Genomic DNA, 124,373 nt, shown 5'->3' with positions numbered 1-124,373 from the left:
TATACAAGTAAAAAAAAAAAATGAATTAAAGTGACAAGTTTAATGAATGGAGAAAATATATGTACTCCTATTTGCTTTCATGATCTATCTCGTTATTTGTTCGCTCAACAACATCCCAATAATAAGTCTTGCACCGGATTTTCGCTTCTTTTTTTAAAATACAGTAGATTTTTTTGGCTTTTGATAATGCGGCTAGAGTTTTAAAAGTACAACCGGTTATACTATGTGTATAAGTCGTACAACCTTGTTAGTAATTTTTTTAAGCCAAGTATTCTAGATTAGCATACGTGTTAAAATTAACCATACATCCGATTATCTAGTTGTACAATAGAAATATAATTGGATGATAAATGGAAATTAAGGTGCCAAATATAAATTGATGTAACGACAGCAAAAAAATGTCACACCTAACCACAATAAAGAGGTAGTAGTGGTTATGGTTGATTGTTGAGAATCTATTCCTAATTTCTGGTATAATACATGATTGGCTATAATATAACTGCCTTAAACCTAATTTCAACCAGAGTCAATGATGCCTAATTATTTATCGAATCATGAATTCTGCTAGTTAATTAGTATTATACAATGATGATTATTTACTTCTTGGGTACAAGTATACAATAGAAGCATTGTGTAGTAGAATCATACAAGTACATTTTTTTTTTTTTGCTTTGAAGTTACTCAATTTTGTACGTATTGATGAAAATTAAAAAAAGTCTTATCATATTTTCAAAGCAATTAGCGCTCATCAATTAAAATTGTGCGAATATGCTACTCGTATATTTTAGATACTATATACCGTATTAAATTAAAATACTTTATTTTCTACTCCTTACCCTTTAAAATGTTACAATATTCATTACACAAAGTTATGGAGTATAATTTAAAATGTTACAATATTTATGACACCTTTATCAAATTTAGGATCACATTTACAATTTTTTGGTTAACTTTTATTAACAAAGCATAAATACTTTGTAATTTTTATTTATGTTAGGGTAACTTTTATTTATATTAGGATAATTATGCTCATTTTAGGATAATTTTATAACGAAGTTATAATATTTTATTGTACATCTGATTTATTTTAAAGTTTGTTTAATTTATTTATTTATTTTTGTAGAAAAAGTACAATTTATATTATACTCGATCAGCATTTATTTAAATAATTAATGTATTTTCCTACCTTTTTTTTTTTACCAATAGAGGATGATTCATTTATATCAATCAAGTTTGGGGACAATGGAGTAGCGTCATGGGACAAGACTAGCAGTAGTGTGACAAAGGTGTCACTAGAGCAACATTGCAGCTTGTCTTGGGGTGGTCAAACCAAAGTCAAAGATGCTACCATCAAGGGTACTGATTGTAATAATAGCAACAAAAGTGTGGTGGAGCATGCCAAGCCTAGAGGGGCGGTGTCGATGAGGTGGCGGAAGCGGATCGGGCAGTTATTGCAAGTAATAAGATGGAAGAAATCTAGCAATGCCACCAATGTTGGAGGAGGGAATAATGTTAATAAGGTGGTGGAAGGTGTGAAGGTAGTGAGGAATAATAAAGGTTGGATTAGGACATTAAAGAGCAAGACCAAGGAATGAAATAATTATATATAAATAGATATATATAGTTTTTGGAATTAATTTTTCTTATCTTTTGGTGTGATTTTTGGGATTAATGTGATATTGTGATTATAAAAGATCAATAATGAAATTGAAAGGATATGGCATAGTTTTATACTATGATTTTTGATGTACTCTTTAAGTTTTATTAATGTCATGATTTCATAATAATAAACTATAATGTGGTGTCACATTTTATTCTGTATATCTTACTTAGTAGTCACTACTCACTAGTCAATATACAAGAATACAAGTTTTATTTATTTAACTACTAAGCTACTGACATTATACACTTTATTATTCCATAAAAAAAGAAGAATAATTAGGATTGTCAATGAATCTTTGAAATCAAGCAACGTTGAGAGATATTATATAATTAGTCTATCATATCAGGTTGCTTAAATATCAAGTTCATTGACTAACTGTTTAGGTTTGAATAGTCATTTTGTGCATGTTTACGAGAAATGATTGTGAAATAAGAGGTGTGTTAAAATCAATTTCCGAAGTTACTTGTAAAACTAGATTGCGGAGAGTATTTTATTCTTCTAGCTGTATCGATTATTAAGTAATACTCGGTGTTCTATTATAAATTATAAAAAATTATACTTTACATTAGCTTTTAGCTGATTGATATAGCTGATTATATTAACTGGTTTGACTAGCTGATTATATCAGCTTATTTGACTAGCTAGTTGTAAATAGCTGATTGTGTAAAAGTGTTTGGTAAATAGCTGTTTATTATTAGCTGTTTTGATGTATTTAATACCCAAAAAGCTAATTCTTCAATAAGCTAATTGTAAAAAGCTCTTAAAATGAGCTTTTTCAAAAAGAGCGGTTCTAGAACCAAATAATTCTTTTAATAAGTTATTTACTAAACACCCAGATTAGCTTTTTAAATTGGTCAAACCTCTAATATTGCTCAATAAGCTAAAAGCTTTTCAAAAAGCTCTTTACCAAACAAGGCCTATATCAAAGTTGTGGAAACAAACTCAACGGATATCCTCCTAGGAGGTAAGGATCAAGAACTATTCTCGATAACCCTATAAGAGTTCATTTTGATATGACAATTGGCAAAAGTGATATACGTGTATCATATGGAGTACACATTACAGAGTGTATTATTAGCAATAAGATAGCTTTGAACTTATAGGTCCATTTATACAATTTTCGTTTTTTTTTAAATTTTTAATTTTTAATTTTTTTAATTTTATTTTATTACTTGACATGTTTTGACTTTGGCATTATTCATATACTTCCCTTTAACCGTGTTTTGTGCTTTATACGTAATGAAAAATATAGTAATGCGCAACCTTGTTAGATTCATTACAATATATATTTTCAAAATATCAACTTTTCATAATTTTTGTTTATCAATAATTAAAGATATTAATGGTTGAATTTATACATTGACAAACGTGACTAAAGAATTGTGTCAACTAAAAGGAAACAGATGAAGTATTAAGAAATTTTTTATATTTGAAGTATATTCTTATCAATTATTGAAAGAAATAAAACTATTTCGTGCTAATGTATCCATATCTATACGTATTTGATATTAAAAGTAAAAGTATAATTCTCACATGAATTAATTAATTTAAAACTTAGAAACATTATTTGATAGAGAGAATCTCTCTTTATTATGAGAGAAAGATTAATCACATGCCAAAATCACCTATTCACCACTACATAAATAATAATCTTAATAACTTTTGTAACTTGTAGCACTAAAAATAGCAAATTATGTTGATATAAGTGGGAAACAAATGGAGAAAGGCCCCATTTTAATTTGAAATTATATAAGACTAGTCAAGTACAATTATAAGAGTGGTAGTGTCTTTTAGCTGCTGCCTTGGTTGGAAGAATATCTGGTTTCATGCATCTCTGATCTTTTCATGCATGCATCATCAATCATCCCAAAGCTAACCCAGATTACTGAAAAAGAGCCTTTGGTGGATTGTGACGTTCAATCCTGTTACTTAGTGTATCAACTGTTGGATTGTGAAAGACCCGCGCACTAATTCACGTACTTCTCATGTCTATCTAACTCGGGTTGGGGTCATATGTCCCAATATGTGTCGATTGATCTCATCTTGTGTCATCCGACCTTAGTCAAGATAATCGGCTAATGTTGATGTTATGGCATACTCGTAGATAATGAGGTCTAAGATGAAACACAAAATGAGATTAATGTATGATCTCTTTTGCACGTACTGACATAATGAGTCTAATAATTATTAGCTGGTCGTAAAAATGTTGGTTAATCACTAAATAGGAGGCGCTTTTGGTATACTTGTGGAGTTGTGGTATCCACACAATACGTAAAGATGGAGAGAAAAGGGAGGCAAATTGTTGTGCTCCCCATAATAGAAGATCAAATGATTCCTATAGTAATATGTATTGAGTGTACTATATAGTTGGTTAATAGCAAGCAAAAGGGGACCAAAATTGGATGATTATATGTGCAATTGGACCATATATTATAAAAGGGGTGTTTTAAGTTATGGAGAAAAAAGGGTTAATAAGAAGCAAGAGGGTATGGGACGAAAATGACAACACATTTTGTTACAAATATATATTATGACTCGAGCACATGCATTCACCATTAATCTTGATGCCTATTTTGGCTCCTCTATCTGTCCTCTAAAACATGGAGTTGAGATTTTGTTATGCTTTTGTAGGCCTTTTGCCAGTTCTAATAATGTTCCTTGTTGCAATTTTTTTATTTTTTTTATATATTACAATATGGTTTTAGTTTTTTTTTTTTTTTTTTTTTTTTTACTTTAACTTATTAAAATAGCTCCTACGTGATAGAGAATATACGCAGAATATTCAATCTTTAACATGTTTAGGATAATATTTTGCATTTATTTCTATCACTACATCTACATCTACATACTACATACAGAGTAACATACATGTTTACAACTATGTTTGATATGAGTAAGAGTCTGCTCTCATTGACTGAACTCAGCTGAACTGAACTGAACTGAATTGAGCTGATCTGAACTGAATTGAGCTGAACTTAACTGAGTTGAAATGAATATTTTATAAGAGAAGGAAATTAGGAGTTGAGCTGAACTGAACTGAACTGAGCTGAACTGAACTGAATTGAACTGAACTGAACTGAGCTGAGCTGAACTGAACTGAATTGAATTTCAACGTAAGAGAACAGGCCCTAAGTAGTGTATTCTCTTCAATGATGAATTTCCACACTCAATTTTATGCTTAACATATTTATTAGTTCAATTACAATTTACAAGTTATAATTTTATTTATTTATTTATTTTAATTTTTTTAGGAAACAAGTTATAACATTTCTTTGTCATACACTAATTAGGTATTTAGAAAAGCATCAAAATTATATATCACATGCAAACTCGCTCATTATTTCTTCCTTTCACATGGTTAAAAAATGAAATGTTGCATTATTCATTACATTATTTATATTGGTTATCATCCAATTATTAGATACAAAGTACTATTGTACTAGTGTATAAAGAGTTCATGTGCATAAATTAAAAGAGCTGATCATCTATCTCTAGCTAGTTTAATTCCAACGGAGTAGTTCTTAGTTTCTAGTTCCTAACAAAGGAACTATCCAGTTCTCAAATCTCAACTTTGTAAGTTGGTTGTTCTAATGTATGGAGTACCATCGTAAAACTTTCATGGTATTATAACACATAATGTGTTTCATAAATATTGCAAAAACTTTTGTTAGTCATAAAATTTACAATTGTTTGACTTTTACTTTTGTAAATTTACAACTTTGGTCATTAGAAGCTTTTATTACAACATTTTACTCTGTACATAATATTGTAACAGTTAGGTAGCGTTAGGTCATTAACAAAGAAAGTTGAAATTCACATAATTTAGAATTTGTGGGAATCAAATTGCTTATTTTAATTTTATGGGATTTTTCTAAAGTTATAATTGCAATGTGGGAAATAATTTCTCATAGGGATTTTTATTTACCTAAGCTAGGTAATTAAATTCCTACATACATACATACAACTACGTACTACATACGATAATTTCATAAAAATTGTAACACTTTGATTTTTGCAGTATTTATATACTAACCTGGGTGTTGTAGTACGTGGATAGTTTCACACTTTATGAATGTAGACTAGATAATGATTAACATTATTAAAGTCTAGTATTATACACGTACAAAATAATTTTGAATTGAAGAAGATGGGAAGTTCCAAGTAGGTTGGCTGCTAGACGAAACTAAGAAAAGGACTCCACAAACAAGGAGCAAGAAATAAGGCTCACAACAAGGAAAATAAAGGCAATACCTTTTGTATTTTTTGATTAGACACTTCATCTTTAAAGTTCTAACTATTATAAAGAAGAAGAGGCTTCATCTTTTGAAATTAAGCCCAAGTCAAAACTACTCTTAAGAACCACGTTCTCATGTCACATTATTTTTTTGTTCTACTTCCAAAAGACAACTTTCCAAGTCACCAAAATTTTATTAAAATAATAAGATTCTACTTAATAATACAATTAAATATACAAGTATATGAATAATAATCCCTATTATTGTATAGATTAACTTGTATAGATGAACTATTAAGTTAACTTAGCCCAACAAGAAACTATCTTTAAAAAAAGGGATGCGTCTAGCTAATAAAATAAAATCATCATAAATAAGGGTATCGCAAGTTGCAACCATAAGACTTTGATAGTAATAAATCATAAAATTAGTGATATAATGTACATCCTTTATTTTTTTTAATCAAACATAAAAATATATTACACACGAATGCATAACGCAAGTGCATGCTACACATCATGCTACACAAAGAATATACTCCGTATTATATAAACCCAAATATAAATAATAAATTTGTATACCAGACGTATTTACAAACAGTCCACATGACATGATGACAGAGTATAGATTAAACCTTCTTGATCGAAAAGGCATTAATTCATGCAAATATGTTGTCGTTGTGTTGTTATCTTATATTGCATGGTAGGCAGAAAAAATGAAATACGGCCATAAAACATACTTACAAAAAATATACAGGATACTCAACTATTTATGTGACATGTCCTAAAATGGACCGATTCATCTCCTAGCTTTCTTTTTTCTACTTATAGCTAAATACAAATATATGCATAAATAATAATTTTAACACGTTGCCGTTTGAAATCCGCATCAATAATAACACTTTCTTTGATTTTACTACGATTATTATTAATTCGATCATATACTAGGTACAAATTATAATTTATCTAGGTCAAAACATTATAGTTTATCATACTTTGTATTCTTATTAATTACTTTTGTTCATGTGTTAATATGAACCTCAGTGCGAATGCTAATGGAATCCGCAAAGGATGACAATTATTGGACAATTCTATTGTTCATACAAATAACAAGTGAAACAAGTTTGATCATATGATCGAATGATCGATTACCTTGAGTGAACTCGTTTAGATCGATAGATTTCAAACACTTATGGGATCAATAGATAGAGTTCTTAGGAATACCTTGTAAGTCATTAAGTTACAAAATCTATACATAAAGTCACGATAAATATAACCTCGTGGTTTTTCTCTTAATTGTAAGGTTTTCACGTAAACTATAATCTTGTTTGTCATTTTTATAGTTGTTTCATCATGTGTTTATTATTTCCGTCAGTGTTATCATTGCTTGTAATTGACATAATTAGTTAATTAGCCACTAACATAATTGTCAATAAGGAATTGAAATTGATAAAAACAAATAAAGCCAAGACAAAAGATTCATGAGTTCACCATGAATTTCCGGATAAATTAGTCACTAACTAAACAACGTCGCCATCCTAATTCCTAGCAGCTACAATTTGGGAAAGGACAAGTTTACGACATGGAAGTAAATGCCCGTCATTTCTTGTTTCCTTTCTCTATTTTCATTTGGTTTTGATTATTTTCTTAATTTATTCTATATATCTAGGATCATCTTTATTTTGATTTGCTTTTCAATATTTCTTGATTTATTTGTCACAAAAAAAAAAAAAAAAAAACTTAATCTAGCCTACATATCTAGGATCACTAGGATGACTCTACTCTCTACCCTATAATCCTTACAAATATTGCACTCTCATTTTTCAATTATTGATTAATAATTGTCATAATGATCAAGATTTGTTGCATATTTAATTTCAATGTGATCTTATATACTCCGTTTATGATTAATAAAGTAAATGCCCGTCATTTCTTGTTTCCTTTATTTTGATTTTTTGAATATTTCTTAATTTAGCCTATATATCTAGGATCACTAGGGATGACTCTACCCTATGAGTCCTCACAATTACTTGCCTATCAATCTATCATTTTCTAATTATTGATTAATAATAATTGTCATATATAATGATATATAATGATCAAGATTTGTTGCATATTTCAATGTTATCTTAGAAAATAAATACAAAATATAAAATACAGAGTACCCCGTGATAAAGATAATTACATATGTTGGAATGTCTAAATTCTTAAGTAACACCTCTAACCTTTATATATGTCATTTACAATCCTTATAAGGAAAGGTTGTGATGACCAACATTATGAGTTAAAAAAAAAAAAAAAAAAAAAATCTTCATTATCACATTTCCTTTATTTTCATTATTGAGAATGTTCTTTGGGTGTAGCTTAGCTTGTTTAGGATGTGCAAAAGGAGGCAAATTGGAGTGTGCATGCATGATGGAGTTGCATTAGGATAGTGACGGATTTATGATTCTAGCATGGTGAGTTCTCAAAATAGAGAAATCATGCATATCAAAACAATAAGCATGCAAATTCTTTTCCTTTTCCTTTTATCATTTCTAGCCTAAAATAAATAAATGTCTCGTTTTCTTAAAAAAAAAATGTATCATCTCCTCGTGTTACATATGTACATATGTATGCCAATTGGTTGTTACAAGGTTTTTTTTTTTCTTTCTTATATAATTCGTATTTTAGTTTGGCAAGAGGTTGTATTTTCATAATAACTCGATTAATTGGCCCAAATTAAATGGGACATAGACATAATTAAGCAATCGAGCATGACGATCCTATGCTAGCTGTGTTTTCATTTATTAATTGGCTCTCAACCTCTTATGTTACACTTTCATAGTGTTAGAAATTGAAGATCTAAGCAAAAGAACACAGAGAATTGTTGCCTTCATTGCTCTGTCCGTAGAGTTCGAGCTCTTGGCTTGAAAAATAAAAGACTAAATTGAGAGTATCCATTATTACAGAGAGAGTTTTCATTGAAACTCATAAAGGCCAACCTTCATAATTTTTTTTTTTTTTTAATCAAATATAAAGAATTTATCATCGCTCTATACATAAATAGTACTCCGTACCATATTTTCATATAGACTAAAGGTTTAAACCTTGATCTTCCGTATATTTTGGTCCAACATGGCAACAGTATACCCGCCACTTGAAGCCTATATATTGACTCGTGTACTAATGATCTACAATGAGTATATTTGTGGTTTTGTCGTCATTTAATTGAATATTTTCCCATCTACTTTTGCAATTTGATTGATATCAATAATTTCTTAATCATTAATAAATGAATCAATGAAGGCCTTGAGACATAAATCCATAATATTTATATGAATATAAAACATGCAAGTCTAGCATAGCACATAAAAGAAACGGAGTAAAACATAAAGGAATAGGTGCTACGTTAACGTACCACATTGCTTTGGGAGGTCCTTTCTAACAGCCTCCTTTGACGACCTTTGGTTGAAAATATGAGCCACCTCGCTTGCTTGTTTCGCACAACCCACGGCATCCTGCATTGATCTGGTCTAGTGTGAGTTGCAAACCAACTGTGTGATACATGGAAGGCACACAATTGACTCTACATTGTTGTGTATCCAAAATGATCTATCTCCCAAATTGTATACATTCTACTATTTCATCAATACAACATGCTTTAACAGCTTTTACTGTTTTTGGGCCCAAGCTTTTGTTATGTGGGCTAAGTTGGGCTAGTCCATTTTAGATATGACCCAAATAAAGTGTATCAATTAAACTTGTAAGACAACTAATTTGCTGACAATTCCAGTAATTGATGTAATTACTTGCTCTTTGGTTAAACTGGTTATGAGTTTCAACTAATAAATTAAATAGTTTTTTTTTTTTTTTTTTATAAAAAAAAAATTGGTAATAATCTTTTAAAGTAACATTGCTTCATTAGTAACAACTAAATATTGGATTAATTTCTCAACATGTTACTTTCATGCATCAAATAAGATTTAAAAATTTTCTCACGTTTAAAAGTTACGGTATTTTCTCTCATACAGGGTACGGTTTATATTACTCCGTACGACATACTGTACTTGGACTGATAAATTCCGATAAGTTAAGCTATGCAGGAGTTAATAATTTAACATGAAGTTCGTTTGGTGATAAATTGAGATCTGATTTTAAAAAACTGTAATTGAGTTTATAATTCAATTGTAGAGTCCAGGATACAGCAGAGTCCAAATCAAATATTTTGTTACTGAAGAACTCAAATTAATTAATGTGAAGCTGGAATCAGCATCATATTCAGTAGCCTTTCAACAATATGATAGACAAGTAGCTTTACCAATACTGCATAACACTTGCATCCTGCTCAAAATGAGTAGCGAAATTTCTCGTGGCACACCAAACTTAAGCTTCTAATACATTAAACTTCCGTTCGATTCCTTTATTTGGGGGACTGAAAAATTATAATACATGATCTTCGCTTTAGTCGTTTAAATGGCAGTCGCCTCACATAAAGAGCCCACTACCACTCTATTAGTGAGTAATGGTGTACTGCTTTGTGGGCATGTAATACATGAAAAGGAAATACTAGAAACCGTGAACTTGAATGCAAGTTTCTTTTTTGACAGGCGAAGATATATGGTAGAGCATCGCTACACTCTTCTAAACATCATTCTTTTCCAAACATAAATAATTCTATATCACTCAGAAACTGTACAGTTAACAATGTAGAACATAATTTCTTAACATAAATACCTGGTGTTTTACTTCACCATACAGAAGTGCTCTTAATTATGTGCAATTGAACCGCTGAAGCCCTTTTGATGACTGTTGGCAGTGTGTGCAGCCAAATGGTGCGTAACACGGTAACAAAACCTTGCTCACCTACATCAAAGAACCAGGGGAGTACCAGCTTGATCAGTGGATGAAGGTTGCAATGCACGGATTCTTATGTCAAATTTTCTCGGAGTGCCAACTTCACTGGTACTTGATCCATCCGGTACAATTGGATAGGAGGAATTTTTGTCATCATAAGCTTCACCAACATTGTTCCCACATTTGCGACAAAGGAGCTTGGTTCTTCTTCGAAATAAACCCCAAGAATTCTTCGATATGAAATATGGTACGCATCTGATTTCATCAACCTTCATAAATCTGCTCTCATCGATTTGAAAAAAAGAAATGATCCCTCGCTTTATTGATTTTCCATATTTTGAGCCAATGGTTGCAGTATTCCGGTTGGATGAGCTCAAATTCAGCTCATAACCGCATGCACCGCAACTAAATGAAAGACAATTTGAGTTAGTAACACATCATGAAACAAAACTCTCAAGGTCCTACAATATAACAGCACTCATGAGAGGACAAGGAAAAGGTTAAATCAAAACCCATTAATTTTGCCAACAAATAGTAGTAATATAAGGCATTTATTGACACAACCCTCCCCTCCCCCTTCTGTCCTTCCTAAAGTATGAATATCTTTCTAAAAGTCAATACAATCACTATTCTTTAATCTTTCATTATATGTCGTCTGACTAAATGTAGAAATACATCACCGTATTGTGGAATTTTCTAAATACATCACCAGACTGCGGAATTTTCTAGATCATGGAAGAAACTGCAATCTGGAAATCAAAACACTCATTTTTGTCACAATTTCTTGTGTGTGTATGCCAATGAACATTGCATAGGTACTTCTCTGCTTCAAGCTCTTTAACCAAAACGAAACACTACTGAGTGTCTGAGAAACCCCCACCCCCTACAGCTCCTCAATGATAGCCATGAGAATGACTTAGGTTTCAGGTCTCCAAAACTCCTCAGTGACTGAGACATCAGACATGTCCTGTGCATTTCAAGAATCATCTGCTCAATCCAATTTCTTGGAGATTTTTCGAGATACCTACATAAACTATCAGATTTGCCTTTTATACAGCAGTACTTTTGGTTTCAGACTTTCAGGTATAGAAATTTACGATAATGAATGTCAAATTTCCCATATGTCATCAAAAGGATTAAGCTTGATGACAATCCTTATCTCAACAATTCCCACAATTACTGGATAGATATTCAAAGATGTCCTGAATCCAGTATACTTTGAATAGTAAGTCAGCAACCACAAAACCAACTATTTGTCAAAGTAATATTGTAGCTTACCACCATATGCTCCCCTCAGTTCTTTCAACACATCATCTATCAGATACCACAATGACTCGAGACAAGGCATGGTAAAGAATAAAGATTACCACCTCCATTAAGAATTAATTGAACTTGAAATGAGCCAGGTAATTTCAAAAATCAATTCAATTTTAAGCCAAAATGATCAGCATGTAAGACCAAATGACCACAGCATTTACGTACTTGGATCCTTAACCTACCTCTCCGTACCAGAGTTGGCACCAGTTAGATACAGGCACAATCCTTCAAATCTTTATCTTTCTATCAAATCATAAAACAGAACTAGGAAAATCTAGGTGTATCAATGTCGGACACCATATTTGAGTATGACACTTTTGGCAAGTCTAAGTCGCATAATTATGTGCTCATTCTTATTACACTCCTAAAGGTACTCATTACATATTATGCCTACCAAAATATGTTCCCACCATTTGTGCAATCCTTTAACTTTTCATTATTTTCATAAAGGAAAGAATCTGACCTCATCTCATTCTCCAGCTAATATAATCAAAGCACATGGAAGGCAATTGGGCAATCACATCCTAACCACCTTCTCCTTTACTTCTCTTCTTTTTCTTTCTTTCCTCTCTTTTCAAAGGAATAATCACCTTTTTACACATACAAACAAGGAGACCGAGAAAAAGAATAGAAGAAGAATATATCAAAATGTTATGAGTACCAAATAGACCTAATTGACATACTCGTATACTCCCTTCGTTTCGAATTTATTCTCATTTGTCTCATCACTAGTTCAAACACTATCAAAGTATCAATGTGACTATTAAATCAAGAAAAAGGGAGTAGTTTATGTTCTAATAAAGTATGACTAAACAAGGTTGATTCCACTGAACAGGTTAGTTTTGTTCAAGTTTCAGTAACAGGTGAGTATATTTTATTCAATTACATGCTTAAAATAGTAAAATCTTAATCACTAAGTTTTACTTGGAACAAACTATTCCTCTTCATTCATCAAACATGAAGACAAACTAAACTCCATTCTATGCCCTTTAAAACAATCCCCAACTCATTCCGGATTTAGTCGTTACATTACTAGTTCAAATTACACTATCAACGCTCACAATTAATTCCAAACAGAGGGCGTACTGAAGTACTCAATTCAATCGTATGAGAATAAATTTATCAAATAAAAGATCCAATCTTTCCAAATACTCAATACTTCCATCAATTACCAACAGAATTCATCAAATCCCTTGAATTACAAGAACAAATTCAACAAACCCAATTCAAATATGATCAAATAAATGACTAATTCAAACAAAACAAATAACCCCAAATCATAAAAAGGGGTTAATTAAAAAGAGAGAAAGAAATAAACCTGTAAGATACATGTCTTTGAGAAGCAAAGGATTCCTTGTAGCTCCCAGTAAGATACCCTTCAATTTTTGGAGTTTCCATCTCAAATTCTTTATTTTTTGGTCTAATTTTCTCTCTCCTCTTCTGAATTAAGTATAAAAAATTTGCAGAAAATTGGAAATTGAGAGAGAGATTGGAGAACGTGGTTGATGTTTCTGGGGATCGTGGGTTGAGACCGTTGCTAACAAAAAAATAATAAGAAAAAAAGAAAAGAAAAAAAAAAAAACTGGAAAATTGATGAAGTTTTGAGGAATTATTAGTGAGAAATGAGTAAGAGTAGCCGAGTAGGTTTATGTTTGTTTAGACTTTTTGGACTTGGTTTTCAGATTGTTGGACTTGTACTGAAAACTCCCTTTCAATGACATCATGGGACATACACGGCTTTTACGCATTTCTGTCAACCCAATTATTGTTGGGGGGTTTTATTAGAGACTTTAGGATAACTCGTCTTGATTTCTTGAATAATCCCGATGTTTGTCGTTTTGTTTGAAATAATTTTGAGTTTGGTTAATTGTTAAATACCGAAGGTTGTTGTAGATTAATTTAAATAAATAATGAAAATAGTTTCAAATAGTAGTATGGATGGCACATTTGTAGTTGTAGCACTATTCGATTACAAAGAAATAAGGTTATAGTTGAGATTATTTTGAAATAACTTGATGTTAAGATTATCTTCGACAAACAAGATCACAATCTTCACATATATCTCTACCTTTTGCATGAAGTGTCCATACAAAAATGTCATTTCAGGATTTAAGTGACTCTAATTTTTAATAGGTTTTTAGCACCTAGATAGGATTTAGAAATTGTTTCAATTTTGTTACTTGTGACAATGTGGAGCCGTGGAGAGTGACTTATTTTCACTTGTTTTAACCAATTATTCCCTCCATCTCATTGACCAAAGATTCTCATTAAACCATCGTTTTGTAAGATAATATTGAATCACTAAAGTTAAGTCTTAAAGGCACTATGTACAAATTGAAATATACAAAATGAAGTTGTGGTGTCCACCTAAAATGACCATAGCACCCCCTCTTCTTTTAAAATTATAAATGATAATCAAAGTAAAGAAAACAAAAAGGAAAGAATAATCAATCAACAAATAGAAAGGAAAGATTAATCAATCAGCAAATAAAAAGGAAAGATTAATCAATTAGCAAATAGAAAGATAAATAATAATCAATCAACAAGTAAAAAGGAAAGATTAATTAATCAGCAAATAAAGAGAAAAGGTTAATCAATTAGCAAAAAAAGAAAAGATCAATTAATCCGCAAATAAAAAGGAAAGATTTATCAACAAACAAATAAAAAGGAAAGATTAATCAATCATCAAAGAATCTAAGTACATAAAATAAAAATCAATTTTTTGAATTAAGTGCAAAATAAATAGATTACATTATTTGTTTTATGTCTATACAATCAATCAATAGTTCAATACTCACTCCTTTTCTAAATAATTGATACATCTGACTTTTTCACTATTCATATATTAACTTTGACTATAGTTTTTTTTTTTTTTTTACACATAAAAAAACTAATTTTATTATGAAATATATTAGTAGTACGAAGTATTTAATAAGCGTTAATATAAAGATTCATACTACTATCAAGGTTTTTTTTTATTATTAATTTTTTATATATATGTTTTACTTATATTTAATCATATGTACCGATCTTTCAAAAAAAAAAAATCATATGTACCGAAGGCCAATTATTGCATTGACATGTGTGTTAAATTTGACCGTGTCAATTATTTAAGAATAGAAGGGTACATAATCTAAATTTTTAATCAATGCAAAATCATCTTTCATAAATAATCAACTTAATTTATGATAATATATGTAAGCAATGAAATACTATCAATTAAACTCATACAAGTCATACTATCTAAATTGTTTACTTTGTTAGTCAGTACTAAACCCAATTGTCTACCTTTATACTTTCATATTTGCGAATTAATATATTATTTTCATATAACATTTAATCTTTATTTTTACCCCTATATATGTGTGACATTATATTGTAATAAATAATATTGTAAGAATTGCATGTATATAGTGCTAATTGCAAATGAAAGTAGAGAGTTTAAACATTGGACCTATCATACTCAAACCCTCAATCTTAACTAGTTACCAAAATCTCATAGTTTAATTTTATTACAAGTGGAAATATGGTGAAGAAAACAAATTTAATCATCGCTTAATTAGCCCCTAACATCGCTTAATTAGCCCCTAACAATGTAATACTTGAACACTAAAATATTATACGTAGTACTCCATCCGTCCCTTAATACAATGTCTCTTTCTATTTATTATGTGAGGAATAGATGCTCAAAACAGACATTGTATTAAGGGACGGAGGGAGTATTTCAGACAATTCAAATAAACTCATGCATTTACATTTAGGGCTTGTTCTCATTGACTGAACTGAACTGAGCTGAGCTGAACTGAACTAAACTGAGCTGAGCTGAATTGAACTGAACTGAATTGAGCTGAACTAAAATGAATATTTTATAAGAGAAGGAAATTAGGAGCTGAACAGAACTGAACTGAGCTGAACTGAATTGAATTGAATTTCAACGTAAGAGAACAGACCCTAAGAACTAATACTTCAATTCTTCGAAGTAAATATCTAAGTCAAACATATAGAGTCATGTCTTTAATGTGTGAAATCTAAACGCTTATATAGTGTGTTAAACATTATTTATAACGTGTATTAACCACCATAAATTTTAGTCTTCCGTTTAATTTCTAGAAATTAAAAAAAGCATATGCAAAAACAATCTCAATGTAATACTTGTTTCAAGATTAACCATTCATAATTTCATGGTTATTATGAATACATACATACTTCCTACTAAAAAGTATTGCACTTGTACATGAACTTAAAGGAGCTAGATCACCAAAAATTATACTAACTTAAGAGGAGATGATGTACTAAGCTAATATAAGCCTAGTCCTCTTCCTCATCGGTGATGAATTTACCGGTTCCAGGGTTAATGGCGGCGATGAAGAAGAAGACGACGTTTAACAAAACCAATGGCTCGATTTCATTGATAGGAACTCCGGTCTCAATGTTGAGTTGTGCAAGGGCTCCTTTTCCTGTTATGATTTCTCCTATTAAGGAGAATGCAAATCCTAATTGTGCCAATCTTCCCACAAATAGCTCATTTGACTTAGTGAATCCAAATAGAGGACCTTCAATTACACAAACTTGATTGTTAGAACATTTAATTAATAGGAACACGTTATTAGAGAAGCAAGTTTTGTGTACGACTGTCCCAATGGTAATAGGAAGTACTAGATTTTGCCTTATTTTAAAGTTAGGAAACATCTTCAAAAGTATAACACTAAATCATCAACTAGTGAATTTTGTGCCTTAAACATGTGCTTTCCTACTTTGTGTAGTTAATGAGTCTTATCATGCCTATAATAATTTTCTTGGATGAATTTAACCTTCAATCATAGTTTATTTTAATGATTGTAAAATGTAATTAAGAAATAATATAACGAAAGATAAATTATTTTATTATCATTTTTTCATATATGTATGTAAGGTATAATATAACACATACAAAACACACAATGACATTCAATATTAAGATTTTAGGTCAAGTATTTTACCTCCTTCCTTAAGACCCAAAGCTGACCTAACATTCTTTCCAGGTGGGATGACCGCCTTCTCAAGTCCGGTGGGAGGGTCATCCACGAACCTTCCCCTGTCTCCTAGGGCTCCAATTGCTCCAAGCAAGGTAAACAGAATGAAGAAGAGCAAAAGAGGCTCGGCTTCATAGATGGGAATTCCGGTTTCTAGGTTAAGTTGAGCCAAAATACCCTTTCCGGTTATACCTTCTCCCAACAATGATGCCTGAAAGTTTGTTACAAAATACATACAAATTCATCATTTGTCATTCCATTTCAGAAAATCACAAGTCACCAATCAAATTAAAGTTTATAATCATGCCGCGTTTAAAAAGTCAAAATCTTGCTTGGTTTTAAACCTCGAACAAGTCAAATTTTGTTTCAAAGTACAATGCATAGATTAAAATAAAAATGTGTTATAAAATTGATTTAAATCCCAAAAAAATACATAAACAACTAGTCATTATAAATATCAATATTGGGCCAGCCCTTATCGGCCTGTAACTTGACAAACTGGGCCAAAAGCCTTATTTCTTCATCTTGTAATCGCGGCCCAAAGGTGCATTGTCCTCTGGGCATGCAGTTTAGTCCAAATCCAGGCATTCTTCCTTTCCCATTGTAAGTAATACTATACAATTCCTCCTCACTTTCAACACCATTCCTTTGAAGATCCTTGGTAAACAAGGTTGCTCCTGGCTGGATTAGGTTCCCTCCTGCGTCGTGGCACCCGATGCAGGATCTTCGAAACAAGGCTGCCCCTCTGGCTGTATCGATGGCAAGCGAGGCTGGGGTGTAGGAGATAGGATATAAGGCTACTAGTAAAGCCATGAGGGGTGGTAGCAAGTGCTTCAAAAGCTTGGATGCTTCTTCTTTGCTTGTGTCCTTATTAAAGATTTTAGTGTAAGAAATATGATATGGAAAATACTTTTGTTTGACATTTATTTTCTCTAATTTACTCAAACTTGATTTACCAAGGTTAGGGGATTTGATTTCTTTTGCATTGTCCACTGAAGTATAATCAATATCAGTTAAATGACGAGTTGATATAAAATATTAATGATTTTTTTAAAACTCGTTAATTATCTAAAACTTTTTTTTTTAAATCTGACAATTATTTAAAGCTCGGATTAATTTCTTGAGTTGAGATTATTAGTCCTATATGGGTAAAAGTTGTAATTAAAAATAAAAAAATAAAAAAGTTACAAATCTAGCTATTTTACTAGTACAAACATAGTGCTACTTAAGTAACGTTGCTAGAGAGTTTATTTACAAGCTATCCTCATTAAAATCTAATACAAGTATAATATTAGACCCCAAACAAATATAAGGACTTTCACTCAAACAACCCCCTTTATTTTTCTTATCAATCCAAAATTTACCCTCCAACGGATTGATCGTAAGAATTTATCAAACTAACACTAAAATATAAATTAGTAAAGAGACAACTAAATCTGAATGTACTCAAATCTTATCTGCACTCGTAAATGGATGCATGATCTTGAAAATCCATATATTTTAAGTATCCAAAAGATCATACTAGTATTATGTACACATACACATGAGTATATATGACTAAAATTTGTGTAAAATAATGTAATCAACTATATAATGTAAAGATTAAAGTGATTAATTAACTTACAGCAAATCCAATCATAGCAACACGACCAACAAAGAGTTCATTTTCCTTAGTAAACCCAATTCCTCCAGAAGTTCCAAACAAACCATCTTCAACTTTTAGCTTTGGCTTCTCCACCTAATTAACATAACATTATTAATAACAAAATAATTAACATCACTAATACATAATAATCATGAAATAAATTAACAACTTTCAAAAAAAAAAAAAAAAGTAATAAATTAACAAAAATAAATAAATAAATAAATAAATGTACCTTCTTAGCAGGAGCTTTGGCCTTGGACTTAAAAAGAGCAAAAGTCTTTAAAACATTTGAAGAAGAAGAAGAAGAAAGTGAAGGAAGAGGAGAAAAGAAAAGATGAGAAGAAGAAGATTTAGGCTTAATCTTTTCAATTTGAAGTTTAAGCAATGAATTTCGCTTCAAATCAACTGTGTTAGTAGAAACATTAGGCATAAGCAACATTGCTTGAGCCATACTTAATTATATATTAAATCTAATTAGTTTTAATATTTCTTAGATTCAATATACAATTCTCTCTTCTTCTTGCTTTTAATCTATTTTACTACAATGTTGAAAGTTTGTTAAATGATCATATAATGTGTAATGTTTTTATTAAGTGGAGGAAAATAAAGGGTGACACAAAGAGATGTGGATAGGATTTTTGAGAGTGTTGATAGGTTTATAGAGTGACCACGTTACCTTTTGTTTTTCAATATGTGCATTTTAGTGGTTCTTTCTTTTGTGAACCATGTTTGATTATCAAGTATTTTTGAGCATTTTTTTGTTTTTGTTTTCTGATTTTATTTTTAAAATAAAAATTGAGCATATTCCAAGTTTATGGGGATCATATGGAATTATATATCTTATAGAATCTTAGTAAATAGTAATTGCTTTTTTTACTATGATATAAAAATGTTTTCTAAAATGAGTAAAAAAAAATTATGGATGTAACTCCGTTTATTCGAAGATTTAATTTGAAACTTAAAATATATTGTCTTGCTATTTTAGTTATTTTTAAATATAACACATAAAGTTTTTTCTCAAAAAAAAGGAGTACGTAAAAGTTAATGCAACGCAAATTAAATTTTGTTATTGTATAAATATATTTGTCGTTTTCTCAAATAATATCGTAAACTGTAGTACGTGTAATAATAAGAAGTATTAGGGATCAAGATAACAATATGTACAAAATGTAACAATTGTCTAATGAATAGAGTACATGAGTTGGGTGTTTAGGTCCCATTCAAAAACTATTGAACTCCAAAGGCACAAATTTGAAGTAGGAAATCTTGATTTGGATGTGAACCACACATATAGAGAAGAAAAGGATAGATGTATCTTGAACAAGAACACGTAGAGCTATAGAATAAATTTGACAAAGAATGTGAAATGACAAAAGTGCCCAAGTTGCATTTAATTTGCTAGTTTAGTGACATTTGCTAAGGTCCCCTTGCTCCTTAGAACACCATGACAAAATAATCACTTGTTTATTTGTTTTATTATTTGGTCATAACTCTTGAGGCATGCACTTGGTCTATTAGTCTAAAGACAAACTGAATACAAAGAGGAAGAGCCTATATTACCTTGTGGTTGAAAATTGACCACTAATAAAATGGGTCTAGACTTTTCTTTGTCACCTCATTTTCTGTATTGATGAATTCGATCAATTTGTATACTTTACCAAGCTAAATGGTCTAGTGAAAAGAGTTCATTTTCCAATCATGAGATTAGGTGTTCAATTCCTATTCGTAATAATAAGTTAGAGGATTGATTTCCCTTATTACCTTTCCCTATTTTCTAAAAATGTCTAGCCTGCTTATCCGGGTCGGGTTGACTCATGAGGTATTTTATAAAGGTAATACTTCCTCTGCTTTTCTGGTTGACACGTTTTGATTTTAGCACTATTTACATACATTCATTTGATCATGTTTATGATCTATACGTAATAAAAATAGTCATTAGAGATCTTGTTATATTCACCACGATGTATATTTCAAAATATCAACTTTTTATAATTTTGCTTACAACATGTCTTGAGTGCGGTCGACCACATCGTGTGGCCACTTAATGTAACCCCTATAACATTGATTAAGTAACCTCTGTAATACCGATCGAGTAACTATATAACAATGACGAAGTAACCCCTTTAATATTGACCAAGTAACCCTAATTATACTAGCGAAATAACCCTCATAGTGGCTGGCCACAAAGGACTTTGTGTTTTGCTTATCGGCAATTAAAAATATTAATAGTTTAATTTGTACATCGATAAACATGACTAAATGCGTGTGTTAGTTAATAACGGATAAAGTAATATGTACACTATAAACTATGTATAAATGACTTTGTATTTCAAAACTAATGAATTTATATAATTCAAAACCAAATAACATATCTTATTATAAAAGCTATCTCCACTAAAGGAGCTAATGATATGAATTTGAATACGTACAAAGGTGCTAATAATATATACTTCCTCCGTTTCTATTTAGTTGACGTGTTTGATTTAGGCACATATATTAAGGAGAGGAGAGAAAGTGAGGGAGAATGAAAAACAAATGGGATAGCTTGTAAATGCAAGGTAAACAAGTTACTCCAAAAGAAAACGTGTCAACTAAAAAAAATTAAGGGTTTTTCTAAGCTATACCCCTAAGGTATTCGAGTTTCTAAGGTGTACTCATGTCTTTTCAAGTTTCTAAGTTGTGCCCTTCAACTCCTTATCAATACTAAAGTGTACCCTTATTAGTTCTTTAAAAGTTATTTGAGAGTGTGATTTGTGGCTTCAGTTTTCATTATTAGGGTTGCGGTGGCTAAAATTTCTTTCTCCTACTATTTCCTTACCTTTTATCATCTTTCTATTAAATTTATAGTTAACTTTAGGTGACGTGGAAGTCCCAAGGAGGGTATCATTCATTAATGGTAGCGAGTTGAGGGGCACAACTTAAAAACTTGAAAAAGCATGGGTACACCTTAAAAACTCGAATACCTTAGAGGTATAGCTTAGAAAAACCCAAACATTAAACTTCCTAAAAAGGAATACGTGTCGACTAAAAAGACTCGGAGGTAGTATTTAAATATGCACCAATCAGTTTTGTATTTTGGATACAATTCAAGTAATAAAGAGGTGATCCCGGGTTTACACTTGGGCCCCGTTCTTTAGAACTGCTCTGCTCTGCTTTGTTGAAATCTGCTCTGCTCTGTTTTGCTTTAACATGCTCTGCTCTGTTTTGCTTTAACATACTTATTTGCTCTGCTCTGTTCTGCTGAAATTTGCTCTGCTCTGCCCAAAGCTCAAAAGAACAAGTTCTTGACAGATTAGAAAATTATCACAAGTGTTAGCATTACAAACATAAAAGTTTTTCATTATATCTCTAACAACCAACATAATGTGACATAATGACTTTTTTTTTTTCCCACTCTATAAAGGAATCATAATATTATTGTCATAGTTAGTTGAGATATATCTACTAATTTAATAGGATTTTACAAAATCAACTAATAATAATAGTTGAATAAACCCCATATAATTTCTCATGAGCAATGAAAGATAACTTTATGAGCTTCACATTTAATCTTAATGGCCCTTCTTATTTGTAAATTTATTTCAATATATTTATATTAAGAGAGAGAAGTTACAAGTTAACAACCTTCATCAGAACTCGACTTTCAATTATAGTTAAGTAATTAAGTAACCCGAACAAACAATATTATTATTATTCATTCTTATTCCTATCTAACTAATTTTTAAAATGTTGATGTTTACTTATTCACTAGTAAAATATGTTAATGTTATATTGATGTTTACTTATTCACTAATTAAATATTTTAACGTTTTATTACGATAAATTGACTATCTAAATATAAATTTTTCACAAAAATAGAATTTATAGAGATTTTCGATCATTTTTTAAAATATTTATTTGATACACATGATTTTATAAATTAGATGTGTCAATGGTTTGTATATGACAGAATAATTAATAAAAAAGAATTAAAGATTCTATACAGATCTCGTGTAACTAGTCAACTTAATGCATAAGGGTTGAAAAGAAATACTGCTACTATGAGTCGTTCACTTCAAAAAAAAAAAAAAAAATTCTGAACTAAAATTATTTTTACTAAATAAAACTATTTTTGCTGAAATTAAATTATTTTTACTGAACTTAAATTAATTTTACTGAACTGAATTTTTTTTGCTGAACTAAAATTATTTTTACTGATTTTATATTATAACATAATTTATTTGTACGAACTGAAATTATTTTTATTGAATTGAAATTAATTTTACTGAGCTGAACTTCTATTCACTAAACTGAAATTATTTTTACTTAATATTATTTTTTTTAAGGTGAAGTGAATATGGCCTATATCTATTGAACTGATATTATGTTCATTTCATCTAACTTGTAAAAATTAATTAATTATTTCATTCTAAGTTTTAAGCAAATATTAGTATGAGCATTATTTTTTTTTTTTTTATTATACAAAGATTAGCCAAATAATATTATAAAATTATGCATTTATATTTAAATAAGGTCTTTTTAAATAAGGCCATAAAATTACTGCATATTAGATTTTCAAAAGGGACTTATTATAGGGTTAATGGGTTATGGTATAAGGGCCAACTGCCAACATGAGACAAATCAAATCATTGACTAAGACTACCACCGTTTAAGTCACATGTATATAGACAATCGTTTAACAGTAGCCATGTCCGTGAAAATTTGAAGGCCCTGTGCATGCCGTGCTACAAGCAAGTAGATCTTTTACTCTCTGGAGGCCCAATATAAAGGAAATTGTCCATTTATACATGAACTACGCCACTACAAAAGTATGAACTGTTCTCTTCAGTTTATTTTCACTTTAATTCAGTTCAGTTTTAATCAGCTCAATTCAGTTTCTAATTTTCTTCTCTCATAAAATATTCAATTCACTTCATCTCCAATTAGTTTAGTTCAGTAAATCAAAACAGGCCCTTAGCACATTTTCTGAGTAATCCCTATAATATTGACATGATAATCATTTATTATAGTTAATGAGAAACTCTTAAATTATAAAGTAACTCAAAAAAACACGCATAGAGTAACCCTTTTTTCTAAGTATAACCTGTAACACTAACCGACTAACCCCATGGTGCTTGGCAAAACATAGTTAAAAAAAGTGTGAAATAAAAAACAAAAATTTGTGGGTCTTATTATTTTATAATTTATCTTTTATCTTATCTTGCTAACGAACGTCCCTGTGGCATTGGATAAACAATTTAAACTATTACAATACCTAAAATGGTATTAATTCGGAAAAACATGACAAAATCACAAGTCGATCGGTGTAATTAATGTTAATTTTAATCTTTCTACTTTTACCTAGCTTATCCAACACTCCCGAAACGTTCGTTAATTTTTGCCTTATCTTAAATATGTGCATGAGAACTATGTTAAAAAAAAAAATGAAATACGAGTAAATAAAAAGCAATGGAGCCAGTGAAATACATGTCTTGTTTTACAATTGGTTGTTGACCTTTTTTTTTTTTGTTTGTTTGGCTAAAGTTTTTTATTTGTTTAAAAACATGTTTGAAAACTTTAGGTATTGGATATTACTTCAACAATTTAGGTACTTAAAAGTTAATAGCTAATCAAAACAATGTTTTCATTTGGGTTTAAAAACTATCCTTTCAATTGGTTAAATTGTCATATTAAATTTGGCTATGTATTGTTCAAATTATTTAAGTTTATATGAACATATCAAATCAGATCCTATCTTTTAGGGCATGTTCTCTTACGTTGAAGTTCAGTTCAGCTCAGCTCAGTTCAGTTTTGTTCAGCTCAGTTCAGCTTAGTTCAACTCCCAATTTCCTTCTCTTATAAAATATTCATTTCAGTTCAGCTCAGCTCAGTTCAGTTCAGTTCAGCTCAGTTCAGTCAATGAGAACAAGCCCTTAATTTTCATTTACTCATCATAAAAAATCTTTATATTCCAATTTAAATAGTACAGAGTATGAAAATTTCATGTACTCATATATAAAGTTCATATAAATACAAATTTTATAAAATCTCATTTGATATATATTGTGAATAAATGAACAATGCATAAATAAGGTCAAATTTGTCCGATTAGATTAGGTGAACTAAACAGGGTGACGATGGCGTTAGCGAAGTTACTAACTTACAAAATTAGGGTTTGTTTGGTTCATCTATTTTTTTTGATTATCTGATCTGATCTAATCTAATCCGAATGTCAGACTTGACCAAATTTTGACTTTAAATATACAATAATCTATATGAAAAAATAGGTCTTGTTAGATTTGTAATAATGTGTATTTTATTGATATGTGGTTTTCATAATTTTTTTTTCATTGCGAAATTAAAGATATTTAGTGATAAAAAAGTGTACACAAAACAATGATGTCATTTGAACTTATTTTTTCTAAAATACTACCTCCATTTTATATTATTTATAACGATTAAATATTTTTCCTCTTTACTTCATATCACATTGTTTTAAATAATATAAAACAGATGTAGGGCCTGTTCTCTTACGTTGAAATTCAGTTCAGTTCAGTTCAGCTCAACTCCTAATTTCCTTCTCTTATAAAATATTCAGTTCAATTCAGTTCAGCTCAATTCAGTACAGTTCAGTTCAGCTGAGTTCAGTCAATGAGAAGAGACCCGTAATAAGTAAAAATAAGGTCAATACCATAACGTTTACGATTTACATACATAGGTTAAAAATTGGGACTTGTTATTCATCGCCCGCAAATCTCTACATAAAGCCCACATTTTATAATTTTTTGACAAATTTGCCCTTTTTATAATTTTAACGGAAGATAAATTTTTCGCACTAAAAAAATGTGGAGCAGCACCGGATCGCCGAGGATCACCGGAGAATCGCCGTCGTCATCGGAAAACGAGGTTCGTAACGCATCGTAAGGACGAAATGGTGGCTGGCGCCTAGCCAAAAGGCCATGCCGTGGTTGTGGCGCCTAGCCAGGACGCCGCCACCGTGGTCACGGCGCCTGGTTGAGAAGCCTCGACCATAGTAGTGGCGCGTGGCCATGACGCCGCAGCCACGGCCAAGGCGCCTGGCCACCACGCCGCCACCATGGCGGCGGCGTCCTGACCAGGCGCCCCGGCCGTGGCTCCGGCGTCCTGGCCAGGCGCCAGTAGGGGAATATTTTTTATTTTATTTTATTTTTTTTTTTTTTTTTTTTAATTTAATCCCCTTTTTTTTTTTTTTTTTGTTTTTGTTAATTTAATCTTAATGTAATTATATTTATACGTTATATGTTATTGTTACAGGATTATGGTGGAGACGGAAATGATTACAGTGGGATTTTTGTACATGATGGCCTGTTCGAAGATGCTCAACAAGCGATTGATTGGGCAAAACAGGTTGCAATTAGATCAGGCTTTTGTTTAGTAGTAGCAACTCATAAATCTCAACGGGATGGTAGAATGGATCGCATTTTGAGATGCGACCGTTATCGCAAAAGAGAAGAACGAGATTTCAGTAAAGCGATTCGGTTTGACTCAAAGCGGAAAGGTTGTGGGTGTCAGTTCCGAGTTAAGGTTCGACAACATCAAAGGCGTGACGGTTGGGAAGTGAAGGGTTACGACAAATGGGGATATCACAACCATGAGCTGATAGCATACAAAGTGGGGCATCGGCAGTTAAGCGGCCTAAGTCCAGCTGCGAAACTAGTTGTAAAAGAAATGAGTGATGCTCAAGTGAAGCCCGCTAAAATATTAGCGTCTGTGTTAGAGAAATTCCCCGAAGACCAGCCAAACCGAAGACACATCTACAACGTCAGACAGAAATTGAGGTTTGAACGGTCAGAGGGAAGGAACCCTATACAGCAGCTTCTGCACCAGGCACAAGCACGTGGTTACCTTTACTGGTTTGAATCTGACGAAGACACATCGGAGGTAACTCATTTGTTCCTTGTCCATCCTGATTGTGCTGATATGATTTCGTCTTGGCCATCTGTGATTTTGATCGATTCAACGTACAAGACAAACAAGTACAAGTTCCCACTGGTTGAGATGGTTGGGATGGCTCCAACGAACCAGAACTTTCTGATTGGTTATGCAGTCATGAAGGATGAGACGGCTGCGAGTTACCGTTGGGTGTTGGAAAAGTTGAGAAACTACATCGGCCCAAATGTACAGCCATCGGCCATCGTAAGTGATTGTGAGGGAGGTCTTTTTGCCCCTATAGCGGAGCTGTTTCCGGAGTCGAGCCATTTACTGTGCACATGGCACATCAACAACTGCGTGAAAGTCAAAGCCTACAACCTTTTCAACAAGAACTTAGATTCAGCAGAGAGATTGGTAAATGGTAAGTGGCGGAAGATCCTGCAAGCTACCACGGAGGCAGAGTACGATCGAGCCTTGGAAAACTTAAAGGATGCGTACAAGTGGTGCCCGCCAATCGTAGACTATGTGATGCATCAGTGGGTACCTCAGAGGGAAAAGTTTGTCAAATATTGGACGAACCAAGTTCTTCATTTTGGGAACACTACGACATGCAGAGTCGAGAGCGCTCATAGAGCTTTGAAGGACTGGATTGATTCTTCCACGGCTGCTCTGGATACACTGTTCGAGAGAATAAACAAGGCTATTGATACTCAGAGGAACGGCATCAAGAACTATCTCGAGGACTCCAGACGACGACATGGCATGTTGTATGGCCATTTCATATTTAAGATTCTCCACGGTCGTGTGTCACACCACTGTTTGGGGTTGATTCTGAGCGAGTATACCAGGATGAGGGAGTTGGGCGATGAAGTGGCTATTCGGTGCGGATGTGCTATATCAATGACTCATGGATTACCTTGTGCATGCACCATTCACCGCGTAATTACGCAAGACAGGGCGTCGTTACATGTCGATCAGGTTCATCCATTCTGGCGGACGCTCGTTATCGGAGAGCATGCTGTTCCGCATACGGTTCACCGTGAACAGGAGGAGTTGGAGCAGTTTAAGATGATGTTTGACCAAGTGTCCTCCAGTCACCCTTCGATCATTCGTAGTGCTACACACATACTTCATGACATGTTCAATACATCGTGTTTGGATACCGAGGAACCGGAAGGGGTCGAGCGACCTAGGGGTCGACAACCACGGCGGAACAAGAGTGCGTTTGAGTACATTCGCGGTCGTGGCCGTGGCCGTGGCCGTGGTCGTACATCCTCATCAAGTGGCAGCCAATCATCGTCGTCGGTGAATATGCCCGGCACCGGTAAGACATTCGACTTGCCTTTCTTTTGTTGACTGTTTGATTAGTTTACTGTTGACTTGTTTATTGTGTTTATTGATGTGTGTAACAGGGAGAATGGACATTGAACATTTTCCATATAAGGACAGGATCCCTAATATCATGATGCCATTCTTGGACGGGTGGAATGATGTCATTGCAGATGGTAACTGCGGATTTCGGGTTGTGGCGGATGTGTTTCAAATGGGTGAAGACAACTACGGTTTAGTGCGGCAGTTGATGTACAGTGAAATCGCATCAAACCGAGATGTGTATGGCCATGTGTACGGCGAGGACTTGGATAGGTCTCTGCAGCGTATCCGGTGGGGAGGGGGACCTTGCGGTCAAAATCATTGGTTCGATGCGCCACTTGATCTCTTTGCCGTTGCAAACATCTACAAGTGTGCAGTCATGCATTTCGGCCTTGGTTTATATAGTCGAGCCTATTATCCATGTACAACGGTTCTGCCCTGGTGTTCGCGCGAGACCGTCACCAGACCGGTAAGGGACGTTGTTATTGGATTTCTTGGGCCGTCATACAGACATTTTATCCGATTAGACATGTCACCCGATTTTCCGGTCCCAAATATCATACCGAAGTGGTATGAAATTCGTAGAGCAAGCGTGGAGGGTTGGGATGCTTTGTACCATGCTCGCGTGCAACAGTGGAACAATTTAATTGCCATGTAGTTTTTGTTGATGTACACCTACCTTTTACTATGAGGCCTTGTATTGTCAATACTATGTCATTTCTATGTGTTCATTTTTAAAAGATAATGTTTCATTTTAAAAACTAACAACAATAATTTCAAATATTACAAAATAAAATGATAATATTGAATTTTAAAAACTAAGAACAATAATGTCAAATATTACAAACTAAAAAGATAATGTCTAATTTACAAAAATCAGTAATCCCTCTGTGACGCCCACTGCCACTGCTCAAGGGTCCGTTCCAGATCGTCAATAACAGCTCTGCCTGATGCACTCGTCATGCAGTCCCTTTCCTCAAAAAGTCGGTGGCCCAACTGCATAATCTTGCCCATCCACTACACAAAACAAAAAACATGAAACGACGTATTATACATATATATATTAAAATAAGAGAACAACAAATAAAAGATGAGACGTACCGCATAAGAGGCAGTGGCAGGTGGCACATCGTCATCATCTGCGTCGTCGATGTCTTTGATCAACCTCGGGTGCGAGTGCCGGATGTACCATTCCATGTAGTGCTGGTCACACATGGCAGTCACCCCACTTGGCGGCCGCTGCAGCTCCGCCGTCCATAGGCGGGCAACCATCGGAAACTGCTCCCACATAGATATCATGTTTGACGGCCATTGGACGACGTACTCCTTCGACGACGCAGATCGTACCGCCTTACTGGGCCATGCCGGTGGAGGTGGGACAACTTGGACAAATCCAAGCTGGCGAAGACAGCGCTGCGGCATGTACGCCTCTACGATCTCGCGATACTGAATCAGTCCAGTGTAGAGGGTCCTGGGTACCCTATTACTAGGGTTCTGGCCGAAAGGCATCCAGTTCACCTGCACATTATTTAAAATCAGTAACAGTCATAAAATAAAGCATCAGATTGTAAAAGTAGAAATAATTTAATCACTGTACCTCTAAGGGGGACATCCTGTCAAGCGATAACCGTATGGAGCGCAGGCGGTCAACGGACTTCTTCTCGACACGCGGACTCCACGCACAGGCACGTGGCTGGCCATCACCAATGGGAACCGGGTCGCGGTGTGGTCGAAACGCAGGAAAATACTCGTATATCCAGGTCTGTAACAACGTCAGACATCCAGTGATACCTGCTGCATCAGCCCGGCTCGAGAATCCTAACTGGCGATACAGATACGCCAGCGTAGCCGACCCCCAAGAAAACTGGCCTACTCTGTCGGGCTCACACGCGTCAACTATGTCGCGTGGCCTGAGCTTGTTCCCGCTCTTATCCGGAAACAAGGTACACCCGAAAAGAAGAAAAACATATGCAGCCAGCTGTGTGTCCTGCGTCCTACGTGCCGTAGGGTGCAAACATCGCTGCAAGACGGCTGCGATCTTAACGCCGCCGTGATCCCACACACCAAGTGCCGATGTGTACAGCGCAGCCCTATCCACCGCCAACAGCTCCGCTAGTAAATCTGCCTGATCCGCATCAGTGACGACAGATGCTCGGTTTCCCTCCACGGGAATCCCAAGGATGGCCTCGACGTCATGCAACATGATCGTCATCTCACCGAACGGAAGGTGGAACGAGTTCGTATCCGGCTGCCATCGCTCAACGAAAGCCGTGATCAGCGTCCAGTCAATCCTATCGTGCATGGTGGCAGGAAGGTGACTCACTCTAGTGGCCCTCAATCGCCCGACCATCTCGCTCTCCTCCGGCCAAGCATCAGCCCAGCTACACAAAAACCTACAAGTCTTTTCCCGGGTTTGGCATTTCAAAATGCCTGTATCCAAAGCCCTCTCCTGGTCCTCCCAAATACGGGTAGCGATGTGTCCTAAAAAGCTAGGAATCACACTCCCGTCTATAGGTCCCCCGGCCACCTCACCCCTCACCATCCAAGAATCATTAACGGCCCTCGACCGTTTTCTGCTACCCGCAGACACAGTGGACGCAGATGATGTGCCAGATCTACTAACAAACCTACCATCTCGACCCTTACGCACATCTACCCTATGCGTCTCATACGTATCATCAAGTCTCTGACTGAATGGACCGTAATCATCATATGGTCCACTCTGATCGTCGACATCCTCATCTGCATCATCCTCGTCCTCGACCTCCTCCTCCTCGACCTCCTCCTCCTCCTCCTCATCATCATCATCATCATCTTGATCGTCCGCAGAACAGTGCACCCGTTCTCTGCGGGCCGAGGCCGAAATACCACGGGATCTAACGTGTCTGGGCCCCGAGCTCTCCATTGAGTAGATCGTACTCCTCACGACGTCAATACTCTTCCCCGCACCAGGTCTAAATTGCGATGCCTAACTCCAAGTAAATAACGAAACATAATAACGAAAACAAATTAAAAAAAGTCGAAAATAAACACAAAAGCAAATAAACAAGTCACGGAAATAAAATTATAAACATAAAAAATATAAAATTAAAACAAATAAAAAAACAAAATTTAAAAAAAAAAAGATAAAAAAAAAGGGAACATACAATTTAAAAAAAAGAAAAACAAATTTTTTTAAAAAAAAAAAAAAAAATCGAAAATAAAATTTAAAATTAAAAAAAAATCAAAAAAAAAAATTAAAAAAAAAAAAACCACGGCGGAGGCGCCTAGGCAAGGCGCCCTTACGGTGGTGGCGGCGCCAAGCCCAGACGCCACTACCACGGCGGCGGCGCAGAGGCTAGGCGCCACAGCCGTGGTGGTGGCGTCTGGGCTTGGCGCCGCCACCACCGTATGGGCGCCTTGCCTAGGCGCCTCCGCCGTGGTGTTGGCGTCTCCCCTTGGCGCCCCACCGTCGCCGGAGGTTTTTTTTTTAAAAAAAAATTACAAAAATTAAAAAATTTACCTTCTGGCCGGCAAACCGCCTTCCGCCCACCGCCGGTGCCGCCACTTCCTTGCCGGGCCGCCTCGACATAGCTCTTGAAATAATTTAGAGAGAGAAAGTGGAAGTAGAGAGTAGAGAGAGAAATTGTGTGTTTTTTAGTATGAGGGCAAAAGTGACATTTCACTCTTATTTTGTGGGCTTTATGTAGGAATTTGCGGGCGATGTTTAACAGTTCACTAAAAATTACATTTTGCAAGTCCCATAAACATTACGCATAGGCGGGAATAAATAGAAGCTTCGTTTAAATCAATTCTCATTTATATATACACAGAAAATAAAAACAAAAATAAATTGAAAATAGAAAAGCTGCAAAAGAAATTATTATTGCCCTCGTTTTCTGCCCCTCTCTCACTCTCTTTCTCTCTCCTTACTTCAATATCACCTTTCCCTCACATGCTCTGCTTCCGCTGATTTCCCCACTTTTTTTTTCTTCACCTATTTTCAAATTCCCTACATAAATAGCATCACTACTTGTTCAATTACTCCAAATATAAAATAATTGTCCCATTTTTATTTTGCAAGATCAAATTTTGTAAATGTGACATTAAATTTGTTTTGTTTTTTCTAGTATTTTCAAAATTTAAACTTCTTACTTGTACGCTTGTACTCGAAGTAACCAAAGATATTAAGACGGATTGTTTTAAGTGTAACAACTAAAAAAACACGAGACGAGTATTACTTGAACTTTTACCGGTTTATTAAGCAATTTATTCAAAGTAGCTGACATTCTACAAAGAAGATTAAAGACATTTATTTAAAAAAAAATCTTGGTTTCAATAAGTGCTTCAGCTCTGAGGTTGGTCCAATATCTGGTCTCCTGGTCAAAGGTATTCATTTGGGTCTTGCTCTTCTTGTTTCTTTCTAACTGTTTTTTAAGTTTGTTAATCTGAAATAAAGCTGTTCTTAAAATAAGATTAAGCTCAGTTTTTATTTTATTCTTTACAAAAGTTTTCTGGGTTTGATTCTTTATCCAAATAAAAGGTTTTTATTCACATTAACAACTATAAACCGGGTTCTTAATTATTTTTTGTCACTGTATTTCCCAGTTTCATAAATTTAAAACACTGTTTCATTGCTGTTATTAGCATAAAAATTTAATTTTTTTTTGGGGATTTAGCAAGTTTTTTCTGTGTTTAAGTTGATGGGTATTGCTAATTTTATGATTTAAGTTATGGGTGTTACATGATATCCTAAATTAGTAGGTAATTTATTTTCTTTTACTTTAAATTTGATTTTTTTTTAATCCCTTCTTGTATCTGTAATTTTAATGTGCATTTTACTATCTTTGAAAAAAAATCCAATCTTGGGATGAATATGAGATTAATTTGAAAATTTTAGCACATTTTGAGAAATGGAGCTGTTTATTGATGTACAAAACATGTCAATTTGTGGAAAATTTGACTTTTTTTACAAATTTTTGCAGGTGAATGAACTGAAGTTAAGTGCAAATGAAGTTCATGGTGAGTTACCCTGAGACTAAATTTCAGAGAAATTGAAATGGTAAAGAGAAAATGGTTGTGGGGGAAAAAGTCCTGTGAGAAGATTGCTGGTGAGACTGAAAGTTCAGGTTCAATGTCTTCTCAATCTGACAAAATTTTGGAGGATCAGGTTTGTTATTCTTGCATTTTTTAAAATTAATTTATGTGATTTGGAGTTGCTTAATCTTGCATTTTTATGTATATTTAGTACATTACAGATTGATATGTGTTAATATGAATTTCATCTTTCTGTTGAGTGACTGCAATCAAGTTGTTTCTGCATTTTTTCGATGAAGGCGGTGTTATGTTAGGCTATCTTGTAATTGCATCATCTTGAGGTGATTTAACTCTAATGGATCAATATTCGGATCTATGTTATGTAGTTTAGTGATACTTTTGTGTCCTTTGTTATTTAAAATCTTTGAAACATAAGGGCTTGTGTTACTCGAACTGTTCTTTTTGATACCGGATATTCAGACATGGGTATGACACTATAGGCACTTTGTTTTGGACCAAAATCATGGAAACTTTTCATTAGATGGTTATGTTCGTCACTTCTATCCGAGTCTGAGTAACATTGCTCAGGACTTCAATTTGAACTTCATATTGCAAATTTAATGTAGTTACTCCAGTAATTTATTTACTCTCATAGGTTGGACCTTACCATTAAATTTCTTATTTGACTGATCATTGCAATATCAACCTATTAAAAGGCCATTTTATTTCTCTGGTTGAGGAAAACTTGCAGAATCATTTATCAATACATGTAGGCTGTTGTTAGTAGATGAGGAACTAGCATTAAGTTACTGACATTTGGGTGATAAACCCATTTATTTGATGTTTTCGAAGACTATAGCTCATATCGAAAAGGATATAGACACTTTAACATCATCTCCATTCTTATTCTTTCCCTAATCATGTACTTGTCAATGTCTGATCATTTGTCCACTATGAGTCTATGAGGATTTCACCCTAATGCATCGGTAACTCTGCCTGCTCTTGCTCCTGGTGCTTTAGCAGCTAATACATCCATGCTTTGTGTGACTGAAGCAGGAGCCTATAAAAGGATCTCCAAATAACTCCCACTCACCAGAAGTTAACTCTAAAGCTACAGAAAGTATAATCAACAGAGAAGAAACCGACAAGGGGGAGAAAAGCTTGACTCGAAAACTATCAGATGACACAGAAGAAGATAGGCCAAATGATAGGTTATCAGAGGAAGATGCTTATGTAATATCTATGAATGGAGATACTCGACCACTAGCACCAGATTGTTGTGTGGAGGACATATCAAAAGGTAGTGTTTCAAATGAAAATGTGCCTTCTGTTTCCGTTGAGGACTCCCAAGGAGTGAAATTTGGGAAGCTATCGAGCAATGGTTGTTTAGAAGATAAAGATAGTTTCAAGCTTCTGACAGAGAAACTCTCTGCTGCTCTTGTGAATGTCAGTCACAAAGATGAATTAGTTAAACAACATTCAAAAGTTGCTGAGGAAGCTGTTGCAGGTAATTGCGGAACTTGTTTAAGAAGGTTATAAGTTCTTCTTTTATACAGTTACCATTTGTTATCTGATGATATTTTCTTGAACCTTCTATACTTGGAATATAACACACTTTTAGACCACCCTTAAAAGCTCTATCTCAGATCATTTTTCCTTGAGATTTGATAGCTTGCCCTTTAAATTCTTCCTTAAGTTGGTTTTCTCAATGCATGTTGTGGTAATTGGATGCATCAACTCCGGCGAGCTTCCTGCAGCCTTTTTAGCTGCTACAAGACTGAATCCTTAACTTTCTATGACACATATATCTTTATGCAAGCATTTTTTTTTCTTATAAATGAATCATTCATCCTTTATTAAGAGGGGATAAAACCATTTCCCACCGTTAATATTACTGGCTTACTGCATACTGTTATTACTTCACTAGTGTACTGACTTCTGAATCTTAGGGTGGGAAAAGGCTGAAAAAGAAGCCGATAGCTTGAAACAACAACTTGAAGCTGTAGCGCAGAAAAAGTCATCCCTGGAAGACCGAGTAAGCCAACTCGATGAAGCTCTGAAAGAATGTGTTAGGCAGCTTAGACTTGCAAGGGATGAGCAAGAAAAGAAAATAAATCAAGCTGTAACTGAGAGAACAAGTGAATTGGAACTTGCAAAGACCAGGCTGGAAGACCAGCTTGTTGAGCTTCAGGCCCTGCTAGAAACTTCCAGAATGAATGATCTTGAGTTACAACATAGAACTGACTTTTTAGAGGAAGAAAATGTCGTACTTAGACAGGAGCTTCAATCGCTATCAGAGGAACTGGAGGTGAGGACCATTGAAAGGGATTTGAGCACAAAAGCTGCAGAAACAGCTAGCAAGCAGCATTTAGAGAGCATAAAAAAGTTAGCCAGGCTAGAGGCTGAGTGTCGAAAGCTAAAATCACTTTCTAGAGTAACGTCAATAAGCAATGAGCGCAAGTCAAGCACTGCTGTCGCTTCCTGTGCTGAATCACTGACCGACAGCCAGTCAGATGGTGCTGAGCAACTAAGTGCCTCAGAGTGTGATGGGCGAAAGATGAATGGCTCTTGGGCTTCAGCCTTAATTGCCGAACTTGATCAATTCACAAGTGAGAAAGTGGACAGAAACATGAATCCACCTTCTACAGACATCAATCTGATGGATGATTTCCTTGAAATGGAGCGGCTTGCTTCCTTGCCTAGTAATGGGCCTCAGGTTCAGTCTGTTGGTTGTGATGAGACCCTCGAAAAGTCAGCTCATAAGGAAGATAGTAGTTTACGGATTGAGCTTGAGTCTATGGCTCGTCGAACAGCTGAACTTGAAGAAAATATATGTAAAGTGGAAGCGGAAAAGGCTGAATTGGCTATAACTTTGGCCCAAGCTCAAAGTTGTTTTGAAGAATCACAAGTACAGTTGATTGAAACCCAGATGAAGTTAGAACAGCTGGATAGACAGCTACATGATGCAAATGAAGGGGAACGGTTTTATAAAGCACTGTTTATTCAATTTGAGCGAGAAGCTAACTTGATGTCCTCTCAGATAAAGTCATTGCGTGCTGAGATAGAAAAAGAACAAGCATTATCGAAGCAAATTTCTGTGAGGTGCAAGGATTTGGAGAATGAGCTGAGAAAGAAGGAAGAGGAACTAGAATTTCAGCAAGAAGAAATGTTTAGTGATGAGCTCAAACTGAAGGAAACGGATTTAGCTCAAACTCAAGACAGTTTGGAGAAGTCAGAGGCTCAGCTGAAGCAGGCAGAAAAGAAGCTGAAAGAACTTGAGAAGAAACTGCAAGTGGCATATGAAGAGAAGAAATCGTTAAATTCTGAACTTGACAGTGTGAGACAGGAGCTCCAAAGAATGTCTATTCAAATTGAATCATTGAATGAGCAGGCGCGGAAGGGATTAATGACTGAGAATGTGCAGATGGAGCTTGAGAAGGAGCTGCTAGAGGCAAATGAAGAGAAGATATCCCTGAATATAGAACTTGATTTTATAAGAGCAGAGCTCCAAACAATGTCCTCCCAGATTGAATTATTGAATCAGCAGGCGCAGAAGGGATTAATGACTGAGAATGTGCAGATGGAGCTTGAGAAGGGGCTACAAGAGGCAAATGAAGAGAAGAAATCCCTACATACTGAACTTGACTGTATGAGAGCAGAGCTCCAAACAATGTCCTCTCAGATTGAATTATTGAATGAGCAGGCACAGTCGGGTTTAATGACTGAGAACGTGCAGCTTGAGAAGGAGCTACAAGAGGCAAATGAAGAGAAGAAATCCTTGAATTCTGAACTTGATTGTATGAGAGCAGAGCTCCAAACAATGTCCTCCCAGATTGAGTCATTGAACGAGCAGGTGCAGAAGGGATTATTGAATGAGCAGGAGAAGAAAGAGCTTGAGAAGGAGCTACAACAGGCAAATGAAGAGAAAAAATCCCTGAATTCTGTACTTGATGGTATGAGAGAAGAGCTCCAGACAATGTCCTCTCAGATTGAATTATCAAATGAGCAGGTGCAGAACGAGCTCGAGAAAGAGCTGCAACAAGTAAATGAAGAAAAGAAAGCCCTGAATTCTGAACTTGATGGCATGAGAGAACAGCTCCAAACAATGTCCGCTCAGATTGAATTATTAAAAGAGCAGGTGCAGAAGGAAAAGGCTTTGGTAGCAGAACTTTCCACCAAATATGAGGAAATGGAATACGAGCTGCAGAAAAAAACACAGGAGATTAATGTTCAGCAAAGGGCGCACTCTAATAACGAGTTGAAGATAAAGCAGGTATATTACATCTAACAATTATTTCCATAATATGATTCTGTATAGCATTTTTTTTTAAAGTGTCAAAAGGGTTGGTCTTAATATAAATGTCAAATGTAGGAAGATCTTGCTGTAGCAGCTGGAAAGCTTGCTGACTGCCAGCAGACAATTGCATCTCTCGGAAGCCAGCTGAAATCTCTAGCAACATTGGAAGATTTTCTTATTGACCCTGCAAGTATACCAGGATTTTCAGCTCCTGCTCCACTGATGGCTCGACGTAGTACTGGTGAGCCATGGAAACTTCATTCAAATGATACATATTTGAACGAGAAGGAATATGAGCCATTGCGTAATACCCAGGAGGATTTGAGTCCTTTTGCAACTCATAACAGAAGAGATGCAAGAGGGTCACCAGCATCTTCATCATCATCAACTACTTCATCAGCTTTCTTCTTAAACTACCCTGGTTCTGAGAAAAATGATAACGGATTTGCTAATTTTTATTCTCTTAGCAGAAGTTAGTCAGTCAAATTTTGATAGCACAAATCTAGAATGATACTCGGATAGATTAGGTAGTGCTAGTGTATGCAAATATTATCAGATAGGAAGAGCTGAATGAGGGTGCTGTATGTTTTTAGAATCAAGGTAGGCTTTTATATGATTCGATTGATTTTCCGATATTATTATGACCCTTTGTTCTGGTCATTGGTGCCATGAGCCTCTTCAGGCAATATAATCACTTGCTTGTACCGTCTTCTCATACTATCTAATATTGGTTTAGATAACTATCACTGTTCAACCAAACATCAATTATACTGGCTTATATTTATTTGATCATAAAAGCTAGAGATTATTCGTAATATTTTTGTACAGGCTTGACTCGTCTGATCATCATTTTTGTAACACTACAATATGCTAATAAGTCTCAAGGAATGTAATATAGTAATCACCTTGTAAACCTTGTTAGGATATGATGTGTGATAGTCTTAGCAACATTGGAAGTTTTTATAATCAACACTGCAAGAATACCAGGTTTTCGCTGCCTGCTTCAATGATGGCAAAACATGGTAGTGGTACGCTGAGCCATGAAAGCTTCATTCAAATGATACTTATTTATCCGAGAAGTGTTACGAGCCACTGTGTTAAATTCCAGGGGGATTCAAGTCCATTTACAAGTCACAGCAGAAGGGTATAATTGAGCTTGAACACGAACATAGATATGTTACAATTAATTTTGTAATGCAGACCTGAAGATTGGTGCTACCTTCATTTCTATCATGTGAATGTGATGCTTATGCCCCATCTGTTGTATCAATGCAGAAAAGATGCAGGAGTGTCTTGGGAGTTTATGCTCAAATAGTCACTCAAATTTCGCCTCAAGGAATAACCAACTCTGGTACAGGGCAATCAAATTGTTGGTGTTTTAACAAATTTGTGTTTTTAATTCATGTTTCTAAGTTTCTTGGCATGTATTTGGCCTGTAGCTTTATCTATTTGGTAGTTTACAAGTTACAACTATTTGTTCTGTATATGGGGTTTAGATAACCATCACTGTTCAACAAACATCAATTATACTAGCTTATATTATATTTATTTGATCATAAAAGTTGAGGATGCTCTAGTTTCTCATGGTCACATGGCATTTTCGTAAATAAACTAGTGGAGCTCATAATAATGAAAAAGTTGTTGATTTATTCACGAAAATACCCCCAAATTTCGTTTCTCACCATGAGAAATAGGGAATTTCCCATAAGAGTTAGAGAAATAAAACAAACCCCAAAAGTTTCAGAAACAACCAACCCCTTACATTGTACATTCTCCTTGTGAGTCACAATATCCCCACCACTTCCCTCACCTAATATTATTTCACCCCCCAATACCCTCAATATTATTGTACATCACTCACGAGTAACTATAGACCACTACCAGGTATGACTTCCTTAGTATGTAACATCATAGAGGACTTCTCCTCCACCTGACCAGCTTGCCCATCCCTCGAAGGGGAAGAAAACAACAACTTGTGGGCCGCACTCGGAGGACCCAATTGGATCCTTGCTAGGAATTAGCTTGGTTACAGCACTATTAATGACAGAAATTAGGATGAAGAAGATGATTATATCATTAAGATGAGAATTACACTAAATTGGATGATAATTCCACTTTTGATCTCCTAACATAACCTCAACAATATTCAACATGATGATTATTCCTCCTAATGAGGCCTATTTACATAAAAACTCTCATAACAAACTCTAACTTATTCCCCAAGCTACCACTAATAGGCTATGACTAACATGCCATTCCCCTAAATATTGATTCCTTGCACTTCTCTGTTGTCAAAGATTGCATCCATCCTAACTGCTTCTCCTCTTCAGCCCATTTGAATGAATTTGAAGAGCCCCTTCGCAACGGTTTATTCAAGTCCAACCAAGAGACTCATGGCAATGGGAAGAGCTCATGTCCGCTCTTTGTACCTGGTACACCACCATAGCCATAGGCGGTTGTGCTGTCTCCCATATACCCTCCACTTTCGCCGCCTTTTGTCTGTAAGGTAAATTTACTCAACTATAATGGATCATTGTCTAGGAATTTTATTTAGAGTATTAATTATACAATTTGTGTGTATGCAATGGAATATGCAGTTGACAGAATATGTAGATGACATTACATATCTGAATTCTTCCAGTTTTTACATACTACCTCCGTTACAGGTTATGTGCAACGATTTGACATAAAGTAGAGAGGGAAAATGTCTAATCGTTGCAAATAACCTGTAACGGAGGTAGTATTTGCTTATTGGAAACAAATATTATATAAACTTTACATTTTAGTATATTTGTGAATAGAGGGTCTTTAACTGTTGTCCCGGGCTCAAAAAATGTCAGGACTAGCCCTGGGATTGAGTGGTCTGAAGCACAAAAAAAGATCACACTGAGTGCAGACCTCGAAACTTCTGCAAGGCAGCTGCTAAAATTTCTAGCAGTAATTGACAGAAATCGCGCTCTCTATCAAGGGCCTGTCTTGGATCGTGCCATTTACAGGTATTTTGGATCGTATGCACTTATTACAATCTCCTCCATTAGCATAAGAGATGATTTGTTTATGAAGAATGATGCCTTAATCTTTTTTGAAAAGGTACAAAAACTATTGGCTACCTCTGCTAGCGAAAAATTCTGAGCCTGCAGGCTTAGGATGCCCTTTAGTTGTACCTCTTGACTGTGAATGGATATGGCACATTCACCGGCTTAATCCGGTTAGTAGTCCTTAGGTGAAATAATCACGTTTATCTTTTACTCCGTTCTATTTTCTACACCTAAATTGGAGGACTAAACCTATATAAATGGTTCCAGAAACGTTACAAGACAGATTGCGAGGAACTTTATGGAAGGATACTTGATCACTCAAATGTTGAGTCAACCACCCAAAGGACTAGCCTTAACCAAATGAATGAAGTTTGGACAAGGATGTTCCTTGATGAACCATTTGAGGTTGAAATAAGCAATCCCATGACAGAAAGAGATGCTGTTAGCAAACCCGACTCTCTAAAGAGCACGGATTATGATCTTGTATCTGCCATAAAAAGGCAGAGCACCTTCTTTTACCAGGTAAGATAAGTCATCTTGTATGATTGTATCTTCCTGAAGTTTCATTACTATCTTGACATAAAAATGCCTTAGAAAAACAGAAAAGGTTAGATTTTAGATTTTTAAGTTGAGAAGTGTCTTACATACATGTTCATGTTATTGTCACAGGTATCTAGGCCTCATATGAGCAATAACATATTTCTCAAGGAAGCAATAGCCAGATACAAGGGGTTTCTTCATCTAATTAAGAGAAATAAGGAGATGTCTATAAAGCGCTTTTGCGTTCCAACATATGACATTGACCTCATTTGGCATGCTCACCAATTGCACTCAGCCTTTTACTGTAAGGACACGACTGCTATATGTGGCGAGGTACTTGATCATGATGATACTGATTCTGATAGATCAGAAGGTATGAAACTAAGAGTCGGGTTTATGGAGACTTCCAAGAGGTGGGAAGAGTTATATGGTCTTAGGTATTGGAAAGCAGGAGCAATGTACAGAGGAAGTGCACCTTCACCTCTTACAGTTGATGCTCATCCATTCGAGAAAACTCAGAAGAGTGAAATCCTTGCAAATAAAAGTCACAATATCATTCAACTTCCAAAGCAAATGCTAATAGAGGCAAGTTCTAAGTTCCTTGGCCTGTAATAAGACAGTTTTTTCAGCAATATGCAAAAACTGATATACATACTCTGCCTGTAAATAGTCGTCACATTATCCTAAGCTTTCATCATCAAGTTTCATCACGATCTTTTATAAAGATTATTACTGATTTTTAAAAATTGTGGGTGTGTTTGGAAATCCAACAGTAATCTATTTTTACTTTAGGAACGCGATAAGTTTTTCCTGATGATGTTGCATATACACATTCAACTATTTTTCCTCTCTAAAACACTTGCAGGTTCTACTGGAGATAGTGGAAGTCAGAGGACTACCTCAAAGGCATGGAGATAAATTCTTCATCAACTTCAGTCAGAGAAACAAAAATAATCTTAACAATATAACAGAGAAAAATCTCAGTATTTCTTCAGTCTCAGAAAAAACAGGTGATAAGTTTCCAATCCGAACCAACCTCAGAGCTTCTCTTTGAAATGATGTACAAGTCAAGTACTACAAACTACATGAATTCTGCCAAAATTATAGGCACTACTACAATCTCCCTAGTAGATGTTGTGAATGTCGGGCAAGAACTCTCAGTTGACCGATGGTTTGAGTTGCTCCCATCCTTGGAAACTAAAGGCACAAATCAGCCTATAAGTCTACGGATTTCTCTCTCGTTCACTCCTCCTGCTAGTGCTCCGTATGTGCTCCATATGGTTCCTTCAGGTGGTGTCAAAAATCATACTTCTGTACTAGATGATGCTGGTAACCCAGTCAAAAATCATACTTCTGTTCTAGATGAGGCTGGTAACCCAGTTATTGGAGTTTATATGAGGTGACCATGACAGAGTTTAATGCACAAGTGTAATCTATTTATAATTTAGTACTATCAAGATATTAAGAAGCCTAATATGATAGTTTGAATCCTTATTTGGTGATTTGTGATGCCTAGGTATGTCGACAAAAGTCCGTATGAAGTAATTGGTGTGTTGGAATCAAGGGAAGATTCTATCCTTGCAAAGAAAAAGGAAGTTGGATGGTCTTTGATGGATTCTCAATGGGACTTTCGTCCACGAAACAAACCAGGAAATTCCTATGAGCTCTTAGGTGAAACAAAGGTAAGCATGTACATTTTTTTGACATTTAACAGGAGTTACAGGAACATTAAAAAAATTGTGTTGGAATATTTATGCAGGTGATATTCTTTCCTGGTAAGAAATTAGAATACGCAACCAAGCACAGCAGTAAAAGAGACGAGCAGGACAACTTCACCACTGCAGTTGAATTTTCTCCTGAAAATCCTTATGGAAAAGCTGTGGCTCTCTTTGACTTAAAATTTGGTGTTCTTCAGGTAAATTTTACTTGCATATTCAAACTTTTATCAGCCTAAGCTAACTACAGAAAGTTAAAAGTTTTGGATTCATTTTAACTATAGACAATGTGTCAAGTAGGTCGAGGAGGAATGGTTCCTGCTACCAGGAACTATATCAGCCTACTGTATCCTATATGATGCAATGACACAAGAAGAATACAGAGATCGTAGTGTAAATAGTGCCAAATATGGAAGTGGTGGAGGCTCTTGTGGAGGAGCTACAGGTGGCAGTGGTTGTGGTGGATGTGAAGGTGAAGGTGGAGATGGCGGAAAAGAAGATTGTGGTGGGGCTAGTATTGAAGGTGGAGATGGCGAGGAAGGAGATTGTGGTGGGGCTAGTGTTGAAGGTGGAGATGGCGGGGGAGGAGATAGTGGTGGGGGCTCTTGTGGAGGAGCTTCATGTGGCGGTGGTTGTGGTGGATGTGGAGGATGAATCATGTATTTCAAATGCTTGATTATTGATTGAGGAATAAGTTGAACTACGGATAGTTGATTTAACAGACAATACCTAGTGCGGAGTACATTATTGAAGGAATATGACAGATCTGACTGACATTCAAGTGTATTATGGAGCAACTGTAAAACTCAAGATGACAGTAATATGGAGTACATTTATTTCAAGCATAATCATGTGCATCAGTGCATAACCTATGAATAACAGTGATCTGCGCGCACTTATGCCTTTGTTTAGTCATTTGCCAATTATAATGTCACCTCAATCATATACTATGATCTATAATAGTTTGCATTATATATACATGATCTTATATAAGAAATTAAGAACTGAAATGTATGTATGTATATATATATATCCTGTTCAAACTTTGAGTAAAGCCAAGCAATTATTAAATGAGTGATTAGATTATAATCAACCTCGGTCCTCTTTATCATCTTAATAAAACTAAGAACAAAGAAGGAAGCACACCAATTACTACAACTATTGAAGCACCAAAATGAAACAAGGGAAAAACAGTTGAGCAAGTTGAAACAGCAGAACCTAGGGTAATGGTGAACTAAGTGGAGCAGCTCCAAACAGGGAGAAATTATTATAAAAAGTAGCAAGAAAATGAGTAGTTTGACAAGGAAAGAGCTAGCAGAAGTGTTAACCTTGTACAAAAATGATGGGCACGCCGCATGCTTCATTGTCTTCAGTGATCTTGAACATCTGCTCAATCAGATCCAAATATTGGGAACATGTGAGAGCTTGTCCCATTCAGGACCATTGTGTTTGGCACATCTCTTTTTCAAAAGTGGGCATCCTCCAACCTGCAGGCTCTTTAATTGGGTGAGACGTCGCATGGCCTCTATTGAAGGTAGATATTTCAACACTTTGCAATTCCATATCTCCAATATCTCAAGCGATGACAGGTCCCCTATCCACTCCGGAAGTTGATCCAAGGCAGGAAATCTCTGAATAATCAGATATTTAATGCTAGTAAGGAGGAGTTGAAGATTTTGTGGCAGAAACTTGACATTTGCACAATCCCTCAATGTAAGTCTTACAAGGGATTGATTACTTAGGGAGGGTGTAATGTAAGAAAAGCACCTTCTGAATTCCTCCTCGTCTTCAAACCCACCAATATCTAGATCCTTAAGGCATTGAAGATGTGAAATTGACCGTAGCACAGAAGTCATTAGCTTTCCTGAATTAACAGCAGTTAATGTAACAAGACCCTCCAATCTACTTAAATCTGGGACAGGATCCTCTATCAATGGGCAGTTCTTTATCCTCAGATACTCCAAAGACGCACATTCCTGTATACTAGTTGGGATCCTTGTTAAAAGTGTACATCCATCTATGATCAGTTCGCGCAGAGAAGAGAGGCCTTGGAAAAGATACGGAGGAAGAGAGTCCAAGGATATGCAATCTCTTATGTCCAATATCTGAAGACATACAAGGGATTTTAGGCCTGTGGGCAAAGACTCAAGCTTGTTACAGCTCCAGATCTCCAATCTCTGTAGGTTCGTACAATTTGGCAGCCCATGAGGTAAACTCTTTATTTCTGATAATCTATACACTTTGAGCGAAGTGAGACTACCATTGTTATATTTGATGATTTCTGAGGGTATTGAATCCAGCTGAGGGCAACCTCCGACTTTTAGAGTTTCAAGGCAAGGAAATGCAGTTGACGCTAGAGCTAGGGATGGTGGCTTCCAAGTGGCTAGCCTGGGAAACTCCCAGATAAGAAGATGTCTCAGAGCTGGAAATAATTCTACTGCCTTCAGATTAGTAGCATAAGGCCAACATTGTTGCCCGCTAGTACCACTCCTGCTTTGGTACACAGGTGCATCATGGTCACCAACATAAAATTCATTTCCTATAGATTCCATTCCATGGAAAAATGTCAGCTTCAGAATATTCAGACAGGGAAGCAGCCCGAGAGTGGGAAGTTGTTCGCAGCTGCTGCAATAATCTATTTTCACCACTGTGAGATAGCTAAGCAGTGCAAGACTACCTCTCTGCTTCACAGTCATTTTCATAATCCATGAAGGAAATCTCATGCCCTTGAAGCTTGCTAATTCCAGTGATGTTATATTTGGGTGAGGTTCCAAACCACCCAAAACATCTTCATCAGTATTTTCGCTACTTACTGCTCTGACATAAGCCCAGCTTAGGCTTAGTTTCAAGACCTTGCACTTTCTACCAAGGCCAACTTTCCTCGCTTCCTCCTTTCCCTTTACATGCTCAAGACCCTTGATGCATATCAGACCCATAACCTGATGCAGAGGTTCCAGTTCATCAATAGTCCACCCTTCCCCATCGCGTAACTCAAGATGAGGTAAGGTCTGCAGGCAAGTCAATTGCTGTAATCCTCTAGAAGCAAACACATAATCTGATGTCAAGATGTGTCTTAAGCTGACCAGCTTGTGCAATTTCTGGGGTAGCTGTTTTAGCTCTTTACAACCTTGCAAACTCAAAGTCTGTAGTTGATAGAGTCTGCAGATTATATCTGGCAATGTTTTGATCGGATTATGAGATAAGTCAAGATATCTTAGATGTTTCAACTGCCCGATGGCAGGGGAAACCTCCGTTAGCCCAATATTGGCCATTATCAGTGTGCGCAAGTACATAGCGCAAATCAACATATCCCACCTCGGCACACCATCCCAAAAACTTATAGTTCTTAGCTTCTGTATGTTCACCCCTACAGGTGTTTTGGCTGCAATTTCAATCTCTCCAAAATTGATAACAAGATGTCGAAAATCAAAGGAATTATTCAGTGTGGCTTCCGCATTCCAGACCAACAGATCCTTTTGCCAAATATACACCGCAAGATCATGCACTAAATCATGCATTTTGTAGAACATAATTTCACTGGTTTCACCATCATCTATATCCTCCTGTAAGAACGAATTATTCAGTAAAATTTGAAAATATTTCTCCCCAGTTTCCTCCATGCTTGTTCCAGATTCATGCAGAAAGCCCTGAGCCAACCAAAGAGCTATTAATTGGCGCTTATCTATTAAGCTGTCTTTACGAAAGATTGCACAACAGGCGAAACATTGCTTCAAAGACAGACAAGGTAAATTCTTAAAGCTTAAAAACAATGATGGCAAGATGTAATTTTCATCATCCTGTGGCAAATCCCATAGTTCACTTCTTTCTATTGACTCCCATTCAGAAGGATGTTTCTTCAACTGCAATAAGCCTCTGATTGCTTTTATTGCCAAAGGAACGCCCTTACACTTCTCAACAATCCTTCTCCCAACATCCTCAAAAGAAGAAGACATACTTGGCAGCATCCTACTAACAAAAACATTATGTTTCAATAAGGCCCATCCATCATTTTCTGACAATCCTTCCAGCTTGTGTGTGTAGACTGTTTGCGCTTTCTCTGCAACTCCAATGCTACGAGTAGTAATTAAAACCACACTTCCTGCTATATCCCCAATTCTCTGCAATTCATTCTTAAAGGAATCCCAAAGCTCAAGGTTGTTGTTCCATACATCATCAAGTACAAGCAAGAACTTTTTCTCCTTCAACTCTCCCTGAAGTTTATTAATAACTGCACCTGTATTGGTTACATCACAATTGCCTGATGTAAGCGATTCAACCATCTCCTTCAGAAGTCTTTCAATATCGAAATTCTCAGAAACACATATCCAGACTTTTTTCTTGTTAAAGTGTGCATCAACTTTCTCATGTTCATATAGGCGTCTTGCTAAAGTTGTCTTACCAAGGCCTGCATGACATAAATAATCACAATCAACTAATGCTTAAGATTTGCAAGGGACAATGTAATTTTGAATCTAATAAATACACTTAGCTAAAGTTTTGTTCCCCTCACTTCATAGAATACAATATACTGATAATTTCGTCAATAAGTTCAAATATGTTAAGTTAATTTGCCAATAAGGGCTATTAACTCAAATAAGCAAAAATAACCCAAAATTTTAAAACTAACAAAACAGTTTTTCATGCAATTTTTAAAGAAAAAAGACAAATAAATTTACCTCCAATTCCAACAATGGCAATGGTGGACAAATCACCATTGTTGAATGGATTGCAAAGCACCTCTAGTAGCTTCTCCTGATCAATCTCCCTCCCTACGAATTCGTAATCACTAGCAGCAGCATGTTTTCTAACTTGATTCAAATTAACAATAAACTGATCACCTCCATCCATAAAAATAGATGAAGCAACTGCTTCTCTTGCCAACTTCACCTGCTTAAGACCCATCTTCTGTGCCTCCTTCTCAAGCTTTTCCAACTCTGAAACAATCTTCTTGACTCGATAACTCAACTTGAAACGAAACAAGATAGGATAATTATCACTGCTAGAGATATTGAAAAACTTGTAGAGTTTTTTCTTAGGCTCAAATCTCCTACAAAGTAATTCATAAGCATGATCATCCAATATATTATCAGCAGAATATGCAACATCTTGGAGTTTCATTAGCCAAAGTTTAACAACTTTGCTTTTTTCTTCATGACTTTTGGTTCCTAGATCATCCAAAAATGCTTGAACATACAATAACTTGTTCTTTAGCAGTTCGAGTTGATCGTTGAAACCCCATGAAAGTGATCTGATCTCCTCAAAAGCGCGAGCTGCCACTAACTTGGTAACCGCCTTTACTGCCTCTTCGATTAATCCTGATGCTATACTACTTGCTATGAAGTCTGCCATGGATGAATAATTAAGAGAGAAAGGGAGAGATGAACTGTTGTTACAGAGTTTTGATGACTTTGAAGTCAACTAGGCTCCATTAATTAATAATTAGGTGTGTAAAGTTGTACAAATACTTTGAAAATTATGATCATATAAAACTTGAATTCTACTAATTTTATGATATTAAATTGAGGAAATCCTCTGTTGACAAAAGTCTAGAGTAGGAAGTCTTACAAAATCAGACCACACAAAATCATACCAACAAGTTTCATAATAAACCAGACTACACTAAAAAAAAATTCATTTGTGATTTCATATTGCTAAAATTTAAAATTTGTACCACTAAATATTATGAAAGTTAATGGTTTGAAAGATAAACATTATAAAATAAAATAAAAAAACTACTTTTTTATTTAAATTTCCAAAAAAAAAAAATAACATCTTGAAAATGAGAATGATAAACTGCAAACAAAAATAAACATAACATGGTTCTATGGTGTAGTGGTTAGCACTCTGGACTTTGAATCCAGCGACCTGGGTTCGACTCCCGGTAGGACCTTTTTTGCTTTTTAAATAGTAACTTCCAAAACATATTTTTATTTGTACGACCAAAAAAACAACATTTTTATACAAACAAATACTCTTATAATCAACATAATTTACATTTTTTTTTTCTTTTCACAAGAATAGTTCATGTTGGAAAATACATAATCTAGATTTTCTTTTTTCTTTGCTTCTACAAACAACAATAAGTTCAATAACCTATATAATGCTTTTTCAGAGCTTATAAAACAAACAATAGAAGCTCAGCAAGTTAAAAACTTCAATCTTGTGCTCACTTTAATCACTATGATGATTCTGTGGAGGATTCTTTTCTCTCTTATAAGCACCAAGGATGTCGATGCCTAGACCGATATTGAGCAAATTCATACCAATCATCCCAAATAAAGCAAGTGGTAGCTCTACACCCTTGTCAAACTTTGGGGCATCTATAACTAGTTTGATCAAAATCAGTGCGTGGGGTAGTAATCGAGCAAAGAAGAAGGTGAGCCAGTTAAGAAACCATTCTGCCTTCACGATTGTACTCTCTGCACTCCTAATCCCTGCCATCCGTCTTACTTTCCTCACATGAAGGAAGACTGAGTGCAACTGTTATCATGATAAAAATGAAAACAGATGGTTCAGCTCAAGAGTGGAAAATCATATGTTATATTGATAGCGGAAAACATGACCATATTAAGGCTTAGGTTTTTTCATGTGAAGGATTCATAATATCTTGATTTGGGTCATGATAGTGAAGATCAGTTATTGTGAAGAGAAGGGTAACAGATCAAAAATAATGTTGCTTAAGAGGATAGCCTCAACTTCTATACAATTGTTATAGAAAATGAAAAACAAAAAAAATTAAAGAACGACAAACATATTAGCTACAGGCATAAGGGAGATGATCTTATTAGGTTGTGAGGAATTCAGGCATAAGAGTACATAACAAGTACGACAGCTAGCGCTGGTCTACTCGAAGAACCAACTTCAAAGGCAGCAAAAACAGCAAGAGGCAAACAACATCAATAGAAATGATGACAGCTAACAATATGAAAATCAAGTTACACTTGCTGATCACTCAAGTATCTACAAAAAAGCTAGGGAGAAAATTCCTTAAATTGGATAAATAACAGGACATGTGCACTTCAGAAAAGGCAAAGAACCATTAACAAGCATACAACAGAAATAAAGCTTCAAAGCGATAATAGAAAAGTACCTCACAGATTAGGGTAAGGATGAGGTAGTTGATGGTGACATTACGATACAGAGCAAGCGTGAAGCAAAGAAGAAGGATCAGGTGATGTGCCAGGATAGATGGGAACCATCCGCTGTACAGTTCATACTTCAACATATCCCACTGATCATATGCAAAATAACCACAAGAAATGCATAGGGCTGTGTATGCCCATGGCCATGTATTTCGAACCAGTTCTTCATGATCAAATATTTGAATGGAACGCTTTTCACTCCATTGGTTGAACAATATAAATACAACTGCAACAGAAGCAGGCAAGTTCATCAGACAACAGAAGCATACAAGTTCGTCAGACAACAGAAGCAAACAAGTTTATCAGACAAGAAGCAAGGAGAAGAATACATCTTTTGAGTAAAGCTCAGCAGCCGGAGATCCCAGAAATTGAAGCATATAATAATTCATAATTTGAATCAAAATGCAAGTTTTGGCACAATAGTAGGTAAGTAATTCATAGTCTTCTGAAACTATTAAGACACCTTATGCCAATGTATTAATGTTCCATCCATGGTCCACCACATACAACTCACTTCTAGCTAGAACCGTCTCCCTTCAATACTACCCTATCAATCTACTTTGAGGGGCCAATCTTGAATTTTAACAGAATTATAAAGAAGATGACAGGCTTGCATAGATCCTGAGATCGACAGACCCGATAAACTAAGCCTAAACTACACATTTTGCAAGTACAATTTAATGCATAGGCTAGAGAATCAAATCTTAAAATCAAACAGTACAGGCATGAAACAATCATTTTCTTGCTTAACTGAAAATGCCAATGTGTTGAGCAGTATCAATAGAATATGATGCAGAGATTTCATCGATTGGAGATCGACTGTCAGACAACAATTGGAAGTAAAATTATTCTCTTATATCACAAATTCACAGTATTATAAATCTCTTTGATTCATTGTAAATCAATTTACTTTACAAAGGTTAATTAAGTATGTAAAACTGAAAATTTGCAGTAGGGTTTTATAAGTTACAGTCTCAAGCAACAACTGATATGCAGCAAGAGTTCAATAGAAAACCAAAAACACCCAACACAAAGTTTCAGTACCTTAATTACATCAATAATTCACCATGAAAATGCAAAGCTCAATTGAACTCAATTGCACTTAATGTCAAATTTGCCTACACAAAACCAAGACCTATGTTACTCGTACTCTTCATTTAACCTCGAGAATTTTTGTTGGATACTCGACACTTGAACATTGGTGTGACACTTAAACACACCCTTTTAGGCAGAAATTTTACAAAATTGACCATGCCTAACACTTCAAGCCGAGTCAAATTGTCAATAATAACATAAATAAAAAATTTCCAACTAAGATGCACATCTCATACCATCACCAATTAATCAAACTAAATAAAAGTACACAGCAACCCTCCACCATTACAAAATCAATTATACACCCGTGTACAATCAAAACCCGAGCACACCCGTGTGTATAATAGACACTATCACGAAATTAAAACAAAATAAAAAACACCCAAATCAAAATTCAACCAAAATTCAGAAAAACAGAATAAAAAGGTAGTATAGAAATTACCAGAAGCAGAAGCAAAAGAAGAGTGAAGAAGAGAAACAGAGGTATTAACAAAAAGGGGTTCTCGAGAAACCCAAAATCGAAGAACCCAATTAGAAAATTGAAAGAACAAACAACCATACAATACAGGAAGAAGCTCTTTCTTATGAATGGACACAATTTCAAAGCCAACCGACAAACCCCACATCACCAAAGTTGCCATGAAAAAATCCCCTGCTTTATTCCTCTTTTGCTGCTGCTTCTTTTTGTGATTATTGTTATTATTACTTCCATTTTCTCTCACCATTTTTAATTTATTAATTAATGGTGTTGTTAATATCTCTGTTTTTGCTGGTATTAGTAGTTTTTGTTGTACTGGAATGGTTTGTTTTGAGTCTGAAAAAAGCTGGATTTTTTAAGGAGAGAGAAAAAGGGAACAGGGAATTAATTAAAAGGGGAGGTTGGGGGTTAGTTTCTTCTTCTTTGCGTGAGGGAGTTTTAAGTATGATGCTTAAATGGCAATTTTAGAATCCATTTGGAAGTTTTTGAGAGGTGAATGTTTGTAGAATCATCACTATTCTTGATAAAGACTTCTTTTTCCAGATTTATTTATACTCAATACTCTATTAGAAAACACAAACTATTTAAAAATCGGCTATACTATATATTACATCCGTTGTAATTAGGAGTGGCAATTCGGGTCAGCAGGTTGGGTTCGGGTCAGATTTCGGGTCGATTTCGGGTTATGCTTAGAAACTATTAAAAATAGTGTAAAACTTAATATTATTACGAAATATGAAATTTGGGTCAAATCGGGTCGAATTCGGGTTGTTCAGGTTCGGTTCAGGTCGGGTTCGGGTCTCTCTCAATAACTTCGGGTCGGGTTCGGATCGGGTTTTCGTGTCGGGTCAGGGTTTGCCAGCCCTAGTTGTAATCAAGTATGAATGAAAGTTATCCCGATTAAAATAATAGTAAAAGTAGAGTAATTTATTCTTTATCGATAGAGTTATCTTTTTAAATGAGTAAAATTCAAATCTAAAGTAAGTCAATCACCCCTATGAAACCTATTTAAGTTACTATAAATAAGATTAGAATTTACCTCAAATTGGCAAAGAGTTATCCACTAATATTATTGTAATAGGGTGTATACAAAGATTAGGAAAGTCAAGTTTATCTACCAAGTAAGCAAACAAAAATGTTATTAATTGGCAATTTTGTGAATAAATAAATTTAAACTGCCACTAGATAAACGTTTTTTAAGTCAATTTGATAGATTAAACTGGGCTTCTCCTACTCAATTATGTTTTCTTTACTTAATTTTTAATTGATCGACTAAAAATAGATTTAAGTTGTTTTAAATGTCTTTAATAGATTTTTTTACTCATTCTCGTGTTCATGTGATTTTATCTGTATTTTAAAATATTACAAAGTACCAATTTAGATAAATATACTTTATAATTAATAATTCTAGCCTAAAAAAAAATTGACAATTGTAGAGTTTGTTAGTTTTCCTATGTTATGTCTTATGTGATTGTGTAAGGGATATAAATTGGATTGAAGCCGATGGGTATTTAAGAGACTAATTAGTCATATATTGATTGGCTCTTGCTAAAGCTATAGTTTTCATAATTTTTTAGATTTTATTTTGCTGACCCTTAACCATCTATTAATGAACAAGTGTTATTGATACAACATCATTGTCTAATAAAATTAGAAATAAGAGAGACATGGAAGAATAAGGAACATAGTTTTTTATTGTAAATTGTAAATTTCAAATTAGGGCCCGTTTATATTTATTAGACTGAATTGAACTGAACTGAACTAATTGGAGCTAAACTGAACTGAATTGAATAGAGCTGAAATGAATATTTTATGAGAGATTGAAATTAGGAACTGAACTGAAAGTATGTTAAAGTGAGCATGCCCTTATTTTGCTTGTATGTTTTCTATGTGTTGACCCTTAAAACCAAATTAGTGTTATTCTGTCCCATATAAACTATAGTGGGAAGTGGAATGTTGGAATAAAGAGAGTTATTACTACCTCCGTTAACAGTTAGTTGCAACGATTAGACATTTTTCCTCTCTACTTTATGTCAAATCGTTGCAACTAACTATTAACGGAGGTAGTATATTGTTTATATCAGCAATCTAAAACATAGCAAGGTTCTATGGTGTAGTGGTTAGCACTCTGGACTTTGAATCCAGCGACCTGGGTTCGACTCCCGGTAGGACCTTTTTTAAAAATATTTACACAAAGTTTCTCAATTTTTCATGTTTTTATCAACAGTACAACACTAAAAATTGGTCTTTGGATTCCCGTTTTTATAATGTTTACACAAAGTTTCTCAATTTATTCATGACTTGCATTAACACAACAAAAGCTCATAATGCTCAAAATGAAAATCCACTTGACTTCAATCGCTCATCATGCTCAAAAGCTCATCTTTAATGTCAATCCTTGACTTCAATCTTGCAATAACAATAAATCAATCAAGTTATTTTAGGAGTTCCATTGACTTTATTCCCAACAATTTAACGGATTACTTTAAAACTAAATTAACATATTTCAATTTAGTGGCTTGCATTGGGATTTGATGATTTCACTTTTTTTGAGAGGTTGGGAGGGCATACAGACAGAGGGACTGCACCGCATTTGATGATTTCACTTAAACGATCTTCGGTATAAAAATTGAATTGAATGTCAAATTGGTGCTTAAAGTTCTAATTAGTTACGTAATATTTTTTATCTGAAATAAGTAAAAATAACATGAACTAAACTAAGATCCGTTCAAGAAAGTCTAAACACAACTCATAAACAGCAAAAACTCGAGCAGCAATGACGGCATAATTAATGACATCCCTAAAAACATAGGATGATATTTTTTCTAACAGTAACACAAATTGGACCGTCAAACACAAATGTCATACTCCAACTCTTAATTATTTTCTCATGTAACAAGAAAAATAAAAATGAAGAAAGAGTTTTGGGAGATATCTAGAGAATCCATTAATCCAAGGTGGCCAAGATAAGTTAGATATTAAAGCCCCACAAAACCCAAATAAACATTTGATGGAAACTCACACTCTCTTTCAAACTCAAGTCTTGTGGATGTAACAAATGCCACGTGTGAAACACACAATTCCACGTGTCATTCATTGGTAGGCCAACTGAGATCGCGCGCTCTATTCCAACTTCTCTTATCCCACACAAACTTCTTACCAAAAATTTTCTTTCATTCCCCCTTGTTTTTTTGGGGGCTTGTTTTACAAAAAATTAATTTTTTTTAATTAAAAAAACGCCATGAATGCTGTTGCTACTGCTTCTGCTCTTTCTCTTCCTATTTCTCTTAGTCGACCTTCTAAATTTAATCCTAGAAAGGTATGTTTTATTGTATTTTTTGATATCGGGTTTGCTATATGTAGCTCTAAGGGCTAAGTATTATGTTAAGTTATAAAATAACGTGTCAATTGGTATTATTTATATTTAGTATTAGTGTTTAAGAATTTATGATAAAATTACGTGTTGGTTTTTATTTTAATTAGTGTATTGGGTTGTTTAGTTGATTATATATTATAGTGAAATTTGATCATGTTGAAGTGTCAACTTGTTGGGTTGTTTTCTTTGATGGTTTAAATGTATTAAAAATGTGATCTTTAGCATTTAGATGTACTGAATGTTTATGGAGAAGTGTATTTAGTTAAAGGGAGTTGTGAAATTTTGGATTACATTTGTGGTTTTTTGGCCTAGAAATTTGTGTGATGTGGACTTACCCAAGTTTTTTTGAATGTTGGGAAGATCATTTGCTAATTAATTAGCTGTTCTATGCAATAGTTTAATGGTTGCGTGTAGGACACTCACCCAAGGTTTCAAGAAGTTGATAATTTAATTTTAATGTTGTTGAATCACTTGAATGGGTGCTCCATTTTGAGAGAGGGCAAGATTGATAATACTATTGTTATATTTATGATTAAGGGTGTTTCTATCTTGGTTAATCTAGAGTAATTTACCAATTATGAAGATAATCGATGTTGCTCGAATTTGGGGATGAAGATTGGGTATTTGGATGGAATTATTGAAGGTTATAACTAGAATATTTGATTGTGTGAGACTATAGAAGAGCCATTTTGTAAGTGATTGACCTAGGGTTAGAGTGACTTAGTATCTTATCCAAGCTATATTAGGTTAAGCTTCCGCGAGGGTAAGGTTTAAATTCCTATAGGATTGAGATGGTGCATCACAAATTTTATGTTTTTGTTGATTGTTCAGTCATAGCTATAGTGATTTGACAAAGCGAGAAGAGGTGAGACATAGAATGAGACACCAAACAGGATAGATGATCCCTGTTGGTCCTATGTGATGTACTGTCAAAATTTAAAGAAAATAATATTGACCTTTGCTTTGTAAATGTTATAGTATTATTATTTTGTAGTGTGGATTAACAGATAACTCCTAGTCACTGTAAAGTGTAAAAGAATGTGGGAAAAGAATTAGAATTGTTATACTTGATTTTTTTTCTATTTGCTAATAGCTTGGAAAATAATCCAGGTAAAAGGCAGTATTGGAGTGTTTGCTGTTTTTGGAGAAGATGGAGGGTCCATAGACAAGAAGAGCACATGGGGGACGCTCTTTAATGTGGAGGATCCAAGATCAAAAGCCCCATTGTATAAAGGAAAAATATTGGATGTAAATCAAGCCTTGGAAGTGGCAAGATTTGATATCCAATACTTGGATTGGAGAGCTAGACAGGACGTTCTTACAATAATGCTCTTACACGAAAAGGTCCGTGATTCCCTGCATTGATGCTCTGTACTTATATAATACGATTAAGCTTGTAAGAGAATGTTTTTGATCTTCATCATCAATAGAAGGGTGAAAGAAAAAGAACTTGAGAAGATATTTTGTTCGCTGACTATTGCTTAAGATGATAAAAAAGATGGCTGTCATTGTAAAGTGATTGTGTACTTTTACCATGACCATTGTACCTTTTTACCTATGCAATAATTAGATAAAAGATTAATCAGTATTATAAACAAAAACAATCTGACAGTTCTTTTCTCCTTTATATCACCCTAATTCCACACCGTGACATTTCATTCATACTTGTATGTGTATATCGAAAGGATCATGAATATGCTTGCGTACCTCTTTGTACCCTTGATTAATTTATGGCTACTTGTTACTATTAGAAAGATAAGAATTTGAGAAAGTACCGTGAGCCTTTAGATATAGCTAATTACGGTCATTGCAGGAAAATTCCACTTGTGGGTTTTCAAATTCTGTAGACTGTAGTTGCTTGTTTATTTGTGATTTTCTTTACATCCCTAAAATTATTGACAAATGAACTTACTTTAGTGATGTATGAGTTAAAATCTGTGTTCATCTGTGTTAATTTTGAGTCTGAATTTCTCACTTCCAGATACTTTTGAATTTAGGTCGTGGAGGTATTAAACCCTCTTGCCCGTGAATACAAGTCTGTTGGCACATTGAGAAAGGAGCTAGATGGTTTACAGGAAGAGCTTGCACAGGCTCATAAACAGGTAAAGTGTTTGTTACATACTTTGTATGACACTAGGTACTTGTGTTTCATTTTCAAAAATTCTGGACTTTACAGCCTCAAGCAATTTCTGAGGCAAGTGAAAGATGAGTTCCTAATACTTGCCATTTATTTGTTTTCCATATGTGTTGATAATGACAGGTTCACATTTCTGAAGCGCGGGTTTCAGCAGCTTTAGATAAACTAGCTTACATGGAGGAATTGGTTAATGATAGGTTGTTACAAGACAGAACAACAACTGAAACCAATCAGACAGATGCTTCATCAAGTACCTCCACACTACCCATGGAAACCACTAAGAGGAAGCTGCCTCGTAAGAATATAGATGTATCAGGTCCTGTCAAATCTTATCATCCTAGATTGAAGAATTTCTGGTACCCTGTTGCCTTTTCTGCAGACTTGAAGGAAGACACTATGGTAAGCTATTGACAGCTTATATAATCACTGCATTTTGTCTTCTCTTAATTATGCTTGTGAAAGGTATACAAAGTGACTTGGAATTCCCCCATTTCAGATCCCAATGGAATGCTTTGAAGAACCTTGGGTCATTTTCCGTGGGAAAGATGGAAAACCTGGGTGTGTTAAGAACACTTGTGCACATAGAGCTTGCCCTCTTGATCTTGGCTCTGTGAATGAGGGTCGCATTCAATGTCCTTATCATGGTAAGAATGCCTAGTAAAGGTGAAAGAACCTTTTAAAGTACTAATGACATGGGGAAAGAAAAACTTGTTTTATGCTAATTTGCGCAATGGTGGATGTATTCCAGGATGGGAATACTCAACAGATGGAAAATGCCAGAAAATGCCATCTACAAAATTATTGGATGTTAGGATAAAGTCTTTGCCTTGCTTTGAGCAGGAGGGGATGATTTGGATTTGGCCAGGCAGTGACCCTCCTGCTGCCAACCTTCCTTCACTTTTACCTCCTGAAGGATTTGTAATTCATGCAGAGGTATAATATTCCTATATTAGTAGTGTGAAAAATTGAAACAAATTATATCTGGGGCATTTTTTAATATGTTCATGTTGAAGTATGCAGATAGTAATGGAACTTCCAGTTGAACATGGGCTACTTTTGGATAATCTTCTCGACCTTGCACATGCTCCTTTCACTCATACTTCCACATTCGCCAAAGGATGGAGTGTTCCAAGGTTTGTTTTTCCTAAAGACATGCTCTCAAGATATCATCATTCTTGTAAACCTGTAGAGAAAGAAGTAAATGAAGATAATCATCTTATTCACGAGTATTCAGTATATTTCCAAGTGTCAGACTCTTCTGTTTTATTAAACTGTTTTTTGGTCCATAATGAAATGTAAGTGTCCATGTTTAGTGTCAAGAATCTGGAAAAAAAAAGTAAAGTTAGAGTCTGAATAGCAGAGCTGAATACTCATGGTTTTGTCTTTCTACCCCATATCTTAAAGTTTGGAAATTTATTTGTCAGTCCCTTAGACTCTTTGTGAAATAAGTCATTGATCATGCAAAAAAATCTTTGTGATATAAGTCATTGATCATGTTTTATAATTAGTAACTTATGGTCTTACCTTTTGTTGCAGCTTGGTAAAATTTTTGACACCTGCATCAGGACTTCAAGGATATTGGGACCCTTATCCCATAGATATGGAGTTTAGACCGCCTTGTATGGTACTATCTACTATTGGGATCTCTAAGCCGGGAAAACTAGAAGGACAGAGTGCTAAGCAATGTGCAACACATCTTCACCAGCTTCACGTTTGTTTACCATCATCGAAACAGAAAACAAGATTGCTTTATAGAATGTCACTAGATTTCGCTCCAATTCTAAAGCATGTTCCCTTCATGCAACATTTGTGGAGGCACTTTGCGGAGAAGGTTAGCTTTTTTTCTCTAATCATCTTTTGGTAGCTCGTTTTCTAATTTAAGAGGTTTATGTTGAGAATTCGAAACCAAACTCTTGCTGAAATGCATAATTCAGATTCAGGAATCTTTAAATCTTATTGTATTTGTTTCTGAAAGAGGTGATAAATCAACCAAAACATTGGTTCTTATGAAACTGTGACTAATGCAGGTCTTGAACGAAGATCTGAGACTCGTGCTTGGACAACAAGAACGTATGCTAAATGGAGCAAACATCTGGAACTGGCCTGTACCCTATGACAAACTCGGTGTCAGATATAGGCAATGGAGAGATGCAGTCGAAAGAGGAGAGAAACGTCTTCCCTTTACCGAATGAAATACATACGAGAACACTACCAATGTAACATACTGACGGCTTGACTTCACTCTTCCTTTGGCAAATTGCAATCGGAGATATGATTGATTATTGTAAGGCTTCATACGAATAAATTTCTGCACTTCTCAGCAATGGTAAGGTTTGTTTTGGGGCATCAATTGAGCTCGTCAAATCGCGGAAACCAGAAGTTGTCAATGATGTGAGGGAAAGTCTATAGCATGCCATTAGTCTGTATGCTTTTGCTTAATTTTTTGTCAGGTGTACAGTTTCAGTGCTAAATTCAATAATCCTCCCTCTTTTTTTTTTTTTTTTTTTTTTTTTTTCCTCCCCTATTTTACTCCTCATTAGGGCATCTAATACGAAACCCGATTATAAGTTGAGTGATTGTAAATTTTCACCATTATAGAATAGATGATTGTACATTAAAAGCATGTCTTCTTTCTAATGTATCTTTTGTTAAGAAATTTTGAGGACAAACATTATTCTTCAATTGCAATCTTTTAAAGTACAACTATTATGCTTCATTATTGAAAATACTAGTGTAACCCCAATGTTTCATCCTTGAAGTTATCATCATCTTATAACACGAGAAAATATTAAGTACGCCTTCAATTCCACACAAAAACAAAGTAGCTATATTATAACTCTTGTTGATTTGTGAGTGCATATCCTAAATCAAGTTTAGAATGCTATAAAAAATTTGAAAATTCCCTTCCAATCCTTTAACGTTTAAGCTAATGGTTGAAGCTTGGAATCGTTTGATATCAAATTGCTATGATTAGTAGCAAACAACAATAACAAAACAACAAACCAAATGTTTGTTCATATTTACTAAAATGAGCTAAACTGATTAGAGCGAAACTAAATTGAACTGAAATTAAGCTGAAGTGAACAGACCCTAATAGCTCGAATTAAATCCTTTTATTAAAATTACAAGTATGTATTATTATTATTCATCAAAAACACAAACAAGAACACAAAAAGTCCTTACAAAGAAACACCACAAAAGGGGCAAAAGCGATAATGAGCTTCAACAACACGATCACAAGATTGACACCTTAAAACATCGATATCGGGCGGTGGAGACGACGTCGTAGTAGGAGGAAGAGAGAAAGACTCAGGATAAAACAGCTTACAAGTATTACAATGAAGCAGAGGTTTTTTACCAGGCCATTTCCAAACAGGTACAAAGAACACCTTCAAAACGTTGTCGTATTGAACTAGATCAGCTTTCGAACCGCAGTTAATGCACTTGCTGATTCCGGATTTCAGGACTTGCCCAGCCTGTTGCTCTACTCCTCCCACGAAAAAGAAGAACATTATTATTATTTTTATTTTTTTAATTTTTTGGGTTTATTTAGTTGGATTTATTTGTGGGATTTCTGGGGTTATTAATTTGGAAGATATAATTTTCTGGAAGTTAGGAAGAGGAAGGTAGATTCGTTTTGGGTTTTTATTCAAGAAGTTTATGGAAGTTTCTGAAATCGGCTGGAACTTCGTGGACTCGTGGAGGAAGAGTAGATGTTGTAGAAACTGGAATTTACCCTTATAATCTAATTTATTCAAATATAATTTATCTCAACTTATTTATTCGGATCTAATTTTGAGCTGAACTTATTTTACTCCCTTCGTGTTTTAATGTTTTACATTGACCAAATATAAATGCAGAGACACAACAACAAATTTCGCCCGATAATATTAATATTTTTCTACACCGGGCCCAAAAATCTCCAAATTTCTCAAAAAGCGTGGATATTAGTCTTCAATTTTGAAACATTTTGATTTTTTTTTCGCCCGAAAATAAAAACTGTCGAAATGTTTACCATGGTCCCTAATATCCTCCGGGTGTCTAATTAGGTGGGTGGAACCATCCAATTAGCCTTTAAATGACCAAATTACCGGTTTATAAGTTGCACCGATTTCATTAATTCAAGCCTTCCAGGAACATTTATGATAACAAATTATGATCATATATGGTTCCAAACGGCATTATATGACCCCGAGATGTATTCCATAGAATTCCAACACTTTTCGACACCGGTCCCTGAAACCTCCAAAATTTCTCAAAAAGCGTGGATATTTGCCTATAATTTTGGAATTTTTTGACTTTTTTTCGCCCGGAATTAAAATTGTCGAAATATTTACCATGGTACCGGATACCCTCCGTGAGTCCAATTGGGTGTGTGGAACCATTCAATTTGCTTTTAAACAGTCATTTTACCTGTTTACAACTTGCATCGATTTACCGATTTACAACGGCCAATTTGTTTAACTTGCACCGAACCCGACTTGAACCGAAATTGACCCAAACCCATTTTTACTCGTCAAAACCCGAATTTAATCCGACTTGTTACGAACCTGACCTGAATTCAACCCGACCCGTTCCTAACCTAACCCGAATTTAACCCAACCTGTTACAAACCCGACCCGAAATCAACCCGACTTGTTATTGACCTGATCCAAATTTAACCCGACTTGTTATTGACCCGACCCAAATTATACCATACTTATTACTTACTCAACCCAAAAATTCAACCCGATCTGTTACTAACCCGACTAGAAAATAACACGACTTGTTATCGACCCAACCTAAATTCAACCCTAATTGTTCTTGACCCGATTTCAAATCACCTTAAATGCAATTTAGCCCACCTTATTATTGTTGATCAAAACATTTTGTCTTGGGAGACCAAGTCGGTCCACGCCAGTAAAAGAAAGGAGCATCATCCTCAAATTTATGAGTTAAATATAGTATATATTTGTTGTATTGTCAAAGGAGATAATTATCTTCCAAAATTATAGACTATAGTTCCCTGGTATATTGCCATATATATTATAGTCAAAGGAAATAATTAGCTTGATAAAAATGATAATTATCTATTTATAGTTAGTTGAACCTGACTTGGAAATGACCCGACCTGATTGTAACCTGCAAATTATTGACTTGAACATAACCCGATTTGAATCCGAGAATGACCTGACTTTTAAATGACCCAACTTGATTATAACCCGCAAATTATTGACTTGAACCGAACTCGACTTGAACTTGAGAATGACTCGACTTGAAAATGACCCAACCTGATTAGAATCCGCAAATTATTGACTTGAATTGAACCCGACTCAAACCCGAGAATGACCCGACTTGATTCTAACCTGTAAATTATTGACTTGAACCGAACCCGACTCGAACCCGAGAATTACCCTAACTCGTTTTAACCCGTGAAAACCCGAATTAACCTGACTTATTGTTCACCCGACCCGAACGTAACCCGACCTAAACCCGACCCAAACCCGATAAGAAGTATGACCTGACGTGACCTGACCAACATAGGTTATGGAATTAATCTGAATTGACCCGACCCGAGTTGACACGACCCACTCTTACCCGATCCAAACCTGACGTGTTTACCCGAATTGACAACTCTAGTCTTGGGGATTATACATAGCGTTCTTGTTAATCAAATCAAGCTCAAACCTCGTTCACAAAAGATTTGAACATAACAAGCTAAGGTACTCTGCCTGCTTATCATCCTTGGTTAAGATCAACATGCAGAAACACTGCCTACATAGTCTGCATATTGACCATGACATGAATTTAACACTTTCTTTGATTAAGATCAGCAAGCATCAAATAATGGTCAGTTGAATCAGATTTTTGTTCACTCAAAGTCAAAACTTTATGCATTCATTCATGCCATACAGTGCTACCCAGGCTGATTATTGTGATCAACAAGAATTTCTCGTGCACCAAAGATGAAAACTTCACGATCATCTAGTAAAACTTCAGGATTATATAATATGATTATACGAAGAAGTGCATAGTAACTAACAGAAAATACTTTCTGAAGTTTATGCTTATCAGACGACAACTCTGGTTAACTGCTATTAGCAGTAAACCTCATTAAATCATTACATAAACACGGCACAAAATCTTATGTTGTATCAGTATCACAATACACTCACAATATCCATTCCCAACTATCCCAACCCACATGCGAAGTAAAGAGCAACGTGAGGGAGGAACAAAGAAAAGGCATAAAATAGGTTAAGGCACTAGAGAGATTAGAAGCTTGTCAGTATTTACATGTTACCTATGACAAGCTTCAAGGGTAATTAAGCTGGCTTCCATGCTGTAAGAATCTCCTGAAACATCTCAGTCAGTAATTCCCTATCAGCAGTTTGAAAAAAGTTGCTTAAATCATCCTTAATATCGTATATCTTTCCAAAATCAAACAAGTATGTTAAGCACCCTTTCTTAAGTTTATCAAGCTGGTAAAGCCAGGCCTCCTGCAGCCTCTCTAGGACATTCCCTGAGTTAATGTCCTCCAAGAGGCTTTCTTCACACGCGTCTTTAAGATTTGTCATGTCATACTTGTTTGCAGCTGCCAAAAGACCAAGCCTGTGCTTCCAAAAATCCTCAGGATTCATAGTTCCATATATATAGCTGAGGAGGGCCCTGCAAGATTCCCAGGACATGTCGTCTATCGCAATGGTTGAAGATTCTTTTTCTTTCAGATCATGGAGGAACATACTTTGAAACACGGGAGAGCTTGCCGAAAGCATTGCTTTGTGAGCCTTCAGGGTTCCGTCTACAGTAGTGATAGTTACATCAGTGCAGATTTCCTCATAAAGCATGCGAGAGATTGTTTGGAGGGCACTTTGCGAGGCCAAAGATTGCATGTTTCCTTGAGTTGGCCATATTGAAACCGCTTGACCACCCTATGAAATGAGAAAAGGTTAGATAGGAGATAGTCAAAAAACAAGGGTTCTTTGAACAAAATATAATACTTGTGATTTTATGAAATTATGAACATTCAATAGGGTCCTTGAGTGTATGTTGTGGAGACTCCAAACACTCACTAAATTCATACTCAAGTCTGAGTAATTTCATTACTACCGAGTGACAACTAAGTCCAATCACTTTTAAACACTAACAATCATATTTGTTTCAAATTTTCAACGTTTTCTTAACACATGTTTAAGCGTCACAAGCTGAAAAGATAATGCCACATTCTACTAGTCAACAACCTGAGACCAAGAAGAAACCATGTAGAAACACAGATTGTGATGCAATTTAGATTATGAACTCTTCTGTATGGTTCTTTAAAAGGCAAAGATGAAAGATCAAACGAATGATCCCGTATTACACTCCAATCATATGAGAAAGATAAACATCATATAAATGAACGCAGCTATTGATTTTAAAGGTCACTGACTTAATTCGTGAAATGTTTTTTTTAAGTCCAAATGGTCTTTACTGGAATTCCACTTTGCAATTATGGAATGTTTACAACTTTGTAATTGTTGGAGCAGTATACGCATAATTATATTAATAAAATGGTTAAGTAAACAGAGTTGAAAATCTCAGAGACACTAGAGGTGAGGTTTACCCCTAACCGAGTATTTTCAAGAGAAGCCACGTGTACTACAAGCTATGTTCAAACATGGCACATGTGACTATATTTCTAGTCAAGAAACAAGAAAGAAAATCACACTGCCTATTAGCTACCAGTCATTAAATGCAGTAGGTCTCAATAATTGAAAAGAACTAGATTTGTTAAAATTTCCCTTAAGGGCACAGAGTATAAATCGGAGAATATATAGAAATTGCATGAAAAAAATCCTACCCAACAAGATGTTCTCCAATTCACAGTCTACAGAATACAGAGGGTCAAAGTATTTGTCATTAACAGCAGGCAAACACAAGCACTTGCCACTAAAACTCTAAAAGAAGATAATTCTGAGACTCACAGTTGATGGGCAGATCTTCAGGTCCAGGAATTCCACATCAATAATAAACCGGCCATAGAATGTAGTGTCCACAGGCCACACAAAATCATCGCTGTTACGAAGAAGTCGTTCATGAACTGCAAAGAAGCAACAAAAGACGTTAAGAACATTTACTTGCTATCAATCTCGGGGAAGGCAAGAACATAAGTTTTGAATTTGTAATACTAATATGTTAAGATTATGTCAGACTGTCAGTATCCCCCCCCCCTCCACACACACAAACAGCTACCGAGTGCTTAGTATAAAAGTATAAACCTGTAGAAAACCCAGTATCCCCAAACACTGATATACCAGATTTTCAAAATTTAGTTGTATCAAAAACAATTACTACTCAGTATTTATCTGATTTTCCAGCTGAGGGAAGAGAGCTCATGTATACTGAATAAATCACAAAGACTACACTACAGGGAACAAGCAACTGACACCTTGACAGCATTTAAAAAATATCTAGTGCTTCAGATACAAATTATCACTTCAAGCACTTTTTACACAGTAAGAATTAAAACTGGCATAATTGGTATGTAGTATTTCATTCATATTACCCCCAATAAAAAAGAGAGCTTTATATTACGTTGATACATATTGCCGAAAAGAGGTTGACTCAACACCATAAATTTTAAATCACAGGAATTACAAATTCAGTACAGCACAGCTCAGGTATTATTAACATAAGTGGACAAGAAATTCAAAATAAATATAAGCAAATCATTGACCAAAATTATTCATGTAAAGTTTTATTTCTCTGTTCTTAGAGGGTTTGCTAAATCAAAACTATTTATAATCAAAACTCCCAAGAGCTTCTAGCATCAAGACCCATACTAAGTGTTACCTTGCCCCTTTCACTCTGCAACATGGATACACTAGGATAGCTATCCGGAGCTCAGACTTAAGATTCTACACCAGGACAATGTGGAAGCATTAAAAAGATTTTCAACTATGAACAGCAACTCCTATACCTAATTACTAAGTATCCCCCAACCCCAAATTTTTTTTTTTTAAAAAAAAAGAAAAAAAAAAAAAAGGGGGATAGTAGGTGCTAGTAAAACAAGGGTATTTTGTTGAAATTATAAAGAAAATAAAAAAATTGCAAATCTCAAAAGCATATCCTGGAGAAAAAAAATAAAAAGGAGCACGTAATAGGTTAAATGCATTTAGCAACTCTAGAGTTCTATGTGGCTTTCTACTCCATTGGGCAAGCAAGTTGTGGCTCAGTTCAGAAGAGATACACATTAATGTCTCCATTATGATTCACACACATTATTGAAGCTGCAAAAAGCATCAGGAACAAAAATCTCATAATCATACACAAAATACAGATCTAACATGGATGCAAAATCAACCGATATTCATTGAAAATGACGTGGCTCCTTCCCCAGGTCTTAAAATTGCACAACAAAATCACTCGACATAACTCCAGATTATAAAATTATATTGCTTAAAACTAGCAGTGCTTAACCACACAATACCATAATAAATAAATACACAATACGAAGTAGTTATTGTAACAATTATGGCAAGACTCGATGCACTTGAAAGTACATGAATCTCAAGAAACCTTAAGCAAACATTGCAAACAATTAGACTAAAATGCTAGATAGCAAAAGAAGCAACAATCAGAATCAGAAGTTTCACAAATATGTAGATGAGATTCCTTTATAATCCTTTCCCCTCGTTCAAATATATTTCTTTAAGTGATCTCACACCTTTTCTTGTAAGTTAATTCAATACAAACAAGTAGACACTTCACATGAAGGAAACACTGAATCTATTTAGAGATAGCAACAAATTCAAGAGCTTAGATGAAAAAAAATTAATGATCATGTTAAAAAACTAGATGACCCACATTGGCTAATTAGCTGCAGGAATTGCTACCATGATTCATGGCAAATACATAACTCAAAGATAACTTCAATATATCATGGTGCTTAGCCTAGGGATTAAGACATGAGCAACTAAACAAAACTTTACTACAAAGGAAAACCAAACAACTAAAATAAGATAGACAAAACAGCAGGCCGGGTGGAAGTTCAGTATCGAGTAATCGAATCTAGCCTCTAAATCCTAGACCACATTAATTATAGCAGGTCTAACTCGAACAAAATAACCAAACACCTCATTTTCTCAGAATCAACAAACTTAACCGAAAAAACCTCACTAATTCTCCATCCATCCAATCAAACAAACTAACAATAACAAATTCCACAATCGCATAACACGAACACGAAACCAATCATGAAGCCTACCAATTCAACAATCCTCATTTCAATCACAAGAAAAAACACAATCCAATATACACCACAACAAGAAATATTCTTCACTCAAAACAATTACAATTCATCATCAAAATTTCAAAAAGTAATCAAATTTACAAGAACCCCACTTCAAATTCAAAACAAACAAATCAAAAATCGAAAGGAAAGTAAAAAAACATACTAGGAGAAATATAGGGTCTTCGACTAAGACCGAGATTAGACACTCTAAGAATAAAACGAGCAAGTGGCGGCTGATCCTTTGACACCCGAGAAGGTTCTGGAAACAATCTTACATATAAATATCGATTCTTTTCAATTGCTAAATGCCTGAAATTCACAACAATTTTACAAATTAATAAAAAAAATAGCAAAAAAAACTGCACTTTTTTCAGATTTTTTTTCTGGGTACAAAAAGAAATCAAAGATTAAGAAGAAAGAAAACAAACCAATTCCAAAGACCCAATTTAAAAGGGTCAGATTTTTTGTAAGAACAAGGGCCAAAATTGTCGATTTTCCACTGTGCTAGTCTAGAGATAGTCTCTACTTTGGTATCCCCCATTTTTTTCTGAGTTTCTGATGACTGTTGCTGAGGAGAGAGACTCAGAACACTTTCATACATTTTTTTTTTTAATGTTTGGCGTTTTATTAAATTTTTTCAGTTTCTATAATTGGAAGGACTAAAAATCATCCAATAAAAGTCGAACACTTTGTTGCTTTTTTAATTTTTATTGGACTTTACATAATTTGTTTTTATATAGTTGTACTTGTAAAATACACTTGTATATTAGACCATGACTCAAGTGGGGTTAATTTTGTCTGAATTGATTGATAATTTGATAGGTACATCAAGGATGTTTGATGATGTTATTTGATAAATTCATCTTATATAGACGTAATTAGTAGATTAACATCAACTTTCATTTGAAAAAGTACCGTTAATATTCTTGTTACTAAAAGTAATGATCATAAATTGGTGTTGATACAATGTATCTATTAAAAAAAATTGATTGATGGTAATTCATCATAAAACCTCATTTAATAGCATTAGTAAAAGGCAAAAGCTAATGAGCGTCTCTGGGGCGTCGGAGAAGAGAATTAAAATGCAATTATTAGAGTAAAATTAACATTAATTACACCGAATGACGCGTGATTTTGTCAAGAATTCCTAACTTAATACCATTTCAACCAATATAATTTATCCTTATCTAACGCCCCGGGGCGCTCGTTAGCAAGATCGTTAATAAAATCAGGGTAATGTTATATGTAGTTCTAAGGATTATATATAAGCATTAAATATACTTTTGGAAATTGTATAAAATTAAAAATTCATGATAAAAACACGCGTAAATCAATGTTATTAGTATTTCTATTTTGATGATTTCTTAACTTTTTACGATTTTCAAGTGTAAATTTGATGCTTATATGTAGCCCTAAGGGCTATGTATAACATTTTTCATAAAATTATTCTTTTAAAGATATTTCTTCGGCACTTCTTTAATACTGTACACACTCTTTATCTCCCCAAAACTAAGACTTTGGTTAGCTAATACAAATCAAAATCCCACACAAATTATATAAAAACACTAGTTTACAAATACCTATGATTAATAAAGCTCCATCTTTTAAATTTTTGTTAACATTGCTAGTAAAGGCAGTATAGCAATAGTCGAATTATATCGAGGTTTGCTTCACTTTTTTTTTATATAAGTTTGTGGACAAACCTCTTAGGGACGCTTGGTTCACAAAGTGGTATTGGGTGTTACAATAAGGATGAAACTAGGATAATTTTTTGTGTATAATTCACAAACATTAATTAAGGTTAGATAAGTAAAAAGTACAAAAAGTCTCATCAATGTTCTGAAAAAAACGTCTCAATAAGGTTCTTAAAAAAAATAGAGAGAGTTACAATCAAATGTGGTGTTATTATTCACTCTGCCCAAGGTATAGTTGATGCAGTTGAGACCAATTTCGCCTACAAATAAATATGAGAAATAAATACGAGTACTCCATATTTCGCATGTATTTTGCATTATTAGCGTGTGACCGCGTGTTGTACACTTACACCGATAAATCGCAAGCACCTTATTCTTCCCCAAATCAAAATCCCAGCTTCCCCAAATAACCAAAATCCTTCTTTGTTGAATTTCTAAGTTGAGAGAGAAACAAGAAATGGCGACTGACAAAGGTAAAATTGAAGGAGGAACAGAAATACCCAAAATCATTTGGAATGAAAATCAACAAAGATTCGAAACAGAAGACAAGAAAGCTTATTTAGAATACCATCTTATAAACATTCATGGAAATAATTCCCAAATCATGGATATCCTTCACACCTTTGTTCCTCCTTCCAAGCGAGGCCTTGGTTTGGCTTCTCATCTCTGCGTTGCCGCCTTCAATCACGCTCAGTCGCATTCCTTACCCGTCATCCCTTCCTGCTCCTATGTCTCTGTAAGTATCGTTGTCGTTATCATTATCGTTATCAGGATAAGAGTATATAAACCGACCTTGAGCTTGGACCATCAGTTTAAGCTTTTGGTTGAGTTGGTCCACTAACATTAAACATGTAACAATTAACATTTAAAAGAATGCAAGTCTTGTTAGTTACGTACTTGGTGGTGTGACAATTGGATGTTGGATGTTACCCTTTTGTTTGTCGACGAAAAGGGCCTGTAAAGCGTAAACTACTAACAGATTGGTATATGTTTTGATTGTTGCAGGACACATTTCTTCCGAGGAATCCATCATGGAACGCGTTAGTGTACAAAGGAGATGTTAAATCTAGTATGTGAACTCCAGCAACTTCTCTATTAAAATACAAGCTCTGTGATGCTATTTCAGCTATTACATTCAGTGAATGAAATGTTTCATGCTCAAAGAGGATCTTGTAATTGAAAATACATATTATTATAAATAATATTCGCTGGTTTTCTTCTATCTCCTTGCAGTATACATGATACATAAGTAGTAGTAGTACGAGTAGTACATTACAGTCGCTTAACATTCCATAAAACGATGTCAGTGCTGGCTCTGCTGGGTGCGAATCAAACAAGATGTTTAAACTTAAAACAGAACATAAAAGTTTAACACTACGACAACAGTAAATATTTACAACATGAGTGGTGAAAACAAGAGGCCGGAACTTATTGTGCCATACATTGATCATACAACAAGCGTCTTCCAATTGGGTATTAGTCGGGTACAAAGAAATCCATCTTATCCACTGGAAGATTCACAACTGATGTTTCCACCTACAAAACACGTTGATAACAAATTAGCTCACAACCAGGGCAGTAATTTTGTAAAGAAAAATGATATTGGCTTTGAAATGAGCAGAAAAAAGAAAACAAAAGAATTCAAGTATATAAATTTGTGCATTTTAAAATACAGCAATGCCCTATTCAAGTGCTCATTTTACTGCCAGAAAATGGAATTTCTAACTTTCTAAGTATAGCTTGAGCTGTTGTATTCATGAACAACAAAAGTTTCTTACATTTAACTCAATTCTAAGAATATAAAGAGGAATCAACATACCTCTTCAAATGGAACAAAGACAAAAGGAGTTAAGCCCCTGCTGTGTGAGACTGCAGGCACATCAGGATTGTGTGTCTCATCATCCTGCCATCCTTCAACTACATCAAGCATGTCTTCCTCATGGTTTGCCTCATTGTCGTTAACACCACTGGTGACCAGGGAGACCAAATCCATTCTGTTATTAGCGCCAGCTGTTGTCCCCCTCAGTCTTAAAAAATATGAAGTAGAAGTCATTAATTCATCCAAAGGAAGCCCCTTCAGGTTGTTCCCTAAAAAAAAGTCACGTAGAATATAAACAAGCACTATTATACACATAACACGTCACTGCTATGCAACCCAAGCCTCCAACAATTTACTTTATACAAGACATAAGGAGGGCACCAAGGACATTGCTATTTATTTGGTAGCAAAATTGATTGAAGAAGAAGAAAAGAGACCAAAAAAAAAATTGGGAAAGAAGTTGAGTGAGAGAGGGTAATCTGAGGCATAATAGGGGAAAGAGTAGAAGGAAATGTACCAAGGAAATTGAGTATTTGCATTAAGCTTTTTGGGAATGCTACCCAGCCACATATATGCTCGGGTTGTGTAATCAGTATATCAATTTCAACAATCATTTCATTTTATATCCTCTCTGAAACCCTTCTTTTGTTCTAAATTTTATACCCTATTCTTACCAGTAACCACTACCAAAAGGTTAACTTAAACCTATACAGGTTAATAGTGTATACTAACCTACTCTAACATGCAGAAGATCATCTGGAGATTATTGGCGTTCACATATACATTCCTTAACTTCGCAGTTCAATATAGCAATATCAAAGAAAAGATTGGGAATTATCTCTTTTGTTGATAATTGATCACTAAAAGCAAGGATGATCATGAATCAGCTACATGGGGATCTAAAAACCACCAGCATTACTATATTCATCTTTTTAAAAAAAACTGAATTTTTTTCCAATGAGAAATATCTAAGAACGAGTTGAGCTCTAAAGTATGTTCTTTCCAAGACCACAAAGGCACAAACATAAAACTTGTCACTGGACAGTAAGCTCAAGCCCAAAACTAATACAGTATATAATTCCAAATTTACAAGTTCAAAGATACAATTCGAATGTTTATGTATTAATTAGAGACAACCTATCAAGTCATGTCAAATACCTTAAGCGTATCCTCAAAACAGTAGGCCTCAAACCAGGGTACAGAAGTGCAGCTTCAACCTGGAAACAATGACAGCATCCTTTAGATTAGGAAACATATTGAGCAATCAATTGTTTTCATATCCACCCCAAAATTCCCTGTCACCTACAAGAAAGTAAGAAATAGAAAGATTTTAACCTTGTCATCAGACAATGTGTATTGTCCACGATAAATACACTCTGCTTTAGATGCTCGAAAGTTCATAATCTTAGCAACATCTTTAAGTTTCTGAGATGAATTCTAGCAAATAAAATAACAACGAAAAGTAAGCAATCATATAAAAGATACAAACAATATAAATAAATAAATAAAATAAATAAAATAAAAATTGTGTATGCTAAAAGAACTTGTCAACTGGATCATCTAACCTTGTACAAAAATCTTCCAGAGGGGTAAAACTTGATGTACCGGTAGTAGCACACCTGAACAGGAGAAAAAAAATTATAGACAAAAAACATGATCAAACATTTTAGCTCAATAAATATTGCTGTGAGAAAACCAAGTTTCTGTATTATTATTCAATTAATACATGAGAGGGAGGGAAGACAAGAAGTGCTTTAAGATATGAAGTAAACATCCTTGCTCTTCTGAAACGAGACAAATGATGCATGTATATCCCTATATTTCCAGATATGAAGTTTTTGAGCATAAAGCAGGGAGGGTGACAGGCATCTTTCTTGATCTGCTTTAATAATTGAAAACTTAAAAGGACTTGGTAATAGCACGAGGAGAAGCAACCTACCAAGTGTACTGGATTTGAAACCCTCCATTCAGCGATTCCAGCACGTATATAAGTATTCCTGCTCACATAAATGCCTGCATGCAACAATAACAAACCTTGATGTATTCATGGCATTTATATTCCTGAACTAGTAAAAAAAGGCGAAAACACAAAATTTAAAGGATTGTCCTAATTAGAAACTATAATCTTCATCAGCAAAATCTTCACAATCTCTAGCTCCATCAAAGAAAAAAAATGCCAAACTAGACTAACTTTATTGCCATTACTAGTCAGCACTCAGCACTCTTTCATAGTATCAACTAATTGAGATGAGCACAATGATCAATTTTCAAAAAAGCCAACCAGAATTTTGTAATACCCTCATTTCACGAACTTATAGCCATGTCAAATACTTGACATTCCAACATAGGTATGGACAATTAAATACTTCATAGGCTTAAATCATGAAAATATTTCACAAAATAGCCAAGTTGGACACTTGGACACTAGTGTCCAATTTGAGTACAGAGCCCAAGTAGCATAGATTTACCCATAAAGCATACTTGTGCATTAAAATTTGTTTCATCCCTCAATAAGATGAACCTTTATTATTGGTTACACATTCAGTAGAGGAACAGTTAGCTAACTTCAAAAGAGCAAGAGCCAAGAGATAATCACACTTCACTCACATAAGCTGCTTTTAGGAGATTACTCGTCTCCATCACCAACCAAAACTATCACTCTTAGTTAATCTTTGCAACTATTGGTGTCCTTATATATGGTTCTTCCTAGCTACCTCTTTTTACATGAGACTTACCATCAGTTCGCACTCTCGGTCTCGAGAGCCACATTTTTCTCCATGAGCCGTCATATTTTGAATGCAAAATTTGGTAATTGTACACCACTCCAGAAAGCTTCAGCAAGAAAATGATTTTTAGATAATGACAGTATGAGAAAGTTAGAATATGAGTAATACAGAAGTTGCTGAGAAACTAAACCTGCCATGCTTTCAAGCATGCGATGCGCCAAAAAATAGGGTTGCGTATGGCATATCTCCATTTGCGGCAAACACAAGCAGCTTTTCCCAAATGATAAGAAGGCAATCTTGCAAAGATCTGCACCCAAAAAAATTAGTCATTTATTTAGGGCTCGTACATCTTTGTTAGAAAACTAAAATCAAAACCCGGAAACCACTTTAATTTTCAAAAGCACGATAATTCTAATAGGTTTGACTATTTTTATTAATTTTTATGAATTTATCATATGTCTATCAAGAACAAAAAGCCAGAAACTGAAAACCACAGGCCCTTTTTATTTGGCTTTTTATTTAGTGTGTGTGTCAGAGGGGGGGGTAAAACTGAAAATCAATTTATAGCATAGGATAATAAATGATTATATCTTCTGATTTTTATTTTTATTATTGTTAGTTTGTGACAAATGGTTAATACTTGTGCAAGTAATGGAGCTATCCATTTATAGGGTTAGAGAAAAGCTAACTATATATTGTTTCTATGTTACTATATGAATTTTACTTTTGAAGCTTTCCATAAATGGTGATTGCTTATGCATCATTCTCATTCTTCTTATAGTAGTTTCTTCGTGATACCACATATCCTGATGCAAACCTATTCCAGCAAGTCCTGGAAATGTAATAGTGATACTCAACATTTCAGAAATATTATGACGAAAAAAGGTTTGAATATGTTGGTTGACTCAATAATAAATGTGTTAATTTCAGAACTTCCACATACAACTACAGAGAATATTTTCTGTTGAATTAGAACAAAGTCTTAATTTTCAGACAGCACATGAAGTAAACACAAGAAAGAGATCAGAATTGATCATGTATATACTTGTTCTTAATATCTTCACCTTAGTCAATCAAGCTACCTACCAAGCCACTAAAAGGTAATTGACGCAAAATGTTGTTTTAACAAAGAAATTAGACCAGGAGCCCAGGACAAACCCATGACAGAGAAAGATTACATACTTACAAGCCCGAGTGAAATTTCATCCCACGACCAATTGGCTACAAGTACTCCCCCAAGCTTGTATGGTGTTATTTTTTCTCCTTTTCTCCAATGTGGAACAACTAACATGTGCACAGCATATATGTGGCTCAACAAAAGCTTCTTTAAGCATACCCCATGAATAAATATTTAAAGATTCCATAAACTGAATGGCTGAACCAGTGTAGCTTCTTCTATAAACATACAAAGAAGCTAGTATTGTCAGAACTTGAAAAGCAGAAACTCCCTGACTAGAGAACTAAATTATGGCGCTTTATTCTCACTAGGAATTGGAATCAACGTAGCTAGACATTCTCAACATACACATTTTAATGTTATTCTTCGAAACTCAACCAAGACCAGGCAACTATGAACTTTGAAAACGAAACAAAATCAACATGGATTCAAACAAGAACACGTCACTGACTGGTTAATTAACATCTAAGACTCATTACCTCATGAAGCAACTCATCAGGAAGAGCACGGTGGATAAGTGCAGGATCAAGAGAAGAAGCTGTGTTACTAACACTTCCAAATGCTGCCACTGGACTAACCCTAACCCCATACAGATCTATATGAAGACATTGAAACAAACAACTACTAAGACTATGAAAGTGAACAAAATGAGAAGCTAAACAGTCAAAAGATCAACACAAAATGAAAATGATATTGGCAAGAATGACAACCCTAGGGGTTAACTATAAGATGCTAAAATCTGAAATATTAAGCAGTAAGTAAACATAATAACCTTAATCAATGCATAATTTTGTCATGAATTCAAATTCTAATACACACTAATTAGTATATCAAATTCTAATTTTCAAGCAATATAATTGTAAAATGAGAGAAGCAGAAAATTATACCAAGCCAAGGTCTTTTAGTAACAAAGAATTGGGCAGTCTTCCAATGGTAAGCAGCCTCTAATTCTGCCACAATTGGAGAGTTTAAATCTGCAATACACAAAATCCCCATTAAGTTTGCAATTTCTATTTCCAAAATCGATTATAATTAGCTAAAATAAAATCACAAATTTCGAGGTAATTGGGGGTTTTAAGAGATACCCAGATGGGAATATGAATCAAATTGACCAAATTCATGAAAAATTAGAAGGATAAGAATAAAAATAGATTTTTTTTTTCGATTGATTGAAAATTAGTGTTTTATAATCAAATTTGTAATAAAAATGAATGGTGGAAAACAGAAATTACTCTAATAATTTCATACCAGAGGAAGCCATGGTTTTGTTCTTTTGATCCCACTACCTGGGATTTTTTTTTTTTTTTTTAAAACCTGTTTTTGTTTTTGGGATTTTTCTGGGATAACCGGGAAAGAAAGGAAAAGAGTTCCGACAAAACTGAAAGAAATAACAGAAGAGGATGAGGAGAGAGAGAGGGGCCCAATAATGTACAACCACGAAGTAGATAACAGAATCTCCTCAGCTCCTCTACGAAATCTACTCGTGCACATTCCTACGCCGCCGGTCACAAAATCCACCTACTTTTTTACTCTACTCGGGGGGATTTAGCCATACATCATATACGGAGTATTAAGTTATTGGTCAATCTAGGGTATATATTGTTCACCTTATTTTCACTTATTTTAGGTGTAATAAATTCAGATTAGTTCAGATCAGATTTGATAAGTTCTGATAAGGGTTACCCAAGTACAAATAAAGTCGAATAAGTTCTGATAAGGGTAAGGGTTATCCAAATAAGTTTAAATAAAGTCGAATAAGTTCAGGTAAGTTCGGATAAGTGAAAATTAGGTGAATAGAATACACCCCTGGTGCAAGGAAACATGTAGTCAAGTATATTTAAGGGTATTAATGTCCACACACTATTTTTAAAAGTTATAAAAAAAAATAATTATCATTAATGAGAGTAAATAAGTAACTAAACATTTTAAATGGTATAATTGTCCAAATAATATTTATTTCAAAAGGTTATACACATTAATTAGGGTATATGTGTAAAAACACATTTTTAAGGGTATAATTGGAATCACATTATTCATAAGAGTAATCTTGTACTTTTATAAGGTAAGGATACAACACGAGTTGTTAAAGGTTTTATACACTCGTGTAGTGGTGTCAAAACCACACCCGATTCAATCCGAAATCAACCCGAAAATATCAAATTCAGATTTCGACACAATAATTTAGCATGAATCAACTTTAAAAGTTAACCTAATCCGACCCGACCCGACATCATCAAACCTGATCCAGACATCTGAATTGAGACCTCTACCTGTATGGTATGAACATCATACAAATTGAGGTATGTTGGTTGTGAAACTTTAAATTTCAATGGTATATTAATCGAAATGTTGCTAACGAACGTTCCACATATTTAGATAACTAATTAATAAAACCTCTTTTTCAGATAACAAACGCATTAGACTTTTTTTCACTATTCATATATAGTTTTTTACTATAGTTTTTTCTTATTTTTAATTTATGTAATAAAATTACATTTTTGTATTATAATGCCATAATATGGGTGATATGAAAATGAACATTATACTTGTGTATCACATGACCTCTTCATAACTTTAAATTCAAGGGAATAATAATAAAAATAAAATTCTAGTGACTCAATTGAATTAAAAAAAGTTCAAGGAAATAAATCAACATTGTATTCCATTGTTGTGTGATTTTGTAAATACTTTCATAAATATTTTATATTTTTTAAAATTAATATTAAAATAAATAACAATTTAATATATTATATCATATATCACTAATATATAAAGACTGTTTTGCAGCGAGGTCTAGAGGCGGAGTTAAAAGAAAAAAAAATTGTTAATACATTATGTGGTGATAAAAGATTTATATAAAGTAAGATGGTGTAGTGGTTAATGCTTTGCATTGTAAATGTTGTTTACGCGGGTTCCAATCCTAGGGAATTCTCGATGGGATAGAAAGGAGATTCGAGTTTCATGTTAACCTCCTAAGTTTTCGCATAAATCCTAGCTACATGTTCAACCATATCATAGACAACTCCCTATTGTTAAAACATTCTAGTATTCTACATTTATAAACATAATACGTATATTATATACGTTGTACATAAATACATTATACATGTATTAACGAGGATTTCCAATGTTTAAGAACCTTCCTTAATCTTACATTAGAGATTTAAGTTATTTTTTAGGGACTTTCTAGAGTCACACATCTAAGGCCAAGTCTTCCTTTGATTACTGAATTTGGCCCAATAGCTGCCATGGAACGAAGTGACATTTGCTCAATGTTTGGAGCAATTTCGTTATGGAAGGTGATGCGTACTGCCTAGTGCATTATCACAAAGGATTTTACCAGTTATGTTTTACTTGTATATATATTTATGCATGAATTATTGCTTGCATACATATATGACTAGCTAGTACTCGTATTCGCTAGGTAAGGAACTGTACCAAGGATTATGGCCTTCTATATTTAAAGTACAGTATGTGAATAGTGTAGTATCATATTACTACGTATTTCAATTATGTCTAAACTGGCCTGGGGAGATACTTCATATACTATTTGACTATTTGTTCAGTAGTAGTCCAATCTCCAAACCGACACAATAGTAAACTGCTAGTAGAAAATAGGCATTGCTTGTAACTAATTTAATGATGTATCATATAATAGCATTTATTTATTTCATTAAAATAATAAAACTAATATAAAGGATACGATTCAGTTTAGCTCTAATAAGTTCAGTTCAGTTCTAATAAGTTTAGTTCATTTCAATTTAGCTCTAATAAGTTCAGTTCAGTTCAGTTTAGCTCAACTCACTTTAGTCAATCAGAACAGGCCCTAAGTCTATGTAAGCTTAAAGTATTGTTCACTATTTATATACACATTCGAATGCAAAGTGCACTTATGCTTTAAATCGAAACTACTGGCTTAAATTTCTCAAAATGATTTATATTGATTTTGACACACCTTTATGTGAAAGCACAATTTTATATGTTATTCTCACGTAAGGATGTGTCAAAATCAATTAAGGGTGTGCTAAAATCAATTTCCCTTCGTACGGATGATTGTTTGTTATCCAAAGATGAGAAATGGGTCCCAATCCTACTCAGATATGAGTAAGATTCTAATGGCATCTGATCTCATCGTCACTAAGTATCCCCAAGTACTTGGGATTTTTTTTATCGAGCTACTATATATACCTCCACAATTATGCACCTGCCATTCATACGTCTAATTTATCAAATTTAAACAAATCGTCTAAAATTTTCATGTCATTTCTTCTCTCTTCAATTGCTAATAAGTAGTTGCTAGAAATTTTCTCAAAAACCAAAAAAAAATAAAAAAATAAAAAAAAAAGGTAGTTGCTAGAAATAATGCACCAAATTTGTCTCATGTTTGATGATTTGCATGCCAAGTTCATAATTTCTTGCTAGCTTTTGCTCATTCCAACTTCTGATTAGAAAAGGTGAGGATTCCTTCTCAAATCTTTGCTAGGAATTTTGTATTGAAAATGACTATTTTTCGATTATCAAACTCTACAATCACTTAAACGTTTTCCTACCTACCATATAGAGTGTTAGAGTCAGGAGTAATGCATATGAAACTCTGTTAGTTGAGACGATTAATACAAGAGGAGGAGTGAATTGTATTGAGTTCCTAATGACTACTTTTTGCGGATAAATAAACAATGCGTAAAGGAACTTAAGCAAACACACAAATTTTACGAGGAAACCTTTCAGGGCCCAATTGAAAGTAAAACCTCGACCCTACCTTAGGGATTTCATACACAAAACACTTCACTATAATAGGGCAAACACCAAGTTACAAACTATTAGACACATACCTTTATTTCACAAGTTCCTCACTGGACTTGCTACTTGATAGGACCCTATCCTACCCAATCTAAGCCACACTTAGATTCACTCGTACCACCAAAGTACTACACGTACTACCAAAGTACAAAACATTCATACCACCCCAGTACAAAACTCACAGCCTCACCAAAAAGCTTACACAAATCTGTATGTAACACAAACCATAAATATCACCCCAAATAACCCCACCAATACAAATATAAGACGCCTATTATTATAGGTAAGCAATGCACGAAATCCGAAACTAATATGATAAGTTAAAAGCTTGGTAAACTTACTCAGTTAAAGCACGATGATTTCTCCACGCATAAACTCACAAAACCTAAAACATTTTTCTCTCTACTATTTATACAAGTAACACTTGTATAGAAGGTAGGTTTTCTAAAAAGCTAAATATGTTAACTTGACTTATCTTTATTAAACACTGTTTTAGTAAATCAAGTGGAATAAAATCTTTTCCGAAAATAAGTATAAAAGATATTTATTAAGAAAACTTATCTTTCTTAATAAACCGACTTTAGAGAAGAATAATCTTTTTAGAAAATCTTTTCCTAAAATCTATCTTTTATTATTTTCCATATTTATTTTATTTACCAAGCAAACTTATCACGTTTCTAATAAATTTCGTGCACTAACCTACTTACCATATTAACAATAATTTCTAAGAATAAAACCTTGACTATTATTGTTGCGCCGCACTCTGATCAGATGAATTACTTGGGCTCCAAGCATATCAAGTTCCACCAAATTAAAGAACTTAACTGCTAGTCTTCAAGTTCCTGTTATGGAACTTAGTTCTTGTTAGAGAACTCTTCCTCTGATTAGTTTAACTTCTTCAATAAAGATCTTCTTCATGTCTTCTTAGATTCAGATGATTCTTCAATCACCAAGATTATCCAGCACCTTGACTAATCACACACTAGAAAATCTTTATTAGATGAGTTTGCTTTTAGTTTAAGTTCCTCATCATCAAAACCTTTATACTTCAACAAACTCGAGTTTTGATACAATAATTTGTCATTCTCTTAACAAAGCGCAATTTACTATGTATTTCCATTACTATATATTGAGTTTTGATGCTATATATATAGTGATAAAATAATAGTGAAGTAAATGTTAAGATCTAAATAGCTATAGTGATAGCCCTTCCATTAGCCGCCATGCTACAACTTACAAGAGGTACTAATAGCTCTAATCAGCACGTGGCTGAGTTACGATTGATAAAAAGGTGTCAATTAAATCAACACAATCCGAATATAGAAATATAACTATGTTGTGGATGTGATTTACCATGTAAATTATATTTTCCTTATATTAAGTCATAATTAAAGAATAAATGAGCTTGTTTGATATTAATTCTAAACTCCGTCGCCATCCACTCTAAAACCTACAAGTAGTAAATAAGCATGGCAAACAAGTGAAAAGACAATACTCCCTCCGTCCCTAAATTAAAAGTCTCCTTCTTTTTATTATGTGAGTAATAAATGCTAGAAAGAGGCTTTGTATTAAGGGACGGAGAGAGTAGTAACCTAGCACTGCCTGTAATTGAATTTAGGGAATTTTTTTTCTTGGGTAATTGTCAATGATTTTGCATTATTTGCATTCACACAAAGTCAAGGGTTTTATATGCATGACATTTACACAAGGTGTTAGACGTTTTAATTTGTGGGCTAGCATTTGGGCTTCGATTGATGTGCATGTATTATTCAATAAATGGGCCGGGCCTAAGGTATGAATAAAGTTTAAGGCCAATAGGTCTATGGTAGACCCTGGTCCATCTAAAATAGGTGGACCACCAGCCCAAATACAATCCACCAGCACAAACACACTACATATAACGCGGCCCAAACTTTCGTTTCTTTCTTTCCACTCCAACAAAACTGGTATAACATTAAATATGAACATTCACTCTTTCAAAGGCTGAAAAATTCTCGTTTCTCTCTCCTCTGCAAATTCGAACATAGCCATGGATGAAAAGCAAGAAACCAATGCAGAAAGGTAAATAACATTTCTGAACCTATACTTTCTTTAAATTTCTTTGAATTTGCAATTATTCGTTTGTAGTTGTTATAATTTGTTAAAATTTCATTCGTAGTTTTTGTAAATTGTGTATAATTTCTGAACAATTTTCACTTTTTAGGGACCCAAATTCTTCTAATAGTGATGAAGATAAGTTGTAAGTAAATTAAAACCCTATATAATTGTTGAATTTTGAAATTAAATGACGAATTGAAACCCTAAGTTATTTGAACATGACAATTTCTCAAATCCGAAACAAAAGGAAGAAGAAATTGGATATAACAAGTCAAATTGTTGATCCAAATATTTTAAAAGAGATAGACAAGTAACATTCAGAAAATGGAGAAACCAGGTAAATCATAGGTTCAAATATTTTGTGTTTTTAGTTCATATAATTCGTGATTGTTGTTCAAATGATTTGTGGTTTTAATTCATATAATCTGTAATTACCATTCAAATATTTTGTGGTTTTAGTTCATATGACCCAAACAAAAATAGAAAAATAGATAAGTCAGCAAAGTTGTTTTTTTTATTCAAATCCAAAAATTTGTGTTACTTTATATGTAGGTCATCGACTTGGCCTTTGGCATTTATTTCCTTAATAGTATTTTGTGAATACTGTTCAAAAATTGATATTGTTAATTTTTAAACTAAGAAGCATTTATTTTATAAGTTCAAATATTTTGTGTTTTTAGTTCATATAATTCGTGATTACTGTTCAAATATATTGTGGTTCTAGTTCATATAATTTGTGATTAATGTTCAAATATTTTGTGGTTTTAGTTCATAAAATTTGTTAAAGTTGTATAAATGTTTTATGGTTTTAGTTCATATAATTGTTTGTGATTCCTGTTCAAATTTTGATATTGTTATTTTTTAATCCAAGAAGCATTGTTTTATTACAGCAACCAATCTGAACTTCAACCCAAATCCACCACCCAACACCAATCTAAGAAGCTGAGAATCAAGCTCAAAAGGAGGCTGAGAATCAAGCTAAAAAGGAACTCAAAAGGAGACTGAGAATCAAGCTAAAAAGGAAGCTCAAAAGAAGGCTAAGAAAGAATCTCAAAAGAAGAAGGTTCAGAAGAAGCAAGAAAATGTTCAACAGAGAGGAAGTTCAGAAGAGTGAAATTAAGGAGAAAAAAAAGAAAACGAAGAGATAATGTTGATGATTTCTTTGATGTAGACAATGTTGTGGATCTAAATTATGATCGAAAAAGAAGTAAAAAAACCAGATTAAATAGGGAAGGAGGATTTTATAAAGAAGGAAAAAAAAAGTTAAGATGACGGGATTTGAAGAACAAGGCGAAATTGTGTTTAATTAAGAGAAGAGTGTGTTTAATGCCTGGTTCACATAGGATAGGTGGACCAGGGTCTATGTAAGAATTTGTAATTTAAGGCACTCTTCATTAGGACTTTTGACGGGCTTGGGCCTTCTGAACATGCATGGTGGATGTATAAATAGTTGCATCGTGTATGTTTCATTTAATGACTAAAGGATGCGCCAAAATCTATCTATGCTTGAAGAGCATCTCTAAACACCTATGGTTGGCACAAGCATAATGTAGATCAAGTGATAAGTGTAATTTGCATCCGTTATCATTTTCGTCGTAAGTTATTTACATTTATTCAACCTAGCTACAATCAAAGATCGTTAAATCAGTGATCACCAACATAACAAACATTGAACATAGAATAGTCCCCGTGTCATGCATACTTGAACTTAGCTCTTAATCATCCCACCTAGTAACACATGAAGTTTGAGCATATTTTTTAGTTATATTGTTCCTTGATTGAATAAACGTTATTTCATTTTCTGTAAGATAAACTTCATTATCAAATATTTTTTTGTATCATAGTCATGATCGACATATTTAAAGGTCCTTAATCTTCCTCTGCCTACGTATTATCGTTATAAATTCGCCAATATATGTGAACTTTTATCACATCGGCCATTTGCAACTCTATTCCACTGATAATTCAATTGTGTCGTTTAATAAATTTTAGGCTTCATCGATCATCGTCACAAAATGTCTTCAAACCCAATTTTGGTCATTTATAATTTTGGTGCATGTCGACTACATGTGTGGTCTGCATCTTTTGATGCTTTGATTTCGATCCTGTTCTAAATTTTAACATTGTTATAATATTAGGGGTGTTAACGGGTAGCACCCTACTCGCAAGCTACTTGATACTGGACTCGGTCAAAATCTAATCAAAACTCCACTTGAGTTTGGGTTCATGTCAAGATCTTAACAAACCAAGCCTGGGCTACCCGCTCGGCTAAAAACCTCTGAATAAGCTTGATTTTTTTTAAAAAAAACATTATTAATATCATTATTTCTTCTATCTAAAGCAATTTGTAACTTAAAATGTATTGAAAATTGAGTATTTGAGACCTTAATTTGAGAATAAAGTAATCAAGTAAAATAATATGATGAAATCAAGTACATTTGGGACTAGACTAAACGTTTAATAATCGAGTTCGGTATGAGCTGAGGTCATGATCAGGGTTTTGAGCTGAAGCCGAACTCAATATTTTCTTAGGCTTGACTTCGAGCTCGAGTCGAGACAGTGTCGAGCTCAAATTTTCAAGCTTATGGTTGGAACCTAATATTTATTTATTTATCAATATTGTTATTTTCATCAAATTTCACTTGTTTTAGGAGAAATAAGTTAAGATAGCTCAAAAAAAAAATCACAAATAAAAAATTTACCCAATTAAAATTAGTTATAATAAAGTTTAATAAATTTAGACAAAATAAGATAAGTTAAAATAAGCAAAAATTAGATGAGTGCATCCCTCGTCCCTCTACGATTTTCTAGACTTGTATACCTATGTGATTAGTACTCCGTATTGTTTAAGTGGAATAGGTAAAAGATGGTATTATACAACTTTTATACGTTATCAAATGAATTGAACCAAAAGTACTCGTAAAGTAGAAAGATCAATGAGAAACACGACCAAGAGTAAAGTAAATAATAAACAAATTATATATGTACTACATTTTCTTTGATGTGGTGAGATTTATGAAGGACATTGTCCGAGTTATACGTATACAATGAGACAACAATTTCTAAAGATTCAACCATACAAATTAAATATTGTTTGTCCCTTTCAATGTTATATATTGTTGCGGACATTTCATTAAGATTTTTTTTGGGGGGTAAAGATACATATATAATGCCATAGTAGATTAGTAGATCTTTTTTTTTCTTTAATTACAAAATCTATGCATTTTTCTTTTTTTTTTTTTAAAAAAAAAACAAAACAAAATAGAAAAAATTGTCAAGAATAACATGACCTTTCACCGGTCTTCCAAAAATAAAATAACCTTTTGATTATTTCAGAATAAAACGACCTTTAACATGAATCTTCCATAAATGGAATGTGACCTGTTAGTAACTTGTTTGATAGGTTAAGTGTGACAAGTGTTGCTATATAATTGGCAGTTTTTTTTTTTTTTTTTTTTTTTTACATATTTCTCATTATAAAATAATTATTTTATTTTAAAAAAAAACCCAACCGGCCCCAACCCCATGAACAACCCCCCTTTACCAGTCACCACCACCAACTCCTCCCCTACCCACACCACCACCAACCGTCGCCAGAATTTTCCTCCACAACAATTGACAATCACGCTGACCCCCTCACGAATTCAGCCCCCCTCCGACCACCACGCTGAACCCATCATGAAACCACCCATGGAAGCGAGCGAGGACGGGTTGGTAATTGAATACGGAGAACTAGTAAGGAAGTAGTCAATAGTGGGTAACTCAAGATTTATAATTGCACGACCATTCAAAGGAATCAAAGCTTGCAATAACACATTATTGAATGAAAGTAAGTTGCGAAATCCCAAGGAGGAAGCTGAACAGAAATGGCCAATGGGGACAGAAAAGCTGAACAGGAATGGCCAATGGGGGAGGTGGAATTTAAAGGAAGGTTTTTTTTTTTTTTTTTCCTTACAGAAATTAAGGGTTTTTTTTTTTTTTTTTTATATATTATTTATATATAATTTACAATCATATTAATGTTAAGTTTAAAAAAAATAAAATCCTAACAAATCACAATGCGACACGTGTCATGTTTAACCTATGAAACAGGTTACCGGTTTTTTATTCTATTTAGGGAATATGTAAGTTAAAGGTCGTTTTATTCCGGAATAATTAAAAGGTCGTTTTATTTTTGAAAGACCGGTGAAATGTCGTATTATTTTTGACAAATTTTCCAACAAAATATATGTATTTAGTTCTTAAAAATTGATTTATTATTATTAGGTTAATTGAGGTTTGATATTCCAATCCTTGAAAATTTAGACGGTTTCATGGAGGTACATCTTGATTCGTCCAGAGCGAATATGACTCTGATGATGTTTTTTGATGACCACACGGTTGGAGTTGGTGAAGTCACGAGTTCAAGACTTCTCAACTAATGAGAGATGTTAAGTACGTTTTGTACTCCGTAGGATTTTTATCTTACCAATCCAAAAAGTTTATTTTTTTTAATAGAGAATACAATCAATATATCACACGACTCCTGTTCACTTCAGCTTAATTTTATTTCAGCTCAGTTCCTAATTTCTTTCTGGATTTTTTGTGAAAAACTACCTTTTATATACAACTTTTTGTTAAAAACTACCTTTTAAAAAAAATGTTGTAAATGACTACCTCATTTAAAAAAAATGTTGTAAGGGACTAATACTTGCCGGAATCTGACCGTTGACTCACTTTTCCGGCGTTGACCACCCACGTGTCGGTCACATGACCTTTAATTTTTTTTTTCTTTTTTTCTATGAATGCACCACCAGCATTGTCCTTATTTTCACCACCGCAACACCTCAACCCACCTCAAAACTCCATTACAACCACCCTCAGTCCCTCACGCATCCAAAACCAACCCAACCCCACTTGAAACTGCCTCCATCCCATCGAATCCATGTTACATGTGTATGATGTTCATGGTAACACTTTAGTCAGCCAATAACATAGCAAAACGTATACATATAAGTACACCAGAAAAAGCTAACGGCCAACGGATCAATATGATGGGCCATGCACAATTAACAGTACAAATTTACAAAATTTTCGATCAATTGTGGTCCTTTTTTCTTTACATTACTCTAGAGCTTTTCATCGTCGTAAGCATGGGCGGAGCTAGAAGGGGACATGTGGGGACACTTGTCCCCCCATTTTCAAAAAAAAAAAAATTAAAAAAAAAAAAAAATTTAAAAAAAAAAATGCAATTACAGTGCTCTGTTGCGACATTTGCCAGCCAAACCCTAAGTTTTTCAATTTTCAATTTCTCTCTCTTCGATTCGCCCTCGCCTGTCGCCTAGCCGGCTCGCCGTGACGCCGTCCACCGTTCGCCGGCAGTTCGCAGCAGTGACGAGGTTCAACAGCCGCCCTTGAGCCTTCGTCCTTCGTGACTTCGTGTCTTCGTGACTTCGTCATATGCATAAGCATAACACATTTGCTGTAAATCTGGATTTCAATGGAGGTATGAATCAATGAATGTATGATTAATTGAATAATTGATTACTTGTTTTGTTGTTTAAATGTTTAATTGTTTAAATTTACAGTAAATCTGAAATTCTGAATTTCATATTTTTATTACTTGTTTAAATGTTTAATTGTTTAATTGTTTATATTTTTATTGTGAATTTGTCATTTGTGGCCTTGTGGGTATTGATTATTGAATAATTTGAATTGATAAATGATTATTGATTTATATTTGTTTGATTGTTTCCCCTGTTAGAGTTTTTGGTTGTTTTTGTGAAATGTGAATTTAAATTATTAATTATTGTAAATTATTGAAATGTTTAGTTGAATTAGAAATTTAAAATCTTAGCCTCTTAGGTTTTGTTATTATGTAATGATGTGGATTGTGGTCTTGTGGAAATTGATATATAATTTTCGATTTAATTAGAAAATGTCAAACGATTCACCAAATTCAAACAAATCAAAGGCAACTAAACAACCCGATCTTCGACAATTCTTGTTTAAAAGAACGAAACTCAATGAAAATGAGTCCAATGAAAATGAGTCCAATAACTCACCTTCATTTAGCTCCCCTCAAAGTCAAGAAAATAGTATGGAAATGGGTGGTTCAAGTAATAGTAATGTACCATTAGAGGAAGATTCGGTGTACGATGTTGAACTTCTTCCTCATGATCCGGGAAAAAGAATAAACATTATGGCAACGGCAATTCATTTGCTTATCAAGTTGATGTTGATTCTTCCCGTTGCCACGGCAAGTGTTGAAAGAGTGTTTTCTGCAATGACATGTGTCAAAAACAAGTTGCGAAATAGCATGGGTGATCAACTTATGAATGATTGTTTGGTCACTTTTATTGAGAAGGATGTCTTCTTACGAGTTTCCGACGAAAAGATTATTGATCGATTTCAAAGTATGAAGACTCGAAGAATGAACTTGTAATTTTAATGTAATGTTTATGTAATTTTTTTCATCATTTTGAATTGTATGACTAAGTATATATTTGTATTTTGAAATTTTAATATTAAGTATTAACCAATTTGTGTGTGAGTTTTTTTTTTGTTTTTATTTTTTGTTAAGCTTTTCGTAAGTTAAGCATTTTGTCCCCCCAAATTGAAAATCCTGGCTCCGCCACTGGTCGTAAGCCATGCAACTGTTCTTACACAGGCGAAGTCCGTAGCTAGCCATTTATCTACCATAAATACTCCCTTTATCTCTTAAAAATTGTTATCGTGTTTTTCTATATTCATTTTCTTTAACATTGTATAGTGGTTCTGGTTACTTTTAATGAATACGTAATCTAGGTGTGTATACGGTAAGAAGTAGGGTATGAGAAATTTTTTGAAAAAACATTACGTACTCCTTGTTTCTTAAATGCTCATAACACTTGAGTGTTCTCATAATTAATACATACTTGGTATAATTAAATAAAAATAATGTACAATTGAGGCTAATAAAAGTATGTTAGAGAACATGATTTTATTCATTTGAATATATATAAACTTATTAGACCTAACTTAAATATTCACAAGCATATTTAGTTATAAACTGAACTTGTATACCCTCATTCGCTGTATTTGAACTTATTTTTCCAACTTATCTAATGAATTTGCGTATTGACAAGCGTGTTATTCAAACTGATGCATCATTTTAGAACAAAGGAAGGAGTATACAAAAAATGGATATTTCAAATTTCAATTCATCTTACGAGCAACTCTTTTGCACATGGAGAGAATAATTGTGGTGATTTTCGAGAATGAAAGTGAAAGTTGAATTTGTAACAAAAATGAACTTAAAACGAGCTTAACAAGTTCCTGCTTGTGAACTACTTTGTAAATCTATAATACTTTTTCCATTCATTTTTAATTGACATACTTTGACTTTAATATTTTCACAAACTTTACTTTAACTAGATTTTATGATTTATAGTTATGATAAAAACATAGAAATGTAGATTCATTTTAGAATTATTTTGATATCACTTACTACTTTTACATATTGATAATTAGATATATTAATTGTAGAATTTAAAATTGACAAACATAATAAAATAACATACCAACTAAAAAATAACAGAAGAAGTATGTAATATACTATTTCCGTTAACTTTTAGTTGCAACTTGGGGTATTATTTGTGAAACATAAAATATTTCAAAGTTACAACTAAAAGTTAACGGAGATAGTACAAAACAATGAAATATGGGAGAGATTTTCCTGGATCAGCCCAAAAAAAGTTTCAGGATTTCTAAGGATACAAGCCAGCTTTAACAAGATTTGATGGGTAGAAGGCTCACAATTTCCTCATCACATCAGTTTAGAATATGCTTGTTCATAGATTGGATCACCATCAATCTTGTAAGAACTATTGGCCCATTGGACTATAGCCTATTATTATCAAATAATCAAATATGACCCATTTTTGGTATTTAAAATTAAAATTTACAAACTTGTGCATAAATGTGCCTACTTCAGTGAAAGCATTTTAAATGAAAAGAGACTGTACAATTTATATGCATCAACATTCAACAACCAAGTTTTGTTAGTCTTTCTGCTCCTTGTGCAGTTTGCACATAACGGCTTAACATCCCACACGGACACCATTTGCGGCGGGTGTTTTGATACTCGCGGTATTATCTCTAGGTATTGTGTGTAGTTAGGGTGCATGATAATTTGAAATCATTGTGTCTTAGATGGTAAGCTGCTCTTTCTTGTTCAAATGCAGAGGGCGAGTATTAAGGGTTAAGGGCCTGTTTTCATACGTTTAATTTCAGTTCAATTCAGCTCCTAATTTCCTTCTCTAATAAAATATTCATTTCATTTCAGTTCAGTTTAGTTCATTTCAGCTCAGCTCGGTTCAGTTCAGTTCATTTCAGTTTGATTGAGTTCGGTCTATGAGAACAGGCCCTAATTCACACTTTTTAATTTTTCTGTATATAAATTATCTTCTCACTTTTTTTTTTTTTGAAAACAAATTATCTTCTCACTTTATATAACACGTGTATGAAAGAATAACCTATTTTAAACACTTGTATAATTTTTTAAACATCTTTGAAATAGTATATATATGTAACTATTATTTTCTAATGATATAAGGTCTTGTTTGCGCTTTAAGTACAGTGTTGTGGTCATTTAGGGAGAATTTGATTCTAAATGCAAAGTGTAGTTAAATGCTCACGTTGGCTATTATTAGTTGAATATTAAGATTCACTACAGACAACGCCTTGCTAGTCCGTATATATGACACTAAAAAAGAGAGTAAGAAAGATCACTTTTTTTTTTTTTTTTTTTTTTTTTTTTTTGGCTTGAATATTTAGATGCCTAACAAATATTATTTTGTACTCGTAATATTTTGTTAATAAGAATATGTAACATTTTCCGAATAAAGTCTGGTTTATTGGGGCATTTTGGGAGTGGAATTTCCGTAAGATTCTCCAGTTCTCCCATCACATTAACGGTGCCTCATATTATATTTTCATAAGCCTGATTTGTATAGTTTGCCTAATCAATTGATTTGTATAAAGATTAGTTATGATGACTATACAAATTAGAGGTTGGGTTGAATCTATGACTTAGTACACAGGCTTCGATTAGGTCAAGGTATCATTGATTTTTTTGGTGTTATAGAGCCATAAGAATGGGGTGATGAAAATCGATTATGAGATTTTCTAAAATTGGGAGAAAAGCTCTAACCACTTACTCTCAGTCAAGACTCGTTTAATATTACTTAATAATTTTATTCTTTATCACTGTATTCTTAAAGTTTATTTAAATTATTATTGTTGTGCATAATTCCCTTTTCAAAATATAAGGCTAAAATAGTAAAACTTAATAAACTTCTTTTTTTTTTTTAAAAAAACAAAAGTAACAATTTTTTTGGCGGAATTTCTTTTTTTACATATATATATTTATATATGAGATGATGACACGTGTACTAGGGATTTTTTTTTTTTGGAAAGTGGAGAACCACTAATCAAACTATGAGAGCTTAGATAACATAAAAAAAAATAAAAAAAACATATATGTCAAAAAATAAAAAATAAAAACCATTACTTTTTCCCTTTTTTATAAAGATGAAAAAAATACATTTAGAAATCTCTTTAAGAGGGAATTTCTAATACGTCGAAATAATCAGACAAAAATGAGTTATTATTATAAAGATTAATATCCATATTTTTATGGACTAAATAAATAATATTTCTCCATTAATTGGTAATAAAAGAATAACGTATGTTCTAATTTACTGAATTGAGCTGAACTTAAATAAACTGATTTGAGTTGAATTGAAATGAACTGAATTGAATAGAGCTGAAATGAATTGTTTATGAGAGAAGAAAATTAGGAATTGAACTAAACTGAAATTAAGCTGAAGAGAACAGGTCTTCACTCGTATTAACCATCCCATTTGCTGCTGAACAATTATTTTAGCAAGACTATTTAATTCGGAGTAATACAATTTGTAATTACATACCATTGTTATTATATGCTTTAAAAATTTAATGGGAGATAAGATAGCTCTTATAAATAGTGTATGGGCAATTATACCATCTAACATGCTTATTTACTTATTGTGCCTATTACGGAGTAATTTTAAATGTGACATTTTTTTAAAAGGAAAATGTTATACATAGCCCTTAAGGCTACGTATAAGCATTAAATTTACACTTGAAAATCGTAAAAAGTTGAGAAATCATCATAATATAAACACTAATAACACTGATTTACGCGTGTTTTTGTCATGAATTTCTAATTTTATATAAATTTCAAGAGTATATTTAATGCTTATATATAGCCCTTCGGGCTACATATAACATTACCCTTTTTTTAACTCATAATTAAGACTATTGTACAACTATTTATACTCTTACAAATATTTGTTTACATACTTACCCTTATTAATGATGTGAGTAACTAAAGTTGTGACATAATGTCAAGCTGAAGGAGCTCCGTCCCAAATATGACTAATTAATTATGGCATTGATTGTGTGCATTAGTCACCCTATTACATTAGGGTGTGTTATTATCACCTTATTACACCTGAATATATTTGAACTTATCTAAACAGAACTTATTTGAACTAATCTGGACTTATTAGACCTTATTTAACTTATTATACCTTATTGAACTCATTGAGACTTAATAGGGCCTGTTTTATTTACCACATTTTCACTTATTTTATGTTTAATAAGCTCAGTTAAGTTTGGTTCAAAAAAAAATTGTTCTGATAAAAGTGATAAGGGGTTAACTAAGTTCAATTAACAAGTAAAATAAGTTTTAACAAGGTTAGATAAGTTCACTTAAGTTCAGCTAATAACACACCCTTAGACATGATTTAACTTATTATAATAATAATAATTATTATTATTATTATTATTATTATTATTATTATTATTAAAGTAATATACATACCCTCAAAAAATAATAAAATAATGCACATAAAAAATAAATTGTAATACTGAAATAAATACGAAATATAATGGTATTATTAATATGATATATAATATATCATGATTTTTATTAAAATAATTGTATTTAATATAACTATATTATATCTTGTTAGAACATATATTGAAGCTTATTAGACCTTATTTAACTTATTGAAACTTATTAGACCTTATTGAATTTGTTAAAACTTATTAATTAACTTATTAGATATTATTGTAACTTATCTGAACTGATTTGAACTTATCTAAACTTATTAAAACTGAAATTTATTTTTACAAGATGAAGAGAATATGTCCTTAAAGTTAGAATCCTAAAACTCTCAAAATAAGCTAAGCAATAAATAAAATTTTGTAAAAGAAAGTTAAAAAAAAGTGTCCGAATAATATCTACTCCATTGCATAAAATTCATAGCCGAATTATGTCCACCCAATTTATCAATAAAAGTGGTCCTTTCATGTTATTCTCTTTTTCTTTCTTGGTTAATTTTCAACATGTGTAAAATGTTTAAAGAACGACGTACGTTTCATGGTTGTTGAAACGTTTACCCCAAAAAATATCTTGACATTTACTCTTTGGTTTTTGTAAACCACTCATTTTGTAATACTATTAAGAGATTATTTGAGAAGTTGTCATTTCATTGCAAAAGATGCATTCATTAATTAGGCAACCAAGAAAAAGTCTATTTCTCAAATAAACTTACTTACGCCAGCATTGATTAATATGCATTGTTAATAAATTAAGGCTCTATTCTCTTTACCTAATAAAATTTAACAAATATAATTTTAGTTTAATAAAAAGAAATCGAGTTCAACAAAAATAATTTAACTTCAGTTTCATTTAAAAAAAAAGAAAAAAAATCGATCCATAAAATATCAATAAATTTAAAGAATTAATCGAATTAATATATAAGTATTCAGTTTATCAATTAGAAAAAGTTGAGACTAATTTTACAAGTACAATTATATCTAGAGTTTTAAATATAAGTTTTTTAATCGTTACGTGTGTGATGAGTTGAGCTGCCTTATCTTAAGATTATCATACCTCTCTCAGCTCGGTCCCTCCACCTCGTCCTTCACACTACAATGTCTCCCACGATATTTGACATCTAATTTATATTTTCGCTATAAGATGGAAAATGATTTCACGAGTAACATGTTTTATTGATGCAAACGACGTCCCTTGTTTGCTTCTTGGTTAGAGAAAATTACAGCGTATGTGGTAGAAAAAATTGATAATAAGCACCTATTAACCTATTATAGTTCACATTTTAGTAGTTACCACCTATAATTTTTTATTTTATTTTACCACCAACAATTTCCTAAAAACATCAAAATTTACCACATTTTTGCCCAAATCCTCTTGCATAACGTCACTTTGGGCCCTACCCTTTACTTTTCCTTGTTCTTTTTTCTTCTTCTCACTATTTTCCCTTTTTATTCATAGATCTATCTCAAATTTAGGTAAAAATAATAATTGAAGAGAGAAAACAAAAATTAAAGTTTCAAAAATCATTCTCCTAGCTTCAAAACTCCAATGCATTTGAGGAAAAAGGTGTGTATTGTTGTTTTATGCTTTCGAAAACTTAAGTTGGAGGCGTTGAAATGAAATTAGGGTTTTGAATCAAATTGGGATTTTATTATATTGAGGCATTCGGGGAAATTAACTCAAATTTCGTGAAATTCATATTATGATAAACAAATTATGGTTGCCATTAAAGGAAAATTGAGAGAAAGTGGAAATTTCAAAGGATATTGAAGGGAATGACATCGTGCAAGGGTGTTTGGACAAATTGGTGATAAAATACTAAAATGTAAGGTTTTGAACAATTGTTGATGGTAAAATAAAATAAAAATGGTTGTTAGTGGTCGTTACTAAAATGTGAAGTATAGTAGTGGTAATTATCAAATTTTCCTATATAGTATATATACAATTTTGTTTTAAACAAAATATAACACCTTGCTTTGTTTCTCCGAGCATACACAAATATGTCAATGTTGTATTGTATAGTACTCTCTCAGTCCCTTTTTGTTTGCACCATGAGACCACTTTTTGCGAGAGTTTTTTGGTCAAATGGTGCAAACAATAAGGAGTGAAGGGAGTATTATACAAGTTTAAAAGTGGTGTAAAGTAAATGATTTTATGTTTTTTTTACTTGATGAAATTCATCTATTATTAATTAAAATTATCCAAACTTATTAAATTTATTAATAGCTATATTATACTTTTAAAAAAAAAAATTAATAGCTATATTATTTATTGCCAAAAAAAAAAAAATTAATGGTAGCACTACGAGCTTATACATCAATCTTTTATTAAAATATTAGTCAATGCTCAGTACCTAGTTTAATAATATATTTAATTTACTGCTTTAGACTATATTAAATCAGATTAAATAGTTTTACTTATAGACTATATTAAATCAGATCAAACAGTTTTACTTAGGTTTGCTTATAAGAATGTCTTTACTCTTGCAACTAAAAATATTATGAAATATTCAGACATAGGGTTTGTTCTGATTTACTGAACTGAGCTGAACTAAACTGAACTGAACTGAATTGTATTAAATAGCGTTGAAATGAATTGTTTATGTGAGAAGAAAATTAAGAGCTGAATTAAACTGAAATTAAGTTGAAAAGAACAGACCGTACCCATAGTATATGAAAAGAACAAACATTAACATGAATTTAATGTCATATCATTTGATAAATTTTATCTTAAGAATTAATGTACATATATATAAAGTTAAATTTTAGACAAATCAGATCAGATCATCAAATCAGAAAAGTTATCAAATTAACTTAATTAGGTAAACTGAACAATTGAACATAACCTTACCTTTTAATTAGAAGTGTAACAATAAGCAAAAAGGCAAATTTGTCAAAAAAAAAAAAAACCTTTTAAATGCACCATTTTGCGAAAAAAAAAAAAAAACCTTTTAAAAGCTTTTTGGCAAAAGAAAACCCAAACTTTAACATTTTAGTAAAAGAAAACCCGATTGTGATTTTTTTTTTTTTTTTTTTTTTTGTTCAAGACAACCTAATGTCTCTAATCCACTTAATTAAACTCTAATTTTTTTTCCTAATTACCCTAAAACTTCCACTTAGACATTAAAAAATTAAATTAGAGTATAAACAAAAATATAAACCTAAACCACCATCCCCACCGTCTCCCTTTCCCCCTCCTATGCCAGCAGCCCCCTCCCCCCCAACCGAACGCGCCCCCTTGAACCCCCACTCCCGGCGACCCACCTTGACCACTAGCCGACCCTCATACCCTTCCTACTTACCCCCGCTGCAACCCTCGACCCTTTTTAATGGGTGTTTCTGGTCAGCTAGGCTTCTTCTTCCTTTTCTCTTCTAAACTCACTTTCTCTCTCCCACTTTCTGGATGGCCGTCGCGAGCCGACCTCTCCAAGAGGAAAAAGAAATCGTTGTGTCAGCTGATCTTCTAACTGAAGAAGAAATTGCCGGAGTTAGGGTTTAGGGAAGGGGAGGGAAACAACGGGGGTAATTTAAGGGGGAAAGGGAAAGGGGTCGACTGGTGGTTCAGGGCGGCGACTCGGTTAGGGAGAGGGGTCGACCGGTGGTTTAAGGCGGCGGCTCGGTTAGGGGGAAAGGGAGATGGTGGCTGCTGGTGGTGGGGTTGGTGGTTTATGTTTTTTTTTTTTTGTTTATACTTTAATTTACATTATTAAATGGCTAAGTGAGAGTTTTAGGGTGATTAGGAAAAAATTTGAGCTTAATTAAGTGGATTAGAGGTGCAAGTTGTCTTCAAATAAAAAAATAACTTCAGGTTTTCTTTTACGATAAAGCTTTTAAAAGATTTTTTTTTTCGTAAAATGGTGCATTTAAAAGGTTTTTTTTTTTTTTTTTTACAAATTTGCCAAGTAAAAATAAGGTCTATGACATATGTTGAAACATTATTATTATTACTACCCACATAGGACTTGTTTTACATTGAAAATAAATTGAGAGAAAGCATTATAAATTTATAAGAGCTACTCCTGCTATAAGTAATTAGTTTTAGCAAAAAAATTCTATTAACCTATTGAGCTTGTTAGTGGACCGAACTCTCTTATTTCTTATTCGAATTGACGGTTGTTCAAGTCCGTTTTATATTTATACTTGTACTGAGTACTATTGACTGTTTGTGTTGATTTCCAATTTTTGGCTTTTTATTTATTTATGTGGGGAAATAAACCATGTGTTTAATTAGAGCTGACAATCCTAAATTTCTGGACTGTACGAAATTGCAGGAGCAGATATAATGGGAGTCTCCGAGTCTGGACCTTGTTTATCATCTAATTTTCCCTCTCCTCTATTATATAGACACGTGTATGTTTCATTTGATCAAATAGTTGAATGAAAAAACATTGCATGCATTATTAATGTTTTTTGTTTTTCCTGTTTCAGTTCAATTTGGTTTATATGAAGTTAATATGATACCGAGCATATGGAACGATTGGTTAAATGCGGTTTTAATTTTTAAATGATCAAGATTATATTATGTATATAGTTGTATATAAAACGCTAAAAATAGAAAGAATTGACAATAAATAAACATTTATTACACCCATTTATGCGTAAATTGTCGATAAATTCTCAACTTAATACTAAAAAATGAAGTTCTACCTCCGTTACATGTTTTGTGCAACGATTTGACATAAAATAGAGAGGGAAAAAAATGTCTAATCGTTATACATAACCTGTAACAGAGGTAGTATATTAAAAGTTTAAAGGCATATAGCATTACCCAAAAAAAACCTTGATTATTAATGAATATATAGTTAAATACTACTCCTAAAATACATCATGTGCACAAAGTCTATACATGTTCTAGTAGATTTATACAAAGTCTATACAATGTATGTGTTCAATAATTTCGTATGTTGGTGTAGGTATTGGGTAATTATATTAATTATTTGGTTTGGTTACATAGCTACCGGCTAACAACAATTACGGAGTATATTGTAATAACGTGATAACATGTGAAATTTTCACTTTGTTATAGTGGTTGTAACTTGTAAGGTAAAATAAGTAATAATGTGGCTTAAGCTAGGGTTACAATTTAGCCTAAATTTGATAGAATTAGATCAATGCAATAAGAACAACATAAGCCGAATATAAACTAAAATGCATTTTGGGCAAAATCTTTTATTTATATATCACGAGTCATCGAGCATACATTAATATAATTTCTATGTGACTCGAGCTAATTCATTCAAAATTGATTGAATTTAATAATGGTAAAGTTTTTTTTTTTTTTTTTTTTTTTTTTTTTTGTGTGTGTGTGTGTTTAGAGAGCCATAACGGGGGTGAGAATCGATCCCATGATCTTCTGAAACCGGAAGAGAAGCTCTAACCACTTGAGTTATTCCTCACTCTCTCTAATAATGGTAAAGGTTGATTGTCAGTATCTACTTCACTCTCTCTAATAATGGTAAAGGTTGATTGTCAGTATCTACTTCACTCTCTCTAATAATGGTAAAGGTTGATTGTCAGTATCTACTTCACTCTCTCTAATAATGGTAAAGGTTGATTGTCAGTATCTACTTATATGTCAAACAATACATGTATCCCTTTATTAGGAAAAACAAAAAGGATAATCGTAACCTAGTTAGGGCTCTTTACATCGTGCAAAATTTGAATTAGTCTAATCTCATTAATTTATCTCAACTTTTAGAAGGGTGCATCAATAATTTCAGGGCTTAATATATACCAATTTCAATTATATGATCAAAGGAACACAAGTCATTAAATAGATGGTCATAAATAGAAATTGGTGTAAAAAAACACGTGAGTTTTGAAAAAAAAATAATACTCCGACTTTATTATAGGTTGTCTAAGATAGTGACCTTAATGAGGTAGTCTCAGTCTAATAGCATCAACACAATTTTGGAGACTTTCCTAGTGGTCCAATATACATGTGTGATGTGATGAGGTTCATTCCTATCCTTTTTGAGTACCTTATTCTTCTTTGCCTCTTCTTCTTTTCTCTCTTTTTCCCAAGAACAACGTATATATGTACTATATATTCTGTACTCCGTATATCTTTATCTTTGGGACGATAACATATGAATTCTGAGTATGACTTACCTAAAAGATACTAAATGTATCATAATAAATTTAAGTGAGCTCAGTTATGAGCTCGATGTATGTGAATGAGAAAATTTAATAAGTCAACAAGTGGATCTTATGTCGAATCGCCATCAAACCATGCTAATTACTCCATATAATTAAGCTTGGTCCCAAGAGGCCTAGTAGAATTGAATGTCCTTGTTTATTTTGTGGAATGGAAGTGTCACCTTGCGATATATCAGAATAGAGCATAATTCAAAGTTTTTATCGAGCTATATGTTTCCTTTATTTTGGTTAATTACCATCATATCATAAATCTTAAACTTTTTTTTATACATAAAAATTTTGGAATTAGAAAAATACACAAGAAAAAGAAACTAATAAGATTGAAATTAGTTTTGTAAATTAGTGAAGTCATGCTAATATAGGGTGTTACAATATTGATAAAAATCATACAACAACTATAAGAAAAGTCTAAATCTAAAAATTACCTTGTGTACATAACATAAAGAGGAAGAATCTTATATATTTATAATTATAAACGAGCCAGACCCTATTGATATCCTATATCAACGAAATTTCGTTGATATAGTGGCATTTCCGCAATTATTAGACTTACTTTTAGTAAAATATAGTATTTGTACTACTAAGGCTGACTAGGACACCGTTTTATCTCCTTTTATGAGTCTGATGTGTCTATTTTATATAGTATTTTACCCCCGTCCCTTGGTCATAATTAGTAGTGTTTTTGGCTCTTTAGAGCCACTTTTATTACTAATTGGGGTTTTCTAGTGTTTTCGTAGATTTGGTTGACTTTTGCAGGAATTTATGCTTTTGGAGTATTTTCCCAAGATATTTTGGAGCAATCACGAGCATTGGAGAAACACGACCAGATTTTATAGCCCAGGGCCGGTTAGAGCCATCGAACCGGTGATTAAGGGCTCGGTATAGGTGATACCGGGGCGTTTGGACCGAGTATTCAAGACCCAAAGAGGAAACCCAGATTGGCCCGAAAAATTGGAGCCCAATCGAAGTTCAAATATTGGCCCAAATGAGCCGCCCGGCCAAAAAGGCTGGCGCCCGGAGGCGCGCCCGACCGGGCAGGAGAAGCGCCCGGTGACGCGCCCGGCCGGGCGCGAGGTTGCTATTAGAGATAAAAAAAGGCGCGCCCTTAGTAGACGATTGACGTAGTTTTAATTTGTTTTAGTTTAGGACTTTTGTACGGAGTATAAATACTCCTCCGTAATACAATTTTAGGATCTCTTCTTCTTCATCTCCTCTTTACTTTCTTTACTCTCTTAATTATTCTCTTAGAATTCTCTCTCTAAACTTTTGTTCTTAATTCTACTTTTAATTCCAGATTTATTTCGGTAACGATTTCTCTTCCCTTAATCTTAGTTATTTATTCTATTCCTTTAATCATGTCTTATTTTATTGCTTTGATTTGTTTAGTTTCTATTATGTGTGAGTAGTTTAATTTCTAGGGTTTATGGGGATCTAATAAATAATATGAAGGGGTAATTTATTGTTGTTAATTATCAATGTTAGATTAATTTCCTATTGATTGATTTAATGCTCTGTGACTAGATTTGGCCTATCTTTTATGCATGAGTTTGACAATATTGATTCAAGAATCGAGAGATGAGAATTAATGTTTAGGTCTAGTTTCAATAGGCAAATTAATTTATAAATGGTTAAGTCAAGATTCGAGAGATGAAATTTAATACCGATAAATTAATTGTGTGATTGTAATAAGTAGCGTGAGCCCCTTTACAGTCTGGTTAATTGATGCATTGATGATTGACTATTATTGGTTGTTGGTATTGCATGATGATTTCTTATTGGATTGTTTTAATGTTTTACAATTGCGGCTTGTAAAAGTATAGCAATATTAAATTGATGAATCGAGCAGATGTTAATTTGATATTAAAGGCTATTTTCAATAAGAACCTAGATCTAGTAAATTGCGAGAGCATGTTAGATCTATGTTGATTAATAAATTGCGAGAGTCTGTTAATCATGTTATCTATGACTTGTCAATGATTGATTACCCTATTTTACCCCGGAGTATTATTTATTGGTGAACCTATGCCCTAGATCCTTTCATATATTATTTTCTCTCTTTTCCTACCCTTTGTAGTTTAGTTTCTTAGTTAACTATAAATATTGGTTAGTTAAATAGTTTAGATTATAATAATAAATTAGGAGTAAAAAGACTAGTTTCCCTGTGAAGATCGACCCTACTTCCCTATCTACCTTAGTTAGTGATTTAAGTAATTATTTTTTGATTAGGGGATACGACTTTACCCTGTCAGAGTCCGTTTTGAAAAAAAACCCTTTTAGAGAGAGAAACCACAATACAGAGAGAAGTTCATTAGAACAACATCAATGGCGCGATTCCAGGTCGATCTTGCTCCAACTCGATTCATCTGAGCTGAATTTATGCACGTGGTTCCTTGAATTTTAGGTATGGTGTTCAAGGCTACCCAAACAGTAGTACACAAACTGGAATTTTGCAACTCCCGATCCGAAAGAAATGAAGAGTCGAAACCACCAATTGCCATGGCTCCATGCTTGAATGCTTGAAATTACCTAGTAACTTGTTGTCCCCTATCTCATTCACCCTCTTTCACCTTTCCGGCGACAAATTTCCGACGGCCGGCGACAAATTTCCGACGGCTTCGCCGTGGAATTAAACGAAAACCCTAGAAAAATAAGAGAAATTGGGGCATGGTTAACCCTTAGAGGCAAGGTTTGCTTCCTTCTCCATTGAAGTTGTTCATGCTTTTCGATTTCGCCATTTTCATGTACTATGTGAGCTTGCTTTTTTGTTTCTCTCATGACAAAGATGAAGACAATGTATGGTTTGGAAGAAGGTAAAGACCCCACATGGCCACATCTATCAAAAACCGTAAGCATATAACGGGGTTTCCAGGGGTTTTCTTTTCTGTTCCAATTTTGGCCTTCATTTAATGAGTAAAATGACAACGCCGCCCCTATATCAACGCTCCTCGTTGATATAGGATATTAATTTGGATTTCCTCATTATAAACTCCAGAGAGTGAGTTATAGCTCAAGTTGTTAGAGCTCCCATCTCAGTTCCAAAAGATCTTGAAATCGATTCTCATCTCCCACCCTTGTGGTTCTTTAAACATTAAATAAAAAAAAAAAATTATAAGAACGCTCTCATAATCAAACAATTAATATAGAAAAACCATAGTTCAAAATAACGTAAATGAAAATTTATTTAATGACCCCCCTACAAATTCACTATTAGTAGGGAAACCAAGGCCAATGTGAGAGCAATGTAAGATGAAGAGCAATGGATGGAAGTGAAGGAGAAAGGCGACCATGACCCATGCCTTGAGACCAATGGAAGATGAAGGAGAGAGGTGATCGTGATCCATACACCGTACCCTGTGAATTTGTGAATTTGTGAATTTGAGACGTAAAAGTATGAGTTTAGATTAATGCTTCTTCGTACTTCCTTTGTTTTTTTAGTTAACATATTTTGACTTTTTGTACTGTTCGCAAATTATGATTTGACTAGTTCATGTGATTTATTGCTACAATAAAATATACTCCGTATTTCATAGTCATGTAAGATTTTTTTAATATCCACTTTTTATAATTTTTACAATGTTGATAAATAAATATATTAAACATTAAAATTATGTTTTAGCAAACGTGATAGATAATTGTGTCAACTAAAAAGAATTGAACTTTCTTTAAAAAAAAAAAAAAAAAAAAAAAGGAAAAAAACAAGTATTATTTAATCCCTTTTTTTTAAAAAAATAAATAATAATAATTAAAAAATAAAAATTGAAAACCAATCAATAATTCAATATGTAGGATAGAGCAACTGAACTACATTTTTTTTTGACGGGAACTGAAATACATTATGGCACAAGGTTTGTTTGCTTGTTTATCTTTTAATTATGTACTTTATTTGGAGCTCAAATCATCACTAATTATATTAAACACATGTTATTAAATTATAACATGAGTTTTATACATCACATCATGATGTCAAAACAAACGTATAAAGCTGACTAACGAATTGAAACAAGACGCAATTACCACATTTTATATGCAAATTAAACATAGCAAAGTAATTTATGAATCATAATTCTTTGTATTGTCAGTTAACAACCAATACAAAACTTACATGATGAAATTAAGCCAAATTTTAGTCAAGATTAATTAAGCCATTTCCAACAAAATAGAATTGATTATGCTTACATTATTTTTCAAACTTCCTACTATATCTCATATATTAAATACTCATTATATAATTCTTGGACCACCACCTGGATTATTTAATTGTTTTTTAAAATTGTGATGTTAATTTTTTAATATTATATCACTATTATATAAGATATGGACTAGCTTAGCTTAAGGCTATATATGTGGAGCAAAATGCACTCTTTAGTTGGGCATTCTTTTTATGGACTATAGCAAATTAACAGCATGGAGCATTGTCACACTCACACTATCTAGATAGTATGATGTGAGCTCTAAAGGGTCACCATATATAGAAGACATTCCATCTTGCTATGGCCTAGCTCCACCTCTTTGTGCACGTAGTCCCGATCCTATGAATATCAATTATTCGAATGTATAATGGTAACTCGAAAGATTAGAGGTTCATATCAACAAGGATTGTCCTAATTTTGTTCTCTGCAAAGTAATATATAGCCAAACGCAACACCTAGTTATCAGTTAAGAGTCTAGGATGATATTATTAGTTTATTATTATATATACAACATTACAATGTGTTACATGCGAACACAAGGATGTCATGTAGCGAGATTTGTGAATGTCTATTATTTATTCTAGTATATACAATTGCTAATTGGAAAAAGATTTTTATTTTTAGTTAGTCTAAAATTTCCAATCTTGTTATTAATCCATTTTTACACAAATTTACATACGTGACACTTGAAAAATTTTAATTTCAAGAAAAAGAATTCTTAATCGCAATATATAAGTTTAATGCATGTTTTTGAACAATAATATATTTTTTTACATTTAATTATAAAAGTGTAAATTTATTACTCTATATATTTTTAAACCACATTGCATCTGGATGGACAAGTTCCACATATGATTATTGTCAAAAACTTTATATTTTCAAGTGTGATATTCCAAATTGAAAAACATATAGGGATATAGGTGATAAGCCGGAAGTGCAATAACAATTTTTATTTTTTATTTTTTTTATTTATTTAGTTTTTATATCATTTACTTTTATTGTTACATTTGTACAAGTATTTGGTTTTTAAATCAACAACTAGTGATTATCTTATACAATACCTCGAGTTCTTATTTTTCATAACTCTATGTTTAGTGAGGATCATTTGACAAACTAACATGATAAATAATAATTTCTTGATATTTTTTTTTAAAAAAAAACCCTTAAAAGCATAGGATATTTAAAAATATAACTTATATTAATATAATTAATACAATGAATTCCCTCAAAAAAAAAAAAAATAATACAATGAATTGGAATAAGACAACTTATCTATAATACTCGTTTATTATTACTATATTGAGGAGTTGGAGGTAAAAGGTACAACTACATGTTTTATAACTTTTAAAGTAAAATATTTGAAAGAATTTATTATTATTTGTTTTGAAACATTAAACAATAATAATAATATTATGTTGTAAAAGTGGTTAATTTCTTACTTTTAATTTCAAAGATTAAGCATTCGATGCTTGACATACAATATTTTTTATAATTGAGAGATTGACATGAAATCAAAGGAGAGCGCTACATGAGGACGTGTCACTTAAATTTTCTATAACCGACTTTTAATATATTATTCTGGAGCATAGATTAGTTTGTAGGAAAACATGGAGTAGTATATTAATTACTCCGATCCGTAGATTATATATTATTATAATTGTACGTGCTATTGGAAAATCTAATTAATAATATAAAATCAAAATTATCAACAAATAACAATTTTTTTTTGAGGAACAAAAAGCATTTATTGATTTCAAAAATTATAATTATTCAAACAAAAAAAAATAAGTTTGAGTATAGAAAAAAATAAATTTTTTGTATTTAATATTTACTAGAAATTGGCTAACAAAATGTTATGTATTAATTTGCAATTAAAAATTCCTAAATTAAATATTTTAGAAAAGAAAAAAAATAATACGATTAATAATTTAAAATTTATATTAAATTTTTATATGTAGTTTTATCTTTTAAGAGTTACATATATCATCACCCTTAAAAAAAGGTTCATTGCGTAAGAATTTAGATTTATTATATACATATAATCCCACAATATAATATATATGGACAACAAAAATAATCATAAATCCATTACTAAGCAACATAGTGGAGAACCAAGCAATAATTACGATAGCCAAAATTCAAACAGGACCCACTCATCACCAATCCACTATCACTTGATCACTCCCCACAATCTACACTAGCACGAGCCTAATTAACTTACCACCTTCCCAGAAAAAAAAAATACAAATATATCTGTATATACTACATATAAAAAAAATTACCGACTTTACATTTTAAATTTTTGATTGAGTTAATCCTTTAATATTTACACTAAAATTGTAGATGTGTTCATATAACTTAAGCAAAGATGGAATATTTATAAGAGTCTTGTATTTTCACTTGTAGACTATTCCATTCAAAATAATAAGTATGTACTATGTATACTTTGTATAAGTATAATTTGAAAAAATATAAATTGAAAATCAAATTAAAAGGGATTTTGTCATGTTATGTAATCTGAATTGCTAGATGATCGTTTATTTGAACATAAGATGTGGATATATGGTAGCTCCATTTTCTAGTAGATACATGCAATTAGCTAGTTACTTTCTACTTTATTTGAACTTTTTTACTTTTTATATATGTAATATTTATGATTTTCAATACACACAATCTTCATTTACACAATTAAACTAATTAGAAATCATAATGCCTTTTTTTTCTAGAATTTATTTTTACATGAATTAATATATCTATCTCATAAAAATCTTCTCGATTTTTTTTTGAAATAAGTAAATATAAAGTGAATAGAATGAGTATTTTTTTTTTTTTGCAAGTAAGTTGTATTGTCCTATTGATTCAGAACCTCTAATAAAATAGCTCGGTCTAAATCAATAAAGTAGACATTTTGAAAGTGAGATATATGAGTAATTTGTTACAAGTTCAACTGAAAAACTAAAAGAAAACTAACATAAAAGGAGAGAAAAAAGGGCGAGTGAAACCTAAGCTATTGTTTGGATAAATTATCCATGTCTTTCTTATAGGCTATAATATAATATCAATGTTGTGCGTCGCTCAAATAGGAGTATTTCTTTACCTAATGTTTAGAAAAGAGTTAAGAGGGTTTAATGGATCAGACACGTACTCGCTAGTTTGATTGGGTGTGGTTTGGAATCTTTTTTATGACCTGTACGTCAAATTTTCGTTCATTATAGAGTATCAGACTTGCCATTATTAGTAAGATCAATTAGCCATTACAAATATAAAAATGCTTTAATTGACCATTAATTTTATTCCGTAATTAAATTTGATCCTTGATTTACTTCTCCAATTGATTGCTTTTTTGCCAAGCCTATTTTAAACCTAGCTAGTCCTTATATATTCAAAGTGAAACACATAAAAATGATTTCAGCTCATTCCTAGATTGTGACTTTGTGAGTGACTAAGCGCACATAATTTCACAACTTCATCTTGTTTTTGCTGAAATGAAATTATTTTTTATAGATTCTCTATTAAATTTTTTTAAAACTACTAATTATTACTGAACCGAACTTATCATTACAAAATTTAAATTATTTTTACTTAATATTATATTTAAGGTGAAGTGAACCAGATCTAATACAGAAAATTGTACTACCGAGTAGTACTAAAAAAAGGTTTGTATCCCTCCGACAGTCTAAACCCACGTGATCTAAAAGACTTAAACCTCTTTTTGCTTTTATAATTTTCTCTCCTCTTAACACAGCTGCTAACTTAAGTCTTCTATATAATCTAACTACTTTGCCTCTTATTTTCTTACTCATACCATTTTTTTTTTCTCTGTTATTTGTTTCCTTACCATGAAGCAAACTTCACCCAACTCTTTCTCTCTTCTAATCATACTCATAGTAATCATACTAACATTCACATCTTGTGACAACATCACCGCCGTCGAATTCATCCGATCATCATCATCATCATCATCGAACACATACTTCCCGAGTGGCATAACCTCCACCACTACTACCACTACAACCAACAAAAACCATGTAAACAATATCAAAAACAAAAGCTCGGCCGCCTCGAGGAGCCACCTCGAGGCGGAAGCTCCACCGCCTTCGGACATCCTTAAGGCGGCGATGAAGCCGGAAACGGTGGGGTGGATAAAACATGTTAGGAGAATAATCCATCAAAATCCTGAATTAGCCTTTGAAGAACATAATACAAGTGCTTTTATTAGAGCTGAATTAGATGAACTTAAGATTTCTTACAAGTTTCCTTTGGCTAAGACCGGTATTCGTGCTTGGCTTGGCACTGGTGGACCCCCCTTTGTGGCGCTTCGTGCTGATATGGATGCTTTACCAATACAGGTTAGTTGGTTAATTACTTTTATTTTCACCCTCCTTAATTAATTCTTAGTTCGCAACTAATTACTTGTTGATTTTATCGTAATGTTATCTGTAATCCTGACCAATTATATCGTGACATCGTGAATTATTTTAAAACAGGATAATGGTTAATGACGTCATAAATGTTTTAATGGGGTCCTCACTAGTTGTCACTTTCCTAAAAATAGAAAGTGACATGATAGATACTTAATATGGTCCTAACTTGTCGTTATCTTAATTTATATTTTTTTCAACGTACGAGGGTACGGTACTACAAATGTGTACTTCTATGTTTACCGGTATGGATTATAGGTGTATTTTATTATGTACATAAACCTCGTAGGGATTTACTATGGTAGTGTGTCACACATACATGCATAAAGTTATACTCATTTATTTTGTAAAATTTATTTTAGCATGAGAAATATTGCTTCTCTTTCACATGCAATTATTTCCTTAGAACTCATACCTTCTTTCCTCAGATCTATGTTTAAAAAATGTAATTTAGTTTCTTAATTAGATTAAGAAAAATTGTACTTCATTCCTTAGTTTCTAACGAGTTTTATTATATATGTAAACATCATTATAGAATTAAATCATTAGCTATTGATTTTGAGCCTATAATGGCCATAAACAAATTAAATGGCTAACCTTTGTCCATAAAATTTTGCCCCTTTTCTCCCAGATATTATGACACGAGCAAAATTGTAGCAGTGGCTCTGATTTACTATTCTTTGGGTCCCATGCAATTAAAAATTAAGTAAAAAGACAGAAAATTTACCAGAAAAAGTTGCATTAGGGTGACCCCATTAAACCTCAAAACCAAACAGGATTTAACTTCAATTTTGGAAATTCGATTTCTTATATGAATGGTCATAATGCAGGGTCTGTTCTTTTCAGCTTATTTTCCGTTTAGTTTAATTTAATTTAGTTTAGTTTTTAATTTCCTTCGCTCATAAAATATTCAGTTCTGTTCAGCTTAGTAAATGAGAATAGACCCTAAACTCAATCGATATTGTTAATTCCTATACAAATAATCAAAATATGTGACAACGTAAAATAATATGATGGTTATATTAAATCTTTCTAACCAAGTACAGGATAATAATTTAATTATCGTTTTAATCGAGGATTAATAATTAATGAAAATGAAAAGGGAGATGATACTATACTATGAGCATACCTCATTCTTGTTTTGGATTAAGGTCTTAATTAAAAGAACCTTACATACACTTCTAGTAACTAACAGAATCTAACTTTAAAACTTAGGGGTCCATGAAATATTAGTTTATATAAATATCAGTGATCTGTAATAGGTTTCATTAAATTCAAATCAAAGAATAATATAAAGTGGGACGACCATAGATGTTTAATGAAACAAGTTTTCTGTTTATAAATTATAAAATATTAGCGTTGTTGTTGACTTATTATCTAATGATTAAGTTGGGTGTACTAATAGCATCTTCAATGTTTGTGATCTACTTGACGGTAAAATTATCATTTTAAGTTGCTTTTTGCTTAGAAAATGTTAAAGTGTTACGAGTACTACACTAGTACACTTTGTAAAAGTAGAATTACAACTGGTTTAGTGAATTTGGTTATTTATTTATATATTTGAGTATATATATAGTTATGAATAAAAAACTTTCACCCCCTCCATTCTTAGAAAATCTTCCTATAGTATATATATTAATTGCATTATGCAATATTATCTTTGATCATAAAATAAATTGAACTTTGCATAAGAGAGATGAACAGTACAGTGAGTGTATATGAAATTTATATTAAACCGAATCAAACAAAATTCAAAACTATGTACTTTTTTTTTAATAATATTTATATTTTTTTGACGGGTTCAAAATCATGTACTTAGTATTTCTAGTTATAAGTTATAACATAGAAATTACTAATTATGATTGAATTGAAGTTTCAAACTTTAATTTCACCAAGATAAATAATGGCAGAGTATACAAACTAGATAGTGTCAAACTATTAAAAAAAAAAAAACTTAATTAGACTTATAGATTAAGGTCTTATTTTATTCACCTTATTTTCACTTATTTTAAAGAATATAAGCTCAAATGGAATTAATTAACTGATAAGAAATAAATATTCCAAATCAGAGTTCATATAAGGAAATTCTGATTTTACCAGGCCACCAAAAATTAAACCGATATTGGCTTTTACCAACTATTTTTTATTGTATTTTATTTTACCATCACAAAAACCAAATATTGTTTTCCATCACCTGCCTTTTTTTTTTTTTTTAAATTATTTTATTTTCGTGTTAAAAACATGATCTCTTGAGATTTTGAGGGTCATTATTTAGGCCCAATACAAGGTCAAATTTGACAAAAAGTTATAGAAAACTCCCTGTTTTGCGTGTTTTACGCAAATTGAGGTATTTTTAATTAAGCAAAATGAGGCACTTTCGATAATTTTTTTTTTGTCAATTTTAACCTCAAATCGGTTCCTTTAGAACCAAAATAACTCTCAAAACCTCTAGAGTTTGTGGCACGACAATTGAAAAATAAAATTAAACTGTTACATTTAACGGTTTTCCTGATAGCTGGTGGTGAAAACCAAATTTTAGATTTTTTTTTTGTGGTGGGAAAAAAAATGTAGGTGGTAAAAGACAATATCAAGTTGTTGGTGATAAAAATTAAAATTTCCTTTATATAATTACCAATTAAAGTTTAATTTTACAACTTAAATTAGATTATGTGTTAAGATAAGTAATAATCAAGAAGTTCTCGTCAAACGATTTTTTTTAAAAAAAAGGATCTTGCTAACAAACACCCCCGGGGCGTTGGATAAGTATTTAAAATATTGCTTAAAATGGTATTAATTTGGGAAATCATGACAAAATCACGCGACAATCGTTGTAATTAATGTTCATTTTAATTTAATCAATCTACTTTTAGTTAACTTATCCAACGCTCCTGGAACGTTCGTTAGCTTTTTCCAAAAAAAAAATCAAGAGAATCGAATGTTCATTAACTCAAAACTCGTACAGCTAGTATCAGTTTGTGATCATTTTATACATTATAAAAAACAAAAACTTATTTGTGTAATTAATTAAGAGAAAAATGATACATACTATCTTAAAAAATAATGCATATACACAAACTTAATTAAAGCGGCAAGGGCCTGTTCTGTTCACCTTATTTTCATTTATTTCAGATGTAATAAGTTCAGATAAGTGTAGTTAAGTTCTAATAACTTCAGATAAGTTCTGATAAGAGTTATCCAAATCCAAATTACAATAAAATACTTTCTCCGTTCTTTATTACTTGACCCGCTTTGACTTTTACACTATTCACCACCCCTCCTTTGACCGTCTTTTGTGAATAATATGTAAGGAAAAATATATTCATGTATGATTTTTTTGGATTCGTCTCAATAAGTACTATCATAATATATAACTTTTATAATTTTTACTTATGGAGAATTTAAGTTATTGATCGTTAAAGTTTTGCATTGGCAAGCGTGATAAAAGAAACAGGTCAAGTAAAAAAGAACAGAGGAAGTAAGTTTTAATTTAATAAGATCTAATGAGTTCATATAAGTTGAGATAAGTAAAAATCAGGTGAATAGAACGTACACGTATAATAACTCATATATTAATGACATTGATGGACTAATGACATTGATTGACACATGCTTTGTCATTCTCTACTAAGCAGTACAAACTAGGATACATATTTAATGTGCATCATCAAAGCTCGCTACAATCATAGTAAGTTAGATAAGATAGGCTAAAAAAAAAAAAAAGTTATGATAAGGGTTGTTGAAATTAAATTACAAGTAAAGTAAATTTTAATAAGATGTTATACTTATAAGTTTAGATAAGTTCATATCAGTGATAATATGGTGTATCAAACACAATATGAATTTACTAGCATAATAGTCCATTAGTCCTCTATGAGATGTTAGATTAATATTATGTTGGTGTGCAACAAGTAGACTCATAAACATATTTTGTGGTGCATAATGTCTTTTTGAAATGTAACTTTGACCATATTTTATTAATCAATATTACCAATTTAGCCGTCTTTGGGCTAAAATTGATGTATGTAACATAATATACATTTTTTTTAATATAAAATCAAAGATACTATTAATATTTCAAGTTGCATATTAAAGCTAGCTAAATGTTGCAATGAAACATAGAAGATAAATTTAGAATGTAGTATTTATATTTAGAAAATGTAGGGACAAATTTACAAACCTAAAAAGTAGAAAGTACTAAAAAGTAAAATTCTATAGGCAGTGGAAGAAGTCCCGAATAGGAAACCATTAGTTTATATTTAGATCACATGGGCATGACCATGATGTTTTGTCTCCTTTTATGAATCAAACAATTAAGCGATCGGACTTTGCTATCCAAAATATTGAGATGTTATAATTCTTTATTTAAAAAAAGGTATTGATCTTTACAACTCATTTTTGTCTATTTTGATTTTTGAATTTTGTGATTCGCAATCGTGATTGTAAATTTTAGAAAATGTGACAACAATTAAAGAAAAAAGTAGCTAGTGCATGTCATGAGCATATGCAGAGAGTATGTATATATGATGAATTGATGATTGTGTAAAATTAGGAATATGTAATAAGTTTATTATTCTGTTATCAAAATCCTTGGTTTTATACATCTAAAATTAGCTTTTATTTATTCAGGAGGTATAAGTGCATCATTTTTACCGTTATCAAAGACAAATTTAAAGTCATGTAAATTTAAATACAATTTTCAATAGGCCAGAATCGGATATAAAATTTAAAATTTAAAGACAAATGAGAATAAGTGAATTATTTGAAGATTGGATGTGTCATGTGTCATAATTTTGTGAGTGTGACCATTTTGGTAGGTTAAAGGATTCCTCAAAGCAATAGTTTGATGTGATAAAGTGATATTACTGATATATAATCAATGCTTTTAATAAAGTGTAACATTCAAATTGTTATTATTAATTTGATAATGTGGTCACAAACCTTGGAATAAGTCCTAACACTAATAATTTTGTTCTAGACATCTCACTACATTATATGACTGCAGGAAGCTGTAGAATGGGAGTACAAGAGCAAAAACGATGGCATAATGCACGCTTGTGGCCATGATGCTCATGTTGCCATGGTCCTTGGCGCGGCCAAAATACTTAAATCTCGTGAACATCTTCTCAAGGTAGTATGTACTCTAGTCGTTTCTGTGTTAATTTAGTTACATTGCATTCATTATTCTATAATGGCGGAAAAAAGTTGTCACATCATATTTTAGAAAGATTGCATTCATTCTGCAAGATTGTACGTGCCATGTCTTTGGTTATCAACTTATCATCGAATGTGACATAATGCCATAATGGTGGTCCGAAAGAGTAATACGTACATTTAAATTCATTATCGGACTCCTTACCAAGTATAGCCTAATACATACTTGTCCAGTCTATATCAATGTCACTTTGATTATTTGCTGTAATGCATGAAAATGGGTTGGGGCTAGAAATTCTTCTTTCATTCATTGCTCATTTTAAGTTCCAAATCTTTAAGCATGTGCAATGAATATACCAAGTATTTATTTGTTTGGCTTTTGAGCTCATTAAAAGCCATCAATAGAGAAATAATTGGGAAAACATAGATCTCTTTAGAGTGATTTGGTTGATGTTAACAAAAGTTTAACATTCAATGTTTAGGAGAATGATACATAACTAGTTGGTAGCCAATAACATCATCCTCTTTTTTTTCCTCTCCTTCTGTCTTAACTTCTAAATGTTCTTATTCTTTTACTCACACTAATGTGGTTCTCCTATATGCCATGTAAATATATGTTACGACATAAAATGTTACTTTCAAATCACAGTATATCCAACAAAAAAATATATCACAGTTTTAATTGGGGTGATAACGATCTGAGACAATTCCGTGTGTCACGAGTTCTAACCTATATGAAATCTTTCAAATTATGATATTCATAATACAAAGTGATGCAAACCTAGTGTTGAAGTGATGACGTTTTCCAACCAAAGAAAAAAATGACCATCAAAAGTGGTCCTATTGATCGATGTGATTCAACTTGCACCTTATAATAAAATCAACAACATTCCAAAAATTCCAACTAATATGAATGCAACACTCACAATCATATATGGACAACCTTGAATATAAATTGATTATGTTGGTTTCATACTAAAGGAAATCAATTATTATTTGCTATGTATTTCTGTTTTAATCTATATCATGGACATTGAATTTTGCTCTTATCTTGCTCCACATATACATGCATTACTACTTCATTCCTATTTGTGGTTCATTTCTGGTTTCTCACGGCTGTTGAAAATGACTACTTCTTGTGGATATGACACAACTTTCTAATTTTTATGTCGATACGTCTCTTATCTAATTCCCTTCAAATATAGTAAGTATAATATTATTGTCTTTTCAAACCAGTCACATGTTCTCGTCTGATTGTAATAATTATATTTGTAAAATGATGCATGTATTTCGAATTACAGAGTCAAAAAAAGAAAAGGGTATATTTATCAACACTAATCTAAACTTATGCGAACAATATCTCTTTGAGGATCAAACTAAAAATTCCATTTGCCTTTAATGCAATTGTTATGTTTTTCTTAGGCTAGGTGATGATGTACATTGGTCTAAAGTTGTTGGGGAAAATATGATAAACTTATCATAATGACTAGATTAAGGATTAAGAATCATATTCTATATGTTTTGGGGTTTCAAATGAATGGCATATTGACATGTATTATTCTCTAAGATATTATTTATGGTAAAATATATAAGCTTAATTGAGGTGCATGTATGTTTATTACACACACTTTTATCATTAATTAAAAGATAATTTGTATATGTTGTTTGGATTCATTGAAACAGACAATTTATATGTTACAAAAAATATGGTTTGTTATTGTCTTTCAGTGTCAGTGATGCTTAATTGATTGCTATTTGTACAAAAATGATTACGACTTATAAGAGAATCTTTCAATTAAATATATGGCCTCATGATAGTCATGAACAAATAGTGTCCAAAACTCAAGGTTAAGTATTGAAAAAAAAAATTGATCTTTTGTTTGAAGTTGTTTTTTGTCGCAGGAGATACAATTGCCGATTATGTAGATTGATGAAGTGCCTCAATTGGCTTTGATACTACTCCATTATATTTGTTCTAACTCAATTATATTACAATGCTTTTTACTTTGATGGAGCTTGATTTAAAATAATAGAATCGGTTCAATTTCCGCCACCAATTTTAAATTATTCTTTAAATTATAAAGTTCTAGCCTTGATTGGGAGATACTGATGTCAGTGATTTGAGTTGTTTACAATTCATCAAATACAAGACTTTGTTTACAACTCTCTTGGACTACTCTCTTAGTTTTAAACTTGTATTATTGAACCAATTTCAATTGATTTTGCTCATAATAATTTGATAGAATGCAAATAATTTTACATTTAGACGTTAATGATAATCAATTGCTAATTTTGATGTTACCTTAACATACAGGGAACGGTAATCCTCCTATTTCAGCCAGCAGAGGAGAAAGGGAACGGAGCGAAACAGATGATAGCAGAAGGTGCCATAGAAGATGTTGAAGCCATCTTTGGAGTTCATGTTTCCCATAATTATCCTTCAGGAACCATTTACTCGAGAAGTGGTCCATTGCTCGCTGGTTGTGGCTTTTTTAGGGCTGTGATCAGTGCTAACCGTAGTTCCGGTGGTGGCCATCAGGTTCACCGTTCTGACACTATCTTGGCTGCTTCAGCTGCAGTAATCAGCCTGCAAGGCATTGTTTCTCGGGAAGCAAATCCTTTGGATTCTCAGGTTGTCTCAGTAACTTGGGTTGATGGTGGAAACCAATTTAGTTTTGTGCCTGAAGACATTGTCATTGCTGGGACTTTCCGCGCATTCTCTGATATGCAGAAGCTCCTACGCAGAATAGAAGAGGTACATTTTTTTCACCTTCTGTCGCGATAGTAATGAACATTCTCTTGACAGTTTAATTGACATTACTCTGTATGTTACTTGTAGGTGATTAAGGAGCAAGTGAAAGTGTATAGATGCTCAGCGACATTGGACTTCTTCGAGAAAGAATATACAATCTACCCTCCAACAGTGAATGACAATCGTATGCACGAACATGTAAAGAAGGTGGCCATAGATTTACTTGGATCGGAGAACTTTGGAATTGCACCTCCAATAATGGGAGCAGAGGATTTCTCATTCTTCTCTAAAGAGATCCCTGCTGCATTTTACTACATTGGTATAAGGAACGAGGAAGTAGGATCAACACACACGGTACATTCACCTCGTTTCATCCTCGATGAAGATATGCTCCCTATAGGTGCTGCAACACATGCCTCCATTGCTGAAAGATACTTGAATGAAAATTAATGATGCAGATTAATCCCCAAAATATTATAGTAAATATTGAGATCTTAGAAGCTAGATTAAATCTCAATCTTTTTTTAACGTAACCCTTTTTTAGGTAATTATTGTTTTTGTCTCCAAAGTTTCTCTTCTTAGTTGGAGGTATTCTGGTACAAAGTTTACCTTTAGAAATGTAGGGTTATGTTTAGTAGCCATCATTTATAAGTTTATTTTTGTCATTGTATTTATTTTAAATGCATGAAATATATTATAACTACTGTATTATCATGTTTGATGTTTTAGGTAGCAAATTATGCAATAATAGTACTCCGTAGTCTTTACTAAGAAGTACTTATATACAAGTAACACAACTATAGTCGTAGGATATTAAGGGGTCGAGGGGGATCACTATTAAAACCAGGAGCCGGGTGCATGGAGTTAGCGCAATCAACTTGCCATCCTACAGTCACAAGCATAAATACTTCACTAGTTTGAGAATTGACAAAGTTTAGCTAACCCTTTTGTTAAGGGTGGTGCCCTGGTAGTAGTGTGAGTTATTAAACATTGCCAACAGAGTTCACAAAATTTAGCTAAAATGCCTACCAGAACCTTTAACTATTATTGCCATAAGACATCTACAAATAGTGGGAAGGGGCTGATGAAAGCCCCTGCAGTCCAATGTTAGTAATGTAATGTGTAGAGACTCTCCTTAACTTTTATCTAATTTCCCGAATATGCTTACTGAGGACCCTGTAAGCCTGATAAAAACTAGCTACATAAACTCATACAACAACAACGGAGAATAAATCTTGGGAACATACCCCTGCGTTGCCCCTATTAATTTAACTGCAATTTACACTGCCCGTCTCCAATTGTATGGTCCATGGTGAGCTACAAAGGGATTCATCTCTTCTCTCCGCATAAACATCTTGCAGCTTGTAAGGCAAAATATGTAAGAATGATGTCAGCACCAGCCCGACGGAGACACATAAGCGATTCTAGCATGACCTTCTCCTCATCAATCATCTTGAGAACCCCACCTGCCTTTATCATGGAGTACTCACCAGAAACCTAGCACCAGGAAGGAGAAAAAAAATTAATTAATTTGACCAGAAAAGGCAGGATACTACATCAAGCTCCAGCAGAGTAGTTCAATTGTCATTATATTAATTGAAGTGAAGAAAACTTGAAAATTTGATTCAAGAGCCCAAGAGTGCTTGGTTATTGCCAGGATTTAGATTTAAATAGGTTAAGCTAAGGCTTTGATTTCTTAACCTCAAAGTCTCAAACATGTAAGTTTAAAGATTTGCTTCAGATAAGTTTCAACATAAGCTCATATGGGCTACCTAAGCTCAGTTCAAAAGTAAATAAGTTCAGGTAAGTTCCAACTAGTTCAAAAAAGATTATTTTAGGTGATGCCTATTCCCTCTTTCTAGATAACAAAGGCCAGTGTCACCTGCATTCTGGTGCAGTAATTGTTCCAAACCTTCCTCAAAAAAAACAAAAAAAAAAAAAAAAAAAAAAAAAGTTTCCAAATCCTGTAGCGCAGGTTAAAAAAGGACAGAGGAAGTCCTAAGTACCTGATATGCTGCAATAGGCAGAGCAGAATTATCCCGAAGAAGCCTGATAATATCCAAGTACGGAAGTCCAGGCTTTACCTATAAGCCAAAACCAAGAAATCATTGATTTCACTGAGCAAATGAGCAAGCACCAGAAATCATTGATATCTAGCCTACTAAGAAACTAACCAATAGGATATCAGCTCCTTCTGACTCATCTTCTTGAGTTTCAATTAAAGCCTCTCTATAATTTGCTGGGTTCATTTGATATCTTTTAATTCCATCCGACAAGATCAGAAGAGAAACAATCAGGCATGACTTTTAAAATGTAAACTCAAGTTTATCAAAAGAGAAAATCCAAAAGCATACATACGTTTTCTTGTCCCCAAAGCGTGGATTAGAGTCAAGAGCTTCTCGGAATGGACCATAGAATGAACTTGCATACCTAAGTAAAAAGAATAGTTATCAAAAAAAATGTCAGAGCTTGGAAGCCAACCGAAACCAATTATGAGTAAATAATTTGTTTTTACAGACGACAATGTTAAGAAAGAAAATCTGCTTATAAACATACATTCAACTTTCTGCAAGTGATAAGAAAAGGCATACTTCTATGTTCTATCAGGTAAGTAAATTACTTTCCTTCAACAAAAAAAAAAGGCAAGTAAATTACTTTGCTGTATAGGACATGATCGAAACATGAGAAAATCCTTCTCCATCAAGTGCTGCACGAATTGCACCTACACGACCATCCATCATATCACTAGGACTGACAACATCTGCTCCTGCACGGGCCTATACAATAGGATTATCCCACAATGTTAAAAAGAAGAGATATAGAGTTTTTTTTTTTAAAAAAAAAAAAAATTTATAAAAAAGAACTCTCCTAGTAGAAGCCATGGCAGAAAATAATGAAAAATGTCAAAAGATTATAACAAACCCAATTTAAGCTTTACGGAATATTAATAATAATTATTAAAACCTAACACATTTAATACCTGCTTATCCATGTAATTCTCAGTGATCATTCACTTATCACAAGCTGACAATAAGAACAAACCTAGAGTTTTATTGACTCATTAGTAAAATGGGAAGGCAGACACTAAATGGAACTCCTCAAACAGTCAAACCTAGGTATAGTGGAGAAATTTTCAGCAACTCAATTATTGAAAGAAAGTTGTAGCATGTCCTAAAGATCATATTAGGAAAAAATTTTAACAGCTTAGACTTAAATTCATGAGAACTAATATACTAAAACTTTCAACAGACGTAAGTTAAAATCAGCATTACCTGGGCAACAGCTTGTTTGCATAATTGGTGCACTGTCTCATCATTCATAATTACACCTGCAAAGCATTAGATATGATACAATTACTTTATCAAACAATAGACTGCCACACAAATTTTAATAATTTAGCAAATACAACCATCCAGAATTATCATCCTTAGCCTCACATACCATCTTCTCTAACAATACCATCATGTCCATCTGAAGAATATGGATCTAAGGCAACATCCGTGTAAATTATCTGCCAAAATTATATTGTTGTCAGAGAAAAATAATGGAGGCACCTCAATGTATAACTGATATATAGTATCTGTACTACACTTACAAGATCAGGAAATTTGTCCTTCAGCATTCGTATGGTCCGGGGCACTAAACCGTTATCATTGTATGCCTCGTCGCCTGTGGGTGACTATAAATATATATGGTACTTCGTCATTGCTTGCAGCAGATGATTGACATAAGCAGAAGGGAAGTCACAGAGATGTAAAACAAGTGAATTACCTTCAAAGCATCTGGGACTTTTGGAAAGAGCACAATGCTGTTAACACCGACATCACGGGCTTTTGCTACCTGTGGACAATGCAAGCATATTGTGAAAGACTGTTGTAAGGCACTGACGCTATGAACTGACAAGTCTATAGATCTAGTTTGACTACGGAACTGGTAGGTATTTCACAGGATTCCAACAAGCCCAAACATTCAAAGCCCTTGTGACGATGAAGTATAAACAAATTAGATCAAAAATCTATATCTAAATTATATTAATATTTCTAGAGAATATAAACTGCAAGTTTGGAATATCTATAGGAGAATATCCATACTATACATAAGGGAATTATTATGAAAAGCTTTCAATGTTGATCCCCTTAATCACCAGAAAATGTCAACGGATAGCTTGGAATGTCTTCAAGATTCATTTTCTTCTAACTTAGATAGTTCTCATCCTTGATTAAAATTGGCTTTTCCCAAATTTTATAGGCGCCTATATAAGCCATATAGCATTAAAAAAGCAACTTATGCATCAATATAACTCAACAATTTATAAGAAAATCACAGTCAACAAAGCATTTTGAAACCTATGTTCTTTCTTAAGACCACTTTTTTTGGGGTGAATTGGTTGTGTAGAGGGAGTTTTTGAACCAGCATATATAAAAAGAGTAGAGAATAAGTCATTCCTGTGTTTGGGGGATTCAATAAGGTCAACAAGACTTGGTCGAGTACATTGGGTATAGATTCATTGTAAGGAAGGGGGAGAATTAATGTTCGTATAAGATAAACTAGCCCTCCTTTTGAGAAGCTACAGAAACAAAGTGGATGAAGTCCCTCCTGCCCTATTGGAAAGGTAAGGGTCTCTGAAACCACCAACCACCACAATCATTAGAATACCGAATTATAGCGATCCGTTTCTATGTTTGCACACCACCACCTCTGGCTTAAATTTCAAGAAAAACACCAATTGTCTGGCTTCATATCCCACAGCTACAGAAATAACTAAATGTGAAAGCTGTTATGGATAATATCGAGTGAGTTTCAAATGTAGATAGGTTCATCCCTAGCAGCTGCTAACATAACGAGAAACTCATTCAAAAAAATTTATCCCACAAATGAGCAGCAGCTCATATTGACTCACACATCATCAAGTTTACATGAAACTCTATTAAAAAGTAGTTGGTCATCAACACCTCAATAGTCTCACTAAATTATCATGATCTTAGTTCCTGGATGGAAAGTTTTGCAGATCAATCCATTGACCTTACATAGTCAATATCGAGGCAACGAATTGCATATCATTGACCATTCCGCAATGATGCCCAAGAAATAATCAAGCTCCTGCCAATTTGTCTAAAACATAGCCATTGAATGCATCATTATGGTGTAAAACAGTTGAATTACATTGTTATGATGTATAATACTTGAAGTGTATCATATTTAGGTCTAGATTTACATTTGAACTCATATATTTTCAGCAGAAGAATGACGTATGTTAGTTGAGACAAGGGTTAACAACGTAGACATGATAAAAGTCATAAAACAGCAGTTACAATGCATATGTCCAGCAGAAGTGTGCTACAGATATCAAATAGAATGCAGTTTTCAAAGATAATCTACCTTAATCAAGTCAACAAAATAAACATCTTCAGGAAATTAAGATTAGCTACCTCTTCTATAAGGCCATGTCTCCATCCAAGTCTATAACATCCAGGCATTGCTCCAATAGGCGTATCCTCTTCTCCTGAAAGTCCAAATAATATACCCATTTGAGAATCCAAGTTAAAAGAGGATTTATGTTAGATAAGTAAGAATTATTTAGCCACATGTACTAACCCTCATGAATAAACAATGGGTAAACCAGATTGGCAGGGGATAATTGTGTCTCTTGAAATGCTGCTCTAAATGCAGGTGATCTCCTATTACGACGAGGACGCCGACCTAGAGACTGGTGTACAAAGGGAAGAGTTAATCAAAGCCATCTTATTGCAATAAGAAATACAATACTAAATACGTAATACATAAACCATATAAGTAAACACCAATTTGAATATGATAAAGCAAGTAATTAGTACAGACTGGCACAATCACTAAACTAAAGTACAATACAAGGATGATTACTCATCCTTAATGATCACACTATTGTATCAAATTAATACAAACCAAACCAATTAGAGCATATTCTACTCTAACACGAAACAAAAGATGGTGGCCTAAAGTCATCATATTTCAGAACAAGACATTGATCAAAGCCAATTAGAGACAGCTGAGGCTTAGATGAGCTCGCCGCATTGCCATGGCTTAGTTTTGAAGTACAGCACATTTCTGTTGAATACCTCTACTTCTTCCATAATGCACATGGATAAATAATACGTAGTACAAATTACCTATGCTTCTAATCATAATGCTATTGCTATGAATTGCTGAGTTGCTGCAACAACACCCTACAAATTTCCCATCAAATAACAAGTCCTTCAATGCTCCTTCAATCACAATAACCAGCAAACACACAATTACAGTAATATAATCACCAGCAAGACAATTAAAAACAGAAATAGCAAAAGTTTCCTTTTTGAAAAGTCAATCTATTTCGCGATTCTCTATCTCTCTCCTCATCACACGAGTCCCTATTTATATATCTCTCCTTAAAAAACCTTGCATCCTCGACATTGCAATAATTAAAGAACGGAAGAAGTAAAAAGAAAACTCACAAGGGGAGAGATAGAAGGTGTGCCAGAAGGTGCTTTAGGGGAGGGAGGAACAGGAGGAGCAGCAGGCGCATTCCCAGCAACAACAGCAGCTTCACATTCTTCAATACTCAACCCTGTCTTCTGCTCAGTCAAATTCTCTCTCTTCTCGCTCGCTTTCACCACTAATGGCGAAGGGAATTTCCGGGCAAAATTCCCAAAATCAGAAACTTGGGTCTTCGCAAAATTAAACCCTAAATTTGAACAAAAACCCAAATTTCTCTGCGAATTATTGAAACCCTTGATTGATCCAGCATTACAGGGGATGTTATTGTTCACAAATGTCGATGCCATCAAATCAAAATTTTCTTCCAAGCCCTTTACAACAAAATAAGATATTAATTCAATTTAGGGTTTTAGAATTGGGATTCATAGCTACAATTCACAGAAATGAAGAACAATTCGAATGGAAAAATGGTGAGAAAAGCCAAAAAAAAAATGAAAATTTAAAGCTTAAATATATTGAAGAGGAGAGAGAAAATACCAGAGAATGAAAGGATTAGAAGTTTGGAGTTGGTGAAAGAGGAGAGAGAAAATGGAAATTGGGGTAAATTATTGTTGTTATCTGGATAATCAGATGAAGATTGAAGATCGTCGAATAAGAGAAGAGAGAGCAATGGTGAATTGGTGATAAACTGATAATTGATTTTTATGTTATGTTTGCAACTACCTACCTTTTTACAGTTTTATTTTACTACCAGCTGATTTGGATCAAATACGACTATTTTTTAACCCCGTTTTAAGTTACATAATCAGATCGGATATAACTTTTAGATTGTGTTTTTGACTCAAACTTATTACGAACTTACCAAGCATTTCCAACTAAGAGACACAGAGGTTGTTTATTTCAGTTTAGTTAAATTTTATTTCAGTTCAATTTAGCTTCAATAAGTTCAGTCCAATTCAATTTCTAATTTCTTATTCTCATAAACAATTCAATTTAGTTCAGTTTAGCTCTAATCAGTTCAGTATATCAAAACATATCCACAGTCAAACTTAATTGTTGAAAGGTGAATTAAGCAAAGCACCAAACCCAAATGTTTATAACAGATTGGTTAGGGATAAACCACGCACTATTAGCAAATTGGTATAGGGAATAGAACGAATAAAAGAATAAGTTGAATCAAATGACACATTTTAGTGATTAAAGTTAAACTTTAACTACCACTTTAATGACACATTTTAATGATTGAAGTTAACTTTAATTACAACACATTTTATAACAATAAAGTTATATTAAAAAAGAATTATTTGTGTTTATATATCTTAAAATGATTAAGGAAGAAATACATTTTAGTTAGTTAAGGTTATATTAAGGGCATGTTCTCATTGACTGAACTCAGCTGAAATGAACTGAACTAAACTAAACTGAACTGAAATGAATATTTTATAATAGAAGGAAATTAGGAACTGAACTGAACTGAGCTGAGCTGAACTGAACTGAACTCAATTTCAACGTATGAGAACAGGCCCTAAGTGTATAAAAAAAAATTATTAGCAAGTGCAAATTATATTGAAATAGTACTATAGCGTGTTACATAGTATTTTAATGTTATTACACTTGAATAAACTTATAATTTTTATTAAGATCTTGCTAATAGACGTTAAATAAATATTTAAAATATTTCCTAAATTATTGTATATTTGAAAATGCATGATAAAATCACATATATATCAATTGTAATTAATGTTCATTTAAATATAATATTTTTACTTTTAGTTATCTTATCCGGAGGCATTCTTTAGCCTTTTCGATTACTGATATTATTTTCTAATCTAACACCACTCACAATAAACAAATAATTAAAAAAAAAAGCTCTATATTATTATTTTACTATATTTGAAACCGGTACATAATTTTATTCTTGGCACACATACAACATGCAAACCATTACACAAGTTTTAAACATTGGATCAACACTAGCAAAATTCGTGCTCCCACATTACAACTCTTGTTTGTGGTTGCTAATTTTAGGAGTCTCATTGTCACCACCTTCAACATTAACAGTTCTTGGCCCCTTAATTTTATCAGGTGACAACTTTGCCAAATTTATAGTCAATACTCCATTCTCAAGCTTAGCCTTCACACTATCCATGTCAACATTTTCCGGTACCCTGAACTTCCTCCAAAACTTACCGTAACACCTCTCAGTACGATGCCAATGATCGCCTTTCTTCTCATCCTCCCTCTTCCTCTCCCCACTTACTCGTAACACCCGGTTTTCCTCCACTTCTATCTTTATATCCTCCTTATTTAGCCCCGGAACGTCCATGGCTATAACATGGCCTTCCGGGGTCTCCTTCCAATCGACCCTAGCTGGGGACGACATGATGGGATCCAAATCCCTATCTAGGGCCGAGAAGGGTATTTCTTCTAGGATCCGGAAAGGGTCTGGGACCCTTTCCGGCCATAGCTCTGATAATAAACTAGGGGGTCGGTCAACCCATGATAACATGGTTGCCGACCCCTGTAATGGGTGTAACATAACGAGTAATGCAAGGGATAACACTAAACATTTTAGTGCACGCATTTTTGCTAGATCAACAATTTAGCGTGTTTAGTGTAACGAATTAAACGTAGTAAATAATATTGTGGACGTGTTGTTATTTGTTTTGGTAGCTTTGATTGATTAATTTTGCAATGAGTTTGCTAGTGAATGTTATGTATTTATAGTTGTACGAAAGTGTAATGAAGAGAAGTCTTGAAAGTTCGTTAGTTACTAAAGAATGATATCTTAAGGAAATGACGAGAAAATTCCAGTAACGCAGTGGGTTATGTGGAAAACCGTAGAATTTGTTCTTTTTCTAGAATTTTCAAAGTTTTGGAGCAGATCCATGAAGCAACTAAGTGAGCCCATGAATTTTGGCTTTGGGCTCATACACGTTGAACCCATTTATGTTAGCACATTTTATAGTCTTGCA

At 33.4% G+C, this 124,373-nt stretch overlaps 20 protein-coding genes, 2 long non-coding RNA genes and 2 other non-coding genes across 27 annotated transcripts in view; 12 read left to right on the top strand and 12 right to left on the bottom strand.

Annotated features, from left to right (window-relative positions):
• The window catches only part of LOC110724629, a 2,873-nt gene extending 1,123 nt beyond the window's left edge, over window positions 1–1,750 (top strand). The window contains exon 2 of the mRNA XM_021904053.1: window positions 1,207–1,750. Coding sequence (XP_021759745.1) covers window positions 1,207–1,595 — 389 coding nt within the window. The 3' untranslated portion in view covers window positions 1,596–1,750. The remainder of the gene's footprint in view (window positions 1–1,206) is intronic.
• An 8,549-nt stretch (window positions 1,751–10,299) lies between these two features.
• On the bottom strand, window positions 10,300–13,771 carry LOC110724628 (uncharacterized protein At4g08330, chloroplastic-like). Its single transcript, XM_021904052.1, has 2 exons — window positions 13,366–13,771; window positions 10,300–11,135 (listed from the first exon to the last, which is right to left on the bottom strand). Exons 1-2 carry the CDS (start codon window positions 13,443–13,445, stop codon window positions 10,745–10,747), a joined length of 471 nt encoding a protein of 156 aa, XP_021759744.1. The 5' UTR covers window positions 13,446–13,771; the 3' UTR covers window positions 10,300–10,744.
• A 2,403-nt stretch (window positions 13,772–16,174) lies between these two features.
• On the bottom strand, window positions 16,175–19,395 carry LOC110724627 (photosystem II 22 kDa protein, chloroplastic). Its single transcript, XM_021904051.1, has 4 exons — window positions 18,937–19,395; window positions 18,684–18,797; window positions 17,027–17,270; window positions 16,175–16,600 (listed from the first exon to the last, which is right to left on the bottom strand). The coding sequence occupies exons 1-4, from the start codon at window positions 19,153–19,155 to the stop codon at window positions 16,356–16,358; spliced, it is 822 nt and encodes a 273-aa protein (XP_021759743.1). The 5' UTR covers window positions 19,156–19,395; the 3' UTR covers window positions 16,175–16,355.
• On the bottom strand, window positions 17,348–18,094 carry LOC110724560 (cytochrome c6, chloroplastic; the record flags this gene model as incomplete). Its single annotated transcript, XM_021903973.1, has 1 exon — window positions 17,348–18,094. A coding segment is annotated over one exon (594 nt), but the record flags the coding sequence as incomplete, so codon positions are not given.
• Window positions 19,396–28,803: 9,408 nt separating the features above from the next.
• On the bottom strand, window positions 28,804–29,788 carry LOC110724626. Its single transcript, XM_021904050.1, has 3 exons — window positions 29,563–29,788; window positions 29,067–29,483; window positions 28,804–28,982 (listed from the first exon to the last, which is right to left on the bottom strand). The coding sequence occupies exons 1-3, from the start codon at window positions 29,575–29,577 to the stop codon at window positions 28,842–28,844; spliced, it is 573 nt and encodes a 190-aa protein (XP_021759742.1). The 5' UTR covers window positions 29,578–29,788; the 3' UTR covers window positions 28,804–28,841.
• Window positions 29,789–31,656: 1,868 nt separating this feature from the next.
• LOC110724621 (filament-like plant protein) lies at window positions 31,657–37,894 on the top strand. 2 transcript variants are annotated; one of them, XM_021904044.1, is made up of 5 exons: window positions 31,657–32,333; window positions 32,930–33,114; window positions 34,038–34,488; window positions 34,931–37,254; window positions 37,354–37,894. In XM_021904044.1, exons 2-5 carry the CDS (start codon window positions 33,004–33,006, stop codon window positions 37,753–37,755), a joined length of 3,288 nt encoding a protein of 1,095 aa, XP_021759736.1. In that variant the 5' UTR covers window positions 31,657–32,333; window positions 32,930–33,003; the 3' UTR covers window positions 37,756–37,894. The 2 variants fall into 2 exon arrangements, with proteins under 2 accessions (XP_021759736.1, XP_021759737.1); XM_021904045.1 differs by lacking the exon at window positions 31,657–32,333 and adding an exon at window positions 32,350–32,708.
• Window positions 37,895–39,405: 1,511 nt separating this feature from the next.
• On the top strand, window positions 39,406–40,630 carry LOC110724624 (glycine-rich domain-containing protein 2-like). The gene is made up of 3 exons (XM_021904048.1): window positions 39,406–39,784; window positions 40,119–40,274; window positions 40,369–40,630. The coding sequence occupies exons 1-3, from the start codon at window positions 39,618–39,620 to the stop codon at window positions 40,499–40,501; spliced, it is 456 nt and encodes a 151-aa protein (XP_021759740.1). The 5' UTR covers window positions 39,406–39,617; the 3' UTR covers window positions 40,502–40,630.
• LOC110724488 (glycine-rich domain-containing protein 2-like) lies at window positions 40,572–41,621 on the top strand (the record flags this gene model as incomplete). Its single annotated transcript, XM_021903909.1, has 2 exons — window positions 40,572–40,838; window positions 40,986–41,621. Coding segments are annotated over 2 exons (750 nt in total), but the record flags the coding sequence as incomplete, so codon positions are not given.
• On the top strand, window positions 41,622–42,274 carry LOC110724625 (glycine-rich domain-containing protein 2-like). Its single transcript, XM_021904049.1, has one exon. It carries the CDS (start codon window positions 41,912–41,914, stop codon window positions 42,257–42,259), a length of 348 nt encoding a protein of 115 aa, XP_021759741.1. The 5' UTR covers window positions 41,622–41,911; the 3' UTR covers window positions 42,260–42,274.
• Window positions 42,275–42,309: 35 nt separating this feature from the next.
• Window positions 42,310–43,484, top strand: LOC110724623 (glycine-rich domain-containing protein 2-like). The gene is made up of 3 exons (XM_021904047.1): window positions 42,310–42,538; window positions 42,616–42,771; window positions 42,872–43,484. The coding sequence occupies exons 1-3, from the start codon at window positions 42,365–42,367 to the stop codon at window positions 43,223–43,225; spliced, it is 684 nt and encodes a 227-aa protein (XP_021759739.1). The 5' UTR covers window positions 42,310–42,364; the 3' UTR covers window positions 43,226–43,484.
• A 119-nt stretch (window positions 43,485–43,603) lies between these two features.
• Window positions 43,604–48,314, bottom strand: LOC110724620 (putative disease resistance protein RGA3). Its single transcript, XM_021904042.1, has 2 exons — window positions 47,248–48,314; window positions 43,604–46,976 (listed from the first exon to the last, which is right to left on the bottom strand). The coding sequence occupies exons 1-2, from the start codon at window positions 47,918–47,920 to the stop codon at window positions 43,966–43,968; spliced, it is 3,684 nt and encodes a 1,227-aa protein (XP_021759734.1). The 5' UTR covers window positions 47,921–48,314; the 3' UTR covers window positions 43,604–43,965.
• Window positions 48,315–48,389: 75 nt separating this feature from the next.
• TRNAQ-UUG lies at window positions 48,390–48,461 on the top strand. Its single transcript has one exon. It is a non-coding gene; the product is annotated as a tRNA-Gln (tRNA).
• A 40-nt stretch (window positions 48,462–48,501) lies between these two features.
• On the bottom strand, window positions 48,502–51,788 carry LOC110724622 (TLC domain-containing protein 2). Its single transcript, XM_021904046.1, has 3 exons — window positions 51,251–51,788; window positions 49,662–49,939; window positions 48,502–49,051 (listed from the first exon to the last, which is right to left on the bottom strand). Exons 1-3 carry the CDS (start codon window positions 51,531–51,533, stop codon window positions 48,743–48,745), a joined length of 870 nt encoding a protein of 289 aa, XP_021759738.1. The 5' UTR covers window positions 51,534–51,788; the 3' UTR covers window positions 48,502–48,742.
• Window positions 51,789–53,388: 1,600 nt separating this feature from the next.
• TRNAQ-UUG lies at window positions 53,389–53,460 on the top strand. Its single transcript has one exon. It is a non-coding gene; the product is annotated as a tRNA-Gln (tRNA).
• A 990-nt stretch (window positions 53,461–54,450) lies between these two features.
• LOC110724618 (chlorophyllide a oxygenase, chloroplastic-like) lies at window positions 54,451–59,464 on the top strand. The gene is made up of 9 exons (XM_021904040.1): window positions 54,451–54,605; window positions 55,773–56,006; window positions 56,660–56,764; window positions 56,923–57,198; window positions 57,296–57,443; window positions 57,548–57,732; window positions 57,820–57,932; window positions 58,336–58,630; window positions 58,827–59,464. The coding sequence occupies exons 1-9, from the start codon at window positions 54,528–54,530 to the stop codon at window positions 58,989–58,991; spliced, it is 1,599 nt and encodes a 532-aa protein (XP_021759732.1). The 5' UTR covers window positions 54,451–54,527; the 3' UTR covers window positions 58,992–59,464.
• LOC110724619 lies at window positions 59,288–60,662 on the bottom strand. The gene has a single exon (XM_021904041.1). The coding sequence runs from the start codon at window positions 60,309–60,311 to the stop codon at window positions 59,979–59,981; it is 333 nt and encodes a 110-aa protein (XP_021759733.1). The 5' UTR covers window positions 60,312–60,662; the 3' UTR covers window positions 59,288–59,978.
• A 2,085-nt stretch (window positions 60,663–62,747) lies between these two features.
• On the bottom strand, window positions 62,748–67,731 carry LOC110724617 (BTB/POZ domain-containing protein At1g21780-like). The gene is made up of 4 exons (XM_021904039.1): window positions 67,480–67,731; window positions 67,215–67,360; window positions 64,743–64,858; window positions 62,748–63,710 (listed from the first exon to the last, which is right to left on the bottom strand). Exons 1-4 carry the CDS (start codon window positions 67,650–67,652, stop codon window positions 63,105–63,107), a joined length of 1,041 nt encoding a protein of 346 aa, XP_021759731.1. The 5' UTR covers window positions 67,653–67,731; the 3' UTR covers window positions 62,748–63,104.
• Window positions 67,732–69,021: 1,290 nt separating this feature from the next.
• On the top strand, window positions 69,022–69,967 carry LOC110724616 (acetyltransferase At1g77540-like). Its single transcript, XM_021904038.1, has 2 exons — window positions 69,022–69,481; window positions 69,751–69,967. Exons 1-2 carry the CDS (start codon window positions 69,203–69,205, stop codon window positions 69,820–69,822), a joined length of 351 nt encoding a protein of 116 aa, XP_021759730.1. The 5' UTR covers window positions 69,022–69,202; the 3' UTR covers window positions 69,823–69,967.
• Window positions 69,968–70,070: 103 nt separating this feature from the next.
• On the bottom strand, window positions 70,071–76,014 carry LOC110724615 (F-box protein 7-like). Of its 2 annotated transcripts, XM_021904036.1 has the most exons (11): window positions 75,716–76,014; window positions 75,355–75,441; window positions 74,947–75,062; window positions 73,481–73,597; window positions 73,300–73,396; window positions 72,504–72,577; window positions 72,130–72,183; window positions 71,900–72,001; window positions 71,723–71,781; window positions 70,565–70,772; window positions 70,071–70,281 (listed from the first exon to the last, which is right to left on the bottom strand). In XM_021904036.1, the coding sequence occupies exons 1-11, from the start codon at window positions 75,726–75,728 to the stop codon at window positions 70,222–70,224; spliced, it is 987 nt and encodes a 328-aa protein (XP_021759728.1). In that variant the 5' UTR covers window positions 75,729–76,014; the 3' UTR covers window positions 70,071–70,221. The 2 variants fall into 2 exon arrangements, with proteins under 2 accessions (XP_021759728.1, XP_021759729.1); XM_021904037.1 differs by lacking the exons at window positions 75,355–75,441; window positions 75,716–76,014 and adding an exon at window positions 74,477–74,685 and having other exon boundaries at window positions 74,947–75,057.
• Window positions 76,015–78,464: 2,450 nt separating this feature from the next.
• Window positions 78,465–82,771, top strand: LOC110724614. The gene is made up of 2 exons (XR_002512027.1): window positions 78,465–81,328; window positions 82,255–82,771. It is a non-coding gene; the product is annotated as an uncharacterized LOC110724614 (long non-coding RNA).
• Window positions 82,772–86,576: 3,805 nt separating this feature from the next.
• On the bottom strand, window positions 86,577–87,854 carry LOC110724613. Its single transcript, XR_002512026.1, has 2 exons — window positions 87,478–87,854; window positions 86,577–86,833 (listed from the first exon to the last, which is right to left on the bottom strand). It is a non-coding gene; the product is annotated as an uncharacterized LOC110724613 (long non-coding RNA).
• Window positions 87,855–106,330: 18,476 nt separating this feature from the next.
• On the top strand, window positions 106,331–115,610 carry LOC110724611 (IAA-amino acid hydrolase ILR1-like 6). The gene is made up of 4 exons (XM_021904032.1): window positions 106,331–106,970; window positions 112,045–112,170; window positions 114,508–114,948; window positions 115,033–115,610. The coding sequence occupies exons 1-4, from the start codon at window positions 106,461–106,463 to the stop codon at window positions 115,393–115,395; spliced, it is 1,440 nt and encodes a 479-aa protein (XP_021759724.1). The 5' UTR covers window positions 106,331–106,460; the 3' UTR covers window positions 115,396–115,610.
• Window positions 115,611–115,956: 346 nt separating this feature from the next.
• LOC110724612 (delta-aminolevulinic acid dehydratase, chloroplastic) lies at window positions 115,957–122,110 on the bottom strand. 2 transcript variants are annotated; one of them, XM_021904033.1, is made up of 13 exons: window positions 121,936–122,110; window positions 121,416–121,769; window positions 120,541–120,652; window positions 120,375–120,448; window positions 118,717–118,785; window positions 118,541–118,624; window positions 118,387–118,456; window positions 118,218–118,273; window positions 117,601–117,722; window positions 117,304–117,375; window positions 117,120–117,201; window positions 116,952–117,029; window positions 115,957–116,442 (listed from the first exon to the last, which is right to left on the bottom strand). In XM_021904033.1, the coding sequence occupies exons 2-13, from the start codon at window positions 121,743–121,745 to the stop codon at window positions 116,275–116,277; spliced, it is 1,317 nt and encodes a 438-aa protein (XP_021759725.1). In that variant the 5' UTR covers window positions 121,746–121,769; window positions 121,936–122,110; the 3' UTR covers window positions 115,957–116,274. The 2 variants fall into 2 exon arrangements, with proteins under 2 accessions (XP_021759725.1, XP_021759726.1); XM_021904034.1 differs by lacking the exon at window positions 121,936–122,110 and having other exon boundaries at window positions 121,416–121,926.
• A 1,070-nt stretch (window positions 122,111–123,180) lies between these two features.
• Window positions 123,181–124,083, bottom strand: LOC110724529 (22.0 kDa class IV heat shock protein-like). The gene has a single exon (XM_021903949.1). It carries the CDS (start codon window positions 123,980–123,982, stop codon window positions 123,395–123,397), a length of 588 nt encoding a protein of 195 aa, XP_021759641.1. The 5' UTR covers window positions 123,983–124,083; the 3' UTR covers window positions 123,181–123,394.
• Window positions 124,084–124,373: the final 290 nt, after the last annotated feature.

This window comes from Chenopodium quinoa, unplaced genomic scaffold (genome assembly GCF_001683475.1).
Source record: "Chenopodium quinoa cultivar QQ74 unplaced genomic scaffold, ASM168347v1, whole genome shotgun sequence".
Taxonomy (NCBI): Eukaryota; Viridiplantae; Streptophyta; class Magnoliopsida; order Caryophyllales; family Amaranthaceae; genus Chenopodium; species Chenopodium quinoa.
This window is presented reverse-complemented; position numbering and strand designations above follow the sequence as displayed.

Excerpts from the sequence above, each read along its gene's own strand:
- LOC110724628 (XM_021904052.1), bottom strand. The coding sequence starts at position 13,445 with ATGGAAACTCCAAAAATTGAAGGGTATCTTACTGGGAGCTACAAGGAA. Across the intron at positions 11,136-13,365 it reads CAAAGACATGTATCTTACAG|TTGCGGTGCATGCGGTTATG; the intron begins GTTTATTTCTTT and ends TCTTTCATTTAG.
- LOC110724627 (XM_021904051.1), bottom strand. The coding sequence starts at position 19,155 with ATGGCTCAAGCAATGTTGCTTATGCCTAATGTTTCTACTAACACAGTT. Across the intron at positions 18,798-18,936 it reads CCAAAGCTCCTGCTAAGAAG|GTGGAGAAGCCAAAGCTAAA; the intron begins GTACATTTATTT and ends TATGTTAATTAG. Across the intron at positions 17,271-18,683 it reads TTGCTATGATTGGATTTGCT|GCATCATTGTTGGGAGAAGG; the intron begins GTAAGTTAATTA and ends ACAAACTTTCAG.
- LOC110724626 (XM_021904050.1), bottom strand. Across the intron at positions 28,983-29,066 it reads CTGCCACTGCCTCTTATGCG|TGGATGGGCAAGATTATGCA; the intron begins GTACGTCTCATC and ends TGTTTTGTGTAG.
- LOC110724621 (XM_021904044.1), top strand. The coding sequence starts at position 33,004 with ATGGTAAAGAGAAAATGGTTGTGGGGGAAAAAGTCCTGTGAGAAGATT. Across the intron at positions 33,115-34,037 it reads ACAAAATTTTGGAGGATCAG|GAGCCTATAAAAGGATCTCC; the intron begins GTTTGTTATTCT and ends TGACTGAAGCAG. Across the intron at positions 34,489-34,930 it reads TGCTGAGGAAGCTGTTGCAG|GGTGGGAAAAGGCTGAAAAA; the intron begins GTAATTGCGGAA and ends TCTGAATCTTAG.
- LOC110724624 (XM_021904048.1), top strand. The coding sequence starts at position 39,618 with ATGAATTTGAAGAGCCCCTTCGCAACGGTTTATTCAAGTCCAACCAAG. Across the intron at positions 39,785-40,118 it reads CGCCGCCTTTTGTCTGTAAG|GACTAGCCCTGGGATTGAGT; the intron begins GTAAATTTACTC and ends AAAAAATGTCAG. Across the intron at positions 40,275-40,368 it reads TTGGATCGTGCCATTTACAG|GTACAAAAACTATTGGCTAC; the intron begins GTATTTTGGATC and ends TTTTTTGAAAAG.
- LOC110724625 (XM_021904049.1), top strand. The coding sequence starts at position 41,912 with ATGATGTACAAGTCAAGTACTACAAACTACATGAATTCTGCCAAAATT.
- LOC110724623 (XM_021904047.1), top strand. The coding sequence starts at position 42,365 with ATGCCTAGGTATGTCGACAAAAGTCCGTATGAAGTAATTGGTGTGTTG. Across the intron at positions 42,539-42,615 it reads AGCTCTTAGGTGAAACAAAG|GTGATATTCTTTCCTGGTAA; the intron begins GTAAGCATGTAC and ends ATATTTATGCAG. Across the intron at positions 42,772-42,871 it reads TAAAATTTGGTGTTCTTCAG|GTCGAGGAGGAATGGTTCCT; the intron begins GTAAATTTTACT and ends TGTGTCAAGTAG.
- LOC110724620 (XM_021904042.1), bottom strand. The coding sequence starts at position 47,920 with ATGGCAGACTTCATAGCAAGTAGTATAGCATCAGGATTAATCGAAGAG. Across the intron at positions 46,977-47,247 it reads TGCCATTGTTGGAATTGGAG|GCCTTGGTAAGACAACTTTA; the intron begins GTAAATTTATTT and ends TATGTCATGCAG.
- LOC110724622 (XM_021904046.1), bottom strand. The coding sequence starts at position 51,533 with ATGGTGAGAGAAAATGGAAGTAATAATAACAATAATCACAAAAAGAAG. Across the intron at positions 49,940-51,250 it reads TTCTTTTGCTTCTGCTTCTG|TTGTATTTATATTGTTCAAC; the intron begins GTAATTTCTATA and ends CTTCTGTTGCAG. Across the intron at positions 49,052-49,661 it reads TCCTTACCCTAATCTGTGAG|TTGCACTCAGTCTTCCTTCA; the intron begins GTACTTTTCTAT and ends TCATGATAACAG.
- LOC110724618 (XM_021904040.1), top strand. The coding sequence starts at position 54,528 with ATGAATGCTGTTGCTACTGCTTCTGCTCTTTCTCTTCCTATTTCTCTT. Across the intron at positions 56,007-56,659 it reads TAATGCTCTTACACGAAAAG|GTCGTGGAGGTATTAAACCC; the intron begins GTCCGTGATTCC and ends TTTTGAATTTAG. Across the intron at positions 57,733-57,819 it reads GATTTGTAATTCATGCAGAG|ATAGTAATGGAACTTCCAGT; the intron begins GTATAATATTCC and ends TGAAGTATGCAG.
- LOC110724619 (XM_021904041.1), bottom strand. The coding sequence starts at position 60,311 with ATGTTCTTCTTTTTCGTGGGAGGAGTAGAGCAACAGGCTGGGCAAGTC.
- LOC110724617 (XM_021904039.1), bottom strand. The coding sequence starts at position 67,652 with ATGTATGAAAGTGTTCTGAGTCTCTCTCCTCAGCAACAGTCATCAGAA. Across the intron at positions 67,361-67,479 it reads AAATTGGGTCTTTGGAATTG|GCATTTAGCAATTGAAAAGA; the intron begins GTTTGTTTTCTT and ends TGTGAATTTCAG. Across the intron at positions 64,859-67,214 it reads AAGACCCTATATTTCTCCTA|TTCATGAACGACTTCTTCGT; the intron begins GTATGTTTTTTT and ends GCTTCTTTGCAG.
- LOC110724616 (XM_021904038.1), top strand. The coding sequence starts at position 69,203 with ATGGCGACTGACAAAGGTAAAATTGAAGGAGGAACAGAAATACCCAAA. Across the intron at positions 69,482-69,750 it reads CTTCCTGCTCCTATGTCTCT|GACACATTTCTTCCGAGGAA; the intron begins GTAAGTATCGTT and ends TGATTGTTGCAG.
- LOC110724615 (XM_021904036.1), bottom strand. Across the intron at positions 73,598-74,946 it reads CTGATGAGTTGCTTCATGAG|ATCTTTGCAAGATTGCCTTC; the intron begins GTAATGAGTCTT and ends TTTTGGGTGCAG. Across the intron at positions 70,282-70,564 it reads TCTTTGTTCCATTTGAAGAG|GTGGAAACATCAGTTGTGAA; the intron begins GTATGTTGATTC and ends CGTGTTTTGTAG.
- LOC110724611 (XM_021904032.1), top strand. The coding sequence starts at position 106,461 with ATGAAGCAAACTTCACCCAACTCTTTCTCTCTTCTAATCATACTCATA. Across the intron at positions 106,971-112,044 it reads TGGATGCTTTACCAATACAG|GAAGCTGTAGAATGGGAGTA; the intron begins GTTAGTTGGTTA and ends ATATGACTGCAG. Across the intron at positions 112,171-114,507 it reads CTCGTGAACATCTTCTCAAG|GGAACGGTAATCCTCCTATT; the intron begins GTAGTATGTACT and ends CTTAACATACAG.
- LOC110724612 (XM_021904033.1), bottom strand. The coding sequence starts at position 121,745 with ATGGCATCGACATTTGTGAACAATAACATCCCCTGTAATGCTGGATCA. Across the intron at positions 118,625-118,716 it reads AAGTCCCAGATGCTTTGAAG|TCACCCACAGGCGACGAGGC; the intron begins GTAATTCACTTG and ends ATATATTTATAG. Across the intron at positions 117,030-117,119 it reads AAGGAGCTGATATCCTATTG|GTAAAGCCTGGACTTCCGTA; the intron begins GTTAGTTTCTTA and ends TTTGGCTTATAG.
- LOC110724529 (XM_021903949.1), bottom strand. The coding sequence starts at position 123,982 with ATGCGTGCACTAAAATGTTTAGTGTTATCCCTTGCATTACTCGTTATG.